The sequence below is a fragment of the Aptenodytes patagonicus genome, chromosome 7, assembly GCF_965638725.1.
Source record: "Aptenodytes patagonicus chromosome 7, bAptPat1.pri.cur, whole genome shotgun sequence".
Taxonomy (NCBI): domain Eukaryota; kingdom Metazoa; phylum Chordata; class Aves; order Sphenisciformes; family Spheniscidae; genus Aptenodytes; species Aptenodytes patagonicus.
In genome coordinates, this window is record NC_134955.1 from 23,381,936 (window position 1) to 23,492,208 (window position 110,273).

The window sequence follows — 110,273 nt, forward strand, 5'->3', positions numbered from 1 at the left end:
GAAACTTATATCTAAAGTTAGGTTAGAAAGGTTAGACAGCGTTTAGGATGTATGTATAGGATACTAAGTAATGAATTTAAACATTCAGTTTACTGACCTTGGGGATGAAAGGCAAGAGGGAGATGGAGCAGATGGATATGCTGGAGAGACAAATGAACTCAGGAGTGGGATGGGACAAATTAAAGCAGGAGGGTGGAAAGAAGGGTCTGTTCTGCTTGCTTGTGTCCTTTGGAAATTTATATTATGGTTTCTAGCAGGGGTCAATATAAAGAAGGCTGGTTGCCACTGCCTTTGCCTGGCTATGATTTGTGGTGTGACTGTGAAGTATCACATACAAACATGCTTTAGTTCTTTTCTTCATTTAGATCTTCTCTCCCTGTGGGCTAGTTTGTTTGTCTTCTCCTCGGAGGTTTGCACTGACATGACAAACAGTGCTCTACAGAGGAGGAAGCTTTAGAAACACGGAAATTAGAGATGGAAAATTCCTCTGTAAAAGATCAACTAGCCCACTGTGCTTGGTAGGCCAAGGGATAAACACTAGTGTTGTGCTTATTTAAAATACCGCAAGAAGTCTCCCGGAGCAACTGCTCCACCAGGCAGTGGATCTTACAGCCAAGCCATTGTAACAGTACTCATCCTAATCTTTTTGCCTCATTTCATCCTAGTTTCTCCTTCCTCACAATAATAATGCTCTCACTTCTGCAAACCTAAATAGTTGTTCTCCCACGGTGCCTACTTTTTGTAGCTTTGTATCCTACACACTGTGCACAGCTGTATTTAGCTCTTTCAACTCATATGACAGCGTCTCTAAATCAATCCTCATCACTTCTACTTTTAAAAAAAATTAATTCCTTTATGTTTGCTGATGTCTTTTTGATGAGAAGATGTTCAGGACTGAATGCAGTATTCCAGGGGGTTTACACTACAATACCACTAACAGAGGCCTTTGTTACAGTTTCTGTTTATGAACCCTACTATCCCATTGTTTTCTTGTTTCTGTTTTTTTCCCCCCTCCTGTCATCTCAAATTACAGGCATGTCTAATTTACTGTCTGCTCTCCTGCTATTTTAGGTCTTTTTCAGCGTTACAGCTTCTGAGAATCCTTCTTCCCAATGAATAGCTGTGATTTTAATCACTTTTTGCCAGATGTAGTATAGCTGCATTTTTCCCTGTGGAATTACATTTTGTTTCCTGAATATCATTTGTGCCAGAGCTTTGACTTGTAAAATTAACAGAATAATGTACCCTCAACCCCACAGCTTGGAGGTGTTTCCCTCCCTTCCCCTCGCCTCCCCAAGCTTGAAACCATAAAAATGAATATTAAAAGAAAACTAAAGAAAAAAATAATTTTTTTTGTTCTCTTTGCAGGAGTTGTTTAAGCTTCATAGCATCACTGATACATGGAATTTTCTCACTACAGCCCTAAGAGAAAGGTGAACCGCATTGTTAAATAATTTGCACAATGTCACTGAGGACTGCCAGACTTTTTGTCCTCACTGTCTGAGCTGGGATAGGAGGTTGCTACTCCCAGCATATCCCCAGCTGTCTGCCCCACACTCCTTACTAGAATCTGCAAGGTAAATTGAAGTGTAGCTAGTGCCTAATCCTTTGCTGTCAAAATCATCCACTTTAGTTGAAGTCAATTTTTTCTCACTTGTCCGTGTGGCCCCCCCCCCCTCCCCTTTCATTGGACAGCTGGAGCAAGTACATGCTATCCCAGCAGATGGAAAGGGAAAGAGATCTTTGGTGGATAGGATAAGAATAAACGGAAGGATGGTGACCTCTTAACCTGGTTCAGCTGCAACCCTCAGCTCTTTGAAAATTAGTGCCAGAATTAGGAATGGTCTTCAGAAATTATGACTCTCTTCATTGCCCTCCTTGTAGACCACACTGTGGGTCTTTTCCCAGAACTCATTTCTGGGAAGCACGTGATGCTGAAGACCTGTTGGATCACACAGCCAAAGCAAAGGCGGTATGTTGTGGATTCATCTCATCATCAAATGCATTATAAAGCAAACCAATAAAAGGTCACATCTGTTAGTCACAACTCTTGTGGTTTGGCTCTTATTGAACACCAGGCTGTGTGAGAGCAAGACGTGTGTGTGCTCAGGGCTGTCTTGCTATAGAGTATACTGCAGAGAGGATGTGTGGTGTTGAGGCAGAGTGTCAAAAACAAAATTAAGACTGCAGCTATTTTTCACATATCTGTTCATTATATAAATGTCTGTAGCAACTCATTGATGTTGTCAATTTGCCTGCTTTTCAGTTCTCTGAGACGATGCTGTAGACTTGAACAAGGCCACAGAAGAGTTGATTCGTCTCAGACAAAGCGCACAGCAGTCCATTTGCACCATGCATCGACTTCGGTGCTGAGAGCAGATGTCTGTAAATTATCACTTGTCTATGTAAGGCAAAGAGCTTTCTTTAGAAACCATATTCTTCTCTTTTTACTCTAACCAAAGCTAAAAGGGAAAAAGGAGCTATTAAAGGTCATTTTTCTCATCTGTCAATCTAAACATAACTCGTTTCTCTTCAGATCCCTTTCACTGCAACCCTATTTCACTCGGGTAAGCTTTAGGGCAGGATTTACCTTACCTAACTTTGAAAGCTAGGTGTGTTTTGCATAATCTCAGATAGCTAAAGTTAGGTAAAATGAATCCCACCTAAGTCTTTTATCTCTCTCTGCTGGGCTAATGTTTCTAATTGTCTTTCTTGTCTGCCTTTGCCATATATTAAAGCCTTCCCTGCACCTATGCTCCTGCATAAGATAACTGGGGGCCCTTACTCCCAGTGGCAAGGACTCCTTTCTTTCCACAGAAGCCTCACTTCTTCCTAATGAGGAAATCAAAGAGGACCTCCCGCTTCCTCCCGGTGCAGTGGCAGGGGTCTTTTCAGCTCTTTCCTCCCTCTTCTCCCACAAGTGGGAGTCCAGCCATACATCAGGATGGTCACAGTAAGTCTGTGTTGTGGCAATGATGTCCCTTGGTGGTAGTGCTGAAGCTAGAACCACATGGGTATGGCGAACAGCTTCCCCCTCATTAACCCAGAGTTCCACAACTCTGCATGTGCAGGTATTTGTCCCACACCTGAAATGTATTGTCAAGTTTTGATTCATAACCATGTGAGTGAAAATTTGGGGAAAGATGCCAGCCTGTGTGCTGGTTTTTTTTAGAAAACCTGAGAATTTCTCTCAGATGGGAGCATGCCACCTGACCAGGTATGTCCGATCACCATTCTCTTCACCTGCAAATTCCTTAGGATTGTTGCTGGCCCATCAAGAACAGTTCAACTATGATAAATCACATCCTTGCTTCTGCAGTCAATCTACCCATAGAGGCGGTCACTTCCTGGCTATGTCATGAGCCACAGATTGAGACCACCACTCAAACTCCACTTCAGCAATGCTGTCTTGGAAAAATTAGCAACTGTTGGCTTGAAAAGCAGGTGCACAATGAATGACAATATGCACTTTTGATTGTTAGTAGATTTACAGATGCACTAAAATTTTATGTGCTGGGTAGGTATCAACTCTCATCATATGCCACATCAGTCTGGGACAGGAAACATGTTTTTGTATGTGTTCATATAGCTTGCAGTAAAGTCCTGTCTGCGAGCCCCAGGTACTGATTTCATGTTCATAATAGTAAATCCTACTTGTATAACTAGTAGCAGCAATGGGCAGCAGGTAAGGTCCACAGTACCTCAGTGAGTCTTTGTTTTACACATCTGGAGATAGAAAAGGAGGAAGAGAGACATGAGAATACCTCTCCTACAAACATATACGGCAAGTGTTCTCATCTAAGCTTGCTATGGGTGTCTACAGAACAACTTAAAAGTGTTAGAGGAGCCCAGCATGGGCTGATGGATTAACATACTGGTTCCAGAGTAGCATCAGCTTTTCTCATTTTAAGACCAGATGCAACTGAGTTGTAAAGTTATGATTTGAATTCTCTCAACAAGGAGTGCATTGGGTTACCAAGCATCAGCAGTACCGTGCATAAATTAATTCACAAAAGCCTCTTAAGCAGTTAAAGAAAACGATACTATTTTACAGACTTGGTCTGTCCCCTTTAAACGCTCAAAAATCTCAGCACTTTAAATTAATGAGTAGCTCTCCAAAAGTCGGCGTCACTATTTGAGTTACACGTTCCGTGTGATTGCTCACTGACTGCAACTAATTGCGGCTTTTTAATCTCCTTGAGGACCCCGAATTACACGTGATTTTTTTTCAGCAGTTTCCTGTCTGATACCTGCTGCAGACCGTGACAGCTGAACAGAGCAAACTGCACGGGGCTGCGGCTGCCAGAGGAACCTTGAACCGTGAGATCAAAATAAAATAAGCCCTATCTTTAAACGGCACATCCCCTTCCCCCGTGCTGCACGTTTTATTGGCCATAACGACCCGTTTCTTTATCTATAGCTCGGTGTGAAGGCAAATTCCGCGCCCCGAGCCAGGCCTGCGAGGAGCCGGCGGCAGCTCCAAGCATCTCTCGGCCGAGTCGGCGAGACCCCTGGGAGCGACCGCCCCGCCAGGTCCGGGGAGGCGCCCCGGGGGGCGGCGGCGGAGCGCCCGCGGGGCCCGGGCCGGCCGCCCTGCCCCGGGAAGGGCCTCCGGAGCTCCTCCATCCTTTCCCTTCCCTTTCTTTCGCTAAAGGTCAGAAGAATTTAAACTTCCTGACTCTGCCGGGACGGGTCGGGGCGGGCTTCCCCCACCCCGCTGCGGGGTGGGAGGCCGGGGGAGGCAGCCCCCGCTGCCCCCGCGGGGCCGGCCCGGCTGCCCCCGCTCCGCCCGGCCCGGCCCGGCCCGGCTCGGCTCGGCCTGGCCGCCTTTTGTCTCTGCTGGGAGGAGCCAGCAAGAGGCAGATTGTAAAAATAAAGCTGGCCGGCAGCCAGGAAGTGTAAAATCCTGGCCGGTTGGTGGCAAATTTCGCCAGATCGCGGCGAAGAGGCAGCACGTCCGTCGGTCGGCGGCGGCGGAGTGCGGAGCGGCGCGCCCCTCGCAGCCGCCCGCTCTGCAGCCCAGCGGGGGTGAGTGCGAGAGGCGCTGTCGGGCGCTGGCCTCCGCGGGGAGGGGGCTGCGCGGCCGCGGGGGTTTCGGCGGCGGCCGGGCACGTCTGCCCTGCCCGCGGAGGCAGCGGAGCTGGCAGCGATGCTGGCATCAAAAGGGGGCCGTTGGCGGTGCGAAGGGGATGCTTACCGGGGGGCGGCTTGCGGAAGGGAGCGGGCTGAGCCGGCTCCCCTCGCCCGGCGGTGCCTCTGAAGCAAAGCGCAGGCATAAAACCTGGGTAAGTTCTCCATTTAAAAATATTAAAAATAGACCCTCCGGCTCCGTAGCACTGCCGAGTGAGTCATTTCCAAACCAAATGTCTCAGTCTAACCCTTCCCCCCAGGAGACACAATAATTCTGAAACCGGGGGTGAAGGGAAAGATATTTTTCTCCCCTCTTTTTCTAAATAAACTGAATTAGTACATAGCCGATGCAAGAGGAGACAAAAGCCGAGAGTAGCAGGCCGCCTGTTTAAAAAAGTGAAGTGCAGTTCCATCCCTTTCTCTCTTCCCTGGGGCCTCTCCCCCATGGTGATGCCACCCTTGTTTCCCTGACAAGCACTCAGAGCGTCCCTGCCCTAGGAATATTTACAGTGCTTTCCATTTTCGCGGACGTAGTCTACTTTTAGGTTCCTTCAACTGCCAAACCTGTCCACTGCCACCTTCTTCTCTGCGGAACATCAGCCACAGCCACGCATCATGCCAGCAGTGACCCCAGTCAACACAGCATAGCTCCTGGCTGTCTATGCTGAAAAGAATAGTCCAAAGCACAGCTCTTTTTTTTCTGCCTTTTCCAGTCATATGATGATTTGTTCATGTAAGAGGGCTGTCTCGACTAGAGGGATTTTTTGTTTGTCAGCAACAAGTGCTGAGTGTATTTATAGGCAATGCTGCAATTTTGTGGTATGAAAGGTTTCAGTTATGCAGAATTCATCGGTACCTGGATCAGTGTGCAAGAGCTGTTTACATCTTGCATATAGTGCTGTATTTGCATGCATACTTAATGTATATACACATACATCTTATTTCACTCTTGAGCATGCACAAGACCCAGAAGCTGATGTGTAGGCTACGTAGTTTTTTTCTAAAACAGATGCCATAGTCCAACGTAGTCCCTAATCGTGTAGATAGATCAGTGGAGACAAGACATTGTGCTCTCCTGATAAACTGACTTTCCTGAAACTAGGAAACCATCTAGCTCGGGGTAAAATCCTGTCCCCTGTGAAGAACTTTGTTAGCATTTTGGCAATAAAAAATGACCTATAGCTGAAAATATGTGCAGTAAGTTATGCCAGCTATTTTACAGCCATGTGAAGGATATTAGGTTTGAGAGCATAATCTGTGGTAGCAACCCAAATCTAATGGCATTTCTATGTAGGTAAGTGGAGAATTGTGATGTAAAAGCACTTGCATTCTTTTTTTTGCTGTTTAGATTCTATTTCTCCTGTTAAAGGTATTTATATTTTTTACAGCCAAGAGGGACCATTGTGAGTGATTGACCTGTCACACAGGGTGCAGAGTGCTGAGAGTTTCCCACAGAAGTTTTGCGACTTTTCTTTTAGCTCTAACGTGTAAGAGATTCATGAACTTAAAAGTGGTACCAAAGTACTGAACTAAAAAAATAAAATTATTCTCTTGTGTTCCAAAACACAAGAAAAAAGCAGACTTCACATCCCAAGTAAATGAAAATTTCACAGTAATCTAAGATAATGTATGCTCTTGATACACAGTTCACGGACAACGTATGGCATTCTTGCTAAGATTTTAGTGCCATAGGCTTCTATAACATATCGGAGGGAGGAAAATTCTTGGACTTGGGTCAATAAACAGCTACTTTTTGGTGAAGCTAGGAAGAAGCTTTTCCAGAGGTAGATTATTCTGTGGTTGTCTATGATGAGGGTGTCCTGAATCTCTGGTTGAAATAGCTGTCAAGTCAGGTACGGTGGATTGCACTGGGTTCTACATGGATGGTACCTGCAAGTTGGCAGTGCCAAGAGTGGGCAGGGAAGTTCAAGCACACTCAAGCCCATATGGGAGTCTTTTTTGCTATGTCAATTTAATAGCAATATTTCCTTTTGGCAGTTTTACAGCGGAGTCAAGGTGACAGTTTTGCATTTGTCTTCGGCCTTCAAGATAAAATTCTTTGTAATTATGCAGTGTGTTTATGGGCTGTCTGATGTCAGCTGAGACTCTGATAAGACTTCCAATGTTCACTTTCAAAGTTCAGCTGGAACACAGGTAGTGTTTACTGACTCCTCAGTCCCTTTTGGAAGAATTTCAATTCCTTAAATTTCCAGCAACCTGTATCTTCACACAGAATAGGTAAGATATTTAACCTTTTATTTGAGAAATAAGTAGATGTAGTTTCCATTCTTATGGAAAGAGTGGAGGAATGGCACTTGAATGCATCATCAAGGGCTTAGAAGTACCAGGCAAATAAGTACTAGAATTGTATCCTTTTTGTAACTCATTTTTAATGAGTTCAGTTTTCATATGTGACTTTTCTAGGCACCTGTAGTATTTGTGGTTTTTTTTTCCCCATAATGCATGGCCTTTTGTACTCATTGTTTCTGCTGATGTGAATTCAAGCATAAATATACACTGACTAAGTATGTGCTGGGTTCCAGGGCTTATTCAGTAGGGCATAACAACCCGTTCTTACTACAGAGATGGGGCTTAGTGCAACTCAGAGGATGGTAGATTGTGCTGAGAATTTTAGCAAAAACCTGGTTATACTAGAGCTGGCTGAGGGTTGGCTGTGATGTATGAGCAGGCTACTTAACTGCCATGTTTTGTAGCCCCAGGGTTAAAAATGTGGGGTATATTTATATTTTTAATAACAACAACAGGAATGTGAAAACAAAAATAAAAAGGAGTAAGTATGAAGTGCAAGAAAGCACAAAGATGATAGTCACTCTAGTTGCAGCAGAGATAGTGCCTAAAATAAATGCAGTTGCTGACGTTTTGTTTGATTTTGATGAAGTGTATCCTGCATGCTTTCTGATTAACATTCCTAGAAAATTAAACATGTCATTACATTTAGACTGATACAACTTTTTTGCTTCTGAAACTGTGTTCTCCCCCCGTCCATGCTTCTGCCTGGCATCTTTAAGAAAGCATCCCTGTGGCTCTCCCTTGTCTGTTCCTCTCTTGTAACTTTATCAATTAGTTTGTGAATTTCACCAGATTTGACCAAGGAAGGAAAGGTCTAAAAGTATAAAGTTTCTCTGAGCTTTGTGAAAATGTTTTTAGAGCCCATGCTGAAGAAAGGGCTTTTGGTGGGGGTTATCCCCTTCTGCACGTGTGAAATTCAGAAGGGACTGTGATGTGAGAGAGCAAGGCTGTTGTAGTTCTGCTGCTCATGTAACTACCGAATATGAACAGTTTACTTGTTGAGCAGCTATGGCTTTTATTCCTTTCAAATACGAGCCAACAGCTTCTCCGTATGCTAAGCAAAACTGCTGTGATCTCTACAGACTGTTCAATGTAGTTTGTTTTGAATCAGTTAATACACGTATTTCCTGAATTTTATAGCAGATGTTACTTGGGAGTTATTGGAAACAGGCTGAAGCTGCTAAGTTAGTTTCTGGGTTTGAAAACACATTTGTTGATTCAATCCAAAGGCCTTTTCTACAGCAAAAAGTTTGATAGCTTACTCATACGTATGTCATTCAAGTGATACATTCCTAGCCTGTTTTGCTCCAGTAGGGATGCACTTACTAGTGCATCTATTAAATGCTATTCCTGACAGTGGAAGGAAATAACTATTTACATGTGTGTCATCGTTTTTTTCTTGTTTTCATGCTATGGCTTGTTCCCATATAGCTGTACTGATTAAAAGTCATTCTGGTAATCAACAGAGTTTAAGACTGGTAGGCCTGGGAATAACATAGGCCACTGAACTGGGGGCCTGAGCTCCTTGGAGTACTAGTTTGCTATTAAATCAGTTGTGGGTTTTAGAGTGTAACAGCTTGAGTAAAGCCTTGCTATAGAATTGGAGACAAAGCAATGGTGATTTTAACTCTGCTGTCTGAAGTGAGCTACGTCTTGGTGGGTGAAACTCAAAAGAGGGGTGAAGATAAGCTTGCTGCTTAAAAAATCTGTGCTAGCTGCCATGGATTAGGACAGCACTGCACTGAGCTCATTTTGAAAGGATGGTCACTGAAGCTGTCGTGGATACAACTTTATGGAATGCCTAAAAACCCCTAACTTTCAGTTAATCAGAAAATGGTGATATATCTCCACTTCTCCCCTTCTTATCCCTTTCTCCTCTCTATTGGATGGGGTTCTTATTTAACCAAAGAGATAAGTGTATTTTTTCAGTCCCAATCCAGTCCATCAGTTTTATGATTCTGAAACTCCGCTGTGTTTTTGCTTCTTACCTTTCATAGCTAGGTTTTTGGTGTGGTAGTTGCTTATACAGGGAATACAATTTGTTTCAACCAGATTAAATCAGTTGTTAGTGCATCTAATTCAAATTTGTCTCTAGCTTCATACTGATCAGCTAAGTGATTCTAATGAGGTGTTCTCCTCTCTTCTCCACCCAAACATTTCAGAGTGTTTTGCAAACATGTGGCACCTTTTAATAGCCATAACAATTTTCTCCATTTTTGAATGATGTGAGTCCAAAGAATTAAGTAATGTTTTTGAAATAACACAGAAAACCTGTGGTAGAGAACAAAATAACTTTGCTGTCTTAGCTGCTATTCCTATATTACAAAATATTTCTTTTTCTATATGTTCTTTACTATGACCTGATCTCTTTAGTTCACATTGAACTGGCTCGCTCTGTGCCATTACTGATATCTTACTTTTTTTTATGAGGAATTGTACTATCATGTATATATTTGTGAACTAGCAGTCTTACTTCTAACCGGCCATCAACTCCAAAGGGGTTGCAGTGGTCTCTGAATTACAGAGCAGCTTCTCAGACCATGGTGGGATATAAGCAAAGGTTTTTCCCCCTCCTCTTCTCATGTATTTCCTCTTACTCTAAGCAAAGTTTCACCTTGAGTTTCAGGTTTGCTTTAACCTCAGGAACTCAAAACATAACTAAGTGGAAACCACTGAGTTTCTTTCAAATGTTACATGGCTCTGCTATCAAAGCCAAGTTAGATCTGTTTGTGAATTTGTTTGAGACATATTATGAATAAAGGCATGATGTGGGTCCAATCTGAAGAGGGAATATGCAAAAGATGGGGGAGGAAGGCAGGGATGCTGGGGTCTCATTTGTGGAGATGGGTGTGTACTAGGAAGATAGGGAAGGTGAGATCTTGTTTTGGGTAGTCAAAGAGTAGCAGTAAAATTGTTGGAAATATGGGTGCATACCAGAGTGTCAACATTTTGTATTGAGAGGGCTGTTTTCCTATGTTCTGTTGATGTCACTTCTTTTACATACTTCATCTCAATAGATCTCAATAAAATCTATCAAGTTTAATTAAGGATAGGTGAGGCCAGTAGAACACCTCCAGACTATTTATGGGGCACCAAGTTGCTGCTTTCATGCAGCCCAACAAAAGAATAATAATTAAAAAAAAATGACACCTTTTGGTATTGAGTCAGCTTTGGAAAGGAAAGGTAGATCAGATGAATCCTTGTTCTCTCCAACTCTGTGAAATAATTTTAAAAGCTTCATTAAAGGAGCTTAGAGGGCTATTTTTGTTTGGTGAACAGGATCCTGGCTTGGGAGGTGGGAGACCTGCGTAAGTCACTTCACTGGCTTTGCAACTTCATTTCCTCAGCCAGAAAATGGAGATAATTATTTTTACTCTTATTGGTAGTCCTCCAAGAGCTCTTGATGAAAGGAGTGTTTTGCAGGACTGAGTGGTCCATCCACCCAGGGCTGAGCCTGCCTGGGATACGTCAGGGCTTTCCCGTGGTGCAGGGTGGGGAGGGCAGACTGGAGGTGTGGGGTGGGCAGGCAGGCAGCCCCGGCAGCGCTTGGCACTGCACACGCTGGGGCCAGCCAGGGGCTGGCAGGAGGTGTGCAATGGGGCTGCAGGTAATACGCTTTGGCTGGCTGAAGTCCTGCATTTGCCAGCTGGCATGTAACCTGCACAGAGAGCTTGAGGAACGCAGCTTGCGTTCTGCCATGGGACAGCATCTGGGGCACAGCCGAATGAGGTGCTGGTGGAGCACTGTCTTTCTTCCCGCCTGGATCCTGCCCTTGTGCTGAGGAGTAGGGGCATGGCCCCTGAGTGTGCCTGTGGCCTGCGAACCCTTATCACAGCTTCACTAGAGTCTCGCCTTGCAAAATTTCTGAGCAGGTTTTGTCAGTGGGATTTCAGAAACAAGTGGCATTAATATATGGGTGGAAGAAGCTGTCTTTTAAAGTCTGCAACTTGAATCAATCCTACTGACAAGATTGTCAGACCTGAAGGATGGTCTTGCACTCTTCCATTTACCTTCCTGAATTGGGAATGTCTCTTAGCATGGGCTGTGCTCCGGGTGCTAGCATGAGCACACCTGAAGATATACTGTTCCTTATGTGAGGGGCTGCTCACAAGAGAAAATATCTGCACTTTTCCTTGCTGTTTCAGGGCTTGACTCAAACCATATTAAGACCAATATTTAGATTCCTGTTGTTTTTGATGGACTGTGAACTAAGCACTAAAAGTTTCATGAGTCAGATTTCCAAAGGTGTGAAGGTATGAAAGGATGAGGGTGTAGGAAGATCCATGCCTTGAGATTGGGCCTCAGACTGCCTCCAAAATTTTTTACACTCTTGCTTTCAATAACTTCTGACATACATTTAAGACACAGCTTCTGATCAATGTTAACCAGAAAGGACCTTTGTTAGTTATTGAATAAATCTTGATTTGATCATCTTCTCTCCTTCTGAAAAGCAAACCTTGTTTATTTTTCAGAAACTGAGCAATTGGGGGCTATAAGAGGAACTGAATGTGTTGTAAATTTAACAGTGGCAAATGCTATCTGTGTTTCCTTAGAATATAAACTAAGTTCATACATGTGCATGTGTAGTTGTGATGACCTAAAAGACTTGAAGTTACAGGTTGTGAGCTGCTTTTCCACTTCTCAGTATGGCTGCGCAGCAAATAAATGAGGGATTTTTGTCAAAAATAGTGTCTTCAGATCTTGTTGGTTGAACTTGAATCAAAGATTTTGCCAATCACATACTTTGTTAAGGATTTACTGGGCTGGAAGGAGAATCGGCTAACAAGAATCTAGATGGTTCTCTGCATATTTTTTGTGTCTGAGGTAGGATGAAACTGCTCATTATGGATCTGTAGGCCTAGTACAGTGGGGGGATTTTTCTTAAGATTATGCTTCTTCCACACCCAAAATCATTACAAAAAATTCTGGTGCATGTTGCAGTATCCAGTTTATGTATTTTATGGTCATAAGTCATCAATGTTACGATTGCACAAAGCATATAAAGGAGAGGAAAGTGGGCAAGTGGATATCTTTCTTCATGAAGGGGCTGGTTTTTTACCTCTAAGAAAAATTTAAATGGCAAAACATCACTTATATCTGGATAACCCCTCATTCTCTGTTGCTCTTTTTCAGGAGACCTGGGAAATGCTTGTTTGGATGAATTGAGGATCCTGTGATTTCTCCGCTCTTCCTTTCCCTCCCTTGCCATCTGGTTTAAAGTTACTTTTTGACTTGTGGCTTTTTGGTGTGAATTTGGTGTGAGGTAGTGTTGGTGCAAGTTTTCCTCTAAGGAAAAACAGTTGTAGTTTTTGCTGCCCTGTCACTTCCATTAGTGGCTGTTGCTCCGAGTCTTGCAGAGAAGGCATCAGAGGAATTTAAAATGGTCTTGTTCTTTTGTTAAATCTCAGTTACCATGGGCTTTTTGTTTGTTTGGCCCAAGATTATCATGAAGATTCATAATTTGGAGGAATCTCTGCCAACTTTTTCTTTGGGTTATTCTTTCTTTAGTAGAGAGAGAGAGATATCTAGGTATATTGCCTGATCTTGCTTTTCGTCCAGACAGTCAGATGTATTATGGTCTGTTGGGAGGGAAAGGTCTTTTCATGAAATCATTTTATAATGATTTCTCTGTTGGTTTTCATGGCTAACAGAAAACAAATGACAAAAAATCCCTAGCTTGATGACTGTAATGTTTTTATAAATGCCTGTATCTATGTGTGTTGGAAAAGGATTTGTCTCCATGCTTGATTATTCTCTTTAAAGATTCAGATTAATCCTAAAAGTGTTTACTCAGATGTGATGAATTACAAGTGGATGAAATTACATTGTTGTCAGATTGACTCATCATCCTGCTTTGCTCCCCCAGTTGAGAACATTGACTTCCAGCTCTGAAGAGTTTCCTCACTTGAAGACCTGGGTTTTACACAGATGACGTATCTCCCTTGTTAGAGATCTAGAGGGTTTTGATAGCTGGGTTTTGAGATGATAATCAAGGATAAGAGAAGAAAAAAAACCAGGGGGTAGGACAGCTGGAAGGGAAGGAAGAACAATACCTCTCTCTCTGACTTACTTATGATAAGCTTCTAGCCAAAAAAGATGTGCAGGGTCATTAAGTGAGATGAGGAGATTGGGGAATGTTTTAGGATATATCAGCTGGCAAGCAGTTTGAAATGCCCTGATGCCACGTAAAGCATTGCCCCAGCTGGAGCATGTGGCAGTGAGAGATTATCTTGGTTTGGTTGTATCTCTTACGCAGTCACTGCACTTTAGTCTCTAGGTCTTCGTGCCTTTTATAATCAATGGTGAGAGTGTTGCTTGGTGGCTAGAACATGCTGCACCCTGGTGTCTCCCTTCACTCTGTATAAAAGGGGAAAAATAGTAATTGCTTCTCTGTAAAGCTTTTTCTAGTTCTGTGGTTGATAAATAATAAGACTATGATTATTAGAAGTAGGTTTTATTTTGTAGTCTTCTAAAACACTTTAATCTTAGGAAGAGGAGACTGTAGATGTGAGGGAGTTTGGACTGAAGGCCTCTAGGAGGACAATGTCTGTTTCTGAATATTTCTGCGTAATTCTATGAGAATTTTCGCGGCAAACTGAAGAGGAGAATTGTTCCTTGCTGTACTCAGCATTTTGCTAAACACTCTTCATTCCCAATAGCTAAAATAGCCTGAATACTATGAGGGCTTCTTACTAACCTATAACTATGTTAATGCCTTTCTTGCCACAAGGGTAGTTTCTCTCAGTAAAAAGCCAAAAAATTGCACACTGCAGAATGCATACCATGAACATTGCCAACAAGCTGCTAATGCAACTTCCCTGCAAAAATGAAGCAGTATTTACAAGGCTCCCTTGCTCTGGGGAAAACTTTCAGTGGAAACTGGTTGCTGTGAAAGGAAAATCTGGTTAATGGAAGTGTTTGGTTGGGTTTGGGTGCTTTGTTGTACCTTCAGGTGCACAGGATCTGCAAACTACTTGTGCCAAAAGTCTGTTTTCTAGTAAAACGCTCTGATACTTTGAGCTTTATGAAACTCTGAAAATAGTTTAAAATGGCTGTGGGCATGGGCAGAGGATGGTCCTTCTCACAGACTTTGGCATTTCCAGCTCTGTTAAAATGAGGATCAGTTATGTTTGGATACCATTTGGTGGCTAGGCTGCCTTCAGAGTAACAGTTTGCTGTGCCTGCCATTTAACAGTTACCGGTTTAGATAAGATAGGAGAGATTTGTATCTTTGAATCCTGAAGAAATGAAAATAAGACTCTGAATCTGGTTCTAAAGCTGAACATCTTGTCTTAAATTCCTGATGAGAACCTAGAGTAAGGTTGACTTGACAGTAACAAGGGATTGCAGACTGGGGTTGGGGGAGGAAGGGGAAAGAGGGCTGTCTTATCTGCTCTTCGCAGACAAGAGCTTGTTATTATCTGTCTGGGTGACTTTAACAGAGATTAAGGAAAACAACGTGTATGTTTCCGTGAGCAGAAACAAGCACATTCCCTTGGTAAGAAGTGTTCAGGAAATTTGTTGTGGGGCCCTGTGTAATGGCACAGTTCTGCTGCTGTGGAATCTGTCTCATAAATCCATAGCCCAAGCACAGGAGAGACCTTCCTGATCTTGGTGTTTTACCACTTGCACAGAACGGGCGAAAGAATTTATTACACAAACTTTAAATATATGTATATTAAGGCACAGAGGTTGGTCTCCTGATTTACAGTTCTGAATTTAAGCTTTCCCGTTGCAACTTAATCTAACTCAAACTAATGTAAATGCAGCTTTATAAAATGATTTCATTGGTGGGGAGAAAGATACTTGTATGCATTTACAGCACCTGGAATAGTGATAGGAGGAGGCTTGTGGGCTAGTACAGGCATCTTAACCACTGCTTTCTAGCCCTGTTAGATGCCTATAACTGATCTAAAGTAACAGTTATATTGCATTTTATAGCTCTGAAAAATATATGCTGTTTTTCCTGTGTAAAAATTGTTAAGCTAGAAATTTTACTGCACTGCTGGGAGAAGTGAGTTGTCACTCATTCAGCTCCTCACGCTGTCAGCTTTGGAACTTGGAGATGACAAACATTGGCACAAGCACTTGTTTTGCAACAGAAACATCCGTTATACTTATGCTTTGCCTCCCGGACACCTTTTGGTATGTTGTGAGAAAAGCCTGCCCTCGGCTCTCCAAGGTGCTGTAGCTTTTTTCTTCTGATGATTTCTGATGTGGTTACAATTGCCAGTAGAGAAATTGCTGGCAGACTGAAAATGTGTGGGCAATGACAAATGAACTGTTATTTCAAAATGCACACAGAAGCCCCTGCTGATTTGGTTGTATTAGTCTACATTTATTCTTAATTTCTAAAAGTTATGACTTCTTTTTTTTTTTAAATTGGAACAGAGCCACCACAGAATCAACAGATTGCTGCCTTTTCAAGCAACAACAGTCAAGGCTAAGCTCATGTCATGAAAGACTGTCTGGGCTTTGTCATCTCTAAAGACAGCCAAGAGTTGTCTAAAGACAGAAAAAAGTTGCACTTGTAGCCATGTTAATTATGGTTTGGGGAGTGGAAAGAGTTTCCTGAAGCTGAGCACTAGTCAAATTAGAAGCACTGTGCAGATACACAACATTTCTTTGGCTGATCATCTCTTTCACCTCATGTTGAAGATGTAGTAGAAAAGAGAAGATTTTGCTTTACATCTTTCGTGTGCAGTTCAGTTACACAACTTTTTTGGTTTTTTTTTTTCCTCCTCTGTCCTTTCTCCCACATCTCCATTCTTCAAACTGCCAACTACATCTACTGCCTGTATTCATCTGAAGTGGGAAGATTTCAAAGTACAGAAGCTTTGACAAAGTTTCTTTGTGGTTTGTATCCAAGCTAACTTCTTCTATTTCTGTGGTTTACTTGGGGCTACATATTCATCTATATGGAGATGATGATCAGAGTGGAAAATATGTGCATTTCGTATTTGGCCTAGCAATTACTTCTCATTCTGTAGAAAACAAAACAAACATAAAAGTCCTGCTTACTCTCAAAATATCTGGTTGTCAGACCTCTTCTGCAGAAGCTCCCTATTGTATCCTTTTTGTAATGGACTGATAACAAGTGGGTTTATTCCCTTGCACAACACTTCTCAAAAAAAAGCATTGTGTTTGTTCATCTTTTCTTCCATTGTTCACCTTTGTTCCTTTCTGGTGAAATAGTTTTCTCTTTCTCCAGTTTCTATTTTATACAGGCTGAATGGCTAACTGTATTTAAAGGTATTTGTAAAGTGCCTCTAGCAGAAGAGTTTAGGCACCTCTGTTCTTGCATCTCTGCTAATTGAAATGGAAAAAGAGACCATGCTTGTATTTCTGGCTGGCTGTGTTGGGTCATTATTTAAGGGGCAAGATGGAAAAGGGGGCTGCTGTTGAAGAACTCCAGAAGATTTGCCCAAATTTGCTGCTAATGGGATAGGATATTTTCACCTCTCCCTTCTCTGTCTTGCTCTTTTTCTTTCTCTTCGCTTTGCAGGACTGCTTAAATTCCTTCATCATCTTGCAGTGCATGTCCATGTCACAACCTGATGGTGTGGGGAACTGCTAGTCCAAGGCTGACTCTTTGCTTTTGCTGCAGGCTGAGTCCTTGGGTTTGGAGACTCGTTGACATCACTGAGATTGACGCTTGGACCTTCAAGAGAAGAGACTTTCTGACAGCCCTGCTCCACTCCACCTGACCCTATGACTGGAGGGTTCACTGTAGCTCCATCCTTTGCTCTCCAGTTCCACAAGATGGGTTCGTTCAGAAGGCCCCGACCTCGCTTCATGAGCTCTCCAGTCCTCAGTGACCTGCCGCGGTTCCAGGCAACCCGGCAGGCTCTGCAGCTCAGCTCCAACTCTGCTTGGAACAGGTGAGCAGGACCCACCTGCGCTGAGCTCTCGCCCTGCAGCAGCCCTGCAATAAGGGCCGTGTGTGTCTGATCTTTGTGCTTCAGACCATTTATGGTTAAGCTCGTCTGTTTATAAGCATGTATGAATTTTTGGCATGCCCAAGCTTTGCTGGCATTGAAACCCCCTGTGGAGGTGAAAAAATTACACCTAGTAGTGTTCAGCCTTGTTTTTGGCCAACGTTGTTCAGAGGTACTGTCTTGAAGTAAAGCAGAATTGGTCTTTGTTAACGTTGCATCTTTTAAGTACCATTTAGAGAACACATTCCTAGTACTGTAATAAAGGCCAGTTTCTTAATGCACAACAGGCATTTATTTGCATATTATGAAGCTTTTACCGCAGTCAAGTTCCTCTGACAACCACTAAGCTTGTGGCTTCTACCAGCATTTCCTATTGACAGCCAAATCCTGTCTGCAGTGTATGTCATGCAGCAATGGCAACTGGAAAAACAATGTGTAGGGTGAAGAGTGAGATGTCCTGATCTGATCTAATGGGCTGCTGCTACCAAAAGTGGGTGTTCCCACCTTCCCTTCTGCCACCTTGCACCAGCTCTGCACCCTGCAGACCTCTCTTTCTTGCTGACCTAGCTCAGCTTACTAATGTCGCACAAAAGTAGCCCATCAAAAACATTGCAGTTTTGTGCCAGGATAGTGAGCTGAGGGCCGTGAAGTGTGCAAATGCCATAAGTTGCCCACAGAATCATAGAATCATTAAGGTTGGAAAAGACCTGTAAGATCATCGAGTCCAACCATCAACCCAACACCACCATGCCCACTAAACCATGTCCCTAAGTGCCTCATCTACTCGTCTTTTAAATACCTCCAGGGATGGGGACTCAACCACTTCCCTGGGCAGCCTGTTCCAATGTTTAACCACTCTTTCAGTAAAGAAATTTTTCCTCACGTCCAATCTAAACCTCTCCTGGTGCAACTTGAGGCCATTTCCTCTGGTCCTATCGCTTGTTACTTGGGAGAAGAGACCGACACCCACCTCGCTACAACCTCCTTTCAGGTAGTTGTAGAGCGCGATAAGGTCTCCCCCGAGCCTCCTCTTCTCCAGGCTAAACAACCCCAGTTCCCTCAGCCACTCCTCATAAGACTTGTTCTCCAGACCCCTCACCAGCCTCGTTGCCCTCCTCTGGACACGCTCCAGCACCTCGACGTCCTTCTTGTAGTGAGGGGCCCAAAACTGAACACAGTATTCGAGGTGCGGCCTCACCAGTGCCGAGTACAGGGGCACGATGGTTTCCCTACTCCTGCTGGCCACACTATTTCTGATACAGGCCAGGATGCCATTGGCCTTCTTGGCCGCCTGGGCACACTGCCGGCTCATGTTCAGCCGGCTGTCAACCAGCACCCAGAAGGGAATGCCCGTTAAGGGAATGACACCTCCTCTTGTTAGCCATGGCAAGCCTTTAGACCTGCTAAACCATATTATATGCTGTCACTTTATGACTTCCTCTGTGCTGGTGAGAGAAGTATGAGTTAGAAGATCCTCCAACAGCATCTTACAAGCATTAACAGGGCTTAAAGTTGGGTCTGACTGAGATGATGCTGGCTGCAGAACGTCTTCTAGCACAGCCAGGGTCCTGCCAGATGCTGCAGATTGGGTGGTTCCTGCTAGCATCACTGGATAATGCAATGTGATGTGTTTGGCAGATATTGCCAAAAATCTATGTCTCCTCATAGCAACTAGCCTGCAGCACACAGCAGAGATCCCCTAAACAGTCGCGTTAAAGATATATCTGGTGTGAATGTGCTCTTTGTGAACAGTGTCCCTGTAACAACTTTCCCTTGCTTACTCTAGGCACAACTTGAGATTGGTTCTGCTCTGTCTCCCATGAGAGATGTAGGTAAATAAGAGTGATGATTTCCAGGGAAGAAAGAGTAGAAGTATTTAAGTGCAATTAATCTCTCCACCCCATTATAACCACTCAGCTTTTGGCGGCTAGCTCACATTGCGCTCTGTGTTAAATCATACTGGTGGCTGTTATTTATGGATGTTGTACTGTCTCATTTCTTTTTTGGCAGTGTTCAAACAGCAGTGATAAATGTGTTCAAAGGGGGAGGCTTGCAGAACAATGAACTTTACACCCTCAATGAAAATATCAGGTAGGTTGCTGAAATGCATGAAAAGGGATTTTTGTTGCTGCCTGTTTGATGTTCTTGTTTTTGTTCCCCTACAGAACCACAGTTAGAGGATATTGGTGGAAGGAGCAGGGATCGAAGCAAACTTAAGCACAGCTTTGGGGTTTCAGGCTAACTTACTTCTTTTTTGCTATTGGGTGGAGTGAATGGCATGGGGCACCTGGATAATATTTCTCTGACTTGTGTGGATGTGTAGCTTTGACAATGACGGGATGTGTATTGACTTGGATTATAAGGATTTCGTCCCCTCCTAGGGAGTTTGCCTCTTCTGGCTGTTTTTTACACATTTTTGTCAGGGCATTTGTGATGGTAACAACATCTCTTTTCTAAACCCAAGCTTCTCAGAACTGTGGAGTGTTTAAAATGAAAGCAAAATACAGCATTTCATTTAAAAGCTTAATCTTTACATGATAATTGCAGAGCAAGACCTGAAAATATGAACCCTAAAGATAAAAAACCTAAAAGCTTAACAAACATTTTCTAACACTGATGCTAGTGATGATTAAAAGTATTATTTTTTTTTAAGCAGGTTTCATGATTATCTGTGCTTTCATCCTGATTATTTGGGAAGTTTGGTTAGCAATAGATAGGACTGCAGAGTAGATAAAGAACAATTCATTCTTGCCTTGGTTCCAAGTGCTGCTAAGGGGTGTATTGTCAGAGCTCATGGATGTAGTTCCTCCTCCCTCTCTCTTTCCCACTACATCCATATTAATTCATCATGAATGCTGTCATATAGGTCTCTGCTTCTCCTTTTATATGTCCCTCCATCCCTATTGCATTTTTCCTGAGCACCAAGATTCAAATGGCAATTTGGGCTAAGCATGTACTAAGCAGCAGTCTAAACTACCCCTTTCCCTACTTTAAAAATAAATGCAGCTTGCAAGGCATGAGACTCTGTCCTACTTGGTCTGGTCCCAAAGGTGAAAGTTTAATATAATTCCTTTTGAGAGCTGAGTGAGGGCAGTGTCTCATGCTTTAATGGTATTTTAGTGTGCTCAGGTCAGAAGTCCTCAAGTTAGGTTTAAGTACTTGGAGCAGTCTTAATTCTCCATGGGATGAGTATTTCTGTAGGTGAAAAGAAAAACAAATGTCATAAGACTTTGGAAATACCCTAACCCACAGACTATTGGCAGACTTGGGGACCGGCTTTGGGTTTTGTGACTCGTCTGCCAGGCTGTTGCCTGCTGTGGTGGCTGCAGCCTGCTTTCCCTCCCCAGTGCAAGCAGGCGCTCCTTCCCACCCTTGTGGGGAGACAGTACGCTGGGCACAATAGCCGTGTTGCCTGGGCTTGGCCCCAGTGGCTGGACCATGCTCTCTTCATGTTGGTTACTGAAGTGGATCTAGACTGTCGAGATCCACAGGAAGGATCCATTGAAGAACAGGAAATTCTTTGTGAACTGTGTATGCTTTGTAAGCAGTGCTGATGGTGGGAGGGGAAATGCCCTCTTCCACGGACAGGCACTCTTAGGCAGCACTTGGAAGCACTCACCTTGAAATACATGATTAATGTTCCTGCAGGTGCCCTGAGCATTGGTTACATCTCCAAATGTCATTCTCTAAATAGGCCACTTTAACATTCAAGTAGCTGTCTAAGGAGCAAAGGACATGCATCTGTACGTTTGCATGCACACCTTCAGCCTGGCACCTGTGACTCTTGATGTAGCTCCCAACACAATGTTAGCTCTGTGTGCGCAAGGTGAATCTCTAGCTTGGCGCTGGGCAAAAAGCCAGACCTGTCAGATGGCCGAATCTTGTGTGCCATTAGGTCGAGCTGGTGCATTTTCCTTTTTTGTAGTTCTCCATTCAGCTCCTTGGTGGAAGTTAGCAAATGCAGTGCTTTAAGAGACTCGCAGATTCTGCACAGTGCTTAGTTATTTGACAGTGGGAAACGCAGGAGAGTTTTAAAGTAGGACAATAATGACAGGACCAGGAGATGAGCAGGTGGTAACATTTTGCTCTGGATTGCTGCCACCAAGTTTTTATCTTGCTGTGATTTGATATCATCTCACTGGATACTTTTTTTTTTTTTTTTACTGCTCTGAAAGTTGTCACAAGAGGAAATGTAAGAAATGACATCGGGAGATGGGATTTCAAGAAGCAGGAGGTGATGTGGCCATGATTAGGAGGAGACCCCTCCCTTGGGTTGTCTCTAGGGTGCAAGCCTCCGGTTGCTGGTCTGCCTGCGCGAGATGAAGTCCTGCTGTGCGCTTGTCAATCAGCTGGTGGAGAGCCCCCTGGATTCTGCCGAAGCTGGTGGAAGAGCTTCTGGCAAATGGGCCCCCAAAGACTTACCTGGTTTATCCATCTCATAGAAATAGAAATGTGCTTTGAGATGGGTGGGGTGAATATAACTGCTCTGAGAGAGAAAGAGTAAAGGCATGTTGGCATGCAAATAAATGTAGAAGTGTTACAAAATGGTTAGGGAGGAAGGTTGCTGTCAAAATTGACTTTCAGCAAAGATTAGGAAAAAGTGATGTAGTTTGTTAGTAAGAACCCAGGCTGAGAACTGAATGGTCCCTGATTCAAATGCCATTTTTGAGCACTCTTGATTTTACTTCACGTTGGTGAAAAGCAAAACTCTTATAACAGCAAAAACCTGCAATGTTTTGCAGTGGAAATTGCTGGGCACCTTTTAAATTTTAGGCAGAAATTACAGCTACAGAATTTATGCTCACAGTCACTGAAAGCTGAAAGTGCAAATGCTCGTAACTTTGTGAGTTGTTTTTTTTTAATCCTGATTTTTATATCAGAGTTTTGAAATATAAATATGTATTAGAATTTAAAACTTTTATCACAGCCTGATTTAAAATCCAAGAGTTTTTATCAGAAATACTAGTTTAGAGTGGCTTCTGCCTGCATGTATTTAAAACACCTCTTGTTAAATTTCTAGAATTACTTTCCTGAAAAATATGCCTTTTTTTTTTTTTTAAATGCGGTAGTCACGGGGAAGCCACAGCTTCTGCTTGTGTGTTTACTTCATTGCTCGTCTCCTTATCCTCCCACCTTCTACTTCCAAGAGAAAAGGAAGTACAGCATTAGGGAGATATGCTATTTTCAGTGAAATGAAAGGTGTCTTTGTTTAAACAAAAAGCAGAAAAAATTATGAATTTCAAACTAAGTAACTTTAAATTGTCTCCCCAACTTTCTGTGCATTCAGGGGGGTAAGTGGGTTTTTTTGCTTGTTCTAGGTGTATAGCTTATAAATAGAAGACTTCAGGGAAACTGTTTCATTCCTTCATAATTTGAGAATAGCCTTTGTGGGCATTTGTAAAATATATACCTAAATGTAAAAGAAATCTAACTGTGGCCAAAATGACACATTCGCATATACTCATGTAACTTTGGTATGACTGGTAGTAAGGTGCGGATATACCTGTAAGAAATGACCATCAATGGCTGTTACTTCATGGCTGCATTCCTTCTGTCTACAGACGGCTGCTGAAGAGTGAACTTGGATCCTTCATCACAGATTACTTTCAGGTATTACATGATTTGCTTGCTTTCTTTTGAGGTTTGCTCTTTTCAGCTTTTTAGCCTATAAAAAAATTAGGACCCCTTTTTACATACACGTAGCCTACAAGTTTCATTTTTGTTTTGCTACAGAAGATGATGGAGGTACTGGACTTTTTTGATGTGGGCCATATAGCCTTGGGAGTAATCATATTTATGGGTGTATGTGCTAAATTAAGGATAATCTTCCTTTGTGCTTAAGAAAGGCTAGTAGTCTGCCAAGGTCAAGAAGGAATTCACCTGAACTTCTAAAAGAAGATGGGATACCTTTTCATAGTTTTTTTTCACCCTACTTCTCTAGTATAGAGAATTCAGAAGTAGGTTTTCTGCAACAGGGGCTAGCAAAGGGGAAGAGAAAAGATAACGGCTGTCTGTTTTGGGCGGGGGGCAGAGAAGGAAGTACCTATCAGCAGGAAATCATCCTAGGTCCTGTTTGCCTTTTAGTCCCACAAGTATAAATGCAACCTGTGAAAAAGCGAAAGATGAAGGATGAGGGAAAACCTGATCAATCACAAATGTGAATAAGTGTTATTGCCTTTTACTGATACTGTCCAGATAGACAGAGGTTCAAATGTAACCACATGAAAGTGTGTTGGATGATTTTGAGAGAGCACTGATGGCTTTCAGTGTTGTAAGTTGTTCTGTGTAGTGTTGATTAAAAAAAGAAGGAGGCTGCTGAAAACAAGAGGGTTTTCTTCCCTTTGAGTAAGAGAGAGAGAGAGAGAAAATTTCAGTACTTTCTGAAGTGGCTGACGCTACTGCATGCTGTGCTAACAGCTTAGAAAGGGGAAAAAGAAGACTAGTGGTGTTTCCTATCAGTATTAGATTACATGACTTAAAAAAATCCCCCACGCTGTGCTGTCAGGTGAGAAGCAAACTCCTGCCCCAGGAGTAGTTATGTTTCACTTCTTTAGACCGTATCTGCACAAGTCGTTTACTGGAAAGAGGCAGCTGCTGGCGCTGAATGGTGGGATGTTTCCTAGACTGTGAGTGGGGTCTGGTGGCAGCCTGGCGGAAAGGCTGTGAGCCTGTAGTGCAAAGTGCCTGGCTTAAGTGGAAATCTGCTACTGCTCCTGCTAATTTAAAAACAAGCAAATGAAAGTTTGCAACTAAATATATGTGGCAAATTGAAATTTGAAGGGTCTTGGTCAGGTACCCAGGTACTAAAGTGTTAGGCATGGTGTGCAAGGCTGGAATAAGCAGAAAATGTCCAGAAGCAACTTCATGCACCCCTAAGCCTGAACAGAGCATGGAGCTGAGCACGGTCCCGAGGGATGTGAGGTGCTGACGTATGACTGTTATCTGGTTTTGAAAATTCAGAGTGTATGGAAAGAGGCCTGGGTGGGTTCCAGTGCTGAGTAAGACACAGCTGCATCGTGTCACTGCGCAAGAGGGGCTGACAACTGCTGGGGACTGGATGGCTCCCAGCGCTGGGGTTTGGATGTGTTGTTCTCTTCCTCTAGACTGTAAACCTCAAGCCTGTCACAGTCATGCCGGGGTTAGTGGCATTAGCTGAGTCCCCTTAGATCTCTTAGTAGTAGAGCTGATGACTGAAGAGACTGCTTAGACTACAGCCTGCTCACTGCTGGAGGCTGGATATCTGTGTTGCATCCCTCTTAGTAAGCCGAGGGCTTGTCTTGGGAGAAGGATCTGATCACCAGCATTGTTTTCTGCAAAAGCAGGAGGAAAAACTGTCCTCTTTCACCCTAATGGCAGGGCTGTACGACTTCAGCCACAGGCCACAATCACAATATAGGTACTTAGCTCTGCACTACTGTTGAGAGAGTGGTGGCCTTTGCCTTGGAGAGCGTGCAGTGCAAGGGCTTGGCTGCGCTCACCTCTGAGTTTGTTTTTCTGTCAGTCTGTCTGTTCGCACTTGTGAAAATATCTCAGCGTATATGTACTAGTTCACCTGCAGCTGCTGTTCTCCTACTGAAGCTGCTGGGACTCAAATTTGATTTCTGGGATTTTTTTTGCTCAATGTTAAAAGGAGTAACTTGGCATCCATCAGACTTAGCCCGAAGTAAAACTCTTGGTGCTGGCAAGCCATGAGACAAACTGTGAGATAAAGGTTATTGTAGGAAATGAGCTTTTTTCCCTGCTGTGAGCTAAGATGCAGACTTATTTCTGGTTCTAGACTGACAGCGCATGGCAGTGATAAAAGTTACCACTCCCTCCTGAATGTCTTTACTCAAAAATCCTCGGGCCATGGAGTGGGAAAAGACTATTCATGTGCCAAACAAGGGCTGACAACATTATTTCATTTGTCTGTGCGTTCAGTTTCACTGCTGATGCCAGCTGATTTACAGCAATACTGCTGCCACCAAAATGAGCAGAGTTGAATCAGGCTGCTGATTTGGCTGAAAAATAACCTTGAAAGAAAAAATAAAGTTTTCAGCTACTTCCTTTGATTTGTTGCGCTCATCACTTCTGACATGGCAGAGGTGATGGGAGTGGGTCACCAGGATGGGGAGTGGAGTGGAAGTGCTCCTCCATCTGTTAAAGCCCACTGAAAACCTATCTCGAGAACCAAGTTTACTGTTCTCTTAGACTGAAATGGACCCTGAAGGATCTGCTCTCATGTGTAACCAGGCAGTTTTAAGTATCCTAGCAGCAATTAGAGCAACTAACTGGATCATGTAATGTAATATTTAGATGTGATAAATTGACTTAAATGTTTTCCATTTCTTATGCCACAGCACTTGTAACAGGAGCCACTAAGATTATTTTTAAAATCACATTTTCCATTGTTTTAAGAGTTCTGGCTCTTATATTATGTATATTTTATACACACACACACGCACAATTTTTCTAACCACTGAATATTTAAGACTAAAATGGAGCAGTGCTTTTATAGTGAGAGAAATCTACCTTTGTGATCAACTTGACTTGATTACTCACAAGTCCTTTTCACCAACACTCATGCAAATTACCATTTTCTAGCTCCTGAGGTTGCTAAAGGAATGTTTAGGAAACAGTTGGGGTTTAGGCAGTCTTTCTCTGCTACCAAACCATGATCATACCAGAATTACTGAGTCTGTTTTGTATTTGAAAGAGAAATGTAATTCCTGTAAGGGTTTCAGTGGGAACTCAGATGTTTCATTCTGAAAGAGATTTGTGTTTATAACTCTGCTCTTCTAGCAACCCTATTATATATACAAATCATCTCCTTGGATTGAAGTCTGAGTGTAAATGCCAGATAGTTGGGACTTGTAATATTTGCTGCAGATCTGCCTTAAAGCAGTGCTTCATGCTCCAGGTTTTCCAGTGCTGACTTTGCCCATGAACTGCTCCAATAGTTTCCTGCTGCTGAAAAGGGGCACTTTGTACCCACCCCTCTGCTCAGTAACCCAGCAGGGCACCATCTGCTCTCACTGCTGGGTTAATTCTCTGGTGGTCAGCTGAACTGCAAGAAGGAGGAATCCTATGACCATGGAAAGTAAGAGGCTGGGATTTGGAGGAACAGGGTGTATTGGCGATTGGGACTTCTCTGGGACAGCTGTAAGATTTTTCAGATAAGCTCCCTTCATTTTCATGCTGTCTGGCCCTCGTGGTTGTGGAGAAAATTTTTGAAATATAAAACTAGTGAGTGTTTGCAAATTTATTGCGCAAAACAATTGATAAATTGATGCATTATCTTCCTGATTCTGCAAACAGCCTGAAACAAAACCTTTGGAAAGGATGAACTGTTTCTTTTCACTCTCTGCGGGCTTGTTAATCTTGAAACTCACGGGGGAAAATGGAAATGCTAGCTATTTCACAGCTAACCACTTTAGCAGAACTGCCTGGTTTATGCATATTAACTCCAAACTGTCTCCTCCCAAGACAGAGAGACCCGATCCCTTCCCAGACACTGTAACCTTTCCTGGCACCCACGGGCTGCAAAGCAGAAAGTCAGATGCCCAGAGTTGATGCCTCTCCAGCCTGACGTCCACTGCCTGCACTGGCCAAGCTGGTAGATGAGGGATGGCAAGTGGACTGTATTTCCTCATTTAATCCAATGAGAACTTTGATGTTGTAAAACCAGAAGCGAAGCTGTTACATAATTTCCAGCCTGCTGCAGTAGAGAGCTGTGGGAGACAACAAGTCCTGACTCAGAATTAGGCCCAGCTTTCTGTTTGTATGCAAAACCATAGAAACCGCAGTGTGCAAGCACCCGTGTTGCTGGGGTGTCAAGTGAAGTCAAAATAGCAAGGTGATAATGGATAGCTGCAAAAGTAAGCAGCACCAGTGACAAAGCAAGCCTGGATCCAAGCCAAAATTGGTTTTGTCCTCTCCCTTTAGAGCAGTCAGAAGTGGGACTAGTGAACCTTCTGTGGTCAGAGTCCCTCTTGCTGTAGGTTAGCCAGCTGTGCAAGGCGGCTGCAGTGGTAGGGGGAAACATGCATTCCTCCCTCTGCTGTAGCACCATAAAGCTTTTGCTTAAGTCCCTGCTGCATGTCTTTCTGGGACTCCAGCCTATCCAGCATCTCTCGTGATGCTTGCTCTCCTTTGAAAGGCTGCTTTGTAAAGCCATGCTAACAGCTGAAAATGCCGCGTGTCCCTCTCTCCTGCTTAGTCAAAGAGAAAAACCTGGTGTGTGTGACATTTCTTTCCTTGGTGCCAGGTTTCTACTTCTACCTGTTTTGCAGCAAGGCAAGGAAATAGTTGTGTAGGTTATTGGAGTGATGGTTATTGCTGGATAAAGGCAGCACTAGCTCTTCTCTGGCCAAATGCTGTCTCATGCCTGCTGCCAGGGGCTGCAGCGGCTCAGCCGCTGCACAAGGGGAGAGAATTCACACTTGTGTGATTTGCAGAGCTCAGCCCTATGTCTGCAGTACTCTTTTGGGTCAAGCTGGTCTTTATTATTGTATTTCTTTCCTTGCTGGCTAGGAACCTCTGTTCATGCAGGTCTGCTAATTATTTCTGCTTCGTCTGGGACTTTCTAGGACTGAGCTTTCATGGAGCAGCTCCAGAGACTCCATAGCAACTGCCCAGCTTTGTTGTCACGGACGGGGTCACCCCGCAGCTCAGCCCCATTACTGCAAGCCAAGCAGAGGACCTAGTCCTGGGTGGCAGCAGCAGCAGGGACACCTGCTTTCAGGCCTTGCACACATCGGCTCTGTAGATGTGCGTGATTCACTTGAAATGGTGCCTGGTTGCTACCGCTCAAAGCGTCGCGTGGGATGGCGTGCCATGCCCTGACTAAACAGGGCTCCTGCCTGGAGCAGTGACTCACCAGTGCAGAGCTGGGGGGCCTGGCCGTGGGATTTTCCCATAGCTGCTGCCTCGCTGGTGCGCTGTGGTCTAGATCATAGCAGTGCTGCCTACTCGGTCTGCCTGGTCTGCTCTCCTTCTTACTCTCCCTGCCTCACTTTGTCTCCTTAATCGGTCTTTCTTTTTTATCTGTTTTGAACAAAGTTGTCTCTAGAAGAGTCATTTTAGGATGTTATTTCATATTTATCTTGCAATTTGTTCTCTATGTAGGATTAAAATGATCTCTCTGCTTCTGTCACTATTTCCCCTCTTTCTAGAGAAAAAAAAAGGACGGGGGGGGGGATGCTCCAGGTATGACATGCTGCAGCTTACACAGATTTGCATTTTGCAAAACACTGCCAAGAAGTAGGTAGGTGCTCGTGTGCAACTGGCAATAACTTTGTAGAAAATACTTGCCAAGTAAGTTTGGGTGATGCTTTTTTTCTCAAATTAACATCAGATGATCCAAGAAAGAGTGGCTATGTGCTTGTAGAGCTTGTAAAACTGTGGTTTAACACTAGAACACACAGCCTCAGTTGGCTAGAAGAGGGGACTGCATTTAAGAAATGCTGTAATGTGTAGAAGAAAAACTGATTTTTTCACCGAGCAAAATGGGGTCAATTATTTTAAGTTTGCTCTGGATCAGTTTAATCCTGTTCCAAGCTTATGTTTCTGTTTGATGAACTAGTATTAGTTTGTTAATTTTAATGTGGCTTTTCAAAGGCATACTGGCCATATTCAGCTTGGAGACATGAAAGGAAAACAAAATTCGTCCATAATTAAATCGGTGTTCATGTGAACTTTTTTCCCTCCAAGAGTAGTGACTTATTGGGAAATAGTAATATTTTTTGATTAGCAGGAGAATTCCTTTGTGCCTTGCTACACTGCAGAGACATGGCTTTCAGCCGAGATGTGAAATTGCCTGTGATGGCTTGAGCCTCCCTGAGGTTTTCTGTGGAGCTGCTGCCAGAACTACTTAGCTGCTTTTTGCCACCCTTCTGCTTGTGTGTACTGCCCACAGCAGAGCAAGCCATGCTAGTAGCAGGGCTATCACCCCGAAATCCTTCCTGTTCGTTTTGCCCGGAGGCTGTCACCGTGACCAGGCTGCTGGCAGAGTGCTCCCGACAGGCAACATCTAATTTGCCTCTGGCAAAGTCAGATGGGTACCATTTGCCCGGAACGTAGCGGGAGCCCACACAGGAAGGGCCTCCATGGCCCCTGTTGGGGATGACCAGCTCCTGACACGGTGGAGGGAGGGAGAAAGTGCCCATCACTTCTGGCACTGCTGGTTTGAGAGAGGAGCCCCAGCTGTTGTGCCTGGGACAGCTTCCACCTTCAGTCATTGTGCTGAAGGAACTGGAATTGCTCCTCTGGGTATGGATGGAGAAACTCACCTCAATTTCTCTAACAGCGGAGAGGAAGGGGAAGATATCTCTGCTGGGAAAAAGAAGGAATTACCTGGAAAGTGTCTATGTTTTACAGCATGGCGTGTGACTGCCTTCAGTTTTTTTTTTTTTATTCCCAATGATTTCAGCGCAGCTTACTTTGCAAGAGTAATGAGCACGTGCACATTGTGGGAGCGTCTTTGCTGAGGGAAAAATGAGAAGTGATTTTTCTGGAGCTTTGAATCCTGTCTTCCAAAACTCAGGGCATTTGAAAACTTACTTAAAGGCTTTCTCTTAGCTGCACTTCTTGGTGGTATACCTGAAACAGCTATTGTGGTTTTCTGCACTGAGAAAAGTAGGGGAGTTTCAACCTGTGAGATTTCACAAGCTCACTTCTATCTGCTGCAAAACATCTCTCTCCAAATTTCTCAACTGCATGTATATGTGGGGGGTTAACTCGGGGCTTTGTTTCTCTGCAGTGCATGCTTCATCGTAGCGAGAGTAAGGGCAGGTTTGCAGCACCTGCAATGAACGTATAGCAGCCCATGGTGTCCCAACAGCAGGGTGAGGACTCCACCCTGGGGATTGGGGGAAAGCTGATTTGGGGAGGGGAGGGAATAATTGCCTCTCCAAACGCCCAGTTCAGCTGTAATTACAAAGAGATGGAAGGTGGCAGCTAAACTTTTTCAAATAAATGCACCCTTCAAGCTCACTTGGTGTGTCTTTATCTGGTATTGCTTGCAAATAAAAGATGTATTTTTCCTCTTAGCTCTGTGCCTCTGTGTTGCCTCTGGCAACCAGGGATAAAGCAGTAAAATGAGACTTGTAAGCTAGACAAGGTGTGATACAGACCTCCGCTGAGGCTGCATTTATTAGATTGTATTGTTTTGTCAGCAAACCCTGTAGGGTTTCTTAATGAAAATTTACCTGTCTGGCTTGACCTGAAGGGGTAATGTTCAGATTGAATCCATTTCTAAGCCTGTGACTTTAGCAGAAAATACAGATAAGTAAAATTGCCAGATATTTTTAAGATGGGGAGAAGGGAAATGAAGTGTGGTGGTTTTTTTTTTTTTTAAGTCTCTCTCTTCCACAGGAAAAGTGAAAATTTGAGAGGATAATTGAAACATCTGCAGTAACTATATAGGGCTAACTTTTTTTTTTTAGAAACCTTAAGAATGAGATGATGCAATCTATTTAGCACACGGAATTACTGATAATACATTCATATGAGCATTATAAATTCTTTACTACAGGGCAATGATTAATATATCCAGTTTTAATAGATAAACTGCGCTGCCCATAAAGGTGTACAAATGCGTATTTTGTTTGCTGACATAGCTGTAAAACAAAGAAAAAAATCTCTGAAAGTAGAAAGCATCAATAATACTAACTTATAAGCAAAGTAGCTGGAAAATTGTATCCACAGTGCTCAGGAAGCATATGTAAATTGAAACCTAATGTTCTAGTGCAGATAGAGAACGAATTCATTTCTTGAGAGAAACACAAGAAAATAAGCGTGACACCCTCATATATATATGTGTGTGTATATTTTTTTATTATATAGTAGTTTAAAATGACACTGTATTAAAGACCAGCTGTAAATTTTCCCTATATGAGAGGTAATTACCTTGAGCTATAGGTTGAAAAATAAAGAATTGAAGTACTTTATTAATAAACTGAAAGCATTTGGAAGGATTAAAGTGCAATATCACTCCAAACATTATCTTATTGTTCAGGCAGAAAAATATTTACAGTGTAAGTGGGTTTCACTTTTTTTCCCCCTCATAATCTTTTCCATTCCAGATTTCTTCCTCCCTCCTTTTTCACAGTTTGTTTTTTCCTGGAAAGTCTTTCTTTTGTTGTTGTCCAGAGTCTGACATATGTAGTCATTTATTTCTGCTGAACAAATCTAAAATTTGAATGGAGATCCCAACAACTTATTATTTCCCTCCAAAGCCTATATTTCTGCTATAGAATCTTTGCAAAATACTCACCTTCCATTAGTTGATAACGTTTGGAAACGTTGCAATTTTTTTTGTCATGTGAACATATTTGTCCAACTTGCTAATTGCTGTTGTCATTGCCCAGGTGAAAAGTGACTCCCAGGCACGTTCTCTTTGCAGCTTACCCACCCTTTGGCAGCCCTGTTCCTCCTGCGTTCTGCTGGGAGCTCTGGCTTTCTCTTTCTCTCAACCCTAACACTCATGCTAACTGAGGGGTGAGCCCTAGACAAAGCCCCCCAGCCATTAAAAATTTCTCACTGACAAGTTCCCTTTGCTCCCTGCAGGTTCCTTTGGCAGCCCTTTGTCACGTTGGTGAGGATGAATAAATCAGAAAATAGGCTTCTGCAGGAAAAAAAATTAAATTGTTTTATTGGGGGGGATTCCAGAGTCCAAAAAACTGCAGAAAGTGGACTTTTTTTCAGAATAAATGTATGGCTTTTTGGCTAAAACTGAGTAAGCTGTTGCAAGCAGGGGGAGATACCACAGGTCACGGACGTGGCTTGAGCCGCCAGGCCCTCGGTGGTGCGTGTCCTGCTGGAGGTCCCTCCACTCCTGCTAACCCAGGTGGGCACCAGTGTCGTGGAAGAAGTCAGCAAAGACCAAAGCATACCCTCCTAAACTGACAGCCATGCACTATGTGAGGCCTAGAAGCAGCTGCTTTGCTGTCTGCAGTATTGCCAGAGAGCTCTGCTTTTTACCTGTTGGCATCCACAGTTTTTCAACTGCAGTTAATGAGAGTCATTTGTACACTGTTTGTGAGTGGGTTCAGAAGGTCACATGCAAAAGTGTTTTGGGTCACCTGTGTGCAGAATAGCAATTTTAGCATGTTCTTCTGACAAACAGGACTGTTCAAGTGAGCCCTGATTCCTGTGCTGAAATTGCTAGGATTGGTTAATCATAGAGTATTGAAATTTGTTTATAGCTTGACTGTACTGCGTGGATAGGATTGTTTTTGCACTCTGCTAAAGCTAGTAAAGGTCAAAGTTTTGTGACTTGGATGGGCGGTTCAAATAATACAGTTTCATCCCATGTGTTGCTCCTAAAATGCTCTGGTTTTGTTCTGTAACTAATTTAAAAGGAGCCTGAATTCTACATTATTTTGGGAATAAGACCATACTAAATATTTTTGGGTTTGAATTCTGAGAAAAAGCCACCTGCTAGCAGGGCCAAATTACCTTAATTACAAGCTTGACCATTAATTATTTTTCCCTTGTATGCACTATACAATATTTAACTGTTATTGCTGCTAACAGAGCTTACCACTGGTGAATTGGATGGCCATTCCTCCTTATGTCATGACTGAACTCTGGATACACATTAGGGGATGCAGGTTTTTTGTTTTTTTTTTTTTTTAAAGCGGTGTCTCAAAAGTACTTACATCTGGCTTATTTAAAACAAGTAAGCCACTGTAGCAAAACATGAGTTAATGTTTTAATGTGGATGAAGTAGCCATGAGATGGGACAACAGCCAAGGAAGGGTACCCATTTCTGCTCTGTTGTATAACACCACACTTCTTTCACACCATGAAGAAGACAATGTCCATACAGTCTTGTCTTGACTTGAGATGAAACTTTTCATGGAAGTTCCCCCAACTACCCATAGCACGTGAGGCACCTGGTGAGCTTGTATGGCTTGTTCTTTCTTCCAGGCCGTTTTTGCTGAAGTCTTGACAAAGATGCCAATGGAAAAATTTCCCTCTGGTATTGGCAGTGGCACCCGGCCCCAAAGGGTCTCAGAGCTCACCTTGCATGAGGTGAGATTCCAAAGCAAAAGGAGTTTCTTGAATTCAGCCCCTGATTTTATTAATTTCAGTATTTTCCTACCTGACAGCTTTTTGAATATAAATTTTCCACCAGGACAATGCATCCAGAGATGTTTCCTTACTGATAGGATGTATGCTGGTCTCTTCAGTCCCTCAGCCTCAACCTACTTGCAAAAGACTTCTGGAGTCTGATTAGATACTATCTAAGGAAAAGTGCTTCCTTTTTTACACATTTCAATGATGTCTGATGCAGGTTTTTCTTTTGTTTTGGAAAGCGAAGTACAAGTACAAGCAGAGAATGTCACAGAGCAACATTTCCTTCTTTTTATTCGCTTCAACAGTACCCTAGTTTAGTATTGCTTCTTGTTGTAGCGAGGATGCAGAGGTATGCTGCTGTCTTTGCTTGGGGTGGCTTACATGGTCACCTGCTTGTGTGTATCATGAACGAGCCAGCCTGGTATATGGTTACAGAGGGCAGGTCTGTCATCCAGAGCAGCAGCGCAAGGGCAGGTGTGTGGTATGGCAGCTCATCAGGGGGCTGTGGTGGTGTCCAGGCAATGGTGTAATGACTGTCCATTGGGAGTGAAAAAAGATGTGCCTTGCTCCTCAGCTGATGGAGGTTGAAAGGTGCAACTTTGACCTGGTTACCCATTAAAAACAAAAGCTGGAGGATGAACATGAGAGAGAGAGAGAGAGAGGTCTCTGAATATTGTGCGCTACCCTGATATTGAATCCTGTTAGAGGGACAGAAGGCTTTATTCTATATCAATATGATCTCTGTGGTAGGACTGAACCTTGTAGGGTACAATAATAGCGTGTTATGTGGTGTCCTGGTTTTGGCTGGGATAGAGTTAATTTTCTTCCTAGTAGCTGGTATAGTGCTGTGTTTTGGATTTAGGATGAGAATAATGTTGATAACACACTGATGTTTTAGTTGTTGCTGAGCAGTGCTTACACTAGTCAAGGACTTCAGCTTCCCATGCTCTACAGACTGAGAAGGCTGGAGGTGCACCAGAAGCTGGGAGGGGGCACAGCCAGGACAGCTGACCCAAACTGGCCAAAGGGCTATTCCATACCATATGATGTCATGCTCAGTATATAAACTGGGGGGAGTTAGCCAGGGGAGGGGTGACTGCTGCTTGGGAACTGGCTGGGCATCGGTCGGCGGGTGGTGGGCAAATTGCATTGTGCATCACTTATTTTGCATGTTCCTTTTATCATTGTTGTTGGGGTTTTTTTTTCCCCCTCCCCCTTCCTTTTCTGTCCTATTGAACTGCCTTTATCTCAACCTGGGAATTTTACTTTTTTTTCCCCGATTCTCTCCCCCATCCCACTGGGGGGTGGGTGGAGTGAGCGAATTGCTGTGTGGTGTTTAGCTGCCTGCCAGGTTAAACCACAACATGTGGTGATAGCAGCTCCTTTCTCTGGGATTCTCAAAGCTTTTCAGAATAACTGATCTCCTAGTGGAGAACAAAAAGGTAGGTGTTGTTTTTGCACCATTCTTATGTTTGGGGAAATGGGAACAGAAAGCTTATCAGATATTTAGATGTCCTGAACTGCAAACAGGCACATCGATATCTTGATCTGTCTGGTCCATGATAGTTAAGTTTATCTAGAAAGACTAGCTCCTGCCGCTTCTTCTGCAGCTTGAGACTGCATACTGAGATGATCCAACTGCTCAGTATACCAAAAAAAAAAGCCTCATAGAAAGAGAATAGGTAGGAATAGAGAAGTAAGGGTTAGGGAGCTGAACTGGCTTACTGTGCAGGCAAGCACTGAGCTAGTGCAAAGGAAGAGAGTGGGATGTTTTGGTAGCATTTGGCCCTTTGATCACCTCCATCCTATTGCTAAGGTATAGCTTAATGTGGCTGCACTCTTATGTTAAGAACCATTTTATTTTCTTGACTCCCTCTCTGTGACCCAGGACAGGTCCTTCCTTCCCATTTCTGGCAAGTGTTTCAACTATCTGCTGTGTCTGTTGTGTTCTCATGTCTGGCTGAACAAGATGGGATTAATGAATGAATGTACAGCACTCACAGTGAGACCAGGTCTGGTGGCGGTGCTGGGAGAAAGTACTACGATATGACTAATCTTTAGATAACTGCATGCAAGTGGATAACATCTGAAAAAAATTTATTCTTCCATGTTTATTTTAAATCTCAGAAAAGGCAAATGCATGTCTCTCTCTTCTCTCTTGGCAGAACCAGCTCCTTGCGAAAGGCTTGCTGTTTATAGAGGAGAAGGTTAAGCTGTGTGAAGGCAAGTATAGTAAGAAACCCATTTTGGAAGGGAGTTGTGCTTTGAGGTTTGGTCAGACAAGATGATTTGCATGTCTGGAAAGTGTACAGCCCTTTCTGGTACTGGCTTAGGGTGTCACACAACCTCTCAGGAGGCAGGTTGCACTGCAGCCCTTGTGAGGCTTAAAGGATGGCACGCTGTTTGAACAGCCACGTAGCTGCAACACTCCCACCAGCCACGTCTTCATCACGAGAGCAGGAACATGGGTCTTGTGTGGCAGTTGAACCTGGGCTCAAAGCATTTCTGGGCTGGACATGGATCCTGTTGCAAAACTGCTAAGAGCTGCATTCTGCCTTTTAGTTCTCAATGTGATTTGCAGCTCAGTGTAAGCACAATTTTGGTTACTGTGTCATGCTTTTGAGAACTGAACTAACAAGCTTTGTGTAAATTTAAAGAAAAAACAGTCACTTGGGTGGGAATGAAATCCTTCATGAAAGAAGTTGCTCACACGTGAAGTTCTGTTCAAACCACTGGGGTACAGATGCTTGCTATCGCAGAGCCTGTGGACGAAGGCCACCGTGGTGCAGCAACTCAGTGTTGGATGTGTGGGGAGTTAGTCACGTTTATTAACAGTTTGCTCAAGCAGAGTGAGCTGTCTAGAGCACGTCTTTATTCAAAACTAGGCTGCTGTTTGATTTGACCCATTTTTGTAGCCTGTAGGGAAGATCCTTGCTAATCACCAACCCACTGTATCTGGGTCATTAAATGCCAATAGACAATTATAATTATGCTTCATTGTTGGTGCTGGATTCCTCCGCACCATTCTTCACCAAGTGACTTCACCCGGCCAGCAGGCTGTAGGTTTTGGACCCTGAAGGAGTTGTGCAGTTGCCAGTCTCCGGCTTGGTGCGTGCTTCTTCGGCACTGGCCTGTAAGGGAGGAAAAAAGGCAGACTCATGCATTTTCCCGAACGTGGGTACCTGCCCTGCTGCTGCCAGCTCTTCAAAACGAGTGCTGTGCAGCTTATCATAGGTTTTGTTTTCTGTATTCATATAAAACTATTCCAATATCTGTTTTAGCATTATGACAATTGAGTTCCAGTCTGTAATAAGCTGAGAGCTGCTCAAGTAGTTTGGGCAAGATTAAGTTTCCCAGGCAGACAGCAAAACCCTCTTCCTATGCCTCATTTTTTTGTCCCTAGTTCGAAGTGACACTGGAGCCACTTTGCCTGTGCAGGCTGGCATCTGCAGGAGATGACTCATGGGCACCTTTCTTTCATAATGTGTAGGCTTGTTGCAGGTCTTGTCACAGCAACAAGAACTTCTTGTACCCGCTTCTCAGTTAGCTCTGTCTTCCTGGAAAGTTTCTACTGTCCCAGTACTCAGAGACGGAATAATGTTCCTGCTGAAGGGCATGGCAATGTTTTACCGTGTCTGTTTTTCAAATCACAGCCTCTTATTTTAATGTGATTTTTCTTTATACAGTCTGTCAGAATCTCTTTCAATGCCTGTAGGATTTATGATTTCTTGAAGAAACAAACCATTCCCCCTTCCCCTTCAGAAGAAGTGATCTATGACATTTCATTCTGGCTCCACACACCAAAGCATTGCAATCCTGGGGAGGAGGCAGAGGAGGGAAAAATTTAAACATTCAGTTAGGCTGTTTCCTGTTGTCTTTTTCACTTACAGTTGGCAGTTTCTGGTAATGGGTAGCTGTTATCGGGGTGTTGGGTAGGTGCTCGTCTGCCTGCAGTTCCAGTTTTGAAGCCAGCGTCGTACCTGACACTCCTGCGGTCGTCGGTGGGCTCTCTGCTTGAAAGGAAGTGTCTGCAGGATTTGGTCCTGCTGTCTCTCTGCTCTCTGACCATGTCCTAAGCAGCACAACCCACGGGCAAGCACAGTGAAAGCCTGTGTGGAAGTCTCCAGATGGGGAAAGCACTTCAGTACACAGTGATAAGGCCCCTTTGAGTTGCAATTTTACATGTGTTCCAGTTCCTCATGTAGGGCCTTTAGTCACTTTGAGGCTAAGCCTTCAAAGCTGTCTTGAGCAGCCATCTTCCATTACTGCTCCTTGACTCTTAACTGCTTGTGAGCTCCAGCTGAGGCTCTGTGGAAGGTATCCTGGAAAATTCTTTTGTCAGAAACTTGAGTTATTAAACCTGGGTCTGTATTTGCACCTGAAATTTCTGGGGAATGTATCTAAAACTTGAAAAAACATTGCAAACCTTTGACCTTTGGGATGGGAAAAATCTCCTAAAAAACTTAGAGGCTTTGGGCCCAAATGCTCTGTAAGTCAAGCCTATGAGCATAATTTAAAATGTCTATTCAAACAATTATGTTCAGTAAAAGCATTTTGTGTTAATAATAGGCTTTTGACCACAGTTGTATTCCTGTTATGGGATGCATGACTTGCATAACTTAGTCTGCCTTCATTTTAAATACACACATTTGGGGATGTTTTTTGTTCGAGTTGGAGTTGTATGAGGGGTGGCCACAAATGGATTTCATTCAGGAACCTTCCCAAGTGCCACGTTTGAGAGGAGCGCCGTGGCTTTGTGGCTCGTCAGGGTCCTGACTGCTATGTCTGTGCTTGGGAGTGGGGGGATGCCAGAGGGGGCTCAGGTCTTGTAAGTGGTCTCCCTGACTCAGTTGCTGCAGAACAGTTGATGTTGGCTGTGACCTTCTGGTTTTCAGATTCAGCTGCTAACGTGCAACCGTGCTCCCACGCTGGTTGAGCATGCTAACTGTGAGCTGTGAGATTACACAATCCTTTGCTGTGGAGTTAAAGCCTCTGGTTGAAGAGGGGCTTCTTTTGTTGGAATTGGTCTCATGTTTTTCACAGAGCTGTCTTCTTTGCAGTAGGTGACAGAACAATTTATGGTCACAGCCTTGTGTCTCTGTCAGTTAAGGCGAAGCGTAGCTGAGTGATGTCCTGTTTTGGACAGAAACTGTGAATGTGAAGGGTGGGTTTGTATCTCTTATTTGGGGAATTAGAGGGTAGTGGGAAAATTCCACTTGATTTTAGCGTCCCTGTCACTAAAGCTCTTGCTCCCAATCTCTGTTTTTGTAGGTGAGGATCGCATTGATGTCCTGTCTGAAATCTGGGATCACTATTTTACAGAGACTCTTCCTACGCTCCAGGCAATATTCTACCCAGTCCAGGTAATCTTAATTATAATTCAGTCTTCAGTCAGGTGAGGCAATGTAACTGCAATGTCTGCTAACGGCACATGGAAACTTTTTTCTTCTGTTCCAGCAGCACTGTTTGGCCAGTAGCTAAACAGGTCTCAAACTTTAAGCTAAATCTGGGAGGAAATATAGTTTGCCCAAGTCAGCATTAACTGTGTAAGAAGGACTGCTAAAGTCTACTGGGCAAGCACAGTGTTTTGGGCTGAATTTATTCCCATCTGTCTACCCTCTGTCTGTGCTTAGCTAAGCTTGAACACTGAAACTATTGGACTATACCTCATCTAGACTGAAGCTCTGGGCCATTTGTATTTATAGTTCTTCCATTTTTAAATACCTGGGACTCTGTTGGTGCAGATGACAACACTGACAACTTGTCTTCAGAGGGACAAATCTCAAGATCAGGAGCAAATGTGTTTAACTCACCCTAACTACTTTTGGAGGGCTTATGTCCCAGTTGTGCCTTTGGAAAATCCTCTGTTGGGTTTTTTGAAGCTTTAATAAGGAGACAAGTAAATCTGTGGGTAGAGGATGAATGAACAACTTCATGTAAGTCCTGTTTACACTGGGTATTCTGAAAGCTGAGTATCCTATCAGAAGTGTTGAGTTGCATCATTTTTTAATGTAGTTTTAGTCAGGGTTTCCATACGAGCAGTCTAGTTACCTCCCCAGCCTATTTTGATATTCTCTTCCATCAGAGGAAAAGAAAAATGTACCTCATGAGGAGACTGACGTTTGTGGACATGCTATCCTTCTCCTCTTGACTTTTGCCTCTTCCACAAGACATGGCTTTCCAGAGCCTTTTAAAATTATTTTTCCCTTGTATTGTTTGAAAGGCAGCAGGTAAAGCTCAAAGGTTGAGCTTTTCCTCTAATCCTTTTCCCTTTTCCTCTAATCCTATTAAAGTTGGCATTTCCTAAAAGAGAAAGGACTTCTGTAAAGACAGACACTAACCTTTCTACTGTGTTTATTTTTATTCTTTCCTTGCTGCAGATGCTTAAAGGTAGGTGTTTGGCAGGTAAAACTGTGCAATCATAATATCCTCCCTTTCTCTCCTTTTGCAACTAATTCTCAGTCAGGGATTGACCTATCTATTTAAGCAGGGGTTTGTCTGCACTGCAGCTATCTGTGCACTGTGGAAACACCTGAGATAACTGTGTGTCATACCCACTGATGCTAATAATTCTGCCACTTATCAGAAAAATCTACTCCCCTGCTATTAAAAGTCTCTAATGAGAAACTGAAGAAAAGTTACTGCACAGTGGGTGCAGCTTTTGGAAGTAACTTGGTGGTAGTGGTGAAAGCGTGACTATGGGATGTTGAGATTCTTTGAAAGCCTAACTTACTGTATTTGTCTTGTCACAATATCTGAGTCACTCAAAAATGTTTCATAGAAGCTGTGAAGTTAGGGGAGTATTGCCGTTTTACTGATGAGGAACTGAAAGGTAACAGCATATTTAAAACTTTGTAGGCACCTAAGTCCTACACAAATATACGGATTTAAACCACCTAAATACATCCAAGAATTTGACTCTGAGTAAGCTGCCCTAGGCTACAACAGAGAGAGTTGCTGGTGCAGCAAGAAATAAGAAATTGCTCTTTTTCCAGGCCAGTGCCCTAATAACAAGAGTGGGCTCTTCCTACAAATAGGGAACGGTATGTACCTATTTATACAGTGTGTTACCACATGTGAAGAGAGCTCATCTAGCAGATCTCTTTCACCAAGTCGCAGTTCTTCATGCGCTACTCTGGTAAATGGGAAAGTCAACTGTTGTTGGTTCCCCATCCTTTGCTGCAAATGTCAACATGATTATTTAGTTGTGCTCTTCTGTGATCCCAGCAACTGCCCATTCAAAATGAAAGTAAGTCAGCCAAATGTGTAAGCATATGTTACCGAAGATAGTAACTAGAAGTAACTTCCTATCTCAGCTAAGTTTAAACCCGAGGCTCATAGCTGTTGCAGAAATATGACCTTTAAGCAGCCAAGTTGGTTAAATTGCTGTACAGAGGGAAACTATGTAAACAGGTCACTGGCTTTTGTATAGTTGCAGCTGTTGATGTAACTACTTGGTGTGGAAAAAGAATAGCAAATCTTGTTTTGTTTGGCACAGCAAAATGTTTGTGTTTTGAAATGGGGTATGAAGTTAACAGGACTAAACTGCATGAGGTAAATAGAAAGTGTGCAGCTGCTGAAATACAGTTCAGAGATATGTACCGGTCTTTTCTACGCCTCCACGTTTCTAAACATGCAGTGATGGTTTAAAACAGCAAAGTGCTTTTATTATGGCCGAGCTGCCCTCTAGACTATTTGCTTTAATTTGTATTTACATATTGATGATGCTGTTAATTATGACATTAAACCCACTATGAATTAATGATTAACTGCTGTTAATTCCTTCCAGCTAAGTATTTGCCATGTTGAGTGTGTTAGAGAGACCATAAAATGGTTCCCAAACAGACCATGGGGCACACATTAATGTGCTGGGAAGAACAAGGGAAACTGTTCAGGCTGCAAAGTGCTGGGCAGGGGTGGGAGGAAAATTTCTGCTGTTAAGCTGCAGTGGGGCAAGAGAAAGTCATGCAGACATTAAGCATAGCAGAGGGAAAGGCGGTAACACCAGAATGCCAAATGGAGTCCAACTGTGTTTAAATATGCTGAGAAATATTACAACATCTTCATCTGTTAAGCCTGCTCACTTGTGGTGTTGATGTTAAAAAGTAACTGGGAGGACACGGAGCACCTTGTGGTGGAAATCAAAGCTGTTGCTTTTTTAAATGATGTTTGGTACAAGCAGTCTCGCCAGCTTTGCTCTAGCCTAAATCCTAAAATCTGTAATGGACTGAATTGTGGATTTTTGTTGTATCAGCAAGGTCTAAAGTGCAGATGTTGAGCAAAAAGAGGATCCAACACAGACCAGAGGTAGGCTTAGTTAAGGAATACTCTGTACCAAGCTCTTTCCCTACCAAACCTTCTCGGGTTTCTCAGCTCTGAGTGGCAAAAGCATGAGCTGCATCCATCCTGGGCTTTGGATGTTTGCGACCAAATTGAATGTCAGTTGGGTTTCATGAATACATAGTCCTTTGGTGAAATACAGGCTCATTTTTGGCTTCGTTCCAAACCTAGTGGCGCCTCTGATGGGGTGTTACTCATTTCAGAATTTGTGTGGGACAGAGACTGAGAGGGAAGTGACCAAAGAGTACCATGAATCCTCCACCTGGGCAGCTGGGGGGTGCTTTTCCACAGCAGCAACGGGCAGAATGGTCCCTTTCTGTCTGTGTGCATACATGTGTTGGTGCGATGCTCACATGTCCCTTTACCAACTCTTGGATTTTGCCTTCTGTGGTTTTTAGGGTCAGGAGTTGACTATCCGTCAGATTGCTCTTCTTGGCTTCAGAGACTTGGTCTTGCTAAAAGTAAAGTTGGAAGAAATTCTTCCTCTGGTCCAGACAAAGCTCCCAGCTTCCATTGTCCAGATGCTGTTAATTCTGCAGGTGGGGAACCTCTGCTCTTCTTCGTCTGACTCCACTTGGGTATCTCAACCTCATTGAACTAATACGAACCCTGGAAAGGAGAGTGGGGAGGGTAGAGAGTGTGACGACGGGGAAGTGATGTGTGCTTGAGCAGTAAATGTAGAAATGAGAGCTGAATTTGAGTGTTGTGAGCTTTCCTGGGAACAGGTAAGGATGTTGCCATGAAAGGGCAGGGTTCTGCTCTTCGGTGTTTGTATTCTTCTTGGTACCTCTCCTCCCTAGCTAGAAACAGTCTCAGGACTCTTTTTTCACATAAATTTTCATCTCCCAGCTTCTCTGAATGCCTCTTCATGCCCTAGTTCTCCCGGTTTCTCAGCTTTGCAATGACAGGGTGAGTCTCCATCACAGCGGATTGTGGAATTTGAATGAGCTGTGGCTGCTGGCTGCCCGACGCCAGCCCCTTGGCTGGCTGGGATGCTGAGCAGTGCCCATGAGAAGAGGAATACCTTTTGGCAGCAGGCAAAATGCTATCCGTCTTCCAAAGGCCTCTCCCAAGAGACCCAGACCTTCTGTGAGGACTATCCTCTTTATCCAGATCTCAAGAGAATATTTTGCAAGCATGCCAAATACAGCCAAGTATACCAGCTGTTCTGTCTTTTTATATCGCCCAGCCTGACAGTCTTGCAAAACACCATATTACAGGTGGCTGTTTGGGTTCCTCTCACTTTTATTTCTTCTCCAATATATCTTGTAATGAGTGGCGGGAAATGAAACTTTCTGAAGTACAATCAAAATTGCAAAGTGGCTAAGCTGGTATTTCTGTATGAGTTCTTGCTGTTCTGATGTTCCCAGTGACCCAGGGTGTAACAGCAGGAGATACTAAAGTGCTAGCTCAATTTCCCTGAAATATTTTAATAAAAGAATCTTGAGGGCAAAGAGTGTCTCAAAGCAATGCATTTGGGAAAGAAAAGCTTTGCAGGAAGTTAAGTCTGTGAATGGTTTCTGAAATTACTGTTAAATTGGTTAGTGTTATCTACCATCTTCACAGCTGTAAGCTGAACTAGAGAGGGTGCTTTTCCTGCAGTCCTGACTAGGAAAAGAGCAGTGCTTTGCCCAAGGTGTGTTAAGGCTTTTCTACAAAGAGATGTTTCCTGGTAGAACTGCCCTGGTATAATTATATCGCTGTAGTTACACTATGTAAATCCTCAGTATGAGCGGACCTTGTACCTTCCTATCCCTTGGTCAGAAAAAAGACAGCTAGCTGCTCAGTGTCCATAGTGTTATGGCTATGACTTGAACAAGGAGGTTGACCTGAGTGGCACCCGAACCTCCATTTGTGCTTATCAGCTGTGCTCCTCAAAATGGTCTACCGATACGGTTGGGATATTCCAGTGGAGAGATATTTGACAGACCCCAGGCTTTACTCAAAAACCTTACTGAAAACTATGTAAGGGTAATGTTGACTTTTAATGTTTGAATTTCAGAGTGTCCATGAGCCTACTGGCCCCAGTGAGGGCTACGTACAGCTGGAAGAACTGGTCAAGCAGGTGGTATCGCCGTACTTGGGTTTGTGTGAGGATCACAGCTTCTCTGGTAGCACCTGCTTGCTTGGTAAGACATGCGCATTGTACAGAAGCCCTTGTTGGGGTACACAGTTGGTTAATGTGAGGCAGCGCACATCTGTGCTAGAAAAGGAGACAGTGCATGACTCCGTGAGAGACAGAAAACAAAAGCTAAAACACCCTCAAGAAGCTCCTGATTAATATGTTTCCGAATGTAGATTTTTGTGACGGGCTTTTTATTTTCCATGCCCAAGTGAACTATTACTGCCCCACCACTGTGCACACACACATATGCAAAGTCTCCCCTCTCTCAGGAGATGGGCTGGATTTTAAAACTCCTTGGTTCATGCCTGACGTACTGCTCTCACCCCAGTGAGAGACTGCACCTGGTCCTTTGCTGCCTGCTGTCTGTCCCTGCTTGCTAGCCCACTTTGGCTGCCTGGATTCCCACGCTCACTGCTGCATCAGCCAGCCTTCGCAAACAGCAAAACTGTTGGATGCTCATCCTGAGGGATTACAGGGGTTTTTTTGCATGGAGTCTTCCTTCCATCTGAGGACTCTGTTTAAAAAAGAAATAATCTGTGTTTAAACTGTGGATAAATGGGTCTAGTTGAGAGAACTGGCATTTCACTTCAGGAAGGGGATGCTTATAGTGGAAAACTTGTCCACACATGATCCAGGAGCTCTGCTTACACGCATGGCCAGCCAGAAGAGATTGGCTAGCTAAGAAATGGGTGCAGTGATACTGATTTGATAGTCAAGAAGATTTAAATAGAACAAGTGAAGAAAGCTCCAGTCTCCCTGTTTTTATAAGCTTTAGCCTTTGCTTTGATGCAAATTGTAGCAAGTTGGAGACACACAACCTGTCTTGTACTACACCTTAGCAGCACAGGGGAAAAGATGGTCTTGCGGTAGAAAGACTTATCAGGACTCAAACGATCTGTGCCTGTAACAAACTCATGGCATCACTTTAGGCCCACTATGGCTCAGGGTTTTTGTTCTTGTGGATTTTGGGCAATTAAATATCTTTTATGCAAGTGAACATGGTTATACAGTTCAGACATTGATTTGCAGACCTGACCCTGAGGCTAAATCTAGACCACATTTCGCTGTAAAAGTTGAGCTTTGACAAATTTGATTGTTTTGCTGTTTATGGACATCTACACGCTGCTGGCATAGTTTGAAAGGTAGCTGCCTGACCTGTACTGAAGTTTCTAGCCATCCTGGATTTCTGCTAGCTGAACAAGGCATTAGTGTCATTAAAAAAAAATTTCACATGAACTGGCCTTGTAAATTTTATGTGCCTTAAAATCATTGTATTTACTTTGATTTTAGCTGTCATTTATTTGTGTGTATTTCCAAGATGGCCTTTTGCCCCTGCTCCACCCTGTGCTGAGCGGGAGGAAAGAACGAACTTGTGTTTGCATTACACGACATTGACAGCAGAGCAGCACTTTTCTGCAGATAACCTTGGTATTTTCAAAGTGCTGCTGTGGTGGTGGTTTCTTTTCCTTAACTCCCACTTCTAATCACACTTCTCTTCCTCTCCCCCTCTTTTTGTTACCTTTTTGCTTTCTCAGAACCAGTTTCTTCTCTCACTGGGCAGCCTGTAATGACGATGAAGCCCAGTTAGGTTCCCTGTAGTAGCTTTTTGGAAATGTAGTGTTGGGCTTTGGGTACGCTTGCATTCTCAACAGATGCTGTGGAGGCCAAACTGCCCTCTGGACTGGAGCCTTCAAGACAAACAAGTGTTGAGAAATGCGACTGAAGGTGTCTGATCACAGCTGTGAATACACATAAGGCTTCAGCCTGCAAGGCTGCTGTATCTTAAACTTGATTTAAAGCGACAGAGGAGCGCAACAGGGATAGGTGTGAAAGCAGACAGGACAGCTCACAGAGAGGATTCGTAGAGGGCAGCGTCCTCACCTGCTCTTCTCTTACCACCCTTCTTGCTTTGCTCATGTAAATTCGCCATAACCTGCATTGTAAGGATGGAGTATGCTGAAGGGACCCAGTTGTCTAAGATACAATGTTTAAACTGGAAACAGGGAAGAAGATAAAACATTCACCCTGTTCCCCCTATGTATTAAACCTAGCATCACTGCTGATTTGAGTTTACTTGCAAAAAATCCCTTAAGAACTCCTCCCAGTTTATGTTCCTGGCCATAATGCACCAAAATAGAAATAAAATTTCTAGTTAAACTATGCATGACAACCCCTTTAAGAGCCTGTCTTTTGTGGCCAAGAAAGTAAAGGGGGAAAAGTAAAGCAATGAATGAATGTTTAGCCTCATTTTAACCTGATTCTCATCATAAAGGATTTTAATTTTGTTGCACAAAAATAATCTGTGGATATTTTTTCCTCAAAAGAGCCAGGTCATCCCTCCCTTGAAGAGAATAAACATTGAGAAATTCCTCACTGTCCATCTCTCTCTTTCACTGCCTGGTCAGTCATATGTAACCCATTTCTACAGTTAACCTGCTCTTAAAAACTTCCACTGAGGGAAGCACCTCAACTCCTCTGTGCAGTTTCTTGCAGCCCTCACACTTGGCATTAGAAAGCATTGCTTAATGTCTTAAGAATGTCTTTGGTACTGTTGTGGGGAGAAAATAAGAGCAGAGACCTATCAGGTCTTAACTGAATTAGCAAATTCAGAAGTCAAAAGCCAGGCCTGTTTCCTTAGTCAAGGTGAAGACTGAGTAGCCTTAGTAGATGGTGACCAAACTGCCTTTCCCCTTCTTGTTACACAACACCTGGCCTCCTGTAACTGCCCAGGCAAGCCTTCCGAGTCCTAGCTCTTACAGCTACAACTTCAGGAAAAACGTTTGCTGTTGGGGGGGAGAATGAAGAATTCTTCTAACTTCTGCCGTTAAGCGCCATCAGCTCTGTCACATGTGCTTCCAACACACGTTTCACTGGAGTCCTACCCATTTTGCTGTGACAGCAGTATACTGGACCATTCCTGTGCTGCTGTGAAGCTGGATAATTCCTGTGGCTACATCAGATAAAATTTGAGCACTTTGTCCTTTAACCTCTTTGGTTTATTTCACACCACCACCACCTTCCTCCTCCCTCCTCTGTCCCAACTTCTATGAAATTTTGTAGTCGGGGATTGACACAGATGAAGGTCTAGGTTATCAAAGGCACTCAGATACTTAAGTTGTTGGGTTTCCAAGTCCGCCAGGGAAGTGCTAGCGTTGTCCTTGTTGGTGGGTAAGACTGCCGTAAGAGGAGTTGGAGGGGAGTTTCGGTAATTTTCAAAACTGGCCTTTTCTGTCAATTGGTTAACTCTTCTGCTGTCTACTACAGTGTTTCACATTCAGCTGTATCTGAAGCACAGTGTCTGTTTGAGCAGCACCCTTATCTTCTCAAAAGATCACGGTGGCAAGAAGAGTATGGTGAAATGCTGCTATTTCTGGGACAGAAAGTAGCAGCATGACTGTAACAGAACAGAAGGAGGAGAAGAGTTAAAGTTCAGTTTCTCCAAACTAAAGTATGCACTGGGGATAAACTGCTATCGATTGCTTGCCTACTTAAAAAACATGCCATGCGAATGCTGACTAAATGTGGGTCTACTTTTAGCATAAATATGCTTACGCTGATAACCAGCTGCGTGGTTTAGGTGAACAGCAGCCGTGCTGCGGCAGCACAAGCCGCAGCACACACTGCCTGTGTGTCCATCCAGATTCCTGGGTGGGTTTGCAACCTCTGCTCAATTCTGGGCTCAGCTCATTGCAGAGTGTCTGGGTTACAGTAGTTACTTCAGTATAGTTAAACTCAGGACCTTTGCTTTATTTTTGCACACAGGAGGCTGTGCAATGCTCCTGTTTCTATGCTGATACAGGTCTGAGGGGAAGAGTGTGGTCTTCTGAATTACTGTCTGTGTTTCCTTCGATACCAGCAGGTTTTTACAATCTCCCCATCCAGGTTCTGATTACATTCAAAAGCTGAATGATGTCAGACTTTGAAACACTGGCACGTGCATCAGCTCTCTGCAGCCTGCTAGTCAGTGAGTGTGTGTACGTACACACCTATGCAAACATGTACACAAGTACATACATCATGTATAAGCCTGTGAAATGATGAATACAGACTGGCTGGATTGCAAACTACCACAGTAGTTGATGTAACGAATGATACTAGTTGACCATTTTACCACAGCAGCCAAGGACATGACAGAGAGGGATCTCAGGATCTCTTTGCCAGTTTACGTGAAGGCAGGGTCGCCAGGCTGGGCAGGAATAATTTTATATTATTTCTTCCTATATTATGCTTGCTCTTAGTGGATTTTAATCTCTCAGGTCATCAGGCTTGGCTCTTTCAGCAGCACTAAAAGTTTATGGACAAAACTGGCACTTTTTTTTCACGGAAATATTTTTACTTATCTATTAAGTGAACATCAGGCCATGGCCATGATTTTTCTTTTTCCTGTGTATCCTGGCTTTTTGGGAAGGGCTGCAAGCTGTCCCTGTTTAAATGAAGCATGTTTTAATTTTCAATGTGTTGTATAGGAACAGAGAAGAACAAAGATTCAGCCCTTGCCTACAAAATCTGCAGCTGTGGAGTCTGGAAAATTGGCAGCATTTTGCACAGCTCAGTTCAGTTTAATCTCCTCAGACCTCTCTAGTTAACGAAGACATCTCTGCATAGCTGAAGCCACTGCAGGATAGAAATAATGTAAATATTAAATCATGGGATGGGGGTAGTGCAATGAACCATTACCTCAAGAGGCTACTGAGCTCTTTCTCCTCTCAGCCCAAGAACTAAACAGCTCTTAAAGGTGTCTGACTTCCTAATGTTGACAGGAGATGGGCACCTAAATGCATTTAAAGATCTCAGCCTGGGTCGGTCATGTTGCAAGTATATAACTGTCCCCACCACTGGCTTCTCTCTTTTGGTATCAGTACTTCACTTTGTTCACAGAAGTCAGAAATGAAGAAGCCCTGATAAGTACTGGTGAAGGTGGAGAAGCAGCTACTGCTAATGACACCAGTGTTATTTCGGTCTTGTCTATGCCAGGGTAACTTTCCAGGCATGGGCAGCAGCAGAATGCTAATGCAGTGCACAGGGTTTGGTGGTGCCAGTGCTGTGCTAGGATGCTCGCCTGCTGCTGCCCTGCCTGCCGCTGCCAATGGAGCTGCAAGGAGGGGCGCAGAGTGGAAGGATGCTTGTGTGGCTCCCACCTTAAATTACTTTTTCCCAATGCCCTCCAACATTACAGCTTGCTGTGGCTTGAGCTGCAGATGACACCTAAAGAGTATATTTAACATAACTAACCTCAAAAATTATTTGCACATAGTCTTAAGCACAAAATGAACTGTTTTTAATGAATGTATTACTGCAGCACTGGGGTGAAGTGTTGTCATAGCTTGGCTGCTGCCAGTGGTGGAGTTTTGGCTGCTCATCCATTCCTTCCTGCAACAATACAGAGTTTGTTTTCTGCTTCCTGATGCAAGCTTCCAAAACTCTTTTATAACCTTCAGTGACGAGTGTTTTGCTTTGCATTTTGTTACTCTCTCTCTTATGCTCTGAAGTCTTGGTGGAAGTATTTTATATGGTTTAAAGGCTTCCGACTTTATGAAATAAGACCCTGCACTTCAAGGAAGTTGGTGAGAAACAGAGAGACAGAGGGATTAGCTTTATCAGCTGCTTCGGGGATAGACCACATGAGGTGTTTAACACCACATGGCAATGCTGCACAGCGGTGAAAGACAGCAGGTGAAAAGTAATACTGTCTGATTCAGCCTGCTAGGGGAGTGAATTACAGCGAGCCAAGGCACAAATTCAGACCCCTGCTTTTCTTAAAGCTTGTAGTGTCAGAATTGAAATGGTGCTTCATGATACTGGGCTGGGGACTGTGCCTTGGGTTTGAGTTTTAAACCAAGCATTTTTCCCCCTTAATGTTTTTGCTGAGCAGATCATAGACCCTGCACCCATCAATTCTGTCACTGCCTTCACCCGTGCTCTGCAAGTACTGCCTTCCTCTTCTGCACCTTTCCCCCTGGGTTGTTGTGGGCTGTTGCTGTGCACTGTTAGGTGTTTTCAGTGTCTAGCCCCAAAACCAGACATGTTTTAAAGTGGATGAAATGTTCTTTTTCTTGCATAATCTTTAAAAAATACGGTGGGATACTGCTAGCAGAACTGCCTTTCCCTAGGCAGCTGGAGAGGCAGTGCAATGTAAGCATCAGGAATTTCATGTTGACACCAGCTAACAGCGTCTCCTGAGAGGAATTTTCCAGAGAAAGGGATGGCAACTCGGGTCCTCTCTGAATGCTTCTTTGGGGACTTGTGCCACTTTAGCATCACTGATTTTAGTGAACCTGCACATGAGAGCTCCTACTCAGTCCTCAACCCCTGGGTAAGCGACGAGACCATCAGAATGCTGAAGAAAGTCCCTTTGCTGCACTTGTTACTTTTTGGCTCACTTCTCTCACAGGCAGCAGCACCGTTGCCTTACAGCAGGATGGGAGGTGTCTCCTTACCAGGGGAGAGGCAGACCTCTTTTCCATACCCCCAGCAGTATGAACTAATGAGCATCTGACTGTTCCCTGGTGGTAATGAGGTGGGACACTCTGTGGCTGCACGCCGAGTCCTCTCTGTTTCCTGAGGCCAGCCTAGGAGTTTGGGCAATGCTTTGTCTGTGCCCTATTGACCATTCCTGCTTCCTTTTTCTCTTCCAGAGAGACGGTACTCCAGATCCCGTCCTAAGACTGGTGTACTGAATTATTCATCTCACGTGGTGACGAGCCGGCAGCCCAGCGAGATGGCCCTGACCCCACTGACAGAGCAGGAGGGTGAGGCTTACCTGGAAAAATGTGGTAGCATCCGTCGCCACACTGTTGCCAATGCTCACTCAGATATTCAGCTCCTGGCAATGGCCTCCATGATGCACACAGGAATGGTGATTGAGGAGTCAGACAGTACCGACAAATGCCTTCTCCTGCAGCCCAGTTTTAGCCACAGGCAGTGCTCCAGTGAGCCCAATATTGCCGATGGGCCAGAGGGAGTCATGGCAGAAGGTAGGCAGGACCCTGCAGAGCTGAACTGCACATCAGTCAGCTAGAAGAAGTCTTGCTGAGGAGAGGAGAACTGTATGCACTAAGCTGGACAAAGTGTTGTGTCGTCCCTGCTGGGAAAAAAGAGAAAAATTCGAGTTTTGCTCATGTAATTGAAATGGCCTTGAGGGATCTTATGCGTCTTTGGGAATGCTCTCTAGTTTTTTTTTTTTTCTTGCCTGCCTGGGATCATTGTTGATGGAGGTACCAGGCTGCTCCCAAATGAGCACTGAGGGCTGCAAAGGTTTCGTTGTTGAACAGCGCAGTCTACCTTCTGTAAGCGTTCTTCCTCTACTAGTCCAAACCCTTTGGCCTCAGGTTTTCTTCTGTTTCTTTGGTATGATACAAATTAGCCTTTTTCTGCTTTTCTCCATCTTTCCTAGCTTTGTGCTCCTTGTATGCTCTTTGTTCCTGCAGCAGAGAGCTCTGTGCTAAATGTTCTCTTTGCTTCTGGTGCTAGGGTGGTGATGGCTGAGGACTGCATTTTTCTCTTTTAGAGCTGAACTCAGGGATGAAACCATTTGCATCCTGCAGAAAAATCTGCTCAGGTGGCTTGTGAGAGAAGGAGATCCTTCACTTTGCCTCCCATGGGCATGGATGAAAAGTCCAAATCCGAACAAATCAGACTTTTTTTTTCTCCAGACCTGAAGAGAACTGAGTATACATGGAGTCCCAGCTGAGTACTTCATATGTACTTTATTTGATTCCAGTCATGTCTTTGGGGGTGGTGTAAATTGGGTGCAGAGGAGGGGTGGGTATGTAAATTGTGGGCAAAATATAGTCCTGAGCATCCTGGCATTTGGCATCAATTTGCTCTCCAAATTTCAGTGGTGGTAGGGCTACAATGAAAGGAGAAATCTAAATGGATTCCTTTCGGAAGGAGTCTGCACTTGTGCAGGAGACTTAAAGGTGCTTTTCAGCACTGGGTCATCATGATTCCAGACCAGGAGATGACAAACAGGATTTCATCCTTGGGCTGGTCTGGTACTTTTAGCACTTGCAGATTTTGTGAGACCAAAGATATAACCAGCAGGGTATAGAAAGGAGTCCTGTCTCGGTGGTGTATTCATGAAGTGCTCCTGACCTCCAGTGGTATCTGACTCAGCGCAGCGTTGCTTTTAAGATAAAGCAAGGGCTCTTTGCAGTCTTTGTTTTTGTTTTTATTTTGAAGATTAGGAGTGGGTCCAGTTTGCAAGTGTCTGTGTCAGGCACTGCAGTCTGCAGTGTCTGCTTTGTAGCATCACTTGGTACTCAAATGCTGCTTCTGTGGGAACAGAACCAATCTGTTCGAGCAGTCCCCTAGGATACTCTGCTGATGTCTTGCTAAGCAGATTTGCAAGTGTAATTACAGGCTTAGAGGTGAACTGAAATGCTGCCTTAAATGTCAAATCCCATTAAAAATATGGATATAACACCACTGCCACTCAAATCTAGTCCCTGTGGTATTGACTGTAAATAAATCTGTCTTGACAAGGAAACAGAAGGTTAGGATGAGCCTTCAGGATGTTTTTTTGCATGCTATGACATTAACTGCAGAATTTGTCCTGCTTCTGTTGGGCATCAAGCATCTTCGCTCCACTGGCTGCACCGAAAGTACAGCTCCGACCTCTCAGGATTTGGCCTTAGTAGCATGTGCAGCAAAAAGAAAGCAGGTTATTATTTGGTAACAAAGCATCAGAAACACCAGTGATGAGCACAAGTCACACTGCTTTTGTAAATGAGGGTGTTGCTTTGTCTCCTGTGGTTTGCAAATGTTGAAAGAGATACTTGAAAGGGCCTGCTTTTTCTTGCAGTCACCTAAGGCACCCTAGCTATTGGCCTTTGTGGAAATGCCAAGTGTTTTGATCACCAGCTGTGCTTACATGTTGAAGAACATGTCCAGCGGAGGCCAGGTAGATGTGGCTTTAAGCAATCTTCCCTTCAGATAGATTCTAGGATAAATTGCCCTTCTATTCATAAAATGGACTGACCAGGCCAACTTATTTGTTGTCATCTGCCCCAGGGTGGTCATGGATTGTGGTGGAGCTTCAGAGTCTCTGTGGTGACAGCCAAACCTAGTAGACCATGCTGGTCTTAACCTTGGTACAGTCCCTCTAGCATGGGGCAGATGACGGCATCCTGCTCAAAAGGAATTTCTTTGGCCCCTTGCAGTGATTTAAAGCCTTCTTTTAGTCACAGCGGGACATGTGGGGAAGCGATCACCCTGCAGCATTTCAGTTCACTCTTATGAATGCTTTTCTTCTTTCTATTTCTCCTCTAACCCATCTGCCTCCTGTAAATACGCAAACCATTTGGATTAGTGAGCAGTGCCCTCTTTAATGGTGAAAATTAGAATGATTTATTTATTTCCTGACATATTCTTGGATCATCTCTAGGGCTAATAAGAATCCAGTTCTGGTTTTAACTTGAATTTCTTTTGTTTTACATGTATGTATAATTTGAATTATTTTGATTTTTGCATCTGTTACTTTGCAAAAATTTGCACCAAGCCACTCTGAGTCATGCACCTCCCCAGTTGTTTTGGGTTTTAGGGAGAATTAAAGCTGGTGGCTTTACTTTGTAAACTGAAGTAAACAAAACTTGTTCTGTAAACCACACTTGAGGGTCTGGTCATGAGCACCACTTTTACAGCCATGTGAGATGCACAAGCCTCTGCAAGCCCATACCTGTTACAGGCAGATTGGGTGAACCTGGAAGTGGTTGGAAAGCTGCGCCCTGTGGCTGCCATGACAGCAGTGCGAGGCTGGCACCGAAGGGCCATGGGGGCAGACCTGGGGGGCAGCGCTGAGTGGCTGCTCTCTGCTGAGGATTCTCTCAGCCTGCAGAGGCTCAGTCCCCTGGAAGTGAAGAGCAAAGACTGTCCCCGAGCCAGAGCTGCGGCATGAGAAACACTTGCATTTTGGATACAGGGTTCTGGTCTGGGGTTATACTTCTTTGCTGCTCACCATGTCACACAGCCGTGACAGGGGCACAGGGCAGGTCTTTTCTACACTCATGGTCATCCATTTGAGAAAACCTCCTGGAAGAGCTGTCAGAATGGAAAGAAGGGATTTCTCTCACCATGTCCCAAAGTCTGTCTGTTACCTTCTAACTGGGTAATTACCTAGACTGAGTCACTTCCCATCACACCGAATTTGTCTTGTCTTTTTACTCTGTCTCCTCTTCTTAAGGTAAGTGATTTATTCTCCGTGTCTGTACAATTCCGTCATAAACTTTCTGAGGGGGCCTCAGCAGAAAGCTATTCTTAGTACAACTGGCCTTTTTCCTGACATCCCTCATAGGCAAGCAACACATTTTTATTGCCAGCAAGCAGAGCTTCTTCAGTTCCCAGCTGGGTGGGCAGCAACCTGGTTAATTTTTTGTTTCTTCTATCTGAAGGAATGCAGTACATCTTGGTTCTGGCACTGGTGGCAGCAGGGGGAGCACTGCAGGGTTTGGGTTGATGCTGAGGTAGGGTATTGCTCTTTCTTTTTAGGTCTGAGTGGCAATGGGTTCCCCTGGAAGGAATGGTCTTTTGATGCTTACAGCCCTGAGTCTACAAGCTGAAAATGCTTGGCTCTTACAGGCAGCCGGTGTGTCCCAGAGAGCAGAAACTGAGTGTCTAGTGAGGGACAAATTGTGGTGTTTGTGGTGTACTTACTTATATGAACTTCTTAATTCTGCTGTAGACCCAGAGTAGCCAGTTTCCCTAACTGGATTCCCTGTTCCTTCCCAACCTGGCTCCTTCCCTGTGCCAGCAGCAGGGCTCCTGGGCCAGGCACACACCTCGTATTGTGTGTGGGGAGGTTCCAGTGAGAGAAAGGGGAGTTGAGCGGTGTAGAAACTCAGCCAAAGTTGATGACACCAACTTGCACCAAGTTAGGGTGCAATTGCAAGTTCTGTGCTAAGAGCTAAAGATGCTGCCTGTGCAGAGGGCTGCAGGCAGGGCCCTGCTGTGACACTCACACTCTCTATGGGTCTTTCTCATACTTGGGAAAGGCTGAAGAAGGGCGACTTTTAAGTATTGGTGCTATACAAGTGAAAGTGAGCTCCTCTCCTCATTCACAACTAAAATTTAGAGGCAGATAAAGATCTATTCAGCTGTGGAAACTGCAGCCAGCAGAAGCGAGTGATTGTGTTTTATCCAGTGATTTTAGTGCAGGAGGCACCTATCCATGCCATGAGGCCGGGGCAGAGACCTGACTCACCGACCCAGAGTCAGGCCCTTTCCATAGCCCTGCAAATCTCCCATGCAGTTTGGTCAGTGGCATGTCTTCAACAGGCTGTGGAGGAGGCTGGGAGAGCACATCCTCCTGTTAGCCTGCCCTTTGTGGTAAACCACCCACTCCTGAAAGAAATGCGCATGTTATATTGAGCCACGAATCGTGCGTCTAAACTCCCGAAAGAGGTGGGGGGGCTGTCTACGCTCCCCAGCTGCCCGCTTCCCCATGCAGGACGGGTCTCTGCAGAGCCAGCACCACTTCCTGCATGGAGCAGCCTGGCGGCGGAGTTCAGGAAAGCGGGTGAGAAAGCAAGATTTACCCTGGCACGGATACCCCACGGTGTCTAGGGAGTTTCCCAGGGGGACGTGACCTGGAAATTCATCCTGCAGTCAGCTTGTTTCTCGCTCACAAATACTCCAGGTCTATAGGAAAGTCACTGCAAATTTTTCTCTTAATTCAAAGTAGGAAGAGCATGGCTAGTATTTGGTATCTCCCTGAGCAAAGAGGAGATAATTAGTCATCCTATTCATTTTTCAAATGTGGAGGGCAGATCTGGCAGCACGACAACAGCTTAAATGCAATTTTGTTACTTATCCACCCATTTGGAGAGTGCTTACTGTCCCCCTTGCTATCCCAACAGCTCCCAGTGAGGGCACTAAGCACTTAACTAAATAAACAAAAGCTTCAAAATAGAAATACCAGCTTTTAAAGCAGGTTAGCAGCAAAGGAACAGCACATTCTCATTAATATGGTGCTCAAAATTGCATGCGGTAGAATAGCTGCCACTTTCCACCTGAGAATTGGCTGCCCTTCATTCATTACTTGCACCTGAAGATACCTTGAGTACCCATGTTAGTTACATCCAACCGTTATTCCCACCTGGGAGAGCAAGTGCTGTATAATTGAGCCAGTTAACGTCTCCCCTATGTGTAAGTTCATCCCTTCCAGGGGACGAATCCTGCCCCAAGCACTTCTCCAGGTCTAGTGAAAGCTGTCCTAAGTACACAAGGAGTGGCAGCTCAGGGTGTATTAGTAGTTTGGGCTGCATTTTTCCAGTCCAAATGATAAAAAGAAATAGCAATTCCAGTGAGGAAATAAGTGAACTGGAAATTGTCATTATTAATCAGTAGTTGCTAGTTGTGTATGGCCAACACACTTTCTGGGCCACAAATAACGGGTGTGCATGTAGGAGACACATCTGTATGGGAGAACGTATGTGAGAGGGCGATGAAGAAGAAATATATGCAGGTAAAGGAAATAGCTGACTAGATTAATCTTTTCCCAGATAATTGGTATAACAGAAGGTGGGGTAGAGGCTTAATTATAGTTGGGTCATCAGACTTTTCAATAAGCAAAAGGAAAGCAAACTCCTTAAAAAAACCCCAAAAATACAATGGCTTGAAGGGTCTCCCCTACCCTAAACTCCCACCATAGTACAGAGCCGCTTTGCAGTAGCTATAAATTGCAGCAATATTTAGGGAGCCGCCATTTGAAGTGTCTGTCATTAGGCTTCAGAGCTAACTCCCACTTATGCCAAGAGCTAGGTCATATTTCTTATGGCATAATTATTATAGACTGTGCAGTAACAACCTCTGTTACATTGGAAAATAGATTGGAGTCACAGAATCATTCTTTCTGATCTAAAAATTTATGAAGACAGCTGCATTGGCTCACAGCCAGGAGTTTTCTGCGGTGCTATCATAATTGGAAATTAGTGGGGTTTTTTTAACCCAAAAGTGTGAGTTCTGTGAGAATTGCTTGGGCTCCTCAAAGAGCAGACAGGCCAGTTATGAGATGCTCAGGGTTCAAGTCAGTACTGCACCAGAACTACCTGGAAAGTAACAGAATTTATATATATTAAATGTCACTGAGAAACGACAGCATCTGTGCCATACATCACCTACCCTGTAGGCCTCTTAGACTGATTTACACCCATTATCAGTAAGCAAGCCTTCTTTTCCACTGTGGGTTTTTCATCCACTTCACACTAAACGCTTATCAACTAACATATATCAATGGTTCTTGGAGCAGAAACAAGAAGCCCTCCCTTGTCTCCTGTATCTCTGTTTCTAAGGGGCAGCTTCACTATTACAGGTGCTAAACCTGCTGTCTTTCTTGGGGCTCATCTCAGGCCAATGAATTATCATTTAGTTGCTGTGTGGTTGGATAAAAGAGGTGAGAGGGTGGGAGAGGCTGTTCTGAAGGAGGGGACTGACGGTACATATGAAAAGTCCCCCTTAGGTGGTATATGCACTATATTTACAAGAAACACCCTGCTCTAATGCTTTTTTTTTTTCCTTTGGTGGGGATGGGAGGGGAGCTCTGATGTGCATTTGGGACTTTGAATCTCAGGGATTCAGAATGACTCTTCTTTACAAGTTTGAATGAGTGCTGGGGAGGGGAAAGAGGAGGGGATTTCTTGTGATTTTTCCCCTCAGTTTTTTCTCAGAATACAGTGGTGGGCAGCTATTACATGCTAAGCACCACTGCATTTGGTAGTGCAGATGGAGCTCCTCCGTTCAGCCGGGCACTGGAGATCATCAGTCTCTCTTCTGGCTCTTAAATGTCAGACATCTTTCTTCCCTGAAAGCCCAGAGGCAGACTGGAGGCATGCTGCCCACTGCACCCATAGTCCTGGTTAAAAGCAGTGGCTCGTCCTTAACAGCACTGTGGCAAAAAGCAGCTACTACCATCTAGTCATTCCCCCATCAAAGAAAGTGTCCCTTAGTCTTGAAAAGTCCAGCTCTTTGAAATGAAAATAAATGCCAAAGTAAATGAGGCCTGACAGCATTTGTCATGAGCCCCCTCCTAGCTTATTAAAATGTATTAGCTGATGTGAAAAAGACACCCACGCTTGTCAGCCAAAGAAACAAAAAAGCCCATCTTCAAAAGCTTATTTCTTTTACTTTCCCCAATGCTTAATCTAATCCACTGGCTGTCTGCATCCTTATTGCCATCCTCCTTTGCTTGGGGTTTACAATGTGGAGTGGAAATTGGTTGAGATCTGCACCCCATCTTTTTTTTTTCCTAATTGTCATGATTAGCTGATTCACCTGCAGAGCCAGTGATGCCTTCAGAGGGCAGCGGCAGGCCTCTATCCACACCTCCTCTGGCTTGGCAGTGTTTATGAAGACTCAGCTACCTATAAAATAATAATTCAGCAGCAGGCAATCCTATCTGTAGGGGCTGTGGAGAGGCAAGTGGAGCAGAATTAGGCCTTTGAGGGAGTGGATATTTACTTTGCAGATGTGTTGTTCCTACGTTGCTTGTTTGGGGTTGCCCTTAGTGGGAGAGCCTCAAATGGGCTTTTGAGAGTCTTAGAGGAAAGCAAATTTGTCCTTTGTCACTTGCCCTGTCTCTTACCCCATTTGCAGACCAGCCCTCCCTTCCCCTTGGCTGTGCCCGGGACAGCCGGCACCTCTGTGGGTGCATCGGTGTGCTGCAGTACACGTAGCTCAGGAGCTGTGCCCAGCCTGTGCTGTGCTTAGAGATGCAAAGTGGCTCTCAAAGCAGGTAAGTTAATTTTGTTAATGCTGGAGAGGGTGTACAGGGTATTACTGCAGAAAATGTGTTTTTGGGAGGAGGAGGGCAGAACCCATTGGCCAAGCCTTAAAGTGCTCCAGGTGCTTAGCACCACAAACAGCCTCTGGCACTGCTTGTGGTGAAAGCAAGGTATGTGTGCGCAGGAGGTGAAGCTTTTGGGTTAGCAACAGCCATGCCCATACTCAACCTGTCTCCTGTCCTCCACCTTCCTGAGACTGCTAATAGGTGTCCTTTTTCTCACTGAAGTTGATAAAGCCACATTTACCTCAATATTGCAGATCTGCTCTATCCAGCAAAGTGTCTGTAAATGTAACCAGTGGAAACTAATGAACAGAAGTTCATGGCTGCCCTACAGGGTTCACTGCCAGCGTGCAAAGTTTCTCCAACCGCAGGGGTGTGTGAAGTCCAAACTGGGAGACCTAAACCAGTTCAGGTTTTTTAGGTGTGCCTTTAAATCATGAGAAATCATGGGTATCAAATGCTACCAGCAGGCTCTGCAATAACCCCTTGATAAAACAGGCGGTTGTGTCAAAATGCTGGCTGAGATGCGGCTTCTGTAGCATCAAAGCAGACTTGCATCTCACAGCCTTTAGTGAAGGGCATAGCCACCTGTGGAAGCAGGACTAATGTGGTCCTGCCATTAATGCTGGAATCTTCTTTTGCTTCAGACACAGTAATAGATACCAAAAACTGCAGCTCTGTTAGCAAGCCGCCCATAAGAAACATACTGTTAAAGTTTTGGATGGGGGAAGTCAATTATTTAGGTCATTGGACAGCAGGGGACTCTGTTATGTGGGAAAACTATCCATCAGCCTTTCAGGGATTCAGCATGCAGCTGGATACAAGTTTATCTCATGACCTTGAAGGGAAGCAAGTAAATAGGATGGTTAAATGAACCATAACAGATCAGCTTGCATATCTGAAGGACAATCAATAGAGTGTAACAACAGGCATAGATAGCTCTAAGGGTTGAAGGTCACACAGCAAAGGGAAAAAAACCTGTTTCTATCTTGCTTTGTATCAAAATTGCTTGTTCAGAGACATTTCTTTCTGTGCTACTTACTATCACTCAGTGATGAGCTGTGGCGTTGGGGTCCTGGTCTGAGAAACAGTGTCTGGGAAACTGGACAAGCAAATGAATTAGTAAAGTCATCAACTGAAAGTCTGGGCGAATAAACATTCCCCCCCACCCTGAGACACAGATTTTGTGGGTACAGGGAGATCAAAGGCTAGGGGGAGATAGCTTTTGTACATGTTTATGTTGCTGCACGCTCTGGGATTAACAATGTGGGTGTGAAGGTACATCCATGTCGCCCTTCTGATGGATCAAGTGACAGGAATGAAGCCTGAGTTCATGGCTTTTCTTTTCCAGACCAAAACACCACCACTCATTGAAAGAGGTGGGGAGAAAACGTGTGGTTTTTGTCTGTGGAAAGCCTTGACTCAGTAAAGAAATTCTGCCAAGACAAAAAAAAAAATCTCCCTGTTGGGTGCCAGCTTGCAGGAGAGGCAGGAAAAGCAGCATGTGATGAAAGCCTGGCATGCAGCATTGCAGCCACAGCAGACGTGGAGCAGCACAGTGAGCTGAGGCAGACTGGAATGGAAGGTCTCAGTTGAAAATAGAGATTTGTTATGATGGGCCCCAAACAGCAAAAGGCTGAGACCAAAATAAAAACCCCCACGTATCAGACCTTACATGGAGTTTGAGGCCTAAATGAAAATCATCTTTGTGGGCTATTAGGAGAGGTTATTAAGAGAACTTTCAACAAATTAAGCAAAGATCAAACCCTCTCAATTTTGGAAATGACTTGCAAGAAAATGATCTCTTAAGACAGGGAAGTTTTGCGTGGCCTTAAATTAGGCTTGTGTAAGTAGTCCTCCAAAGAGATAGATGTTCAGTATGAATTACAGTGGTCAAGAAGCACTGAGGGCAGGACACATGACTGGTAATATGCTTTGGAAGACCCCAGCCATAAATTTGTTTGAAAATAATGCTCTCTGTCCCCCAGAAAAAAAAAACATAAAAAAGCACTGATGATTTAGTCAGAAGCAGCTGGAGTGGTCTGCCATGCTTTCTGTGTGAATAACTAGATGAATATGTTAGTTTGTGCTTCTACTCTTGTGAGTTGCGTCCTGTCTAATCCTGGAGAAAATTGTTCATGAGCTGGGTGTCCTTGCCCTATTACAAATAACAGTATCTTGCAAGTGAACCCTAGGAGCTTGCTACACCAACGTGTAGGCCAGTAAGCCTTCTTGCTGAAAAGACCTCATTACTCTGACTTTGTTATCATTCATTGACTTTCAGGAGTTTGATTTAATTTTGCGATAGGAATCCTAGACCAAAATGGATGTAAAGGGAGTACCCTGACAAAAGCTTTTTATTGAAGAAGGGACTGAGCGAGAGGGTGAGGTCTGGCACCCCGTACACGTGGGTATCTCTTCATTCTTCCATTCCTTGTGGTGGCCTCTTCAAAGGGCATCATCCCCACTTTGTGTGGTCTGGTGGTGCCCTATTCAGCTATATTTTCAAGGAGCCATAAGCCTTGTTCAGTGATTACGATTAAATTAATGGAGAGAGTTTAGGTGCAGGACCTTTAAATGCATTTTGATGCTCACCAGCAGTCCAGCTTTGTTACTGCAACAATGTATGTTACTGCAGCTGTTAGAAATGAATCAAAAGGGCTTACCCTTGCTTTTACCCTTTCTGATTTTGATAAGGACATGTGAAGGTGTTGGACGCACAGTTCTGGCTCAAAAACCCAGTCAGTTGGACTGGACTGAGACTATTAGAGTTTATGATTTTTATTATTTTTTATCTTAATATATATTTATATATTTTGTCTATTTATATATGACCTGTTTATATTATACATTATATCTGCATATACTTAATACACTATATCAATGTTACTATATTACATTACATTTAATAATTCTAAATATTTATTTAATTTTTATCTATTTGTATTACGTGCTTTTATTTTTTTGTATTGAGCTTATTATCTTTATTATTACTTTATTATCTTTATCTGAGACTATTACAGCTGGACTGAGAATATATGAGAGTTAGAAATAAGCAGAGGTTAAAATATGGCTCCTCTGCATTCACACACTGGCTTCCATTGCTGTCTGAAAGCAGTGTGCAAGGAACCAAGGAATCCGCCATGGGTATTCATCTCTGTCCTGTTGTTTAATTGTTTGGTCACAGCGTTCGATGGTCTGACCTTCCCTTGCCCAGCAGCACTGACTTACCTTTCAAGATCATTGTGTTTTCTACCCTTATAAAGTTTAAACCCCTTCCATTTCCAGGGGATCCAAAGCCACACTCTATACCTACTTTTTTTTTTTTTTTTAAAGTCCAGGTGCCATAGCTGAAGCAAAACCAAAAAAAGCAGATCACTGAGTTGAATTTTAAATATTGATTCACTTTCTGAATTTTAACTAGAAGGATGAGAACAGGCACATGCCTATATAAAGGACTCTGGCATGAAGAAAGCCAAGTGTTAGCCCAAGGAGCTGTTTCTAGGAGGTGAATCACACTGGAGGCACTTGCTTAGGTAAGTCTAAACTACACACTGTGCGAAGTTTATCACACCTGGGTGTGATACTGAAACTAGGAAAACTTGTATGTGTCACATTTCCTTGGCAGTACCTTGGTTCCTTAACACCCTGTTAGCAAAGTCCAAGTTCATACCTGGCTGAAACTGGCACTTTATTAGCAACAGAAGCAAAGTTAAATCCTGGAGAGAAACAAGTCCATGCATGCATGAATGAATACCAAAATGGAAATAAAAATGCTAAGCTCAAGCATACTCTTGTAGGACTTGACAAGCCAAACTCATGGACTTCACATGACACCTTTGCCTGACACCCTGCTGCTGTGTGAGCAGTCAGTGAGAGGAGTATCTGCTGCTGAAGACAGAAGGGAAAACCAACAGATAACCAACACTGGTCTGTAGCAGAGGAGTCAGGACTCTGCAGAAAACAATCATCTTCTCTGCAGATCAGGTGAGATAAGGTAAGGTTTGTCTTGTTGCCCCCCCCCGCCCCCCCCCAGTATGTCAATTATCAGCTGAGTTTTGTGGAAGTCAGGTTCTGTCTGGGAGGGATAAGAAACTGAAAACTCGTTTTTGGACAGTTCATCAAAGGGTTTTTAGCAAGCTATTGTTTCTGCTTTTAATAAGCTGAGAGAATGCAGGAGGGGTTTTTTTTTTTCCAAAATTGTCAGTACCCAACTGCTAAAACACTGCTCTATTTATGCCTTAGCCCCTTCACTGTTGAGCGGGGTAAGTCTCCTGGACAAAAGCCACCAGAAAACATACATATGGCCTATGAATTAATTTTGCTACAGGCTGGTACCTGTTAGGTCTGGCTGAACCAAGTCAAACCCACTGGTACCTCAGTGAGAAGCTATCAGCTAGGATCATCGGGACTGTGAATAGACCAGGGCTTTCCCCCTCCTTCAGCAGTGGGTGACTGGTTCCACAGGGGCTGTGCGCCAGCCGGAATAACTACCCACAGTTGCATGGGAAAGCAGCTAGCTCCAGGAGGCAATGAAGAGCTGATTGGGACAAAGGAGCAGGATGAAATCACTAAACTCAGGAACCTTCATGGGCTGTATTGGCTCAGAGATCAGTCAGAGCACAAACCGGAAAGAAAAGGAGGCTCATTGGTCAAGGCTGGGACTGCAGCTAATAGGGAAATTATTTTCCTGTTTCACAGTCCCCTCTTCTCACACAGTTTCAGAAATTTTCCTATTCCACCTGAGAGGAAAAAAATCCAACCAAATCCAGCCTTTCAGAGCTGTGAAACTCGAGCATTTGTTTCAGTGGAGCGAACGAGTTTGAAGAACATGATTGCCAAAAGACTAGACAGTGAAGCAGGGCCCCAGGTTTTGAGCAGAAAGATTATCTTCACGATGCTGTATCTCAGTCTTTATCTGCTCCTCCTCCATCATAAAATAACAAGGTAAATTCATTTGTACAATATCATGTATTTCTTTGAAATAGAGAAAATTGCAGTCTTTTAGAGGGGATGAGAAGCAGTAATAATAACAGTTCTGCTTGGAATGAAATATGAGTGAGGGTGGACTCAAGCTATGACGACTACTACAGAATCTCTTTCTGCTTCCTTGCAGGCAAGAGAAAATGAAAAAAGAGAGAACAGGAGAAACAAGGACAGTTCCATCTGTGGGTGGTTTTTTTTGTTTTTGTTTGTGAACTGGAAAAGACTGCAGAAGTAGCACGAACTCTTCACACACTTTGAGCCCTGGCAAGCTTAAAGTAACTGTTAAATGGCTGCCTCTGTGCTCAGAGACATGTATCTTTATCAAGGAGGTTAGGTTTAACTGAAAAAAATTAAAACCAGTAAAGGAAAAAGACATGAAGGCTACAGATCTGGAAATTTTGTATTCCAGGTCACTAAGACTCTGGGTGGTAATAGGTAAGATCCTATAAGGGTGGTGGTGGCACCAGGGTCCACTCAGTCCAGCCAGGATGGAGCAAAGGCTTAGTGGTGGGAAAATGATGAGGGCGAGACAGTAAAGTGTGTTTCCTTTGGTCATTTTTCCTGCTAGCGTAACAATTTCCTCTTTGAGTAGCATAAGTGCGAGTCTGAGGTTTGGGGTGGGCTTTTTTTGGCTCAGGAAGAATAAAAACAAACCCAAAAAATGTGCAACAGGCAGAATTCATCAGCCATCTTACTCATTTTGTCCAGACAGGCCTAGTTTCCCTACTTACCATTTTGGTCCATTAACCTCCCATTCTATTGCCTTGTATTATTTATTGCACGTTAATAGCATACTCAACCCTCATTGGGGCTAATTTTGTAAGTTTTGTTGACTTCTGTAAATGCTGCCTTGGAAGAGGCCTAATAGTCACAGCATCTAAATGAAAGATGCAGCACAGAAGAGCTGAAGTCTAGCACTGTGTGTACACACCCAGGATAGTGTAGTAAGGAATTGCACAATGAGTTTTCTCCTTCCAGATGGAACAGCCTTAGTGCTGGGCTAGTGCTTTTTGGGGATGAGTAAGGCAGCAGAGCAGCTGGTTTTGCACTAGTAAGGATTTTAGCTAAAACAAACACATTCTTCCTGTGAAGTTGCTGCAATTAACTGGTATTTGTCCAATAAAATATTTAGCCAGAATATCCTGGTCCACATCTAGTTTAGTAGTATGAAGCCAGGTTTTTTCAGAAGTGTACAGGTACATGAGACATCTGTATTTACATGGGTGTGAACATACTTTTATATTGCTGGCATCTTCTATTTCTGCATGTTGACTTTCCATTCATAGGTGCAGCTGCATATGCCTATTTTTCCTGTTTAAAAAAAGGCCACTATTCATCTCATCAAAAGAAGATTTTAGTGCACTTAAAAATATGGAGCATTAAAAATGGATTAACACAACAGCTACTGGTATTTGAGCATGTTTTCCTATTCATTACTCACGGAAGCTATTAGGACCAACTTGGATGAAAGATAAAGTCATCATTAACTTGACATTAACTGCACTGCATTAGATATTATGTCTAGTAAATACCATTAAGTTTCCTCAGAAGAATTTGAGTGTCTTGAACATTATACACTCTATAGGGCACAGAGTCCGAGATCAAGATTTCCCTTCCTGCAGATGCTGTTAAAAAAACAGCTCCAGACTGCTTCTGTGGTTGAGATAAATTAGCAGATTGCCATGAAGCAAACACTTACTTCTCCTATTGACAGAGGAACTCCCTTTGATTTCTGTTCTAAGTATCTTGCAACAAAGCTTCAACCCATAGTTGTTTTTGTAACAAATATAACAAGCAAGCAGGATGTGGCCAGAGAGGTGATAGCGTGCAGTATTTTTCAGAGCTGCATCTTAAATTACAGCATGATCATGAGAACACTTAGTTTATTATCAGTTACACTAGCTCCGTCTTCTAGTAATGAATAAAACTATTGCTACCCTTTATAAATGACAGAAGTTTATCTTGAAATATATTCTTTGCCTTCTTGGTGCTATATGATACATGGTCTCCCTCATTAAAAACCAGCCAACTCTAAAACCCACAAGACAGAGAAACTACCACAGAGGTCCTGTATCAGTTAATCTTTTTGAATAGCCCTCCATATGAATAAAGATGCAACATACAGTGCACAGTTTAATTACTTTATTTTTTTAAAATCCTGTCAGAAATATAGCTGTGCATGAATTACAAAATATATTAAACAATCTACTGATACTTCCAAGGGAACAGGAGTACTTTCATTCTGTTCAAATGCAAACCAATACAAACCTTTAACATGGACCCCAGAATAGTCTTTTGCATCCATCATCAATATATTTGATGTGAAAGCATCTCTAAATAAGACCAGAAAGGCCACTCTGATTTTATTTCATTAGCAAGTTTAATCCCTTGATAGCAAACATGACCAGGCATATCATGAGACCACTTAAAAAACAAGTCTATACATGTCACATTATCTGAGCTCCCACATATACATTACATACCAACATTTTTAGTAAAATAATTTGCCCTGCCCTGCAGGGGAAGACATTCAGAGGCAAAGAAAACACATTTGCAATATATTGTAATTGGAAAATTTGTGCCATAGCAGCTTTGCAAATACACATACTAAGAGTGGCTGACTTAAACATGTTCAAGAAAACAGAAATTCGGAAGATAAAAGCAGCTAAGCCACTTTCTAAACCACCTTGAGAGCCAGTAATGCTGCAAAGCACCAGGAGTTACAGAACAGAAGAACCCCATTTCTGAAGAAACTACACAGGAAACTGGTTAAATCCCCGTATTTCTTCATATTTGTTTTAGAGACAACTCTTGACACTGCATACCTTTCTGCTTCCATTTAAGTAGTTCTAGCAATTATACCTCAATCCACCATGGTAAAACAATTTCTCAAAAGAAAAGATCAGATCTGGAGGAAGGGGAAAATAAAGAGGCTATTTCAGTGAAAATATATTTTCACATAGAAACTGAATCTCTTCATGCTAACCTTAGAAAAGTTCGAATAAAAGATAATAGTCATGAAGACTATATATTGAGATGTAACAATGTAGACTCATAAGTTCTTCCATTAGCTGAAGGTGATGTTCTTATTTGTAAGAGAAAGCTCTGGAACTGCAGTTAAAATGAAGAGTAGCTTGGAAGGTGGGGGAAAAAAAAAGGAAAATGGAACAAGTAGATGAATAAACATTTCATTAACATTTATAATTTTTCATGACAGAAAGATTTAACTGATATTTAGCAAATTAGCTCTGAAAGTCTCTCATGTAAAACTCTGGCATTACAGTAATTTGGCATCACTCAGAGTTCTACTTGGCAATATTAAAATACAAAACCAGTAGAATAGCAGCAGTAAATAAAGCATTCATATTACTGTGGCCAATACAGTATTATACATGCAGTAGCTTTCTGTTCCCTATATGGTTTGTGCTATTTTACAATATTAACCTGAATCATTTAAACTCCTGAACCTGCCACCAAAGTGAGTTTCCTCCCAAGGCAGAAGTATATGAGATATAGCAGGTAAGGCTCGAAGCAAAAATTCAGTTCATAATGCAAAGCTTCAAAAGGAAAGAAAGTATTAATGCACTTAGTGGGTCTTCGGTAAAAACTATTAGAACACAGACTAAGGACATTTCTGTTAATATCACTAGGGTTGAGAAAGGAACTGTAGCAGGAAGAAGCTCTCAAATTACAAGTGTTTCTTCTGCTACCCCCCGCAAAAAAAAAAAACAAAACAGTAGTTTTTGAGCATCTTGGAAAAACATGTGTAACTAACATAGCTTGAAAATGATTGGAGAACTAGCATACAGTGCCTTCTGTATATAGTGGGTCTGGGCACTGTCACGTACATTAAAAGCTCTTGGTTAAGAATGGTTTAACTACTAGGAATGCTCTAACTGAAGACACTCCAAAACAATTCCACTGATAGGATGAGGCTATTCAGTATAAAAACTACTTAAGAGGTTTAAAAAGACAGTTTTAAAGCATGGATCTTTTCCTATTTTGAGTAATATATGCTCACCTGTCCTCTAAACACACAGAATACACTAAAGTCAATGACTGACTGCATTTACCATTAGCCAGGAAGTTCATGTTTCAGTAGTGACAATAATCCATTGAACACAATCCCTCTTCAGCTAATAGGCTCTATCTGCAAAATAAATTTTACTCATCTGGATATGATGAACAAAGTGGTAGGCTGGGTCCTGGAACTTTTAATCTCATGCAGGCAGGCAGAGTATCCTCCCAAATCAATATACTGTAGTAGTCTTTCATTAGCCTTGTATATATTAAGCATATGCAGTTTCCCCACTGATAATCCCCATGGGATTGCTCTGATGAGGCCAAATAGTTGGAATACTCTTCAGAATCTTTTAAGTTGCAGTGTCTCAAGTCTTTAGGTTGTTTCACTAGCTTGGAGAAATAATATACATATGCTTATGTATGGCTTAGTTCATTCTTCGGTATCAGACTGTGTACTTAAGTTATGGGGTGAACAAAACTTTTTTTCTTCCCTCCTTTTAAAGACAAGATTCAGAACTTTATGAGCACCATGATAAGTTAAAATTTTTAGCACCAGGGAACTTGAATAACTCAGCTTTGACTGGTCAAAGCATTTATATGGCATACAAACAATCAGTACAGAAAACAATAATACACGCAACATTAGGAAGCTCATGAATTCTTTACATAGTGAATCTAGTGTTTGGTAAATGAGTAACTATGGAAGCCAGATTTTTTTCCTTACAGCAAACAGGACTGCAATTTTTCCTCACACTGTCTAATTAATAGGCTTTTCTTCCCCTCCAAAGCGTTGAGGGTGGCCCAGCTCCTATTGTCTAATGGGACAGGAAATACCCATGACAGCTGGATGTTGATACAGCCAGCTGTCCACTGAGAATTCATAGGAGATGACATAGGTCATACATCACCCAGAACACCAAGAGATCACTTGAACAGATGCAGGTCACAACTTCAGCTTTGGTACAAATTCAGGTTTCAACAACAGTAAAACAAATTCTGCATCACCCTATCTAGTTAGTACATACCTTTGCTCATGTATACACTCACAACCTGAAAAATGTCCAGCACTAGGAGGAGATCCCACCACCACAAAAGTATCTTATTCAAATGCTACACTTTTATCTCTCTGGTGATGGTGATTGACATTCTGGGCCCGGAGCACACACTTACAAAAAGATTAATCAAAATAAATAGAATTAGGGGGGCACTTTCAGACCACATTACAAGTATTTCTTCAGTGAACTCAGCTGAGAGTCACTTAGCCTTCTTCACAACGCTACCACGTCTTTCAGAAATACTAGTATCAACTCTGCATCAACATGCAACTTCCTGAAGCTAACTCTGCAGGAGGGAAGAGTCAAAGCATACCTCAAACCCTAGGTGATGTGAGCAAAGTCTTAACCTGATTTCGGATTTCAAGAGAAGCATAGCCAATTCAAAATTCTAGATAAGTCAATATAGAAACTGTCTCAACTTTCCCAAGCTCTGTGAAAAACAAACAAACCAACCAACCAACCCACCCACCCTCATCTTTATTAATTTAGCTATTTCCCTGCTATGGTATTTATTCCAAGGCACTGAGGCGAAAAGATTTACAGGTCTTTTCTGACATGGCTTAAGTTTTACCACACTGAGATGTACAGGTACTTCAATAGGATTTTCCTGTAGGCAGTTGAGTTTTGATTAACAACACTTCATTTAGTTAGCTTGCTACAGAAGTAGCTTATTAATAGAGAACAATACCAAATATTTGAATACATGACCTCATACAGAAAAAAAAGTATACCAGCAACAACAAAGTTCTATTCAGGTGAAGATCAACTATGTTGGCAACTATGATCTTTTACAAATGCAGCCTATACGGATGATGAAGCACGCTTGTAATCTGTGGTGGAAGAACGTGACTAGTGGCTCCATTCCTCTGGTTAAGACTTACAGGCTACATAGCTCCATCAGTACTGCGAGCTTGAAATCCTTCTCTGCGGAGACTGTTTAAATCTAGACGTGTTAGAACTTCACAGCGCACCAGAAGGGTATCATCCTTTACGAAGGTTCTTTGTTTCAAGGTTTGCAGGTGCATGAAAGTCACATAACCAAAACCTTTTGGATTGCGGTGAATTGTTGGTCTCTGGAAGGCTAGTAACTCTGGCTTGGCTTCCATTACTTCTTCATGATTCTGCCTTTCAGGGCCTTCTGATTGATCTAAAATAGAAAGTCGTATAGTGCCTTGGAAAGGCCAAGGCAGATGGCTGTCATATTCTCCTTGCATAGTGTGGACAAACAGAGATATAAAATTAGCACAACGCTGAGCATTTGGTAATTGGATATGCAGGCGCAAACACAGCTTGTAGCCAGGCTTTCCAGTATAGAAGCCAGGACTGTGCATCACAACAGGTCTCTCTTCTTCCTGGGCTTTCTGAAGTCCACTGAAGTTCTCAATCTTCCAGATATAAATACCGTTACATTGCTGTGCCTCCATTTCAGTAATCTTTCCCTCCAAATTTCGGATAGTACGTTTGAGTTCTGCCACGTGAGCGTTCTGAGTCTCCATTTTAGCAATGAGTTCTCTGATTTGGTGATCTTGTCTTACCAGACGACCTTCCAACTGCTGAATAGTTTCTTTGAAGTTTTCAACTTCTGGATTACAATCATATGCAGCATGTGACACGTGTGAGAAGAGGGCAGGCTCAAAGGGTAAGCCATTAATGAAGGGTACAGGATTTGTAGCAGTAACACTGATATTTTGAAAACTCTGAGCCATCATTCTCATGTGAACCTGAGTGAACTCCTGCATATGTCGTGCCAGTTCATTCCTTTGCATCTAGAATTTAAGAGATGTGGCATTAGGAACATATCAAACATTATCTGCAATCACATCTTAAATGTGGCTCCGAAGAAAATCAAACAACTAGTTGCTTCTGTTATGTGAGAAAAACTGGAATGTGAATCAAGGACTGGTGATGTGACAAAGTAGCACTTTACCAATGGAGGGCTCCAAATTTAAGATCACTGTTATGACAAATGAAAAAAGAAGTTCAAATGCCAGTGTGCAAATATTGTTCAACTCAAAATAGAGACATGGTGAAAAAGTGTTAGTGATAAACATACATTTAGTACTTTTTCTGTGTTCTAAATCAGCATTGTATTCCCTTCATTGATTTGCTAAAATGCTCCATAGTACCAAATACAAAGGTGTCTGAAAACTGATGCGGAAATGATGAAGGGAGAAGATCCATTTTTACAAAGAGGTATTAAACAACTAGAAATCAGTATCCAGATTAAATAATTTTAGAATTTAATCAAATTTAAAGCACTATCAGGTTTTCTTCACTGAACTCTTAAGAGCCATAACTGTCTTTGGTCACAACTTTGGAAGAAATGCTAGAAGCTACTTTACTGACATGAAAGCTGAGAAAACACTCATGGGTTAATAAAAGCAAGTTCATCAAGCAAATCATTCACAGAGTTTTTTAAATTTGAAAAGAACTTTCGAAAGGCAATGTATCAACTTGTAGTGTTACAGAATTAAGATACCTCAAAACAAAAAACCCCACAAATCACTGAGGATTTGGGCTGGTGAATAAGACAAGAATAGGAAACCACATTAAAAAAAAACCCCAAACCATAACAAAAACATGCAGAAGGTCTGCAATTCATGATTCTGATAAAAGGCTTACCTTTTCAGGACACCCAAAGGCACTGTAAAAACATGGCACTGGGGCAGTAGGACAATCGTTGTCATAATGGTTAGGCATCTAAAACAAATCAGATTTGAAATTAATTTTCCCATCAAGAGTATTCTTTTATAACATCCTAAAAGAATATGGCTGGATGGACTCTGAACAGGTACCTGAAGGCAGATCAGTTTATACCTATATAATTTCTCAAAGAAATATGGAAATGTTGAACAAAAATGTTAGTGATGATAAAAATTCTACATCCTCCTTGTATGTACTTTAACAATTCATTGCCTTTGTTCTTACATTAGGCATCAGAAAGCATTCAGGTTTTCTTGCTAGAAAAAAATGCCTTTTGTTTCTAGCCTATCCTCAAGCTAGATCACAGTTCATTTCCTTCCCTTCTGAAGCACTACTTGCATATACTTCTTGTGTCTCTCTTCATTATCCTCTTCCTCAAAAAGCTCAAGTTACTTCAGTTTTTCTTATGGTCCATGTTTTCCAGACCCAGTTATCCCACTGCTCTGGATCCTCCCTATCCATTCCCACCTCAAAAGCTGGACAGCCTCAGCCAAGGCCTTATGAGCCACAAACAGAGCAAAAGATAATTCTGGGTTTCACAGGCAAAATACCTGTTTATAAAACCCAGTATGTTTGCCTTGTGTAAATATCATGATGAAGTAGAACACAAGCTTAATACAGGTCAGCCATTAAGTCTAAACCATTACCTAGTTTAGCATTCTCTGTTCCCTATTTTTGCAGTTCATTATTCTACCTAACAACAGATTTTTGCCTTTGTCGTTACTGAAGTCAATCCTGTTTTTCAGAGTATTTCTCCAATTTGAGAAGATCATTCTTTATTTTAACCCAGGTCATTAACATAGTTGCCATCCCATTCAAACAGGGATAGGCTGCAAATTAAGTAACATTTATCATTTTCCTGTCAATGAAGTAAGTTATTATTGAATAGAAGAAATAATAATGGCTATTACAATAGTAATGGACAAGCAGAATTCCACCCAGCATCTACAGTTTGATAGTGAATTATTTATAACTACTTTCCAACAGTGGCTTTCCAATTACAAATACTCTCCCTCTCTGCCCAAATCATAAGCCTTGTCTTCTAATGTCAGCCATAACCACTGGCAGCTGCTTGGTATTCTTTAACCTCCATTCAAGATCAAAAACATGCAGCATGGCCCCTGTCAAGAAGCAGTATAGCTAAACAATGTGATTTGCAGCCAAAAATCCTACAGAGGTTTACCAGACTGCAATTGCAAGCTGGAGCAGCATTTAAAAGAGTATTACACCTGCACTGGATGCAACATTTTCAGAGAGACAGGTAGAGATTTATTAGCTAGTAGACAAACTGTTTCTTCAAGTTTAATTTCAGACTAAAGAAGCAATGTAAATACAAAACATCTGACCCAGATTATAACACAGAGAAAGGTAGCCTCTTACCTGCTCTCTGATGAGCACCGTGTTGCAGTATTCACAAAATACATTGGCGAGTGGGCAGGTTTGGTCATGAAGCTTAGTTATCAAACACAGAAAAAGAGAGGAAAGAAAGAATCAATAAAGTTACACAATTTAAAAGAGTGCTAATCACCTCTGATGTTAAATTTGTATGTACATTTCAAATTTCACATTTAACTGTATGCAACTGTGAAACAAAGACAATCCCCTTACCCTGAACAGTATGTTTTCTATAATTACTGGTTTTTCCTGGACTCGTACAAGAGATTCATAAAGTTGCAGATATTTTATTTCCTAAAGCTCTTATGCTCCAAAGGAGTCTGAATTTATCCAGAAGTTTCTGAAATTCATGTTCAATTGTAGTGGAACTATATTGAAGGTTTTTTTTGTATTGTTGGACTATATGAGGTATTTTTGTTTTACAGTTCATGACATGATATCATAAAATTAATAGTCCTTGAGATAAAACATATCCATATACAGATAAAGAAATGGAAGCTCAAAAAGGAAAGGACTATCCTCAGTATCACCAAAGTAAAAAATGCAGAGCCAGGAGAATTATTCAGAAATTATCTTGGTCTTGTGCGTTAGCAGATATCCCCAAAAGATGCATCTCCTGAAACATCTTTTCTGCCAGGCGTAAAAACTGTGAATGTAAATATTGCTTTGTGTGTTACTTTGGCAGTAGATACTGGCCTCTCTGATGGTAAGGCCAAAAATCAATAGTTCTTACACAAGTCTTTTCACACCACAGGGTTCCCAAGAAGTTTGTATTTAAGCACAATCCTCTCCCCAGCTTTCGCCTGTTCTAGACTAATGTCCTGAGTTGGCAGCTTCTCACCTGTGCAGCACAAAGAGCTCTTCTAGACCAAAATTTTTTTTTTTTTTTTAATACTGATGTTCCATTTACAAGCAAACCCATGTGAATGAAGGTTGAAAAACAGACTCCTGCAAAGTACCTCTTTATCTTCATAGGCCATAGACGTGGCACAGTTTGGACAACAGACTTGACGCCTCAGACACTCCTGTGTCATGTGCTCTTTCAGATGGTTCTTCTGGAAGGCTCCTTGGCACTGTGGGCATTCCACAGTGGAAAAATCACACTGCAACTGGTGGTCCTGAACAAGGACAAAAGAGGGATTTGATACGACAGACAGGTACTATTGTCTCATCTGTTTTCAAGATAAAGCCCAGTACAAGAGGAACAAATTGCAACCTTTCCTTCATGCAAGCAAATCCTTATACACTTATGCTGACTTTACCAATGGCCTGTTATTGTCCCATTACTAAGATCAGGACTTCATGTATTCAGAGCTTTAAGAATGCTCTCAGGTAAAAATTCAGCTTTATGTTTATCCTTTTAACTTTGTATATTATTTTCTAAAACAATTACTTCAACTAATATATCTAGCTGCTTTGAGGGAATATTAAACTGACTTTAGGGAACTTGTGTGAAGTACAGATACAGCTGATCAGAAGACAAACATGAATGATCCTAAAGAGAAAGCTGCATTAGTACAATTTTCATGCACTATGATGTTCATTTGAGAATCACCTAATTACAATTAAAGACTCATCAAAAAACAAATATGTGTAACTATAGTCTTGAATGAACAATGCATTGTATCAGCATAAACAGGTATCAGGTATGACCATCTATGTTAAGTTATTTTGAATTCTTACTTGTCCATGAAAACAAGGTTCTATATTTTCAAAACTAATTCTCACCTCTAAATGCCTCAGCTCCATCTTCATACTGCAGCCCTTGTTGGGACACTTAACCATTAATGAAAGGATTTCCCGTTTAGCGAAGTTGTCAGGAAAAAGTTGATTTTCGAGCAGAATTTCGTTGTCTACTGGACATTTGTGACCTGCGTCTCTACAGTGCAGAAAAGAAAGGAAAAAGAGATTCCAAGTTCCCTTTGCCCTTCATTTAAAATATTTTTACACTAGCAAGACATTAGTGGCCAAACTGTAACACATTAAGAAAGTCTTTGAAAACAATGGCATTTATGTGGCAATTACCAGAAAGCATGCAATACACATCAGAGAAATTGACAATACGCAAGTTTCACTAGAGGTGGCATGACTGGGATCGCAGCACTTTTCTAACTCGATAGTTTTTATTTGGACAAATGCCATGATAGATACTCTGGAAATAAACTTGAGGAGGATGTAAAGAAACTACAAACTTACAGTCCCATTTCTGCAAGTACTTCACATAGCTCAAACATCAAAGAATATTTCACATACTATTTCAAAACAATCCTTTAAAGATTCTTGGACCTTCTCTCCTTTCTTTCTCACTTTATAAACAGCCAAGGTGATCATAGCTGAGAGAAAAAGCAAAAACGTCTTTTTTTTTTTTCCTCCACATTCACTTCATCTATTTGGCATTACTTTTCATATAGCCCATTTCGCTGTTTTTGTTGTACAACCATTTGATCAGTTGGTCATCCTTCAATTTATTTATACAGCAAAAAAGGGTGAAAAAACTCCAGTCACAAAAATTACTAATAACTATGAAAATTACACTGGATTTGGAACTGGGTGTTGTATATGAAGCCATTTTAACCGCAAACAGACTGGAAGTCAGTGCTAACTGATGAAAGTTTGGAGTCTGATGGTGGAACACGGGTGCATGCAACTTGCACAAGAGAACTAACAGCCTGTTCCACTTTGTCAGGTTCTGTCTACCTGCATTTAAACACAAGAATCATTAGAAATGGAGTAAAAAAAGGGATCATCTCCACCAAATTTTCCTTTAAAAAAAAATCCAGTATCAGCTCATTTCTGAAAGCAGTAGGTCAATATATCTATTCACAATTAAGTAATACAGTTAAAGAGGCATGAGGGATCAAAGCTTCTGAGCTGAAGCACTAATGGAAACAGCAATAAAATGGAAAAATACATGGGGCGGAAAAATGTCAGAGAGCACTTGTGGTGCAAAGATCAAAGGCCAGATCATTGTCACTGCTTGCAAGCATGAGGGGAAGTAGAACCTAGTGGGCTGTGGAGACCAGGAGGGAATTTGTGTTCTTTGTTGGAAAAGGAAATAATTGCTCAGCAACTCCTTCATCAGCAACGTTGCTAGAGGAAGCGGGGGTAAAGTTGAGACTTCAGAAAGAGACAATGAACTTCCTTTCCTAGGTTTTGCTTGCAAGAGCTAGCTCACCACAAGTCTGATAGTCATACTCCTAAACAAGTGGAAAAAAGAAAATACCTAGCGTGCTGTTTTGTTTCATAGCTCCCTGAGCTACGATCAGCGTGCTGATCTTTGTCACAACCCAGAAAAGTTCCCTTACTTCGCAGGCAACCTACAGGAAATCAGTTTTCACAGGTATAACTTGGTTACAAATACCCTGTTTAGTGAAGTATAATGATAGTTCAGTAGGCCTGCTGGTAAGACAGCAGCCTTATTTCTACACAGAAAAGCTAGTCTTGTATGATAACAGCCAACAACAGATTAATTTTAAATAATGATTACCAGATACCCAGTTTAAATAACTAGCAGACAAAGGGTAAAATAAGAATGAATAGCAATTTTCCAATGCTTATAGTAAGGAAAGAGCAATAACTTATTGTAGTATATTAAACAGACTTCAAACACCATTTACAAGTACTGGGATTATGTTTAAAAGGCTGCTTAGATCCATCTGCAGACAAAGATGTTGCTATTCATTTCCTATCACAGAATTGCACACGTGCAATTTGAGTTTATGCACCTCAGTTCTAATCTACATTACAGTGGAGGCTTTCCTATGCTGGAATTATTTATCACATTGGGCTGTGCCACCCACAACAGTACCTGTGAAATAATAATCATCTGCTACAAAGTACAGTGAATATTCCTGTAATTTCCCTTGAAACTAAAACATAGGTAATAAAAAGTAAAGCCAGAATAATTTTCTTTGAAGAAAAAGCCTGATCTGTGATTTTAGCAACTGAGCAGTTTAGCCTAGAAGCTGAAACAGTTGGCATACCCTTTAACTGCAGCCATGCTGGCTGTTTGATGAACTGCTAGCACTCAAAGCTTTCTTTGCTGCCCCTCGTCAGCTCATAATTCTGCTTTTCTGATAAACAGAGGTTCTGATATTTAGAGAGCTCTACTACAAGCCCTAAGTCAGCTTTGACCTAAGATACAGGAGAAGAAAGACTACAGTGACATTTAATTAGCTACTGCATCTGAACTTAGTTCTTCTAAAATTTCTAATCAAGTACTTTCTAGACAGTAACATCTGTAAATTATTATTTGTAGTTACTTAGGTAGATAAGCTTCTTCACTACCATGACTCACAGTACTTCAAAGCACTTCAGACAGCTTTATTTAAAAAGATGCCAAGACTTTCTGGGAGGCAAACATTTACTGTGATCAAATCCATCTGGTCTAATCGTGTCCCTCACATTTTAAGATCTAAGACTCCAGTCTTTAAAAGCTTTTTAAAAGAATCTTTCTATTTGCAGCCACAGCTTCTTCAACATGGATAACTACAATTGTTTGTGTAAGCCACAAGAAGCAATTACTCAAAAACTGCTTGTCCATCCTTTATCATTTAAAATCCTTAATCTCTGTATTCACTTGAGCTAGACAGTGCGGAAATGAGGAATAAAAGGAAGCAATTTCTTCCTAATCAAATAAAGGCTGTGACAATCGCATAACGAAAAAAACCCACTAAGAGAATGTAAAAAATCACTTTCCAATTTCATTTTAGTTCTGTAGAAGCTTCTCAATGATACCAATCAATATGGTACTGTAGACATTACAAATCAATATTGTACTGTAGACACTACATAGTCCAAATCAATAGCTTGATCCATGGATCCCAATTAAACATGCAATTCAGCCCTTCAGGGATTCAAAGGGGTCTGGCACTTTAAGTTGTCTTCTCTGCTTTCACAAGCATTCACTCAAACTGCACTCCAGACATTTCAGTGGGGAATGAGGGAAAACAGTTACCATCAATGAAACGTCTGAAATATCACAGTGATGATCTGTAGTCTCCAAGATGAAAAATGCTTTCCACCTGTGTTCAGTATTCACTGAAACAGTCAACACTATTGATAGAAATGAAGTAAAATAGGGAAAGGGTGTAAAAGAAGCAAAAGCTTCTGGACATTGAAACTGTTTGCAGACTTAAAACTTTGAGCAGAGCAAATGCTCTGTTAATTTAAAAAGGAAGAGAAACCATTTCCCATATCTGGGGTTTAAGAAGGAAGTTTCTCTACCTGCTACAAGATGTTGCGTTCTGAGCATGGGTTCACTGCAGTTCCTCACTCAGTCCTGTGGTAAATTCTAACCAATGACTGTAACAGTGCAGCTCATCAGCAGAAGGATTAGAAAACAAGATCACCTTAGCTGTTAAGGATCTGAAAGACTGGAAATGAGACACACATTTTTGGTAATTTTAAGTTTAGTCATTTTCCCCTCAGTTTTCAACCTAGGAATTCTGTTGTCTTTGAAATGATTGGTGAGTAGACATTTCTAAATCTCAGTATACTTAAGTACTGACTAATTTACCTTCAGGATTTATAAACATCATACTTCCATGAGAGAGAGCAAGTAAGGAATTCCAAAATCTAATGGCCTTTATTAGTACAAATGCCTAATTCAATGCTTACAATCTTGCATGAAATTATGTACATTAACTTCTTGAAAGAATTTAGGTTTGAATGTGCAAACCAAAGGCCAGAAAGTGAAGCCAACTGCTCATGCCTAGGGAACTGGATTACAGTCAAAGCTGACAGGTTCAGGTTTGGGTTTTTTTGCCTACTTCCATGCACCCAGCTGACGCGAATACCACTGAGTGATGCAGTTGGGTAAGGCCTGATGTACTTTTCTTGCAGAAGTAGGAACATAGTGAACAATGCAAGGGACTAAGGGAGCAGGGTGATCTCATGGTATGGTTAGTGGAGAACTGAATATCTCTCAGCTTCCTCTGCAGAATCTACAGACGAGTCACTTTTCATGGATGAACACTGGTGGTATTCTGCATTTTCTGGATAATGAATTTGCATCCTTTTCTCAGAAATATTGATGAAACTAATGTTAACAAAAACTGTGCTGCAAACACATACAATAAATTTCTGCGCTTGCTAGAAAGGAAAATAGCCTGCTCTTTTGCTATCACAAGTAGGGAATGCAAAATTAAGTTTGTCTTCTCATACTCAGCTCCAACATTTCCTTCCTTGATCTAAAGGGGATGCCATGAAGAAATACAGTAGCATCACACACAACTGTGACAGAAGCTACAGAGAAGACCACAAAAACCACAAAATACTGTATTCAGAGAACATAATTGCTGGCATACTATTCATTTAGTGAGCTATAAATGATGGATCATGGAGAAAAAGAAATGGAATAGAACTATGGATAAATAGTATGGAAAACTAATCAAGAAAGCACTGTCCATTTTGCATGCTAAAAATAAATGCCTGGCAAAACCAACATTGTATAGTAATATTGAGACAGTTTGATGATCTTTACACAAAGGTGTGCAAAGTAAGGTTGGAAATTAGCCAATTCTATATGTGGGTCACACAGAATTAAATATTTAGATTCCTACCAAAGTACTGTGACATTTGAGCTAAGTGAGCTCAAAGATAAGATAAGAAAAAATCTGGCTTATGCTGAGAAGGAAAAACCCTACAGCATAATATCTAGCCTTCCATCAATGTGTTCCAATACTCACTGACATGTGGGACACTGATGACTGTATTCCAAGTTTGAGGGAAGTACACTCTACCAGCGTACTTTCTGCCGTTCCAATCATTCACTTTTATGAGCCCAGCATGTTCTTGCCTTCATACCTCATTCCCACTCCCCCATATGCCACCTAGTTTCCTCTCTCAACGCTTTGTTCAAGACTATTCCCTCATTACATTCTCTCTTCCAGCTCAACAAGGAAGCAGCTGATTTCAAGTGAAGAACTGAAAGCATGAATTGCCATATCTGCACCAAGAAACCATGTTGTCTGTAGTTGCCTGTAGTTATCAAGAGAAACAATCACAGGGAAAAGACAGGTTTTATAATCCTGTGCTGAAAATGGAATTTATTTGGACGATTTGGCTACTTTTTAAAAATCATTATTTAATGTTTATTCAATCAAATTTTTAGATTCATAACCTGAGTAAATTTGTATAAATGGCAAAATATCTAAAGCTCATGCAACCTCCAAACTCGTGGTATTTTGGCCATACATAGTGTTTATTAGAAATCATCTTTAATTAATTATAAATTCCCAGAGTTCTATTAGCGCTTACTGGTAATGCACCTTAAGCAGTTCTATTCAGTTTACATTGCCCTTAAACTGCTCTGCTTTGGTAAGTGAACTTTTGCTTAAAAGCAACTTCCATATATTTTCCTTTACCTTATCGATTTGACAATGCAGCCTTTGCAGAAACGATGTCCACATGGTGTCTGCACTGCTTCCCGAAGAGCCATCAAACAGATTGGACATTCATATTTACTTTCCAAGGGCGGATCAAACTCCACATCATATCCTTGTGTTTCCTCTGGGAAAGAACTTGGAGGGTTTCCAGTCCCACTGCTGACGCTTACGCTGTCTTCTTTTGCTCCAACGCTGCAGGCACTGGCCATGGCTGCACAGCAGCCGCTTTCCACGTCTCGGGCTCCACAACTGTTATCACTATATAGCAAGCTCATAGTAGCTAATCAAGTGCTACACAGAAACGCTCTGCAAGATGACAAAAAGATGTGTTAATTTAAAATATTCCAAGACCTTCCTTTCCAGTCAAGAACAAATTTTATTTCTGACCAGAAACACTGGAACAGTGGTGAAGATTTGGTTCTACTCAAAATCACTGGTTTTGTTTTGTCCCAGTTTCTGTTATCTTTTTTACTTACCTTGATATATAGGAAAGAGCACTGCATCCTGCCAGCCTAGTTCAAACACAAACACACACACCTTTCTGTAATTTCTTTCATCTACCTACCTAATTTCTGTAAAAAGAGGAATATTCTCTCCTTGCTATGTTTACTGAAAATGCCTCTTTACCCCTTCAGTTTTTACCCCTTATTTACTTCTGAAGCATTCAAACATAATTTGCATGAAAAATGCTGTACAAAATCAAGTTTTATTGGATGACGATAGCTTAATTCCATACTTTCCTTGCAGTGAATAAATGTTATTTAACATTTTCTGTATACAGTGATTCACAGTATAGGTTTCAAATCAGTTTAGGTGCATGCCCACAAATAAAATGCAAGTCCAAGTACCCAAACCAAGCAGATGCTGTGCTGCCAATGAAATTCAAATATACAGCACTGCTGATAACATTTTAAAATTGCCAATAGGACTTTAAATTGAGTAAGAAGCTACACAAGAGATAAGGCTAATACTTCCACAGCTCAAAAGCTGTCTACAAACTACTAGTACTCAGGAGTTCTTGCTCTCCTTTCCCTCTTCCAGTCTAGCTGGCAGGGAGGACAAGGGACATGACTGTAAGTGCAGAAGATGAAAGTCACATTTCCCTGAAATGTGGTGAATGGCATAGTAAAGCCTGCTTTTAAAATACTGCTCAGAGAGCAGGTTGAACTCATGGGTATGAAATAAAAAAAAATGCTGGTATCCCCAAACAGATTGCCAATGTTTCTACATTGAATGAGGGAACTTTAAAGAAAGGTCTAAACAACAAATATAAACTCTAGAAGTCCAAGAAATTTTCCTCTCCCTTGATTTTTTAATGGTTACAACCATTTTCTTAGAATCCTATTATGGTTAGTTTTCTATAAATTACATTTCTTTGAAACACAGAGGTTATCACCAGGTGCAAGGCAGTATGAATAGGCTGAGGGTTACAGAGCTAGGCATGCAAAACAAGCCCACTAAGACCAGATTTGATCTTCTTTTGCACAGCAGTATAGGCAAAGGTCTCTTGCAATGTTCACCTACTACATCCACTGTAATACCATTACATCATTTAAAGCATATTAGGGATGGAAATCTAAGGATTAATCAAGAGCTGAACTGTAAGGATTGTTGATCTGCATCAGTACTGCAGACTCTGGGGGCAGTGAGGTATGCAGAATGAATAGTGTTACTTTGACCACAAGCTCACAAAACTGAACTTTTTCCTGCCTTTATCACAATTTGAACACCACAAGTCATTTTAACAAAATGTTCATGGATAGGAGGAGGACATACAGGTAGTTTTATTTGGGTACTTATTATATGACAACTGAAGATTACATCCACAACTAGTATTTACTGGAAATATATTTTGAACAAATGCAACGTTACAGAAATGTGCTTTAGGCCACCTATATGATAAACAATTAGCAATACTGCACATGCTAACAGTGTATGAGCTTTTTTTCTTCCCAGTTATCCAGACCAGAAAAAAAAAAAAAAGGCAGATCTACCAAACAAAACCAAACAGGCAAAGCTACCGTATTTAGGTCAGTTACAGTTAGAATCAAAACAGAACTTCTATTCTGCTGTGTAAATATGTGACTTTCCATTTTGTTGAGGTACACAGAGGTATGAGAAGTATCTGAAGAGTAGCATTCCCGACATTTCCAAAATACCGTTAAGGTACAGAGTGTCAAAGCACAGTTTGACAGTTTAGAGTTGCACTGAACTGGTCAGCAATGCTCACTTTATGCAGAAATAACTCTACAGCAGAGCTGTCTGGAACTGCATCCAGGGAGTGATGTTTACTTCTACTCCTGTTCTCTGCCCCCATGTATTATCCCTATATGTTATCTACCACAACAGGTTTTATAATCAAGGCTCCTAAACACCACAGCAATACAAACTAAACACCAAGTAAATTCTCAGCAGTCCAACAATGATCAATTTAATCCCATGGAACTGAACAGCTCCCTCAATGACTTAGAATGGAAGCAGAAGAATCAATGCTTAGAAAGATGCTCTGTGACAGTAAGATTTTTTAGACTGCCATCGGCAGCTCTCTTTTCTCTGGAGAAAAAAATCCAACTTGTTTCCGTTGTTAAACTAACATAACTTTTATTTAACAGCCGCTACAGAGGATGGTTAGTCCACAGGCCATATTTCACGAAAAATCACAGGAACTAAGTTGGGCCAATGGAGTGGGAATGTTGGTATGAAGGGTATCAGAATCCGCAGGCCAGTCTAGGACTGAAAAATTCACATTATTCTAAGCCACAAGGGTATATTTAGTGAGACTGAGAAAGGGAAGAGGAACATATATCCCTTTAGCAATGTCACAAAGGAATTCAGGAAGTTGCAGGGAAGAAAATTTAATAGCTTTACCCAAATTCAGCTGTCACGTTAATTGCAAAGAAGTGCGCGACTCTTCCCTTGGGCTGTTCCTAGGAAAAAAACATACTATTTGAAATATTGTTCTTATAAGGAAGAAAACAGGATCTGACTCAGTATAATCTCGATAGTTGAACACTTTGTAGATTTAAGCGCTGTGCAAGTGGTATTCTCTTTGCCCGTTTAAATTGTTTCTACAGACATAGCAGGTATGTACATTCAGTTTACAGAAACAAAAATCCTGTATCAGAGTCATTTTAATGAATGAGTCACTGCAACCAGTCAACATCCCAGTCTCACACAAAAATCCCCTTATTCAGTGATACACTCCACTCCCACATGGAGCTTTTTGTCTGCATATGACCAAGGAGTTCATAAAAAAAGAAGTGTAAGTATCATTGGCTCCTCTTTCTAAATAGGGAAATTCAGGCACAAAGAGGCAACTTAAACAAGGTGACTGAGAGCCAGATTTTTAATTTTGTTCATGTTTTATATAAGATAGGATTCCTCCTACTACTCTTATCCATTTCATCTTATCTGTGAGGAAAATCCTCCTTCTTCCACACGTATTTATAGGTGTGGGGGCAAGGCACAATTTTCCAAATCAAAATCCACACTGCTGTTACTCAGACCATTAACTGAGGCTTGATTACTCCACCATAGTTTAAAACAATTCCTCTACAAGTTGTAACTACTGTAGTAGGAATTAGTTCTGTTTCTTGTGGCACTTATTTTACCTTCCAAGAGTAGGAACATAGATTCAATCTTCTTGAACAGAGCAGTGCTAGAGCAAAACCAATTAGAGAAGAGTATACTTTGAATGTTGATGACAGGTCTTTTCCCTGATGAAGGTGGAGCAGACAATTTGTGAGCCTACTGTAGCAGTTTTGCATGTTCCTCCCCTGGGGAATTTAAAAAAATTTTCAGGCTAGAAGAGGATGGATTTTAAAACCCAAACCACTATATATCCCAAAATTCACATCAAATTGCTACCCTTTCTTTTTGATTATGAAACAGATTGCCAGTGAAGTAAAACCTAACAAACATCCCCCCAAAACCACATCAGTTTTTCTTCCTATTGATAATAGTTGTTATTCTTCCTCTGTGCTGAACAAAATTGAGTCAAACACAAGTACAACAATATACAAATATTAATTTATAATACCTTGTCTACACCACAGCCTTTAGAATTTATCAATTTTTTTGACGTTGGTAGTTTAATACATTAAACACTTTAGTAGTCTGCTCTATGACCTTCTTTGTTTGGACAACATCCAGCCTTCAGATGGAGGAACAACTGAAATTAAACTGGATCATTACATGGTAATTCTTGTTTTTGCTAGTGTGAAGTTTCTCAGGCAGAGAAAGCCTTAAAATTATGTTTGGTAATGCGCCTGAAATGCCCTTTTCTAGAGCTAGGAAGTCCTATCAGACTTGCCGAGTAGAGAGATAATGGGTTTTAGCTTGCACACATGAGGTACCCAAAGTTCTTGGGCCAGCAAAGGTTGATTTCTCTCTCCAAGGCAACAGCTGTATTGTTTGACAACAGAAAGGACGGTGCTTTCCAGGCCAAATGGTAATGGACAGAATTTGTTTGATCATTATTTGTGCTGTAGAAATCTAGAATGCCCTAAGGATCAAACCTTCATGCCCCAGAAAAGACACAGTTAAGACTATAGGGAGTCCCCATACTACTCTTCCAACTTTAAGATTAACCCATAACAAAACCTTTCTTCGGTAAGTAACCTGTGCTACGTTGCTATTTACACTGTTGCATTACAAAGTGATTAGGTTGATCTGAGATAGTACAGTCAGACCAGAAGAGCTAACTCCTGCAAGAATGTACCTTATGATTGACAAAAACAATTTCAAAACAGAATTAAAAACCACCCATATTTTAAATTAATGCATGCAACAAAACTCAGTACTCTGATTTGCAAAGTCCCATAGTATAATGGGGTTTACATAGAACTTTTACAGATTTTCATGCTCCAAAGAGCCACAGGATTAATTCAGAAAATTCTAAATCAAAAAATATTACTGGTAGCAGAAGATAGCTTCAGATTGCCTGGAAAATTACACTATAATTAGAATAATAGGGAAGAAATAAAAGTATCCTATTTACACTGAAATATGAAATATTACCTTTGAGCATTTGGCAAAGGTGAAGGAACACTGTACAGAGAGTATATAAGTTACCATGAAATAGAAAATTTTGACTATTAATCAGTAAGTATTGAATACATGCCCTTTCCTAGCGAATTCACACTGAGTAGCCATATAAATAAGGAAATCAATACAGAAGACTATTCCAAATCCCTTTTCTTACTTGAAGTTCACAAACTTAATTAATCTGCTTGCAGCCTGGCCAGCATACAGCCAGCAGGAGAAATGCCTTCAACACCGCACAGACAGAAAAACTGGCCAAACTTTTCTCTTTTCTTCTTCCGCCTCGCTGAGAACAGTTTTGGACATATAGATTTCTGCGTCATGAGACTGACAGACCAGTGGAGTGACTTTGGATAATTTGTTTATGAAGCAATACTTGCAACACTTATTACCAGGCATATTAATCAATGGTCTACTGACAACTGATAAGCACTGTGTGTTTGCATTATGATGTTTGTAACTATCATCACTGTGGCCTCATCCAGGCAGAACATATAAAATGATGCAGGTTCCTTTTAATTAATACCTATAAAACACATTCATTTCAAAGCTATCAAATGGCTAGACAAGCCAAAGCAGTAGGAGAGTCAGGCAGAACTCGTAACTGCAAAAAACAAATTCTGGTTTCTTGTAAAAGCCTGCAAGCATGTTGCAAACATTTTGTTGATATCTCAACTTTTTTTTCTAATAGCAGTAACTGTTAAGACTTCCAAGTCTTTTGGATAACCACTATACTTATCATTTTAACATGTGAACCTGAAGACTTAAAATACGAATTTTTGTTTGAGGCAAATACAATTGAACAACAATATTAAAAGCTCATTAGACAGTATCAAGAGCTCCTATTGCTGGAGCAGAGCAGCCTTTGGGGGTTTCTGAAGCTTTCCAGGTGATTTCTCTTTGCTTGGAGAGAATGCTGTCAGGCTTTAATCACATATGTATTTTTATGCTTAAGTGTTACTTAGGAGACTAGATGGTGGCATATTCCCAGTCATGTTCATATTTTATCCTACTTCAGTATGTCAAAACAAATTGAATTTTAGTGAGCAGTGGAAGTGTGCTACACTGTATTTAACACCAAAATATTCCATTTTTCCATAATCAAAAAACCAACCCAAACCAAAATCCCCCAAACCTTTCTTCAATTTATTAACTTCTAGAGACATTTCACTGAGAATTGTTCAGATTAACAAATACAAGGAAAGCGTTGTTAGTGAGAAGAACAATACTATTTAAGTCTTTACTTTTGCAGAGACTCTGCCCTCTTTGGCCTCTGCTCTCCCTTTGCCCACTGAGAAGACTTCGAGATGCATTGTGCCTTTCTATATCCCTCAGTAGATCTGCAGAGAATTTAAGATGCTGCCATAATGGGGACAAAGTAAACAAACAGGACAGAAAGTACTTCAAAAAGAGGCAGGGACAAGTATGGCTATGAACAAATGTCATTTCTGCAAGGCACAGTCTCCAGGCTAGATTTAATTACCATCTACCTCAACAAGCATTAAGCTTGTATCTGGCATTAGTAAAACGATTTGAGACCCTGGGAAAAGAAACAGTGAATTAAGCACACATTCTGAAACAACTAAAACATTTCTCCTTTTCACTCTACCTTACCTTTACTTTTATTTTCTTTTTGACATGCTTTATACCCAGAATCTTTCATTGTTAGTTTTCACAGTCTGGATCTAAAACTTTTTAATATTTGTTTAGCTAATTTGTGCTACTGAGATGTAAAAGTTACTCTTCTTGACATATTAAACTCATGAAAGTTCAACAAATGAAGAAAAAGCATGTTCACCTCAGACATTTTTTCATTCCGAAGTTTTATCAGCATAAGTATCTATTGTGTGCAGTCTTTTTAAATACAGTAGCACATTTTTTAAATAGAAAGCAATATTGCAGTGATGCAATACTACAAAACTTAAAAAGCCATTTATGTCTTGACAACTTCTCATTCAACGGAGCCTGACTGAGCTCCACAAATCTTTAGCTGCTGGGAAAAGCTGAAGGTAATGTGGAACATGCAGAAGAATTATGCCCAAAGTGATACCTGCGATGAAAATAATCCAAGTGCTTTCATCAGCATACTTCTGTGACCTTTTTTCCTTCTGGTACTAGTGGGACTAGTTTTATGGACCTTTCATACTATAGAAAGACAAAGCAGTTTGCTTGCAAGTGTTAACACAGTTGGTGAACACAAGGTAAAATGCACTGCAGACGTTAAACAAGCAGTGTTAGTGCAGCCACTAACTTTGCCTCCCGCCATTCCTTTTCCTACCTCTCCCTCACCGAAAGCTTCAAATCAACGCTTTCTTAATCATTCTGTCAATGGATTCTAAGACACAACAAAATCCACATCGCTCACGGGTAGCTCTGCAGCATGCAGAACTTGTCAGAGGCAAACACAGAGAAATACTTTCAGCTAGCTTTAACTACCGAGTATAAGGGATATAATTAGAACATTTTCCTCCCACCTACAGCTGAGATTTCCATTTAAGTATGAAAAGACTCAGTGTGACCTATCTAAAACAGGTGAAATTGATGGAAAGTACTTTTGAAGTCATAACTTATTACTCGTGTTAATAAATTTACCATAAATAAAGTACTACAAGTATCTACTAGAAAATAGAGCTATCAGTTTTAGAAACAGTAACCTCTCTTGCAATTACCCTTACAGACCTTTAATATGTTCCTGAAAAATTTATTGAGTATCTCCATTTCACAGCTGGAGAAACAGAGCCCGCTTTTAAGGTGATGTACTCGAGGCTGCACAGGAACTAACAATTCGGACTACAACTCGGAAGCTACCCGTTGCTAATGCTCCTACAGCTGTCCGATAGCACACTCCGGACAGTTAAGAGGCACGAGAAAGTAATTCCAGCCAGGTTCCCACCCCCCCAGGTAAACCAGCGTAACTCTGAGCCCCTGCCGCTGAGAGACACGGCTGGCCTTACAGCTGCTGAGCTCGCCGTGCAGACCGCGCCACAGTTTCAATTTCGGAGCAGCACAGGCTGGCGTGCCTCAGCCCGAGTAACCGCCCTCCTCTAACACAGGCCCTCCCAACCGGCAAGTCCCCGGACCGACACAGGCGTGAGCCGAGACCTGCTCTCGGGGAAGAGGCCGCAGAGCTACGCGCCGCGATCCTCCCGGGCTCGGCAGGAGCGCGGCACCGCCCGGCAGCGAGGACCGCGCTCCGCTCCCGGAACAGCTACGGCCCGGGTGGGAAAACGCTCCGCGCCGAGCGCCGCGACACGCCACACGCCTGCGGCGGCCCGCGCCGGCGGAGCCCCGGCCGGCCCCTCGCTTGCAGAGTCCGGCGAGCCAGGCCCGCCGCGACCCCCGCCGCAGGCCGCGGGCAGGCTCCGCCGCAGCCTCCGCCCGCAGGCCCCGGCGGGCCGGCCGCAGCCCGGCAGCGCCCCTCCCGGCCGCCCCCCGCGGCCCGCCCGCTCATACTCACCGCCGACCCGCGGCCCCACCGGCCGCTCCCCGCCGGGCGCCACTTCCGCCTTCTCCTCGGGAGACACCGGGGCGGCGGTCGCCCAGACCAAGCGGGGCGCACCGAAGCGCCACGTCCGCTGCAGCGCCGCCTGTCGCCGCGGAGGGGGAACGGCGGCAGGGTAGGGGCGGGGCGGTCGGCCCAGGCGCTCGCGCCCGGCGCGCGGGGCAGCGCTGCGGTCCAAGTAGCTCCTCCGCGCTGTGGGGCCGGGAAGGTTTTGTCCCTACTGGGGGCCGGCGTCCACTTCTGTATACCCCGGAGCGGGCGGCCTCGCCAGAGCTGCTGAAATCTGAGTGACGCTGTCATCCCCTTCATAAAAAATAAATAAAACCGTCACCAGTTTTTGTGTCGGGAATGAATTTTGCTGCCATAACCAGTTTTCACTCCGTGCTGCTGACGCTTTTATGAATAACCATCAGGATTCACTCAGCTCCGTTGTGAGTGCTATTAAAAATGATGCATTGAAAGCTGGTTGGGGGGGGTTGCAAATGGCTTGGGATTCGCAAAAAAGCCATTTCTCAATGTAAAACAAACTCTTAATAGAAATAATTTTCTGTCTCAACCTCAACTGACCGAAGGGGACTCCTGCAGGAACCAAAGCAAGGTGCCCTACGTCCCTCAGGGCAAGCGCTGAGGTTAATCTTTCCTGGTGGCTTGCGACAACGGGCAATTTTAAGGAAGTGAAAAACTAGGACAGTGCAAACACACAGACAGCTTCATTTCCTTAAAAACTAACAAGGGGAATTTGGTTGTTTGCATCAGTGAGTTTTCTTGGCAAGAATCTCCGACTGACACATATTTAAACCCAACAAACACTTCTGTTCCCAGCGTTTGGGGCGATAGAAGCCGGGGGTGTTGTGGGGCCACAGTTTTCCAGTGATTTTCAATGTCTCTGGCTGCGTGCCATGCTCCCTGGGAGCTGGAAACCAGGGGCTGGTGCCATCACTAAATTGTCTGTCTCCCTCCGAGTGCTGAGCTCCCAGGTGCAGGCAGGGTGCTGCTTTTGGAGCAAAGGCACATGCCAGACCCTAACACTCCACTCCAAGCACTGCTTTTGTCCAAAACATATTTTTTGTTAGGACCTGCGAGGAAGCTAAGAGTTAGAGGAGAGAGAGAGCTGCATCATCAGATGGGGCTCCAAAGTACCACAATAAAGAAATCATTATATTAAGAATAAATAAAAAAAATTAAAACCTTGTGGTTCCTTTCCTGGACAACTGGCTGAATTTCAGAGCTATCCTTTTTATGCTGCCAAGTGAACAAACTGTATCTTACTTTCATTAGCTGTAAAATGAGGAAATTTATCATTAAATAGCTTTGTAAAACAGATGTCCTTAGATGGAGAGTTTTCTACAGCTGAAAAATACTATTTTTAGTAATCTGTAAGGTACCCAGAGCACTGATGTCTAGCCTATTTTAATTGAGGATTCAAGGAACTTATCTGGAGTTTTTATCCCAAGTGTAAATGACATGCCTTTATTCAGAGCAGTTTCCAAATCTGTATGGTTTATGGGAAGCTTAGGCCCATAGTTATGTATTAATGCCCATGCTGTAACAGAAACCAATGCAAAAATGCTTTTCTCCACTCGATGGTGCCAGTTGCACAGGGAAAACATTTTCCAGCACTGGATCTGTGCAGCTCAAAGTGTCGAGCAATTATGCTCATACGGACATAAAACACCCAAAGCTGTAGCAATTCGAGATCAATTAAAACCTTTAGTTGCCTGCAGTATGCCTACAAGAGAATATTTTTTCAAGGTGATTTCTTGGGTACTTTGGAAGTAAAGCACTTGACTAGGCTTACATATGCTCATGTGGCTCCTTTGATAATCAAGCTGCTGCCTGTACAGTGCCACTTGCATGGAAACTCGGGCTCTCAGGGGAATGGGGCAGGTAGCCAGCTCCCTGGGTGAAGTTTTGAATAAGCACCCCAGAGGGAGAGATTTGCTAAACTACTTCTCAAAGAGCCCCAAATCCCTCAATACTAACAATGCATATTGTCAGGGAGCTGCATCTGCCATTTCAAGATAAGGGAGGAAACTAGTATGTGACTGCAGAGAGTGATTTTGATTGATATCTGGTATTGCAGCCAGATCTGATATGTTTTTGAAAAGGTCTCTCCAAATGCTAGGGAGTGAACAGTAAAAATAGGCAGGTTGTTAGGAAGTCCAGGCAAAACAGGGACAGCGGAAGAGCTGGGCTCAGGACCTAGCCATCTAATGTGCTCAGAGGTCTATAAATGCCTCAACCATGACATCCTTGTCTCACACTGGCTTGGGCTGGAATAATCTCTAGGATTTCTGTTCCACCTTACTCTGACACTCTCATTCAGTTGTTTCTGATTGGGATTTATTTTACATTAGGGTTTTGCGTGAGTCAGAATCTGAGCAAGGATATCAGGGCTTGGCCCTGAACTTTGTTTACTTTCTCCATACATTACTTGCTTTGGCATGAATCATTACACTTGGTTACTGAGGAACTGTTGGCCTCTCGTGTGGTACACAGACTCAGGACTAACCACTTCTCCAAGGCATCATCTTACAAGAATGGCTTGGGGAAGAGTGGCTGGAAAGCTGCCTGTCGGAAAAGGACCTGGGGGTGTTGGTCTACAGCCAGCTGAACATGAGCCGGCAGTATGCCCAGGTGGCCAAGAAGACCAATGGCATCCTGGCTTGTATTAGAAATAGTGTGGCCAGCAGGAGTAGGGAAGGGATCATTCCCCTGTACTCGGCACTGGTGAGGCCGTACCTTGAATACTGTGTTCAGTTTTGGGCCCCTCACTACAAGAAGGACATTGAGGTGCTGGAGTATGTCCAAAGAAGAGCAATGAAGCTGGTGAAGGGTCTAGAGAACAAGTCTTTATGAGGAGCAGCTGAGGGAACTGAGGTTGTTTAGCCTGCAGAAAAGGAAGCCCAGGGAAGACCTTATCGCTCTCTACAGCTACCTGAAAGGAGGTTGCAGCGAGGTGGGTGTTGGTCTCTTTTCCCAAGTAGCAAGTGATAGGATGAGAGGAAATGTCCTCAAGTTGCACCAGGGGAGGTTTAGATTGGATATTAGGAAAAATTTCTTCACCAAAAGGGTTGTCAAGCACTGGAACAGGCTGCCCAGGCAAGTGGTTGAGTCACCATCCCTGGAGGTATTTAAAAGACATGTAGGTGTGGCGCTTAGTGACATGGTTTAGTGATGGACTTGGCAGTGTTAGGTTTACGTTTGGATTTGATGATCTTAAGGGTCTTTTCCAACCTAAATGATTCTATGATGCTAAGAATTGGAAGCATTGTAAGATCAGAGTGGATAATAGAGAGGGAATCCTCTCACCTCTTTTAGCTATAGCAAATGCCAAATAGTACAAGTTCTGCTGATTTTCCCTCTGGCTGCCATCAGTGTTGTGTAAGATGCTGTCAGTTAGGAGCCGCATTAACTGAGAGATCCTGAGCTGCAGTGAAAGCACAGTGGCCTCCCTCATAGCCGCCTTGTTAGGGAAGAGTGTGCAAGTCAGAAATGGATTTGAGTCCCGTAGGATCACAAAGTCTCCTGAGAAAGGGAAATGCTTGGGTAGGTGTTTATGTAGTTGTGCTGCTATTACAAATTCCTGCTTCTGGAGTGTGGACTTACGTTCACATTTGGAAGGACTAGATGGATCACTAGAATTTTTGCACAATGTTATGTGTGGAGACTGAAAACTTTCAGGGTGCTGTTGTGTGACAGAATTTGGTTTCTTTCCACTTTGAGTCAGTTTTTGAGACAGTTGCTCTGTGGAAACTAAGCATGGGTGTTCAACTGCGCTTTTCCAGAAAAGAGACTCTACTGCCCACTCTTTGTGGCCACCGATGGCCTATACCTCGTGTAGTATCTACCCGTTACTCAATATGTATATAGCTAGCTTTTATATTGTTGACTTGTCCTCCCTGCCCAGGGCCTTCAAGACCCTGAACATACATCACCAAAGAGGTAATATCCTTGAAAATTAAATACTGGTATCAGAAGAAAGGACATTTTGTGATCCCCATTGTCAGTTCACCCAAACCCCAGAAGCTTGGCCGCTGTTGATCTGAGGAAGTGGGCCATTAGCCTTCAATTAAATGGCTTTGATGTGGGACAGTGGTGTGACCAGACACCAGGTTCTCCTCTCTGAGAGTTAACAGTGAAGAAACCAGCTCCGAAACTATAAAGAAGAAAGCCAAATGCAAAACTTTGTGTTAAAAAACAGTGCAGGTGCTCATCAGAGAGTCTGCATACTTATCTCAGAGCCCAGGAGTCTCACACAAGAAGACCTTGTTTATATGAATTTTGTGGTTAAGCCTCATAAATTGCCAGGTGCCACCTGGATTTGAAAGTTCTGTATTGTGTTTAGTTGAAGTAACCTGTGGTTAGCAGCAGGGTGGTACTGGGAGCTTGGAGGGACAGGGATAAGTGAGATAAACAGCACTGCAGTGTCTTTAAAAAGCAGAGGGAACACAAAGAGCAAGAGCATGCAGGAGAGAGAGCAAGCAAGCTTGACATTTGGAGCAAACTGGGCAGACCTAGCAGCAGCTCTACAAACTGACAGTGAGCTAAAGGTAGGCTGGCAGTACTAATGACAGCATCCCAGATGCTTGTAGGACATCCGAGTGTTGGTTCCTTTTCCTGGTTTAATATGCAAGTCAATGATTTTATTTTATATGTGCTTCCTCACCTCAGAGGTTGTTCTGTTCATTTCAGTGACACTATCTATAAAGCAAGGTCTTCCTTGATGTGAGTAAAAGTATTGCAATCTTGCTCGTCTTCAGAAATGTATGAAATATTGTGATCTGGGAAGAAAAGGGATTTTTTTTTCCCTTTTCGAGATAAAAAGAGGCGATACTGAACACAGCTGTCAGAGTCGATTAAATAACCATGGCTAGGGGTTCATGCCTGGGGTTCACTCCGTAAGAATCTGAGTGGGGTAGGCAGAGAGAAGAAAGATTGTTCAGTGTGACCCCCAACTAGAATAACAGAACACAGGCAAATTTAGCATGAGTAGCAGGAAATATTCCTAGCACTGGGGATATTTCTAGCTCTCCCAAGAGAGTTGCTGAAATCTCCGCTGCCTGGGAGCTAGGCAATTCAAAGCGTTTGATGAGTAGCCTGTTGGCAACAATTATCTACTGCAGAAGGCAAAGGTCGGGTGACCTGAGAGGGCTTCTTTGTCATTCATTTCTTCCAGGGCATGTTCAATGAAAGAAAAAAAGAAAAGAACGCTTGAACTTTTCTTTAGCAGGGGTAAACCCTGCCTGATTCATTGGAGTTGGCGATTAATAGCAAGAGTTAGGTCATGGGTTTGGAGATGAGTATGGCACTATGGTGGCACTTAGTCAAAGAGTTAGAATAGTAGAGAAAGTATTAAATATTTTGGTCTAAATGTACTCGGTGCTGGCTGTTTCTTTACAATGACTTAGATACTGCTCTGAGGAGGCATTGCTCATGGTTTAAGAGATTCTGAAGGTGCTGCTGGAGATGGTGAAATTACACAAAATTGCGCAGGGTGTTATGTAGAAGAAAAGGATCTGTGGACAATATAGGGCAACTAGCTATTCAATTACTCTGCAGGTAATAGGAACACAGGACTATTCGGGGCAAACGGGTTATTGCTCAGTGGATAGATTTTACCAAGTCTGCCACAGGATGCAGCCAAGAAAGTGAGACAGTAGTAATGCTCTGAATACATCTGGGCACAGCTGCACATCACAGATCTATGAACAGCAGAAAACAAGCAAGCATTTGCCAGGCTGGATCGGTGATGGACAGCAGGGGACCACAGTACAGACAGAGATATTTAGCAGGATAGGCAGCTGGACGGAGTAATGCAGGCAGATGGGGACAGCAGTATGGGCAGCTTGTTCTCAGTGGGATGAAATGAAGAGAAGCTGGGAAGAAAACAAACCTAAATTTTAGTTGCCAAGGCCTAATGAATGATTTTGAAGTTAAACACAGCTCTTAAGGAAACAGCTGAGCAGACTGATATGTCATTCTGGATCTGGAACTTAATCAAAGCATGCAGTCCTTTCCCAACAGACTCTGAAAGACTGTACTGAAATGATGCTTTTTTGAAAGGTTATAAATGAAATAATCTCAGAAACACCCTGGGCATCATCACTTCAGACCATGACTTGGATGTATTTCTTATGAAGGACACCTTCTGAGATTTCTAGCAAGTTACGTCAATTGCTAAGTGGCGGTATAATCAGCTAAAGAAACCACAGCCATACCCATGTCATTTCTAGTTCTAGTATATAGTTTTAATGTATAGTTTTCCTCATTTTTTATTACTCACACCAACCAGATCAGTAAAAACAAAATAAATCAGAAAACATAATTGAATCTTCTCTATACTCTTTGTTTACTTTGTGCACTTCTCATAGCAAAGTATTGAAAAATAGGTTAGTCACTTTTGTTGTTGTTTCTACACAATTTTGTTTTCTAAGTCTGATGCAGTAGCAAAAAGTTTCAGTTTGAGGCGAAAGTCTTGTATTTATTTTTATACAATACCATATTTCCATGGCAACCACATTGATATTACTTTTGGCTGCATCTCTATGAAAGCTAAAATTTGGGTCAAATTTGAACAGACATTTTCAGCTTTCCAGTACCAGTAATCCTTACAGAGAGAGTTGTCAGCAGGTTACTTAAACAGATGACTAACTTACCATGTATAAATATTCTCTCTAGAGCAAATCTGCAGCCAGTATAAATTGCCATATCTCCTTTAGAGTCCAGGGAACTATAGTGCTTTGCACCAACAGAGGATACACTCCTCCTGCTTTAATGGAGCTACTCACATTCATTAAGCACATGCTAAAGTACCTTACAAAACTGGGGCCTGAATAAAGTCTACACTGGGATCGAGTAGTATGTGCTGCTTTGCCCATGTAGAATGGCATGTATTAGACACTTCAGATCAGATCAAGGACTAACAAGTGGTGTGAGAACAGTGGCCTTGCTGATTTAGATAATATAGCGTGAGGCAGGCAAAATTCTATCTTTCAGACACCAATCAAGTTCAGTTTCATATAAAAAAGTCACCAAACTTTCAGAATGTAATTCTGTTGTCTATAGTAGCTTTACTTATGGTAAGCTCAGTCAGGTATAAGAAGGAAGGGGCAGATTTGGATATTCGTACCGGATGACTAATGGCTTTATGTAAGGTGCATGGGTGATCTAATAGACACGTGGATGCCTCAGGATCAAAGTCAAAACACATTCGGGTACTTATCTGCGATACTGAGTAGACAGCCATGTCTGGGCCTCTCAGTTCAGTACGTGATGAGTACTGGATGAGTAACTCACTTTCAAAGCATTTCTCAGTTAAAGTGATTAGAACTGTTCTATTAAAAACCATGGCATTATTATTAATTTTGGATGATAAGCTAACTTACAGCTTCTTTCTCTTTCTCAGGTGGTCTGGTTTCTGCCAGATTGCAGATGTCAGTAGCATCACAAATGGACCTGCCTGAAGAAATTCAGCACCCATATACAAAATTTTCTGAATGGAAATTCAAGCTGTTTAAAGTGAGATCATTTGAAAAAACACCTTCTGATGACAGCCACCACATAAACAAAGATCAGGCAGAAGAGGTCACTTCTTCAAACAAAGAAGTCATACTGCATAAAGATGAAGCGGTGCCAAGAGGAGAAAAGATGGACTTAATGGGCAATAGGCAAGCACTTGAAAAAGATGCCAACGACATGAAAACACAAGACAATAAAGCTCATCAGAACAATCTGAAGCAACTTTGCCGCATCTGTGGAGTTTCATTTAAAACTGATTGTTACAAGAGAACTCATCCAGTGCATGGGCCAGTGGATGATGAAACTCTGTGGCTTCTGAGAAAGAAAGAGAAAAAAGCAACGTCTTGGCCAGATCTTATTGCTAAGGTTTTTAAGATTGATGTGCGAGGGGACGTTGATACTATCCATCCCACTCGATTTTGTCACAACTGCTGGAGTATTATCCATAGAAAATTCAGTAATACTCCATGTGAAGTATATTTTCCTAGGAACAGCACGATGGATTGGCAACCCCACTCCCCAAACTGTGATGTGTGCCACACTACCAGTCAGGGAGTCAAGAGAAAAAGCCATCCACCCAGTGTACAACATGGCAAACGTGTGAAGACCATTGCAGAACATGCTCGAATAAACAGACGTGTAAAGAACCAAGCACAAATAAACAACAAAAATTTAATGAAAGAGATTGTCAATTGCAAGAATGTACATCTCAGCACCAAGCTGCTTGCAGTTGATTATCCAGCAGATTTCATTAAATCCATCTCTTGCCAGATCTGTGAGCATATTTTGGTAGATCCAGTGGAAACAACATGTAGACACTTGTTTTGCAGAACTTGCATCCTTAAATGTATCAAGGTTATGGGCAGCTATTGCCCCTCCTGCTGGTATCCTTGCTTCCCTACTGATCTGGTAACCCCAGTGAAATCCTTCCTGAACATCCTTGATAGCCTCGGTATAAGATGCCCTGTAAAGGAATGTGATGAAGAGATCTTGCATGGAAAATATGGCCAACACCTCTCCAGCCACAAGGAGATGAAAGATAGAGAGCTCTACAGCCACATAAATAAAGGTGGCCGACCGAGGCAGCATCTCCTGTCTTTGACCAGGAGAGCTCAGAAACATCGTCTGAGAGAACTGAAACGTCAAGTCAAGGCTTTCGCTGAGAAAGAAGAGGGTGGTGATATAAAGGCTGTATGCATGACTTTGTTCCTGCTAGCTTTAAGAGCAAAAAATGAACACAGACAAGCAGATGAATTGGAGGCTATAATGCAAGGGAGGGGATCTGGACTTCACCCTGCTGTCTGCCTGGCAATCCGAGTCAACACGTTTCTCAGCTGTAGCCAATATCATAAAATGTATAGAACGGTAAAAGCTGTCACTGGGAGGCAGATCTTCCAGCCTTTGCATGCTCTTCGCACTGCTGAGAAAGCCCTCCTACCAGGTTATCATCCATTTGAGTGGAAACCTCCCTTGAAAAATGTATCCACTAACACAGAAGTGGGAATTATAGATGGACTATCAGGATTGCCACTTTCAATTGATGACTACCCAGTAGACACAATTGCAAAGAGATTTCGATATGATGCAGCCTTGGTTTGTGCCTTAAAGGACATGGAGGAGGAGATCTTGGAAGGCATGAAAGCAAAAAACCTGGATGACTATTTAAATGGTCCCTTCACTGTGGTAGTAAAAGAATCCTGTGATGGAATGGGAGATGTCAGTGAGAAGCATGGAAGTGGGCCTGCTGTCCCAGAGAAGGCTGTTCGCTTTTCTTTCACAGTCATGAACATTGCTATAGCATATGGGAATGAAAGCAAGAGGATCTTTGAAGAAGTAAAGCCCAATTCAGAGTTGTGTTGCAAGCCTTTGTGCCTTATGCTGGCTGATGAATCAGATCATGAAACTCTCACAGCAATCCTGAGCCCCCTCATAGCAGAAAGAGAGGCTATGAAAAACAGTGAACTGCTACTTGAAATGGGAGGCATCCTGAGAACATTCAAATTCATCTTTAGGGGTACAGGATATGATGAGAAACTTGTGCGGGAAGTGGAAGGGCTGGAGGCCTCAGGTTCCACTTATATTTGTACCCTGTGTGACGCAACCCGCCTGGAGGCGTCCCAGAATTTGGTCTTCCACTCCATAACCAGAAGCCATGCTGAAAATCTGGAGCGATATGAAATATGGAGGTCCAACCCATATCATGAATCTGTTGATGAGCTCCGTGACAGAGTGAAGGGTGTTTCAGCCAAACCTTTTATTGAGACCGTTCCCTCCATAGATGCGCTGCACTGCGACATTGGCAACGCAACAGAATTCTACAGGATTTTCCAGATGGAGATCGGTGAAGTTTACAAGAATCCTGATGTGTCTAAAGAGGAGAGGAAGAGGTGGCAGTTGACTCTTGACAAACACCTCAGGAAGAAGATGAACTTGAAGCCTATGATGAGGATGAGTGGAAATTTTGCTAGGAAGCTCATGTCCAAAGAGACAGTAGAGGCAGTATGTGAATTAATAAAGTGTGAGGAAAGGCATGAAGCCCTAAAAGAACTAATGGATCTTTATCTGAAGATGAAGCCAGTGTGGCGATCTTCATGCCCTGCCAAGGAGTGTCCAGAATTGCTGTGCCAGTATAGCTACAATTCACAGCGTTTTGCTGAGCTCCTATCTACAAAGTTCAAGTACAGATATGAAGGCAAGATTACAAATTATTTTCACAAAACCCTTGCTCATGTTCCTGAAATCATTGAAAGAGATGGGTCAATTGGGGCCTGGGCAAGTGAAGGAAATGAGTCTGGAAACAAACTGTTTAGGAGGTTCCGAAAAATGAATGCCAGGCAGTCCAAATGCTATGAGATGGAGGATGTCTTGAAGCATCACTGGCTATATACCTCTAAGTACCTCCAGAAATTCATGAATGCTCATAAAACATTAAAAAGCCAGGGCTTCACCATTGATCCAGAGGATAGTTTAGGTGACTCCTTGCCACTGGAGGTCTTGGACAGCAATGATTCAGCAGAACTCTAAATGTAAGGTGCATTTGGTGTTGGGTTTGTGATGGTGTCTTCCTGCAAGGAGGCAGCTTCTTTTTCAGGCCAGTAGAGGTACAGGGAAGTCTGAAATGATAATTTTTACACTCCCTGTTAAAGGTGCTGAGTGGAGTTTAATAAACATCATGTCTGTTGGGAGTTTCCAAGAGGCAATGCAGTGGTGCGTTTACCAGTTGTTATGTGAGATGAAAGCAGAAACAAATTGCAAAGAAGGGTCTTCAGTTTATTTTGGTCTTAGAGTGTTGTTTATAAGTGAGAAAGCCAAAGTAAACAAGGTTTTATATAAAGTAGTATTTTGGAATGAATATAATTCTGGAGAGTTATGACAGTTGCTGAAAAAGGGAGCATGGCTATTTGTTCTGTTTGCATTTTTGAAACTATTTTGCTATTTACTTTTTAAGAGGGTTTGATTATTTTATTGATGGTCCTTTGGCTTTTATAAGTAAAGATTTGTCAATGAGACACTTGGGTAATTGTTTTGGGATAAAGTTCAGTTATTTTTGTGTAAAATACTGACTAAAGATGCAAACTTTGATCTCACAAACTTTAAAAAATATGATTATTTAACATTTATATTGTAGTATTGCTTAGGAGAAGATGGTGGTATCACCATGCTAATTTACTATATGAAGATATAGGAAAGGTAGCTGGAATTTTTTAAAGATATTTTTATCATAGTCTGTTTACTCTAAAATGCAAACTTGTACTTGTGCTCCTAAATCAGGATATAGTGCCGTGTGGTTATCTCACTATACAAAGTACATACAAGCTCTGCTGTGTAGCTTGTTGCTTCATGAACATTTTAGATTTCTATGGTAACTTCAGTATATAGTATAATTTGTATTAGTAGAGTTTTATTGGATGAATTCCTGGCCTCACTGAAGTCACCAGTAAATCGTCATTAATGCCAGCAGGCCCACAGTTTCACCATGTGACTTTAGTCACAGCAGACCCGTTTCTCAGGAGATGGATATTACCTTGATCAGCTACATGCCAGTGTTCTGATCTTCTCTATTAGGATATTTCACTGACCGCTGCTGATGTGCTCTAACTGTATCTGATATCAAGCTTTTTCACACCTGGGATACACCACACTCACAGTCTCATTTTCCAAATCTGTAAAAGAGGAATGATATTTATTAACCTCAAAGATAGTTGGCATACAAGATTAGTTAAAAAGTGATGAACTGTCTTGAAATTACTGCATACTGTATTTTACATTATTATAGCAATGTTTAGTTGGTATTCCTCCATACTATATTAGATGAACCATTTTGTGGGTGGTATTTGCCTTTCTGAAGTGGTATTTAGTATATTCGTATACTAACATATGAATTTCATTCAATGACATTTTCATGAAATATACTCAAAAATACCTGAGATGCCCCGAAATCATCTAGCCTTCCAGATTTGCAGCTGTAGCTACGGCATTACTGTGTTTGGAGTAATATTTCTGAAACAAGATTAAATGCAGAGACAATCAAAGCATGGATCTAAAAGAATCTTTTTGTTTTTATTTTGATATGGCAGAAGTTGGTTTGTGAGTGTAAGTGAACAACAAACTTAAAGAATTAATGGTCTGAGGTTTGTTTAGTAGTATCTTGTTCATGTTATTTACTATGTCTTTGAGGGTCTGGTATTTAGCATTTATGGACAATGAAAAAATAGAGTTAAGTTAGTAATTCATACAGATATCAATGTTATTCTGATTATGTCTTTCTTTTGATTTTATTAATTAAAATACTATTTTTTAAAGTATTCTTTAATTTAGGATTTTGTTTTAATATGGTTTCTTTAAACATAGTTTAATATTATGTCAAAATTTGCAGTTGGAAATAATGCCTTTTACTTAAAACATTTACTTTTCTAAGCAGTCATAAGGAATACAGCGTCTTTTGTATGGTGTAACATGTACATCTACACTTACTGAGTGTTTAGATTAATTTATTAATTAATAATAAAAAATAAATAAGTGTCTAGATTAATTTATTTTTTCCAATTCTTTGAATAAAACAAGTATTTCCCATAGAGCAAAAATACCAGGTTTACATAAGTATGATTATTTACCAGTAAAGGCAGACAACAGGTTTTCCAGGGAGTATAAATATCAGGTATAAAAAGCATCCTTTAGCAGTAAATGCAGATATAGTTTGCATTTTTGGTTGGCATATATTTCATTATGCAAATAGTTGCACACTTTTCTTTTTTCTCTGTATGTATATTTGGAACAATTGTATTACCTTATGTTTTATCCTTCACTCTGCTTGAATAACCTAGGGCCCAGTTTAACAATCTTGACTCACTTCATGGTGATTTTCACTCCATTTAAGTGGTATATACAGTTTTTGCTGCCTTTTGCACAGGAGTGAATTTCACCCCCAAGTAATCCGGACCTGTTCATTGCAATACATATGTGCCACTGGAGTGACAGACCAGACATTGTTGATTTTGCACATGTAATTTCAGTGACTCCACTGACATTTTCAAATCCCAAGTTCACTTTAACAAGCTGCTGATGTAACAGCAAGTGATTCATCTCACTGCCTTCAAAAGGGTTGAGTAAGTTTTATCCATATATGTATGATTTCTCAAGATGAAGCTTACATCCTGGGGTAACTTGTAAGACTGAACAGAAACTGGATGGGTACAGAGGAATGCAATGGCACGTGAAAGTATTCTTTTGTGAAATGTTATTAAGCCATAAAGACACATTTCAAATTCTACCAGCTCTGGGCAGGATAGCTGACACAGAGAACTACTACTATGCCTTGCCTTGCCTTGCCTTGCCCTGACTTGCCCTGCCTTGCCATGCCGTACCTTGCCTTGCCCTGCCTTGACTTGCATGGCCTTGCCCTGCCTTGCCTTGCCCTTCCCAGCTCTGCCCTGCCTTGCCCTACACTGCCTTGCTTTGCCTTGCCCTGCCCTGCCCTGCCCTGCCTTGCCTTGCCATGCCCTGAACTGCCCTGCCTTGCCCTGAACTGCCTTGCCTTGCCTTGCCCTACCCTGCCTTGTCTTTCCTTGGCCTGCCCTGCCTTGACCTGCCTTGACTTACCTTGCCGTTAACTGCCTTGCATTGCCTTGCCCTACCTTGACCTGCCTTGCCTTGCCTTGCCCTTCTCTGCCTTGCCTTACCCTGTGCTGCCCTACCCTGCCTTGCATTGCCTTGCCTTGCCTTTCCATGCCTTACCCTGCCTTGCCTTGCCTTGCCCTGCCTTGATCTGCCTTGCATTGCCTTGCCATTCCCTGCCTTGTTTTGCCTTGCCCTGCCCTGCCCTGCCCTGCCGTGCCCCGCCTTGCCTTTCCTTGCCTTGCCTTGCTTTGCTTTACCTTGCCCTGCCCAGCCTTGCCCTGCCTTGCCTTGCCTTGCCTTGCCTTGCCTTGCCTGTCTTGCCCTGTCCTGGCCTGCCCCGCCCTGCCCTGCGTTGCCCTGCTTTGCCCTGCCCTGCCTTGCACTGTCTTGCCCTTTCCTGCCTTGCCTTCCCTTGCTTTGCTTTGCCCTCCCTTATCCTGCCCTGACCTACCATGACCTTACTTGAACTGCCTTGCGTTACTTGCCATTTACTGTCGTGGCTTGCCTTGCCCTGTCTTGCCTTGCCGTATCCTGCCTTGCCCTGCCCTGCCTGGCCTCGCCCTGCCTTGCCCTGCCTTGCCTTCCCTTGATTTGCCTTGCCCTCCCTTATCCTGCCCTGACCTACCATGACCTTACTTGAACTGCCTGCGTTACTTGCCATTTACTGCTGTGCCTTGCCCTGCCCTGCCCTGCCCTGCCCTGCCTTGCCTTGCCCTGCCTTGCCTTGCCCTGCCCTGCCCTGCATTGCCTTGCCTTGCCCTGCCCTGTGCTGCCCTGCCCTGCCGTGCCCTTACTTGGACCGCCTTGCACTATGTCATGGTTTAATCTCAGTTGGCAACTGAGCACCACACAGCCGCTCGCTCACTCCCCCCTCCCCCCCCCGGTGGGATGGGGGAGAGAATTGGAAGAGTACAAGTGAGAAAACTCGTGGGTTGAGATAAAAACAGTTTAATAATGGAAATAAAATAAAATAATAGCATACAAAACAAGTGATGCACAATGCAATTGCTCACCACCCGCTGACTGATGCCCAGCCAGTCCCCGAGCAGCAGGCCCCCAGCCAGCTTTCCCCCAGTTTATGTACTGAGCATGACGTCACATGGTATGGAATATCCCTTTGGCCAGTTTGGGTCAGCTGTCCTGGCTGTGCCCCCTCCCAGCCCCCCGTGCACCTCCAGCCTTCTCAGTTGGTAGAGCATGGGAAGCTGAAAAGTCCTTGACTAGTGTAAGCACTACTTAGCAACAACTAAAGCATCAGTGTGTTATCAACATTATTCTCATCCTAAATCCAAAACACAGCACTGTACCAGCTACTAGGAAGGAAATTAACTCTATCCCTGCCAAAACCAGGACACGCTACTTGCCATTTACTGCCGTGCCTTGCCTTGCCCTGCCCTGCCTTGCCCTGCCCTACCCTGCTCTGCTTTGCCCTGCCCTACCTTGCCCTGCCCTGCCCTACCCTGCCCTGCTCTGCCTTGCCTTGCCTTCTCTTGCCTTGCCTTGCCCTCTCTTGCCTTGCCTTGCCCTGCACTGCCCTGCCCTGCCCTGCCCCTCCCTTCCACGTCCTGCCCTACCCTGCCTTGCCTTTCCCTGCTCTGCCTTGCATTGCTGTGCCTTGCCTTGGTCTTCACTGCCCTGCCCTGCCCTTCCCTTCCCTGTCCTGCCCTACCCTGACTTGCTGTGCCTTGCCTTGCCATGTCCTGCCCTGTCCTGCCTTGCCTTGCCTTTTCTTGCCCTGCCCTGCCCTGCCCTGCCCTGCCTTGCCTTGCCTTGCCTTGCCCTGTGCTGTGCTGTTTTGCCTTGCCCTACCTTGCCTTGCCTTCTCTTGCCTTGCTCTGTCCTGCCTTGCCCTGCCTTGTCCTGCCCTGCCCTCCCCTGCCTTGCTGTCTTTCCTTGTCTTGCCTTTCCCTGCCCTGCTCTGCCCTGCCCTGCTTTGCCCTGCCCTGCCTTGTCCTGCTTGCCTTGCCCTTCCTTGACCTGCCCTGTCTTGCCTTGCCTTGCCCTGTCTTGCCTTGCCTTGCCCTGTCCTGCCCTTCACTGCCTTGCCCTGCCCTGCCCTGCCTTGCCTTGCCCTGTCTTGCCTTGCCTTCCTTTCCTTTTTCTTTCCTTTTTCCTTTTTCCTTTTCCCTTTCCTTTCCTTTCCTTTCCTTTCCTTTCCTTTCCTTTCCTTTCCTTTCCTTTCCTTTCCTTTCCTTTCCTTTCCTTTCCTTTCCTTTCCTTTCCTTTCCTTTCCTTTCCTTTCCTTTCCTTTCCTTTCCTTTCCTTTCCCTTTCCTTTCCTTTCCTTTCCTTTCCTTTCCTTTTCCTTTCCTTTCCTTTCCTTTCCTTTCCTTTCCTTTCCTTTCCTTTCCTTTCCTTTCCTTTCCTTCCTTTCCTTTCCTTTCCTTTCCTTTCCTTTCCTTTCCCCTCTCCTCTCCTCTCCTCTCCTTTCCTTTCCCCTTTCCTTTCCTTTTCTTTCCCTTTCCTTTCCTTTCCTTTCCTTTCCTTTCCTTTCCTTTCCTTTCCTTTCCTTTCCTTTCCTTTCCTTTCCTTTCCTTTCCCCTTTCCTTTCCTTTCCTTTCCCCTTTCCTTTCCTTTCCTTTCCTTTCCTTTCCTTTCCTTTCCTTTCCTTTCCTTTCCTTTCCTTTCCTTTCCTTTCCTTTCCTTTCCTTTCCTTTCCTTTCCTTTCCTTTCCTTTCCTTTCCTCTTTCTTTTCTTTCCTTTCTTCTTTCTTTTCTTTCTTCTCTTTCCTCCTCTTTTCTGCTGTTTTCTTCTCTTTCCTTCTCTTTTCTTCTGTTTTCTTCTCTTCTTCTCTATTCTTCTCTTTTTACTTGTACCTAGTTTAATCTTTTTCCCCATTGTTGACATCTTCTGTAAATCAAGAAAATCTTGACACTCTTTGAGAGTTTTGAACTCGTTAGAACAAACAGCACTGAAATGGTAGGTACCTGCAAGAGAAGCTTTTGTAAACAGGGATAACAATGCTGCATGCACACAGGCATGCATCAGAAGGCAAACAAATTCTGACTGCAGACAGGTGCATCATTTTGTTACGCAGTCTATTGTTAAGCTTTTTGATTTTGAAGGGGCTTTAGAAAAATGGAGACACTTTTATTCATGGTACTCTTTCAAACTTTCGTATTTTCTTTTTTATGTTAATATGTGGTAAAAATCCTTCAGTAATTCATGGTAAATAATTTTCTTGTTCTGAAATTGTATTGACTGTAGTTTTTATACAGTCACATTATGTATCTTGTTTTGTTTGGTTTTATTCAAGGGCTTGGTATTGTGAATGCCATGTTATGAAATGATGTGAACTATGTTAGAAGCCATGATTCTGGTCTCTCATATTTTTTTCCTCACAGGAATAATTCTATTGACTTGAAGCAAATCAGCTTTAAGTTTTAGTCAGGTAGCTCAGAAACAAGTTCTAGATATTTACAGCACCCTAATTTCTGACTACACTAAGTTCTGTGCTTTGTCTCACCACATGGCTTCATAATTTTACTTTTTCTTACTGTATTACAGTTTCTTAATTCATGAAACCTGTTTAAAATAAAGGTCTTATAAATATTTAAGTTTCTGGCTTTGTATTTCTTACCATTTTTTTAACTATGCACATAATTTCATGGTATCAGTCTTACTTTTCATTCAAATTGTGGATGATTTTCATATTCAGGCTGTTCTAATACACAGAAACAGCTGTGATTCCAGCCCTGTTCTGGAAGTCACTAAATTAACACGAATGAAGATTACTCTGTGAGTCTCAGCAGTCCTTTCAGCACCTTTCCTGACAGGCAACTGTTTGACAGAAAACTAACTAATTTAAAAACAGTTTTATTTAGTCTGTAAATGACTTTTGCTTCATTTACAAATACCATCCCACTGTTTGTTTAAAATTAGCCTTGCACTGTTATGTCTATGCTAATATGTTAAGCCTCTTTACTGGCTTCTGTGCATCCTTTGCCTCAAATTTTGGCTCCTCGTCATAGACTGAGCTGCAAAGATTAGTTCCAATCTACCTTTTAGTTAATGATTTGTAGCTTCCCTTTATTCCACTTCAGAAAATATTTCTTTCTTCCCTGCAATGATATCTCAGGGTCAAAAGACTTACGTAAACCAACTGGTTTGGATGGAATTAATGATGAACAAATTAAGCTACCTGATTTCCTTGTGCAATCAAGTAATTAGACATCTAATTGCTGGACTTTATATCACCAACTTAGTTCTTTCAGCTGACCTTGAATAAAAAATGTTGGGTGGAAAAAACAGAACCCATATAAAACAAAAAAGAAGCCTCAGAGAGTTTCCTGGTAAATTAGGATGATTTAACTCCTTTATTCCTGAATCTGTAACAACTGAATGAATTTTACTTTCCATGTATTCCTATCAGCATCAGGATCAGATGAAGAATAATGAGGCCTATCACCGCTCTTCTTCAGAGTACTGTTTCAGGTGACTGAATATGGCATAATTTTCAAATAGCTGACCAGCTGCAACTCCTAAGTGTGGGAGCTTTTCTACCTTCCGCATCAAGCTTAATATTGTCCATAATACAAAAAGACACATTAGAAAGGATTTAATTAGCACCTTTTCTAGCAGCATTGTGAGAGAGGTCAAGAGGTGCATTTTCAATGCCCAGCTCTTCCTCTGAAGATGGGCATTCTGAGCCAGCGGACAAGGGAATACACAATAACTACCACCTGAAGGAGGTCCTGCACACCTGTGGTAGTGGCCAGTGTCCTGTTCTTCCCGTATATGTGTATGCATTGAGAAATCAGAAGGTTTATAAGGTTATGGTCTTGCTTTTTTTAAAGAAAAAATGGGCTCCAGTGTCACAGTTTTCAAAGGTCAAGTAGAGACACCGAATTGGAGTTTGGTTTTCAGAAGCTGTTGCTCAAGCCCTTCCCAGAAATTAGTCTTGTTTGAAATGGGATAGGGTAGGAAATCAAATATGGAGGGAGCTATAGCCACTAATCATGAAAAAAAAGAAGTAAGCCAGTCCTTCTATCTTTAATACATTGAGTCTAGCAGTAAATAACTTTCAGATTCCTTTTCAATCTGAATTCAATCTTTCCCCTTTGCTGTAGGCTCCCAATTGCATTATTTCCACTCCTTTCAATGGTCTATTGGTGCAATGAGTCACTCCGAACTATGACACATGCTTTAGTGCTACCACTAAAGTTTGTGCTGTGCCCTTCCTGTAGATTAATCAGGTACTTCAGGGTCCGAGCACCTTTCAATAGCAGTAAAACCCATCTATTATTCTTGTAAAAGCTGATAATAACAACATAGTGTCACTAAAATGTGGCTGGGAACCATGATGCTGCTTGTTGTGGTTACAAAACACATAGGTCAGTTGGATGCAGATACAATAGAGATTTACTTCTGCACTCAAATCTACTTAATTTTATCTTCTAATTCTAACCTGCCTGAGGAAAAAACATCTTGTATTGATTAGCTGGTTCTGAAGACAATCAATGGTCTAACAAGTACATGACTCAAAAGTGTAATCAGAATTATCAGGGAATTAAGTACTTTCTGCAGTCTTGAATGCTATGTCAAGTGTCTTCTTTACAGGCTAATGTTCATATATCTCTTTATGTTCGAGTCCTTTGGAATATTATATTTTACTTTGACTTCCTCTTCCTGCAGTGACTACAGTGTCCGAGCTGTGATTTAATGCTGCTTGTACTGCCCTTCACTGTGAGGCGGGGACATGGTTTGACCAAGCAATTTCTCCCTCCTACTCAAATAAACCATACATTTAACAAAAGCACAGATCAAACATACAATACACTAACATTATGGGCCTGATGAGCAATATCGTAAAGTCTGACTGTGAATTGCTTTTTTCATAGCCACAACTTTAAAGTAAAGAACAACAATTCAGGTAAGAATTGGAAGGGGCTGCAATGTCTGCTTGTGCTTGCCACATGATGAGCATACCTGCTCTTGGCTCCCAGGGGCTCAGGGAGTCACTGCAGCTGCAGGAGTCAGTTCTGGAAACTCAAGATATGCTCCCAACATACTGCAACCACACCACCAGTGCCTGAACCACCAGGCTTTATCTCAGGCTGAACGTCACTTCTGCTAGGCTAGTGTCGAGCTTTCCCTGTGGAAAATGTTTCCATCCTTTTCTTTGTCTGTACTAGCAGACAAATTTGTCACACAATGCGGGGTCTGAGGAATTTGAGATAATGACAGTAATTGGGAGAGGTAACAGGCAAAAACTCAGACTGGACATTTCAATAATTGCGGGGAGTCTTTTGTTGTTGTAAAATGGTGAAGGGACGAAGGGTGGAGTTTTGTTGTGTGAGTATATTGTCCCCCCTTGTTGGTGTTGTGATGATGTGGCTTTAATTTTGGTGTGGATTTTTTTTTGTTGATATAAATGAAATCTATGAAGAGTGCGTGATGAATGTATATTTTAATGACAATTCAGCTAAGTAAGACCTATGACTAACCTACAAAAGGCGATGTTGACTATTGAATTTCACCAGTTTAAAGGGACTTTACATGGGCATGATATTAATTTATTCCTTGGAAAAACATATAGCACTATATACTCTGAACGTAGGTAAAGTAGCATGAAAAAGGAAACAGGAAGCTGGCATTGAAATCTATGAATTTATACCAATATCAAACTGGTGAGAGGGGAGTCAGGGTGATATACATCCCATTTACAAGCTCTACCCAAACTATAACTTCCCTCAGCACGTGAAAAGGTTGGAAACGGAAACTTTGTATGGTTGCCTTTTACTTTCCTCTGGTGTTGACTTGAGTTGTGAAGGTTTTAAGGGGAGTACTGTGCATACACGTCTGTGTTCATAGGAATACTGTGCTACACGTGCTGCTTTGTGAAGGAGTGGCTGCTCAGGGTCTGCACACAGCGATCAAATGGCTGACAGCTGCTCCTGTTTTTCTTTTTTATTCAGGGGTCCAGCACAAGAGCTGGACTGAGTACTCAGCTATTATTGTTGGCTCACAAATGTTGAGCTGACAGTATTGATTTTTTGAAAAGATGTTTGGAGCAGTAATAAAAATAAAAAATGAAGTCAAGAATGATGAGGCTTTACAAATAGCCACTAAAAGAATCCACAAAAAAGTTAGTAAACTCTTGGGCTATTCAACCTTGACAATGTCCTTTTCAATCTGAATCCAATCTTCTCGTGCTTTGAGTAGCCAGCTACATTTGTTTCCACCCTCACAATGCTCCACTGGCTCAGTGAGTCAACTCTGAGCTACAGCTTGCACTTTTAAGCTTTCACACTCTACACAGTCACACTGGGAGAGCAGAGAAAGAAATGCGTAGTGGAGGACCTGGAGTAAATGATAAAAGTCCTGTTCATCAGAAGGAACTTCTTCTGAAGTCAATGGGAGCTCACAGCATGGGGTGGCTGTGAAACTAGACCCCTTATCAGACTTCAGATGGACCTCCCAAGCACACACGCTGTCCTTTTGTAGGCTTTGGGATTTACAGCGTTTGATTTACCCCAAGAGTAGGTGAAAAAAATGCAGTCATTTTTATTATAAACTTTATTAGCTTACTAGATTTTTAAAAATACAAACACAAGGCAGTTGTTGAGCACAGTGGTTTAAAAAAGCAATTTGATTTTTACTATGAGATGATATCCACAACTGTAGCCAAAACTGACATATAATAATTCAGTACCTCTCAAAATCAAAAATTAATTATCCAGAATTAAATGCTCCATATTAAGCTTTCCATAATGGAAGTCCCTGAAGAAAACTGACCTTCAGTGTCTGAATATTTCATTATTTCTGACACAAGGGACTTAAGCCACCACTTTAGTTTAAAACCAGAGTAATTAGTCTAATTTTATTTCATTACACCAACATAAAATTGGAGTAATGCAG

At 42.4% G+C, this 110,273-nt stretch overlaps 3 protein-coding genes and 1 long non-coding RNA gene across 7 annotated transcripts; 3 read left to right on the plus strand and 1 right to left on the minus strand.

The window, feature by feature from the left end:
* Window positions 1-4,952: 4,952 nt before the first annotated feature.
* On the plus strand, window positions 4,953-53,500 carry PRR5L (proline rich 5 like). Of its 2 annotated transcripts, XM_076344375.1 has the most exons (10): window positions 4,953-5,028; window positions 16,252-16,296; window positions 17,048-17,321; window positions 19,389-19,469; window positions 22,940-22,988; window positions 35,606-35,663; window positions 38,712-38,803; window positions 42,179-42,319; window positions 43,783-43,909; window positions 50,541-53,500. In XM_076344375.1, exons 3-10 carry the CDS (start codon window positions 17,152-17,154, stop codon window positions 50,921-50,923), a joined length of 1,101 nt encoding a protein of 366 aa, XP_076200490.1. In that variant the 5' UTR covers window positions 4,953-5,028; window positions 16,252-16,296; window positions 17,048-17,151; the 3' UTR covers window positions 50,924-53,500. The 2 variants fall into 2 exon arrangements, with proteins under 2 accessions (XP_076200490.1, XP_076200491.1); XM_076344376.1 differs by lacking the exons at window positions 4,953-5,028; window positions 16,252-16,296 and adding an exon at window positions 5,208-5,285.
* Window positions 53,501-58,267: 4,767 nt separating this feature from the next.
* On the plus strand, window positions 58,268-65,101 carry LOC143163294 (uncharacterized). The gene is made up of 4 exons (XR_012995877.1): window positions 58,268-58,630; window positions 62,106-62,217; window positions 62,482-62,668; window positions 63,798-65,101. It is a non-coding gene; the product is annotated as an uncharacterized LOC143163294 (long non-coding RNA).
* A 693-nt stretch (window positions 65,102-65,794) lies between these two features.
* TRAF6 (TNF receptor associated factor 6) lies at window positions 65,795-88,799 on the minus strand. Of its 3 annotated transcripts, none has more exons than XM_076344377.1 (7): window positions 88,732-88,799; window positions 80,211-80,537; window positions 74,572-74,722; window positions 73,803-73,961; window positions 72,829-72,900; window positions 71,368-71,445; window positions 65,795-70,511 (listed from the first exon to the last, which is right to left on the minus strand). In XM_076344377.1, exons 2-7 carry the CDS (start codon window positions 80,504-80,506, stop codon window positions 69,630-69,632), a joined length of 1,638 nt encoding a protein of 545 aa, XP_076200492.1. In that variant the 5' UTR covers window positions 80,507-80,537; window positions 88,732-88,799; the 3' UTR covers window positions 65,795-69,629. The 3 variants fall into 3 exon arrangements, with proteins under 3 accessions (XP_076200492.1, XP_076200494.1, XP_076200493.1); XM_076344379.1 differs by lacking the exon at window positions 88,732-88,799 and adding an exon at window positions 88,377-88,496; XM_076344378.1 differs by lacking the exon at window positions 88,732-88,799 and adding an exon at window positions 83,100-83,131.
* Window positions 88,800-96,125: 7,326 nt separating this feature from the next.
* RAG1 (recombination activating 1) lies at window positions 96,126-99,321 on the plus strand. The gene has a single exon (XM_076343399.1). The coding sequence runs from the start codon at window positions 96,211-96,213 to the stop codon at window positions 99,319-99,321; it is 3,111 nt and encodes a 1,036-aa protein (XP_076199514.1). The 5' UTR covers window positions 96,126-96,210.
* Window positions 99,322-110,273: the final 10,952 nt, after the last annotated feature.

Bases quoted from the DNA above. Each gene is read 5' to 3' on its own strand.
- TRAF6 (XM_076344377.1), bottom strand. From the start codon at position 80,506: ATGAGCTTGCTATATAGTGATAACAGTTGTGGAGCCCGAGACGTGGAA. The intron at 72,901-73,802 runs GTACTTTGCAGG...TTGATAACTAAG, and splicing joins TGGCCTATGAAGATAAAGAG to CTTCATGACCAAACCTGCCC. The intron at 71,446-72,828 runs GTAAGAGGCTAC...GATTTGTTTTAG, and splicing joins CGGTGCTCATCAGAGAGCAG to ATGCCTAACCATTATGACAA.
- PRR5L (XM_076344375.1), top strand. From the start codon at position 17,152: ATGACTGGAGGGTTCACTGTAGCTCCATCCTTTGCTCTCCAGTTCCAC. The intron at 19,470-22,939 runs GTAGGTTGCTGA...TTCTGTCTACAG, and splicing joins ACCCTCAATGAAAATATCAG to ACGGCTGCTGAAGAGTGAAC. The intron at 42,320-43,782 runs GTGGGGAACCTC...TTTGAATTTCAG, and splicing joins AGATGCTGTTAATTCTGCAG to AGTGTCCATGAGCCTACTGG.
- RAG1 (XM_076343399.1), top strand. From the start codon at position 96,211: ATGTCAGTAGCATCACAAATGGACCTGCCTGAAGAAATTCAGCACCCA.